Source organism: Dromiciops gliroides, chromosome 2 (assembly GCF_019393635.1).
Source record: "Dromiciops gliroides isolate mDroGli1 chromosome 2, mDroGli1.pri, whole genome shotgun sequence".
Taxonomy (NCBI): domain Eukaryota; kingdom Metazoa; phylum Chordata; class Mammalia; order Microbiotheria; family Microbiotheriidae; genus Dromiciops; species Dromiciops gliroides.
Genome location: NC_057862.1, coordinates 5,052,773 through 5,174,668, shown reverse-complemented (window position 1 = coordinate 5,174,668; position 121,896 = coordinate 5,052,773). Strand labels below are relative to the sequence as shown.

The 121,896-nt window shown below is 43.9% G+C and overlaps 1 protein-coding gene across 1 annotated transcript; it reads left to right on the top strand.

Annotated features, from left to right (window-relative positions):
- The first annotated feature begins 3,509 nt into the window (after positions 1-3,509).
- GLRX3 (glutaredoxin 3) lies at positions 3,510-41,740 on the top strand. Its single transcript, XM_043988460.1, has 11 exons — positions 3,510-3,678; positions 5,909-6,017; positions 20,179-20,253; positions 20,939-21,140; positions 32,767-32,939; positions 33,370-33,431; positions 35,432-35,489; positions 36,661-36,713; positions 39,173-39,212; positions 39,309-39,401; positions 41,471-41,740. Exons 1-11 carry the CDS (start codon positions 3,530-3,532, stop codon positions 41,519-41,521), a joined length of 1,065 nt encoding a protein of 354 aa, XP_043844395.1. The 5' UTR covers positions 3,510-3,529; the 3' UTR covers positions 41,522-41,740.
- The last annotated feature ends 80,156 nt before the right edge of the window (positions 41,741-121,896 follow it).

Below are 121,896 nucleotides of genomic sequence, written 5' to 3'. Positions count from 1 at the left end.
GGAGGTGGGGCCTGGGAGGAGAAGTCCTGTACTGAAGCCTGGACAGGGCCCAGGTACCTGCCTTAAGTGGAAGATCTCAGAGGTGCCAACCACTCAGGAAGAGGGCCAGGCCTCAGGGTCAGGCGATTACAGTCTAGATACCGGGTTGGAGTGAGGAGGCTTGGGGAGAAAGAGGTTTCTTGGGAATGGGGGTCCCAAGGACAGCCTGGAATGATCGGGCACAGCTTTGGTCAGGCCACTTTCCCCTTCCAGTGCCTCAGCTTCCTCACCTCTAAATTGAGGGCATTAGATGTTATGCCCTCTGAGGCTCTTGTAGTTCTACATCTGTGCTCTTAGCACACTTTACAAAGAGAGGTGCTTCTGGTGTCTTAAATAGGGAAGGGCTCTGGAGACTCACATGTGACTTGGTTTACAACAGCTGGACCTACAGGCAACTCTTGAACAACAGTTATTGGTAAGTGAGGTTCTCTTGATCCTCATTCCTTAAAAAAGTCTCCCCTCTGACGGATGCCTGGGCAGTTGTCTTCTGTCCTCCCTCGGCCACCTTTCCTCGTCTTCTTCACTTCCCTACCCCCATTTACATACCTGCTCCATCTTGTTCTACCTGGATAACGATCAGCCCTAGTCCTGACTCTCATCTATCTATTTCCATCCCTGATTCTGACCTTTCCCTGACAGCATTTTCTCATCCTTAGGGTCCTCTTGTATGTTCATTCTTTTATTTTGCAGGGCAATGAGGCTTAAGTGACTTGGCCAAGGTCACACAGCTAGTGTCAAGTGTCTGAGGCCGGATTTGAACTCAGGTACTCCTGAATCCAGGGCCGGTGCTTTATCCACTGTGCCACCTAGCCGCCCCTGTCTGTTCATTCTTAACTGCTCTCCTAAGTCACGGGAAATAGGTGTGGGACACAGAAGGAAAAGCAGGACAGACAATCCAGGTTGTGTTAAACCCAAGGAACATTAACACAATGACAGGTCCCAGATACAACGATTCTTTCGATGCTCGCCCATTTCCCTGAGAAGGCATTTCTTTACTTTTTGTTTCTCCTCCATTTCCCTCTCTGCTCCCACTTTCATACTTATGAAGCAATTAAAAATTTTTTGGAGGAGAGCAATGTCACCACCTGGGAGGGCTGTAGCCCTTTCCATACTTTCATATACAACTTCAATAGCTGCTGTGGAGTTTGTGGTCCTCACATGCAACAAACTCTGAAGAATTAAAGGCTACCCAAAGTGCCATAGAGAATATGTCCTAGGCATGAGTTGGTTGTGAGCCATCACCAAGGAAGAACCATGCAGAAGTGGCAAGGAGGGCATCCCTGAAGAGCAGGAGAACCACAACAAAGACCATAAGGGTGAGGAACGTTGGATAGTCATGGGTACCAATGGCATCCCTATGACGCTGAGTGATGTGGTGGAGGGTATTCCTCATTCCCAGGAGTTATTGGAATTATATAGAGAAGACTTATGGGCAGCTAGGTACCCAGCCTAGGGTCAGGAGGGCTCGAGTTCAAATGTGGCTTCAGATGCTTCCTAACTGTGTGACCCTGGGCAAGTCACTTAACCTTGTTTACTTGTTTCCTCATCTGTAAAGTAAGCTGGAGAGACAAAAAGGCAAACCCCTCCAGTATCTTTGCTGAAATAGGGGGATGAAGAGTAGGAGCTGAAAAACTGAGCAACAGCAAAATGTGGAGGTTTATGCAACAGGAGGGGGCTTTGGGGGGAGGGGTGGTGAGCTTCATTGCTGGAGGGGATGCCCACCCCATGGGGTCACTGGATGCACTGACACATGGCCACTGACTGAAAACGCTGGTAACCTAGAGGAGACACTGGGGACAGACCTCTGCCGGCACACGCGGCCCATGGAAAGGGCTTCGCAGCTCTTCCCGCTGAAGAAGAGACTCGCCAGTCCAGGTCTGGAATGAGACGGGGCCTCCTTGGCATTGCGCCCAACAAGGCACCGGGGGAGGGGGAGGATGGGCCTCGCCCAGTGTCACCCGGGTGGGAACCAGCAGAACCGGGCCATGGGTCGAATGGCCTCCAGCACTCCAGGAGTCACTGGGAGCAAGGCCCTGGAGCACCCCTGCCACGCGAAGGGGTTTGTTTCTACGGAGCATGGGAGATGCAGCAGGGGACAGACAGGGAGGACTCCGGGACCAGGCTGGAGGTAAGGAGCACTGGAGCCTGGTCCGGGGCCCCGGGGGCCTTGCTGGGCCGGGGTGGGGTGGTGGTGGTGGTGCGTGAGAGGCTTCCACGGAGGTCAGGAGCCCTTTCTCTTGTTCCTTTTGCTCCATGGGCTCTTCCCCACCCGAGTCTTGCCTTCCTTCATTCTCCCGAGGGACCAAGGGCTCCTCAAAGTGAGGGAGACTCTAAGTTTTCTGGGCGTCGGCCCGAGCCCCAGACCTAACCGGGCTCCTGGCTCTCTCGGCTCCCGGGCTGGCTCCCACCCGCGAGGGTGCCTGTGTGGGGGGGACCCCTTGCCCAGGCGCCCCACGTAACCATGGGGCTGACCCTCAAGGGTCTAGAACGAACGAGGATGATGATCCCCGGCTGTGGCTACAATGGGGTGCCGGCCTCCGGGGCCTGGGTAGGGTTGGGGGGGAACCCAAGGGCAGCGCGGCTACCCGTGATCTCTCGTGGGGGGTAGGGCGCTAGAAGGGGGTGGGGAGTCACGTCCCTTGCCCTCTGCGAGCCTCAGTTTCCTCCAATGTAAAAAAAGAGGGCTGGGCTGGATGACGTCACGGGTCCCTCTGACCCTGGGATCCTATGAAGTCACTTCCGTGTCCGAGCCTCGCCCGGCGCGGCCTCAAGACTTGCCTCCCACTGTTAGGAACGCCCTGGGCTTTCCCCAAATCCGGGCCAGGCCTAGGAGTTTACAAGGGAGAAGCATATTTGCCCCTCAGGCCCAAAGCACCCTCGAACGCCCCTCTGCGCCTGCGCCTGGATGACAAGAGGCCGGCGGGGAGGAGCAGGGTGGATGGGCCGGGGGCGGGGCCTCTCTTGACTTCCCCCATTCCCCTCCCTCTTTTCACCTCTCCTCCTGCAGTCATTGCAACCCTTCCTGTGTCTGACGAGGAAAACTCCGCCCCTCTGTCTCGAGTGACCCAATCATAGCCTCTTCTGGAGCCTGAGGGAGGGGCGGAGGGGAAGAGGGCGTGGCCTCTCTTGACCTCTCGATCAGCCTTCCCTTCCTTCCCCTTGCTCCGCCCCCGGGGTCCCAATCTCGGCCTTTCCTGGAGCTGGAAGGGCTGGGCGGGTCTTGGAGGCGGAAGAGGCGGAAGAGGCGGAGCTTCATCCGCCTTTGCCTCTAAACTATCCAATCCCTGGGTCGGCCAGGGTCGGAGGCGTGGTCATTCGGACTCTTACCTTCAGCATTTCTCGTGCGTGGCCCCTCCCTCCTACGCTTGCGCAGTCTCAGCTAGGTGCTCGGCGGTCGTCTGAGCCGCCTGGCCGGAGGCGGAGCCGCGGTCCGCGTTCTTTTGCTCTTGCCTGACAGCGGCGGCAGCGGGTCGCGCGGGCGGTGGGCAGCATGGCGTCCGGGGCGGCGGCGGCGGCCGAGGTGGCGGCGGGGGTCGGGGCAGGGCCCGGGCCCGGGCCCGAGGCTGGGGTCAGTCCCGGGGCGCTGCTGGAGGTCGCGTCAGGAGCGCAGTTCGAGGAGCTGCTGCGTCTCCGGGCCAGGTACGGGCAAGCGGCCGGGGCCCATTCTACAGAGGGGGAAACTGAGGCCGCGGGGACCCGGCGGCCGGGCGGGGGCGAGTGCTCCGAGGCCCTCGGACCCGGGGCAGGTCAGCCGAGGCCCGGGCCCGCCGGACGCGCCCCCGGCCCGCAATCCGGGCCCCGCCCGAAGCCGGCCTCCCCTCCCGCTCTCCGGCCGGCTCTCCCCGCCCGGGCCGGGGGGGCGCCCACGGGGGGGGTCCGAGGACCCCCCTCCCCTGCCCGTACCCCGCCCCCCTTCCCGCCCGAGCTGTTGGGAAGAAGCGGTTAAGCGAGGCAGCCCTGGTTCCGGTTAGCGGGGGGAGGGGGCACCCCGCATCCCCCCGAGGAACCCGGGGGTCAGGCGGGACCGCGAGGCCCTGATTTTACAGATGAGGAAACTGAGGCCCCAGCCCCTGCGGGAGAACCCGGAATCCGCGGCCCCCGCCTGCGCGGGGCCCCGGGGCTGCGGGGGAGCCCGCGGCTCGGGAGCGCCCCCGCCTGCGCGGGGCCCCGGGGCTGCGGGGGCGCTTCTTGCCCCGGTCAGGGACCCTGGGCAGCTGGGGAAGGGGCGCCAGTCTGGGTTCCTCGAGGCAGGGCCCGAGTGCCCGGGAGCCTTTCCCTGCGCGGGCTGATGACCAGGACCCGGGACTCCCTTCGGGGTCCGGGCCAGTCTTCCCGCTACCTGAAGCTCCCCCTTACCTACGATCTCGGCGGAAACACCCTAAGTGCCGCCCCCTCCTCGCCTCCCCTCGCAGACTTGGAAGCGCTCCGGAAGCCGTCTTGCCCATCCTCCTCCTCTTAAGAAGAGGAAACTGAGGCAGGGCAGGCTTGTGGAAGCCGGGGGCCTGGCCATGTCGGGTGTCCTGAAATCTGGCTGGGCCAGTGACCCCTCCCTCCATTCAGGGCTGGGCTCAGGCTGGTAGAATGCTCCTGCCCCCATTTGGGGGCCCCCTTCAGGGGCTGATGGAGCCCTGGTTTGGTTCTGTTTGTCTTTAAGCTGGGGTGCTGGTGCGCTGCATGTGGAGCCCTGGGCTTGTTCTCTGGGAAACTGTGTTACAGTAGGGGCACGTGCCCCAAGAACACCCTCCTCCCCATCTCCCTGGGCGCTCCAGGCGGGTGCCCTCGCAGACCGCGGGCACTGGGGGCCCCTTTCCCTTCCAGAAGGTGGCATCTGCAGGCACCCTGAGTTTCCTCTCCAGTTTGGGGGAGTGGGGGTGTAACAGACAGTGATGGAGCGAAGGCGACAGTCCCTCGGCTGGCTCAGTCCTTCCTCAGCTTCCCTTCTTCTGGTTGGTTGCTTCTCTTTCTGTTGCCAGGATGAAGAATTTTGGCCCCCCATCTCCCTTGGAGGGCATTGCGGGCAGGTGCAGCCACACCTCAGGGGAGAAGCTGGTGTAGGCCATTCTGCTCCAAGATGGGGGGCAGGGACTTTGGAGTGAAGAGCAGCGAGGGGGGAGGGGGGATAATCCTTCCTGAGCCTAGTCTCCCTGGCTTGTGAGAAGCCTAGACCAGGCAGGTGACCTCAGGCCCGAGGTGTGGTCTCCTCCCCCAGGCTAGAGCATCCTTCATGCAGCTTGACTGCCCACAGATTGGCCTCCCCCAAGCTTAGTCAGTAAACGATAATGGCTCCCTATCACCTGCCCAGTATCAAATAGGAAATTATTGTCATTCAAAGGCCTTCATTACCTGACTCCCTCTTCCCCCCCCATGGTCTGCCTCCAAGTGACATTGGCCTCCTGGAACCAGAGATGTGACCCCCTCTTCTCTGCATTTTTCCTGGTGAATCTCCTGACCTCTGGCTCCCTTCCCATCCACGTTGAAATCCCACTTTCCACAAGAAGCCTTTCATGAACCAGGGCCTTCTTGAAGATCTTGGCTGGTTTTATCCAGTAATAGCTGTTTTGTACACAATTGTCTCCTGTTGGATTGGGAGCTACTCAAGGATGGGCACTGGCTTTTGTCTTTCTTTGTATACGTTCCTGGGGCTGAGTGTCAGTAGTTAGCTTGAGCAGGATCCATGTTTGGAGAAGTATGTCTTTAAAACACTTTTTTTTTTTTGTGGGGCACATGGGTTTAAGTGACTTGTCCAGGGTCACACAGCTAGTAAGTGTCAAGTGTTTGAGGTCAGATTTGAACTCAGGTCCTCCTAAATCTAGCTGCACCTAAAACACCTTTTTAATACACACTCAAAAATATCCATGTTGGCTTGCAGGTCCCTGGTCGTCGTCCATTTCTGGGCACCATGGGCTCCCCAGTGCACGCAGATGAACAATGTCATGCAGGAATTAGCCAAGGAGCACCCACAGGTTGCATTCGTGAAGGTATGGCTGGCCTTTGTGTTTCTTCTTGGAAAGAGGATATGAGGCACCTTTATGGATGGGGTTGCCGAAGCTCTCTGACACCTCTCACCTACCAGCTGTTCTTTGTCCACATTGACCTTTCTCTTTGTATCCCCTGACTTGAGCCACCAGCATTTTGAGAATGGTTTAGGGAATCATACAGTAGGTCATCCAAGAGGGACTTGTAGTTAGTTTTACAATTCATTACATAGTGATTCTGGCAGCAAACTGACCATCATGGCTGTCTTGTGCTTAGACTAATGTGAGTGTGTCTGCCTTGTTCTAGGCAGACTTGGCAGAGTGGGGAGAACTCTGGGCCTGGAGTCAGAAACACTTGAAGTCAGATTCTGCCTCAGACAATCATTAGGCAAATCACTTGGGTTCTTGCAGCCCCAGTGTCTTCATCTGTAAAGTGGGGACAACACTAATAGCACCTCCCTTGCAGGGTGGTCGTGAGGATCAAATGAATAGAGCTAAAGCACTTTGCAGATTTCTAAGTGCCCTGTAAATGCCACCCATCCTCTCTTGTACCCCCTCTCCCTGGAATGGGGTTTGGGTGTGGGTGTGGGAGTGGATTGAAGACAGGCTCTTTAGCAAGCAGAAGGGCTGGCTGTAGTTAAAATGTGAGGAGGAAATAAGGGAATGTTACAACACCTGGATAAAGAAGGAGCCTAGGGAACCTGATGGAAGTGAGAGTTGTTGTGAAACAGGTGAAGAAGCCAATAACTGGGCTTCTCCAGCTCCCTCTCCCACCCAGGTCACTGCTGTGCTGCAGAGGGAGTTGAGGAAGAACAGGGTTCCCAGCTTGTGCCTTGTATGTGAATTGAGAATTTGGTGGAGATTTTCTGCTGTTCCTTCCCTGCAACTCGAGTTCGGTTTTCCTCAAAGATAAGGCTTTATAAAAATAAAAGAGAACGCTCGATTAAACCGTGTGCTGGTAAATTGTCAACGTCCCCACTACTGGTCCAGGCACCTGGGAGATCCCCGCTCTGCCCCCCAGGTGGAGAGTCTTGGAGGTGTATTTTTGGCATGTGACAGACCCAGCCTAAGTGTGGTGCACTCGACATTTGACTCAGGGATTCACCGAGAAGAAAGAAAAAAAGCATTTAGTCACTTCCAAATAGAAATGAAGGAATTAGTCCTTGGAGCTATTTCCATGTACAGAGTTTAGGTAGACGCCCCGCCCCTCCGGGATCTAAGGTTGGCAGAACCTGCCCCCTCCCCTCTTTTTAACCTTCAGACACATTCCTCCCCACTTCATACTCCTTGATCCTATAACATTGGCTTTGAATAAGTCCCTCCATCCCTTGTGTCCAGACACTCCCTCTGGCTCTTCCCCAGGCCTGGAATGCTCAGCCTCCTCCCTGACTACTGACCTCCCGGGCTTCCTTTAAGTCCCAGCTACAGTGCCATCTTTGGGCAGTTAGGTAGTGAAGTGGATAAAGCACTGGGTCTGGAGTCAGGAGGGCTTGAGTTCAGATCTCACCTTAGATTCTAGCAGTGTGACCTTGGGCAAATCACTTGCCTTAAGCATCCAGGGCCATCTCCAGTTGTCTTGATATATATCTCGCCACTGGACTCAGGTGGCTTTGGAGGAGAGAGTGAGGTTGGTGACCTTGCACAGCTCTCCCTCACTTAAAAAATCCAATTCAGTGCAAGTCATGACATCACCCCAATGTGGGAGTCCTCTTCCAGAAGGAAGGACAGACAACAGACAACCCCACCTAACCCCTCTTCATTCCATTGCTTTCCCTCAGTTAATGATCTCCTATTTATCCTATATGGACCTTGCTTTGTTTGCCAGATTGTGAACTCCTTGAGGGCAAGACTTGTTTTGTTATCCCAACCTTACTTAGCATGTGCCTGGAACAAAGTAGGTGCTTAATAAATGTTCACACACACACACACACACTCTCTCTCTCTCTCTCTCTCTCTCTGTCTCTCTGTCTCTCTCTCATCTGTCTGTCTTTTGACTTTGTACATGGAAACCCAGCTAATACAAATATTGTATGTAGATGTGTATCTTTCTGTTTTCTGCCGAACAAACTGAATTCTGATAAGCTGATGTAAAGCTACAGTTGACATTAGTTTTAAAGTCCTGAGCTTTTGGGTAGGAATAGGGAAAATGGCAATAAAAGAGATAATGTGACCTTATGCCTGGTATCAACACTAGAAGGTGTAACATTATCACTTCGTCACTTCTTCATGTTTAGCCTGTGATAAGAGATAATGCTTACAAGTGAGATGAATGATTAATTATTTCAATCCTGGGATTAATCAAGATAAAGGTAATGGTTCTAAGTCAGTTTTGATGGGAATCATGTTACCGGTTTAAGTAGTGCTGCTCAGGTCTGCCCCATGATTTATTTAGAGTGAAGACAGAATTACCTGCATGTTGGTTGCTCACCCTGGCTGTAAGATTTGAAGTTGTTCAGGTGCCTCAGGGACTTGCCTTTATCTTTCAGTCACCTGAGCTCCTGATAAGGTAGCCTGGAGAGTTTGGGGCGTGGCTTGGTCTGCCCTGACTTGGGTGAAGACTCCTAGAATGGATTGGGAAATCCTTTCTGGATTCATGGCTGTCCTAAAATGTTCTTAAGTTTTCTTAAAATTTAAAAAGCTCGAATTTTTCTTTAGTTGGGAGCCCTCCAGGGCAAATTGTAGCCTTTGTGGAATTTTTAAGGTAGCTAATTGAAAGTGTTGCAGCTCTATTTGGTCCGAGGTGTTCTGGGGCATTGGGCAAAGGAAGGTGGTACTCTGGAGGGGAAGTCTGCATTTCTTAGTCCAAGGGGGGCATAGAGGCAAAGTGAATACACTTTAGCTAGTGCAGCTCATTTGAAAACAATTCTCTCTTCTTGAGACTTTTTGGGATTCCAGGGGCATTGAGTTCATGGCATAGGTGAGTTAAAATTGGATTTATCATTGCCATCAATTTCTTAGTTTCATTGCTTTCCTTCTTAGCTTGGTGTGATCTTTTGGGAAGGGCAGCGATTGCTTCACTTTCACTGTTACAGATTCCTATATATTGTCTAAAGAATTGTCATAGGACTCTAGTCCAACCTTCTCATTTTACAAAAAGAAACCGAGGCCAGCAGATGACTTGTCAAAAGCCACATAGTTAATAACAGAACTCGGTTCGAACCTGTGTCTTTAGATTTCTGATCCAATGTTCATGTTAGGAAGCCTTCTATTTTTTATTTTTATTCTGTAAAATTAAATGTTTTTGGTGGACTTCAAGCAATTTCATTTTGTAGCAAATTATAATATAGTATCTTAAATAGCTAGCAATATATTTTGCTTTATATCGTTTGTAGTATGTTTATTTTGTTAAATATTTCCCAATTACATGTAAAACATTTTTTAACATTCATTTTAAAAAGTTGAGTTCTATTTTCCCTCTGTCCCTCCTGTTCCTCCCCTCTCCTTGAGGAGGCAAGGGGGTGAGATCATGTAAAACATTTCCATTTTAGCCACGTTGCAAAAGGCACATGCAAATATGAAAAACAAAGTTTTAAAAAGTATGTTTCAGTTTGCATTCAGAGTTCATCCATTCTTTCTCTGGAGGTGGAGAGCATTTTTCATCATGAGTCCCTTGGAATTGTGTTAGGTCATTGTATTGCCGAGAATAGTTAAGTCCTTCACGGTTGTTCATGGCGCAGTATGACTGTTACTGTGTACGGGGTTCACCTGGTTCCACTCATTTCGATTTGCATCAGTTCACAGAAGTTTTTTTCCCTCTGAAATTCATTGCTGGAGGGGATGCCCACCCCATGGGGTCACTGGATGCACTGACACATGGTCACTGACTGAAAACACTGGTAACCTGGAGGAGACACTGGGGACAGACCTGCTGAGGTTTTTCCCTGAAGTCATCCTGTTGGCCATTTCTTATAGCACAGTCGCGTTCCCTCACCATCGTAGGCCATTCCCCGATTGATGGGCTTCTAATATGGTTTGGTTTTCTTTTCTTTTCTTTTTGTGGGGCAATGAGGGTTAAGTGACTTGCCCAGGGTCCCATAGCTAGTAAGTGTCAAGTGGGGGGGGGGGCAGCTAGGTGGCACAGTGGATAAAGCACCGGCCCTGGATTCAGGAGGACCTGAGTTCAAATCTGGTCTCAGACACTTGACACTTACTAGCTGTGTGACCCCGGGCAAGTCACTTAACCGTCATTGCCCCACCAAAAAAAAAAGGAAGAAGAAAAAGAAAAAAAAAAAGTGTCAAAGTGTCTGAGGCCAGATTTGAACTCAGGTCCTCCTGAATCCAGGGCTAGTGCTTTATCCACTGCGCCACCCAGCTGCCCCCAATATGATTTGGTTTTCAAAAGATCACTTTTATTGTAGTTAGATTGCATCCTTTGCTCCTTTGGGGGATTAGTGGAGAATAAGGTGAGGGCCCCTTTCATTCAGTTGCTGACCCAAGCCCTTGTCTCAGAAGAGTCATCACCTGACGTGCCTAAAGCTGGAAGGGACCTTGGAGTCCGTCCCTTTCATTTTAAAGATGTGGCCATTTAGGTCCAGAGAGCACATGTGCCACTTGCCCAGTTGATGGGAGATGTGAGCAGTTTTCTACTCTGGTGAGGGTGTGGTGACCCAGTGGGGGAGAGCAGAGGGAAGTGTGCAAGGTGCCTGTTGGAGTAGCTCTGGTTGCACTTGAGAGATTCCTGTCCAGGTCTAGTTTAGGATCTTGTTTCACATAGACTTTGCGATCTCCTTTTACTCTGAATTTCTTTTTCAGCACTCTTTTTGGCTTGTGTTTCTCTCAGGGTAGGGAGTGAGAAGGTGTTCTCTTCCCCCTCTTGTCCTCTCCTCTTCCTTCTCTCTCTGTCCTCCAGTTTGGGTTCCCCATGACAAGAAGTCGGTCGTGTTGAGGAGAGAATGACCTGCCTAGAAGTCACTTCTCTAGAAAAGCCCTCTTGAGATCTTAGCCCCTTCAGGCCTTAGTGATCTTTGACTTTGGCCTCAGTTTTGACTGTGGTAACAGGAAGACTCCTAGGGGACAGAATTGGCTCTTTGTCTTTTTCCTATCATTTTATTTGTCTTAGGGTGGTACAGACTAACCAAGGCATATTGAAGAAGGGCCTGTTGGAATTAAACATGACAAAAACACACAGATTCAAACCCAACGTGGGCAGGCACAAGGATCACAATGGTGTTGGGTTTAGACATACTCTAAGTGATAGAGAATCTTACAAGTTTTAGGAAAAAGTGTTCTGTTTGAAATGACTCTGTGGAGTGCCCACTCTGGCAGTCGGTGCCTGTATTAAAATAGAAATGAAACGACGGGTATGTTGGGAAAATGGCTTTGAGCCAGTTCTATTAATGTACCAAGGTGGCAAGAAAATGGCTTCCATGGGTCAGGCATAAAACAAGAGTCTACGTGTTGACCACAACAAGAGGGTTGTTGTCCGTTACATTCAAAGCTGTAACAGGATTAGAAATCTCCCACAATAAATCACAGCCAGTAGTGTTTTAGGGGTAATGTTGAGACTGCTGTGGGTTTTCTCGAGTTATACCCCTTGACTCCTGGAGAGATAGACCTTCAGGGAGAGAGCTGGACACGGCCTGACAAGGGGTACCTCCGGTGCTGAGCTCCTTCGGGCTTCTTCTCTAGGTTTCCCTGCCAGCAGAGTAAGGTTTTATTACCCTGCTCTTCTCCTTGCTGAGCACATACTGAGAGGTAGAGGAGAATGTCCCAGGGACTCACACCCGACTTGGACTGCACCCCTTCCCTGAGTGCAATAAAGCAGACATTTCTGGAGTGCCTGCGCTAGGTGCCTTGTACTGTGTCAGATGCTAGAGAGCTCAAGATAAAAATAACTGCTGGGCCATAAGAAATGATGAGCAAGACACTTTCAGAAAGCCTGGGAAGACTTAGGTGAACTGATGCAGAGCCAGCAGAACCACCTGCGCAGTAACAACATTGCAGTGATGATCAACTCTGAGAACTCTAGAGGACACGTGATGAAGAATGAGCAGCCACTCCCCTGGGCAGTGGCTTCAGGCGGTTTTTACTGACACCGAGACTAACCTGGTTTCTTTGCCACTTGCCCCTGGTGCTCCCAGTGCTTGCCTAAGGTCTCCATGTGGTCCTTATAGACAGGCTTTCTGTTGCCCCAAAGGTGGTGCAGAGGCAGCATTAACTCGGCTTGGTCACTGCTGGGACTGTTCACTGGGGCAAGGCAGATGAGGATGGGGCCTCCCTGGGAAAAAGGGACTTTGAGGATGAGGTTGTGGGAGCCTGCTGCTCCAGGGACTTCTGTTTTGGGCCTATTGAGTTTGAGGTGCACCAGGACCTTGGTCAAGTTGTCCAGTGCAAATGAGCATCATAGACCTGAAACTCCTGAGTGGGCCTGGGCAAGGCCTGCAGATTTTCCAGTCCTCTGAGTAGAGGGGATGTTTGCACCTCTGGCATTACTGAGGTTAGGTGGGGAGAGAGGCCCAGGACGGCACCTGGTGCCTTAGGCAGGAGCACGTGAAACAATGATGCCTTGTGTGAGCGGTGCCACGGGGTTGTTAGAGGGTCATTTCTGTCCTCATTCTCTAAGAAGGGTTGGCCGGGATCTGCCCAATGGAGCTGGCCAACCTGCTTCCAATTCCTTCTAGAAGGAGTTTTGAGTGAGTACTGAGCAGTGGGGTGGTCGCTAAAAGCCAGAGTAGCTTCAGCCAGAAGAAGTCACACCAGACCAGTGCTGTTTCTGTTCTTGATGCCTGGCATGTTAGGGGAAGGCCTTGGGCACAGTTTCTCTAGATTTTCAGTAAACCTTCAGCTTAAGTCTTTTTTGCTGAGATGTTCTGAAAGATGGGAAACTGGGCTGGGGGCCAACGCCCTTAGGTCGACTTCAGGCCTGTGGTTCAGGTCTTGTCTGCTGTTACTGAGAATGCCAGAAGTGTAGCTCTTTTTTTTTTTTTTTTGGTGGGGCAGTGGGGGTTAAGTGACTTGCCCAAGGTCACACACAGCTAGTAAGTGTCAAGTGTCTGAGGCCAGATTTGAGCTCAGGTCCTCCTGAATCCAGGGCCGGTGCTCTATCCACAGAGCCACCTAGCTGCCCAAGCGTAGCACTTTCACTTGTCACGGTGACACAGCAGCAGAGCCAGAAGCCCCAAAGGTTTTGATGGGCAAGTCAGAGGCAACTTGGTGGAGCTGGAGAGTGAAGCTTGACTCTTGGGTTTAAGAAATGTGCTTCCTGAGTCAAGCCTGTGGAGGTTACCTGGCCCCTGCAGACCTTCCCTGCGTGGTAGGGTGTTTCTGGGCTCCACAGGCTAGCAAACACTTGGGCAACCGATAGGAGGTTTGGGAGGAACTGTCCGTGTCGGCTCTGCCCAAGAGGAGATGAGACCAAGCAAGATAGGAGGTCCGTCAGCAGATGTTTAAGCTCCAGTTAGCGTATGCTGAGCCCTGTGCCAGGGGCTGGTCGTCTTGTTTTGTCCCCTCTGGCTAGCGGAACCAGCAGGCCAATTGAGGCTGGCTGTCAGGGGAGACGTGCAGTCCTGAGAACTGTCCTGGGCTGCCCTGGGAAGGGACCCGTGACTCTCCATTGAGGCTGACTGGGCATGTGTCTGTCGGAAGCAGAACTGGGCTGGCCCAGATGCCTTGAGCTCCCTTTGGCCCTGGGATCCTTTGAAGAGCAGAATGCAGGGGAGGGAGCCTGAGGACTGAGTCAGACGGCCATCAGTGGCCGAGAGGTGTCAGGAGTTCAAGGGCTGAGCTGAGCACAATTTCAGTAGAGCTGGGAGATGTGGTGGTTATTTCAGTTGTGTTCAAGTCTTCTTCTTTTTTGGCATGGCAATGAAGGGTCAGTAACTTGCCTAGGGTCACACAATAAGTGTCAAGTGTCTGAGGCGGGATTTGAACTCAGATCCTCCTGACCAGTCTTGGCGCTCTCCACTGTGCCACCTCGCTGTCCCCAGACGCCCGATAGCAAGGGGTTAAAAATGAGTGGGTTGGGGGCAGGGAGGTGGTGCAGTGGATAGAGCACTGGCCATGGATTCAGGAGGACCTGAGTTCAAATCTGGCCTCAGACACTTGACACTTGCTGGATGTTTGACCCTGGGCAAGTCACTTATCCCTCATTGCCCTGCCAAAAAAAAAAAAAAGAAAAGAAAAAAAATGAGTGGGTTATGAGGAAGTGGAGGCAGTGAATAGACTCTCTTCTTTCTTGGAGTTTGGCTGGGAAAGACAAAGCTGTAACCTTGTGGGGGGGGCAGTATTAATAACAATAGTTGATAATGCCGTTTTAAATGTTTGCAAAGCGTGTCACCTATAATGTCCTTTAGCACCAGCCCCGTGAGGTAAGTGTTGCATTTTATCTCCATTTTATGGTAGAGAATACTGAAGTGAAGTACTTTTGCCATCTTTGAAGTGGAATTTGAACCCAGGGCTTGCCCAGCTCCAAGTCTTAGTGCCCTTTCCACGAGATCAGGTCATGTCTCCTAGGATGGTCAGGTCAAGGATTTCTTTTTGCTGTTTTTAAAGGTAAGTGGGTTTGTGTGTGTTTGTAGGCAGCAGAGCTGGAAGGAGTAAGGGAGAGGCTGCAGATGGGGGAGTGATGGCAAGTGCCGGGCCATCATGGGAGCTAGGATAAGGTCAGGTGGAGGGGACAGGGCGAAGTGAGTCCTGGTGACAAGGGCAGAGGAGGAGAGGAAAGCCGAGATGTGAAGCAGAAGAAATGAGGGGGCTCTAGTGGTGCCCTTGATTTTCCCATTGGATAGGAGGGGAGATCACCTGCAGTACGGCTTTAGGGAGGAGGCAGGTGTGGAGCGGGCTGGAGCACACCCTTCTGCAGGGCAACGGCAACGGTGAGGGTGAGGGCGAGGGTGAGGGCCCGCTGAGAGGAGAGAACTTGTCTTTGTGGTGTCTGTGTGGCCTGGGTGCAGGCCTTCCTCCCCCTCCGCAGTTCAGCAGCCTGGGAATAGGAGCAGAGAGGGGCACCGTGGAACTGACCAGGGAGGGTGGGCAGAGGACCCTGACTCAAGGCTTTCAAGCTTGGGAAGTGCTTCATACCCATCTTACCTGAGCTTCACATCTCTGAGAGCTCGTGTCCCCATTTGGAGGTTGAGAACTCAGGTTCCAGGAGGCTAAGTGGTCCCTCAGCCATGGAGGGCGAAAGGGGGTATCTGAGCCCTGATTTTCCTGACTTAAAGGTGGATGCTGTCTTCTATGCACGCTGGATTTATGGTGTCCAGACTGCAAACACAGAAGAAATGGAGGATGGAGTTGGGGTGCTGGCCTGGGAGAAGGGGTTGGGGGGCATGGGATGAAGGGAGTGGCCAGAAGATTAAGATTAGAAAGCATGAAGTCAATGAGGAACTTGAGAATTGAGGGTCATAAAAGCAGCACAGTTTTGGGAGATGATGAGTTCCTTGGTGTGAATTTGCCAATGGGCCCCTGAAGCAGACGGCTGACCAGTGTCTTGGGAGTTGAGGACATTGAACTGGGATGGATATAGAGTGTACAAAGGGTCATTCTAGTCATCTGGGGCAGTGGAGAGGAGATTGGCTTTCTGTAGATGCTAATGGGATTTAGGAAGGGGGTGCTGTGGAGGGAATGCCCTGGTTTTTTTTTTTTTTTTTTTGGTAGGGCAACAGGGGGTTAAATGATTTGCCCAGGGTCACACAGCTAATAAGTGTCAAGCGTCTGAGGCTGGATTTGAACTCAGGTCCTCCTGAATGCAGGGCCGGTGCTTTATGCACTGTGCCACCTAGCTGCCCCCACACCCTGCTTTTTGCTTCTTGGGGGTGCCCCACTAGCTGCTGCTTCATTCCCTTTGCCTTCTCTGTGACCCCAGTTTCCTAGAGGAGCTGCCTTAAAGAGCGCCACTGCTTCCATGGTCCTTTTCCTTGAAGTCATAGTTCCTTGACTTTGCGGGACGGCTGCATTGCCTCTCCAATTGTGCTAACACAGACGTGGCGAGGTGGGAAGAGAAGGTAAGGAGAGAGCTAGAAGTTAGAGTGTCCGTGTGCTTAAGAAAACAGCCACCTCAATTCCCTTTGTGGCTTTGGGGCTGTATTCCCATTATGAAATAGAAACCTTGACTGCTGCAAAATTATTCCTTCTCTTTGGGGGGGGATACACCTGGCCTTTTTCTTGATGGGGTTGTTTTTGTGAGTCATCTGATGGCATCCAGGCAGAGCTGAGAGTTCCCTGGTCAGGGATATAGGTGCACCAGGCTCCATTTCAGGGTGGGATTCTGTGAAACCCAGAAAGGTGGGTCATCCTGGAGAAAGCAAAAGGAAGGTCACAAAGAGACTTTTAAAAACTTGTCACAAATTTCATTGACAAGCAGGGGCAACCATTGTGTCTCATTCTAGCTTCATAGCAAGCTATTTTTACGTCTAGTTTTGCTGTTAACTAGTTTCTGGTTTTAGGTTTCCTATATAATTATTGATTACATTCCACAGTAAAATTTTATTTTTTTTTTAACAATTATAGTAAAGAAGTAATTGGGATAAGTGACCTAAGTTTTCTTGGTGTTAAAATTTTCATTTTTTCAAAGGGGTTTTCATGATTCAATCCTTGTGAAATAAGGATATGTTTTGGCAAAAAAATTCTAAACAAATGTCTTGGTACAGTCCAAGTCTAATTCATTTGAAAAATATTATAAATATTTTATTTTGCTATTTATAAAGTAGGCAAAAGTATTTGTAATTATTGATTAATGGGTACCCTTGGTGTTAAAGTATTTAATAGGGGCTTTGTGAATTTTAACTTCTTTTCCCTAATGTCGTTGATTTTATTTTTAAATGTTTCTCTTTGGACACATTTGCTGGGTTCTGAGGGACTGCAGAATGTCTACTTATTATGGTGAAGTGAATTGGGGGCATTTCCTCATTGCTTTTCTTTTCCTTTTATATTTTTGGGAGGGAGTCAGATTGTTTTTTGGCTACATGACTACACTTAAATAAAACAACAATTTATTTTAGCTTCTGTTATATGTAATATAGAGACAATACAAAGGAAAATAAATCAAGAAACATGAAAAACAGTCTACTCTTTAGAAAATGAGTGAAGAAATCTACACGATAATGGAATGATTCCTGATACTCTCCTGAAGGGGGATGGTTTCTACAATAGAAAACTAATAGACTGTAATTTGTCCTAAAGTTTCTGTACTTTATATTTTATTATCGTCTAAGGAATCATTCTTTTCATTAATTAACCTAGCAAGCTTTCCAAGAAAGTGAGGAAGTAAAGAAAATAAAGAAATTAGGTTACACCGGAACCTCAGAAAGTCAGTCAAGATAGACTCTTTGAAGCTCTCTAAGAGCACCAGTCTTTGTGGACCCCTGGGGAGAGTCCCAGGACAGGGCATAACATTAGAGACTTTAAGGGAATACACATCAGAATAAGTTTGATCCGGCCAGCCCCTCCTGGCCCAAAGTGGCCTTTGAATGGAATCAACTGATTGCTCTCGGCTCTTCTGAAATGTGCATCTTGATTTGGACGTGCCTGCAAATCATAGGGTCATTGCTTTAGAGCCAGAAGGGACCTCGAAGACCAAGAGAAAATGGAGTTGGGAGGGGAGAAGGCTCCTGCCCAGGTTCCTGCTGCTTGGCAGTAAGTGTCGGGGGCCACCTTGGGACTCAGACTCTCCTGACTCCGTTCACCACAACACTCGGATGCCTTAGGGTGCTGAGAGTGATTTTTAAATTTTGGATTTAGAGGAAACCGAAGAGAGGGACAGAAAGAGATTATAGGTGGAAGGCAAAGATGTTTAGCAAAAAAGTACGGAATAAATGAGAGCCTGTTGCTTTTAGTTTCTGTTTGTCTCTCCTTCCTTTTGTTTCCTTTGTTTCTTTTCTGTCCATTTTTAAAAGCGCTTCTTTAGTCACTCTTGTCTTGGCCGTTCTGTTGCTAGCTCCCTTCTCTCCGCAGGCCCCCTCAATAAAAAGAGAAAGCCACAGTCCTTAAAGCAAATAGACATTGTCAAGCAGAACAGATCAACACCTTTGCCATCCCCCCAAAATGTCTGTCTCCTTCTGCATCTGGAGACCAGGCAGGAGGTCTTGGCCCTTGCATTGACCATGCTTAAGTCTTTCAAAGTTGATTGACTTTAATGATGATGTTAGTACTGGATCCTTGCTTCTCCTGGCTTTGCTTGCTTTACTGTGCATTAGCTCACACAAGTCCAAATTTCTCTTCAGTTTTCTCTCTCTCTTTTTTTTTTAGTGAGGCAATTGGGGTTAAGTGACTCCCCCAGGGTCACACAGCTAGTAAGTGTTAAGTGTCTGAGGCCAGATTTGAACTCAGGTACTCCTGACTCCAGGGCCAGTGCTCTATCCACTGCGCCACCGAGCCGCCCCCAGTTTTCTCATTTTTTCTTGTCCTTTAATTACATTGGCTCTCTTATTCACCATTTGCCTGAGTGCTCCTTGATTTCTAGTTCTTTATTATGAAACAGCGAGCTGCTATGAATTTTTTGGGGGGGAATATGGGTCCTTTTCCTCTTCTAGCAATCTCACCAATTCTTTGGTACAGAGGCCAATAGTGGTATTATTGAGTCAGGGGTATATGCATTTTAGCAAATTTTGGGGCAGAGTCCCCGCTTTTGCTCTAGTTCACATCTCCCCCAACAGTGAAGCAGTGTGTCTATTTTCCTGCAGTCTCTCTAACAGTTGTTGTGCTGAATGTAGTTTTGGGTTGGATCAGAGACTATTCATTGTAAATCACTTGTAACTTGGAACTGAGTGTGATGGTTGCTCATCAAGGAGCGAGGGCTGCCTCTTTGCTGGGGGAGACAGTTGGTGTGGGCTCTTGTTATTCTGTTCAGTTTCCATGAAAGGGATGGAGGAAAAAAAAATGGTGGTGTGGTAGGCAGTGGTGTGACATGAGGGAGCGACACAAGTGAATTGGAGGTTGTTTGTATTTCACGAGGTAACTTTGCCATTATAAGCGCTGCCACAGTCTCTTGTCTCCTCAGAGTTTCAATAATTAGTCACCTTGAATTGGCAGCGTCAAATTCATAGAATCTTCATATTAGGATTTTGAATATTAGAAGTGCAAAATGGCACAGAGAAAGGCTTTGCAAATGTTGATTCAAAGGTACCTCACAAAGAGGCAATAAAATACTTAGAGAAAACCCAGGAGTGTGCAAGGTGAAAGAGACAAACAAAAGATAAATTACTCTTCTTTCTCTATTACGTAGTCAAGGTTCATTAAGAGAAATATCATCTGACTGGGTAAAGCTTTAGATAAAAATAGTATTTTCTATCCCCTGGAAATCTGTCAGATTCTTGAAAAAAAATTAGTGTATATTTTAAAAAACTTTTAACAATATAATTTATCAATACATTTTATTTCCTACAGGTATAATGTTAATACAGGCTCTTATTGGTTTCAAAAAGTTTTTATTAAATTGACAGTCCTTTGAGGGAAAAATATAATGCACTTGAGTTTTTCTCAAAGCATATCATTGATAAACCTCAACATAAAGTAGTTTACTGTCATTGAATTCTAATTTCTAATTTAGAAATTCTAGTCCTAAATATGTTTTCACAGCCATGTTTCAGATATTGCATTGTCTCAAGTTCAAGAAGCCTCAATGAAATGATCCAATGAAATGCTACCATCTTGTTTTTTCTTTGAGCACACTTTTAAATGCATGAATAGACTCATGGAAAGGTTGCCTAGCAAGCTTCCTGCTCACCGTCCAGCAGGCTTGCAGGAGTTAAAAGTAAAATGTATCAGACATCAATAGTTTATTGGAGAAATACTCCTTTTGCTTCATAATTTGCAGAAGGCCGCAGCTGTCAGTCATGATGTACTGCCTCTCGGAATTAGTCAATAGAGCAAACAGGAAGAATTGCTGTGGGCAGAAAATAAACACTGTAATCATGACATAACTGGGGTCAGTGATTTATGGATTTCAATATAGTGGGAGCTGCATATGATTGAAAATTTACTAGGTCACTAGTGCACCAAAAGCCTCCAGGCATCTTCTGAAATGTGCAACAAAATAAAACCCTCTGAACCTGTTTTGACACTGTGCACGCGCCCGCGAGTCTCATTGAAATGTAAATGTGTCGTAAACTTTTGCACCAAACTCTTTTAAAACATAAAATTCTTCAAAGGACATTACGCGTCAGATTGATTCCTGTTATTGAGATGCAAAACCCTCTGATGATGGAGTCTGTTTTTTCTTCTTTTCAAGTTGGAAGCGGAAGCTGTACCTGAAGTGTCTGAGAAGTATGAAATCAGTTCTGTCCCGACCTTTCTGTTCTTTAAGGTGAGCCGGAATCCAGCCAGGAGACCTCCCTGCTGTCTGGTCAGCAGAGAAATCTCTCTGTTCCCCTGAGTCAGGGGCCTTCCCTCTGTCTGCCTTGGCCTGGGCGTGGGGTGCTGAGGCTGCTAAGAACACCACTGTGACGGTTGCCCACTTCTTGGGTTCTCTTGCTTCTCCCTGATGAAGAGGAACAAGAGCCTGTGATCCCTCTGCCCACCTGACATTGTTCTCTTTGATAGCACTGACCCAGTCTTCTGGGAGTCAGCTAGCTCCCCACCTTGGGTGACTGGAGCTGCCTTTTGAGTGGGAGATGTTGGGATCCCCATTTGTGTGCGGGCCCCCAGCACTGTAGGCTCTGAACTGGGGAGCTGGGCAGCCTGGGTGGGAGCCAGGGTTGGTCTGTAGACAGATGATGTTCTGGTAGGACCCGTGTGATCATGGCTGCATCAGGTCTTAGAATCCCAGGGCCACGTCTCCTGGTGCAGGCCACCAAGGATTCTGTCCAGAGGAGCTGATGGAGAATTGTGCGGTCTCTCTGTTTGGGGTTAGCTTTGATCCATAGGAGAGCCACCCCCCTTTTTCAGTGTGGGATTTGGCACCATCCCACTGAGCCCTCACCCCTTTTTTGTTTTCTGGGGGGATGTGTTCGCTTGGCAGTCAACCTTTGCCCATGCCTCCTTGGTTTTAGAATGCACAGAAAGTGGATCGCTTAGATGGCGCCCACGCCCCTGAGCTGACCAGGAAGGTGGAGCGCCACGTGTCCAGCAGCGCTCTTCCCCGGGCCTCTAGCGAGCGTACGAAGGAAGACCTCAACCTTCGGCTGAAGAAACTGACAAACGCTGCTCCGTGCATGCTGTTCATGAAAGGATCTCCACAGGAGCCTCGCTGTGGTGAGCGTCTTCTCCTGGGCCAGGGCCGGGGCTCAGAAGGGGGCTCCTGCTAGAGTCAAGGGCCACCACAGCTCATGGGCTGAGTGGGCGAAGCTCAGGCCTAGGCGGTACATAAGCCCCTTGAGGGCAGAACTGTCCGTCTTCGCCTTCTTAGCCCTGCTTAGGCCGGTGCCTTGACGCACGGTTGATGGGTGCCAGTCTGCATTGTGTCCTGCTGCTTCCGCTGTTGGGGTTTCGCTGTGGCCCTTAGCGGGCTCTTGCCCTTCTGGCCCCTTTCGTCTTCCTTCTTGACCGTCTTTAAGGAGTGCTTATGGGCCCTTTCTTTGCCTGGGGTTTTAATGATGAATTAGGGATGATTCTTCCTCTTCTGCATGTTAGTGATCAGAAGAGACAAGTGAAGAGACTGATAGAGGTCAGAGATGTCGTCAGGAAAGTGGCTTGTAGGCTCAGCCAGTTCTGCTTCTCTGCTTTGCTGTGGATCCCCCCCCGAGCCTGGGACTCTTCCCCCTGAGGTGCCATTCCCCCCATCAGGAGGGCAGCCCCTGGGCTGGGGCTGTCGGCCATTTCTGTTTGTGTCCCTGGCACTTGGCGCGTGTTTCATTCCTTCCTTGACGCTTTCGGGATCTTGCCAGTGATTCTGCACAGAGAACCTCCCTTCAGTGGGGCATACAGAAATGACAAGGAAGTGACAGTCGGCCCTCAAGGGCACAACTGTGTACACAAATAAGTGATAAATAAAGAATAAGTTGGGGGGATGTGAGATTTAAAATTGGATATTAGATCATAAATCTCCCCTACTTAACCCTTCCCTTAATTTATCTCCCAGACTAGTAAATGGAAGAAGCTTCTGGTTTTCTAGATAGAGCCTTTATTGTATATAAGGTGTTGTTGATTAGAAGGATAGGAAAATAGAAATACAGTACAAATCGTCTTAAATCTAGGCTTAGTCTATATTCCTTATAAAAACTCACCAAACCGATTTAGGCCACCTTTGGAGTGAGTCAGACCGTCTGTCCCGCGCCGCCAGGAGTCCCGCCAAGCCGGCAAAAAAGGCTACTCCCGTTCTCTCCACCCCGGAAGTCAAAAAAAACCCGGCAGGCAGTCTGACATGCGCAGCAGGCGCACTGTACCTGGCAGGCAGTCTGACATGCGCAGCAGGCGGACTGTACCCGGCAGGCAGTCTGACATGCGCAGCAGGCAGACTGTTCATCTCCTCCCCAAAAGGGTGGTCCTTGAAAAACTGGCGTCTTTCACTTATCCTAACCGACTGTTAAAAACTTTCATATTTTACCACATTTCCCCCCTTTGCTTCCTCAAGAAACGGAATGTTTCCTTGATGGAACAGTAAAAAGAATATAATAACTTTTGCTGACTAATAATATGCGAACAACAATACAGAAAAGGAAGAGAGGAAAGTTTTGTCCAGAGGGGCGATTTTTTTTTTTTCCTCATGAACCAACGCTTTGACATTAGTCTTGCAAAGGGAGAGCCTCTGCAGAGAGTACATGTTACAGATAGTATATAACAGAAAGGAGATAGTAAAAGCTAATAAAGCAAAACAGTTCATATAAAGTCTCTGAGTTCTCTTGTCTTCTTGAAGTGGTAAGATGTCATCAGGAGGAAACTGGATTCTGGTCTGGAAAACTGGATTCTGGACTCTGGTCTGGAAAGCTGGATTATCTTCTTTAACTGTTTGAATTGCTGTATTTTTAAAACCTTAGCATAGCATTGTCAATGATCAAATTAATAAATTCCATTACATTCCCTCCTTTATATGGTTAGACTTGTAATAGAGGGTTGAGGTAGTTATGCAATGTGTAACACTTTTTACCACCATGTGTCTGGATCAAAGCCAAATTTAGTATGTGTTCATGACACCTGAAAATGTTATGGAAAGGTTATCATACCATATCTCATGGTTCTGAGACAGCCAGTGATTGTGCTAGGCCACAGGTGAATTCAACTGAGTGAGATAAAAAGATAAATAAGTTCAGTTAAATTAGGTTAAATTAGGAGGGAGAGAGGATGAATACTGGACTGTGCCTAGTAATTGTGCTCTACATAGTCACCATCATAAGCAAACCATGGACTTACGTATACCTGTCTCTCCTTTTGTTGCACATATATTCTCTCCAGGGCCTGCGTCAGAGTTCACAGCAAGTTAGTCTCTGAAATGATAAGTTTCCATATTTCTGAAATCTCATTAATTTCACCAAAGACAATATGATGGTAAAAATGTGTGCTATGCTGCATAACTGAGAATATATTAGTGATATATACAATAATTCCAAACCATACCCAGAGTATAATGACATATAAATAATAAACGAATGTAAATAGCTGATTATATTAGACATTGTTACATAATCTTCTTTTAGACATTATTACATAATCTTCTTTTAGCAAGTAGACCACATCATCTTATACATGAATTCTCTGGTATAACAGTAGCAGATACTTAAAGTGGTGATTAATTCATCAAAAAGAAATAAGACTTCAATTAGCAAGATTCAATATTCAATGTTTTCAGTGAGGTATCAAGCAATTTCTGGTACTTTTTAGTTAAACAGAACAACATACAAGAGAAAGGAGAAAAATAAATAAATAAAACAAAACTCATTAGAACTCATGGTTCTCTCAAAAAGAAAGAGTAAATAAAAAAAAAGAATTCTGGTAGCTTCTGAGGCCCGATAGCCTCACCCACAGCATATACTTAAAATGTCTTTGAATAATCACTTAGTTTACAAAATTTAGTTTTAAAGAAAAGCAAAAGAAACAAAAGTTAAAAAAAAAACCAAAGCAAAACCAAAAATAAAAAATAAAAAGGAAAAGATTCGCTAAGCACCCTTTTGTGCTCTTAAAGAACTTAAAGGTGCAGTCAATTCCAGGTCTTTTCAGTGCCTTTCAAAAGTCAAAACAAAAACAAAAAAACCCAAAAATTAATAAAAAAAAAAAAATAGTTGAGGTAGGCCAGAAAACTAGGCCATGTACTTCAGTGCTTTTGCCTGTAGAAGGAAATGCTTGTTAAATTATAAGGTATTTAAGCTGCTAGAGTTTGGGGTATGCCACATTGTTTTAACTGGTTCCCCAATTCTCTGCATGCCAAAGTGGCAGGGGTTTCTGAATTGTCATTGATCTTTCTAATGCTGTCATAATGTTCTTTATGGTAGAAAATGTGGAGTTCTGTAGCATCAGTTTTGTCTGTGCCACTGATTTTCAATAAAGGCTGATTTAATTGATGAACCACAACATTCAGCTGATGCTGCTTAGCAAATGCTACAATTGTATCATTTCCTCCCCACTTTCCAAATTTCTTTAATTCATCAACATATTCTTCAAAAGGGGAGTCATTTACTATAAAAGACTCAAACTCTTGTCTATGGTTAATCATATAAGAAGCAGCTTCTTGTCTGTGTCTGAGATGATTTCTACAGTGACCTTCTAGCTGGTCTGCTAAAGCCCTAAAAAGGCAATTTCCGTCTCCTGATACTTTACGAAGACTGAGTCCCAAAGCATTTAACTGATCAGTGGGATTCTTAAATGGGAACTTCCTGTTTCCTCTGAACTTTCTTTGCTCTTTAACAGTTGCTATCGTTAGGGTTTTTACCTCTTTAGCGTCTACCTCAGGTCTATCTGAAATCTCTTCACCTATGAATGGTGCAGGCTTTATATGAGAGCAATGAATCCATGAATCTTTTTCACCAATTTTAATGGCGGTAGGAGTTGTCAATAATACCTGAAAAGGTCCTTCCCAGGCAGGTTGAGTTCCACTGGTTCTCTGAAAATTCTTTACATATATTTTATCTCCTGGGTTGAAGTTATGCAATGAAAAGTCTAATGGTCCTGCCTGGACCACAGCTCCTGCCTCATGGAGTTCACGTAGCCTGGTCTGTAATTCCTGTATATAGGAAGCAACAGAAGTATCACCTCCCACCAGTGATGTATAAACTGGGGAAAAAGTTTTAGCTTGGATAGGAGGGTGACCAAAAAGCATTTCATAAGGAGATATATGAAGTTCTCCTCTTGGTCTACTTCGTAGATAGAATAATGCCAATGGTAGAACATCAGGCCATTTCAAATGGGTTTCAGTACATAATTTGCCAATCATACTCTTAAGCTCTTTATTCATACGTTCGACTTGGCCTGAACTTTGTGGATGGTAGGGCGTGTGGAATTTTGGAGTCACTCCCAAGAAAGAGTAGATTTGGGATAAAATCGAATCAGTGAAATGTGTGCCTTTGTCAGAATCGATGCGGGCTGGTGGGCCAAAACGAGGTACTATCTCTTTAAGAAGAATTTTGGCAACAAAGGCAGCTGTGGCTCGGGGGCTGGGAAAGGCCTCCACCCACCGAGTGAGCTGATCAACTATAACAAGGCAAAATTTATAATGTCCTGCTTTTGGCATAGTAATATAATCAATTTGTAAGTGCTCAAAAGGTGTATATGCTAGAGGACGCCCTCCATAAGCTTTGACCTTAAAAGCATACTGATTATAAGACTGACATGTGGAGCAGCCCGAGCAGATTCGAGATGCTGTATTAGTCACACCTGGTGCTATCCAGGTTCTCTTAATAGAGTCTACAATGCCTTGTGTACCAAAATGGCCTTTTCTGTGAACAGAGAGGCATACCTGGTGGTAGAATTTCCGGGGAAGAAATGGCTTACCTTCCGGAGACACCCAGATGCCATTGATCTGTTTCGCCTTAAATTTCTTTTTCCACTTTTCTACTTCAGAATCGTCATAGGTTAGGTTGGAAGGAATATCCTCAGAAGGTGAAAGGTTAAATACATGTTCAGGAGCTTCTAATGCAGCAAGCTTGGCTGCAGAATCGGCTCGTGCATTTCCCTTTGAAACAGGATCACTATTCCCTGTGTGGGCAGGGCAATGTACAACGGCTAGGGAAGAAGGCAGTTTTAGGGCATCTAAGAGGTCCTTGATAAGGTCCCCATTGGCAATAGCCTTGCCCGAGGATGTTAGAAAGCCTCGTTGACGCCAAATCATACCAATAAAGTGGCATATGCCAAAGCCATATTTCGAGTCAGTAAAAATGGTGGCACTCTTATCTTTAGCTATATTACAGGCCTGTGTAAGAGCCACAAGTTCAGCAGCCTGTGCACTAAAATGGGAAGGCAGAGAAGCTGCCCAGAGGGTGTCATAATCAGAAACTACAGCAGCTCCAGTAAAACGGGTTCCCTCTCTCATAAATGAGGAACCATCTGTATAGAGGACAAGATCAGGATTTTCTAAAGGTGTATCAAAAAGATCATCACGGGGTTTTTCAGCCATATCAACTAAAGAAGCACAGTCATGCAACGGTTCCCCCGAGAATGGTAAGTTAGGGAGTAGTGTTGCTGGATTAAGAACTGTGCAGCGTTTTAAAGTGATATTCTCATTACCTAACAGGGTTATTTCATACTTAGCCAGCCTTTGATCTGAAAAGGCTTGTGTCCTGTGACGTAGTAAGAGAGCCTCCACTTCGTGAGGGCATTGCACAGTTAGAGGGTTACCTAGGACCAAATCAGAGGCTTTTTCTACCAAAAGCGCTGTGGCCGCCACTGCTCTAAGGCAAGGTGGCACTCCAGCCGCTACAGGGTCCAGCTGAATTGAATAGTAGGCTATAGGACGTTGGTTAGGCCCCAGTGACTGAGTCAGGACTCCAGAAGCCACCCCCCTTTGTTCATGCACAAAGAGAGTGAAAGGCTTACTATAATCTGGCAGTCCTAGGGCAGGTGCTGATAACAAGGCCCGTTTTAATTCTTTTATGGCTGAGAGATGCTGGGGATCCAACTGTAAACTGTCTGGAACAGAACTTTTTGTAAGAGCTATGAGAGGTTTAGTAATTTCACCAAAAGAGGGTATCCATTGTCTACAGTACCCGGCTGCTCCCAGAATGGCTCTCAACTGCCTCTTAGTAGTGGGGGCAGAGAGTTGTTGAATGGCCTGGACTCTCTTAGAAGAGACAGAGCGAGTTCCAGCAGCCAAAATAAATCCTAAATATTCTACCTGGGGCAAACACCATTGTACCTTTGTCTTGGAAACCTTGTGTCCTCTCTTGTGCAGCTCCAGCAGTAAGTGACGGCTATCTTCCTGACAAATTTCAGCATTAGGAGAGGCCAAAAGTAAGTCATCTACATATTGTACTAGTGTGGAGCCCTTAAAGGTAATAGAGGCCAGATCCTGCTGTAAAATTTGGGAAAATAATGTGGGACTGTCTACAAATCCCTGTGGGAGTCTAGTCCAGGTCCACTGTCTATTTTTCCAGGTAAAAGCAAATAAATATTGGAAGTCCTCATGTACTGGTATGGAGAAAAAGGCAGAGCAAAGGTCTACCACTGTGAAACATGTAGATTCATAGGGAATCGAGGAAATTATCGTAGCCGGGTTTGGAACTATGGAATGTCTAGGAATAACATAATTATTAATCGCTCTAAGATCTTGCACAAAACGATAAACAGGTTTACCATCTGGCCCAGGCTTGGGTTTTTTAACTGGCAAAATGGGAGTATTGCATGGAGAGTGATGACATGGAATAATAATACCCTGGCTTTTCAAAGCCTCAATTATAGGGGTGATCCCTTCTATTGCTTCCCTAGACAATGGATACTGTGGAATGGAGGGGGGTGGTCCCCCCTTAACTTTAAAGGTAACAGGCATGGCAGACTTAAGGAGCCCCACCTCATTAGGGGATGAGGCCCATAAAGACTCAGGAATGTCAGAGGGGATTTTGGATACCTCCCCTGCTGTTCCTTGAGCTTCTGTAAGTAAAATTGGTAATAAATGAACAGTATCCTCTGGCAATTGTAAGGAGACAGCCCCATCTGGAGCACAAGATATGGTTGCTCTAAGCTTGCAAAGGAGATCACGACCTAATAAATTTACAGGGGCATCAGGCATGAGTAAAAATGAATGTTCCACTGTTAAGGGCCCCATAGATACCATGCGAGGATTCAATTTTGCCACTCTCTGGCTCTTTCCTGAGACTCCCACTACATTCAAAAATCCTACAGGTCTACACCCAGCATCTGGTTTGCTTACTAATACTGATTTAGAGGCTCCTGTGTCTAGCAGACAATCATAATAAGTCTCCCCCACTTTTAAGGTGACATGTGGTTCATTACTCTGGGGAGGTGAATGGACTGGCACAAGTGCATTCAAAAAATCCGGATCTGGGAATATATGGCTTTCATTATCTATGTTCCATTCCTCCCCAAGACACCATCATTCCTGTGTCCTCTTCTGAGGGGGGTCTTGGTTACCATTATTCTGGTACTGCCTTTCTGTATTCCTCCAAAAAGATCTATTTCTATTTTGATTTCGCCTATAATTAGAATTAGAATTTCTTCTCCAAGTCCTACATTCTCTCAATTCATGCCCCTCCTTACGACAGTAACAACACACCTTAGTGTCCTTGTTCCAGTGTCCACATGGCTGACTAGGAATCGCTGGTGCCAGAATGCTCTGTTTAGGGTGATCTGGATCTTCCTCACGTGAGTCAAAGACATAATTTGCAAGTTCCTTAATTCTATCTACTGAGAGATTTCTCCAGTCTGGACATTGTTTCAGAAAGTATCTGCGTATTTCTGGCAGTGAATTATAAACAAATGTGTTGAGAATGATACAGGAATCTCTTAAATCTACTGGATCCAATCTGGTGTACTGTCTAGCGGCCTCACAAAGTCTATCATAAAATCTGTTTGGTCTTTCATTAGCCTCCTGAGGTAGGCTTAAAAATTTCTGCCAGTTTTCCGGTTTTCTAGAGCAAGATTCCATTCCCTTCAGAAGTGTTTCTCTAGCATCTTTTAATCTTTGGAAATCCCTATCATCATTATAATTCCACTCTGGATCCTTTAGAGGCCATTCCACATCGGCCTTACCTTTCGCAACAAGGGCATTTCCTGCTGAGATAATATCTGTAATCTCAGTTGGGGACAGTAAAGTTTCCAAAAGGCAAGTAACATCAGCCCAACTGGGTTGATATGCATTAAATATAGTCCTTAACTGTGAAATTACAGTGTTTGGATTTTTCTCAAAACTAGGGATGATTGATTTCCATGCGCTCAAGTCACTTGGTCTAAAGGGGCTATATTTTCTGACTTGAATTGGCACTCCCTTCTTACTATGTTCTATAGCTTCCTGCAGAGGGAGTAGTTTCTGCTGATCTGATTCTGAACTTGGATCATCTCTAGTAGAAACAGCCATTTTGAGGTCTCTCTCCATATGTGAGAGTTTCCCCCACATCATAACAATGATAATAACAAAAACAATGATAATAACAAAAACAAAAAAAAAACAACAAAAAAAAATAAAATCCTTAGTCGTATGAACTATGGATGTGGTATTAAAAGGTATTTCAATTGCAGGCATAAAATTTCTACTTATATTAAACGTATTTTCCCAAAGATTCTCACGTATACTATTATACAAAAAACTTTTTGCTGCCTGAATGAGGAAAAAACCAATAATGTTATGAAGGACCATTGAGTAAACTATTCCTCTAAGTCGGGATGTTATGCTGTCCCAATACATTCCGATGAGAAAAATCAAAGGGATGGTAGAATATTCAAGCATCTTGCCCTTTAAACTGGGCTGGCTTTTCTGTTTAAAGCGAGACTTTTAGAGGCTTAAAGTCTTTAAGGGAGATTAGACAAAGGGAAAGTCCGCGGGGGGGGGGGGGGGTATTTGGAAAATCCACCGAATTAGCCGGCTTATGGCCAAACTAGGGAGGGTGGGAGGGTCCTTAAGGTCCCTTCGGGGTCGCCAAACTGTGAGATTTAAAATTGGATATTAGATCATAAATCTCCCCTACTTAACCCTTCCCTTAATTTATCTCCCAGACTAGTAAATGGAAGAAGCTTCTGGTTTTCTAGATAGAGCCTTTATTGTATATAAGGTGTTGTTGATTAGAAGGATAGGAAAATAGAAATACAGTACAAATCGTCTTAAATCTAGGCTTAGTCTATATTCCTTATAAAAACTCACCAAACCGATTTAGGCCACCTTTGGAGTGAGTCAGACCGTCTGTCCCGCGCCGCCAGGAGTCCCGCCAAGCCGGCAAAAAAGGCTACTCCCGTTCTCTCCACCCCGGAAGTCAAAAAAACCCGGCAGGCAGTCTGACATGCGCAGCAGGCGCACTGTACCTGGCAGGCAGTCTGACATGCGCAGCAGGCGGACTGTACCCGGCAGGCAGTCTGACATGCGCAGCAGGCAGACTGTTCATCTCCTCCCCAAAAGGGTGGTCCTTGAAAAACTGGCGTCTTTCACTTATCCTAACCGACTGTTAAAAACTTTCATATTTTACCACAGGGAGAATGACAACAAACAACTGGGGGAATTAGCAGAGTTAGGAGGCAGCCCCCAAGCTGACCCTATAGCCCGTGGGAAAGTGTGGCAGTGGGAGATGGGATGTTGTGTGAAGGGATGGGCTGGAGCCAGGTTGTGGAGGCAACAGGGAGCCATTGGGTCTTGAGGGGGAGTGATGTGGTCAGACCTGTGCTTTAGGGAGAGCAGTTTGGAAGCTCTAAGGAAGACATGGAAGAGAGCAGGGCCCTTAAGAGGCAGTCGTCCAGGGGAGGAGCGATTAGGGGCTCAGCCAGGGTGTTTGTGAGGTGAGTGGAGAGAAGGGATGGATGTGAGAGATGTGGAGTGATGGCCTGGGGAGAGCCTCAGTCCTCCAGAGAAGGCCTCCTGAAGGCAGGGAGGGGTGCAGAGAAGAGACAAAGATCGAAAAGGTGGAGAAGAAAGGAGGTCTGTAGTCACAGAGGACCTCACTGGCAGCTGCTGGGCTTCCTTTGTCTTGGTCTGGATACCACAGAGAGCCGCTGGCCAGGGTGGGAGCCGCTGGCCACCTGCGGGCTGAGGTCGGCTTCACCGGGCCTTGAACCATCCCTCAGAGGGCCTGCTCAGAACAAATAGCCCCTAGGGCTGAGTTGAGCTCTCTTCCTGCCTTCTTTTGGGCAGCCGCCTTTTGAGCTGTGCTTTTTGGGGGCTTTGTTAAAGATTCAACTTGGGTTTGCTTGGGCTTATTTCTGTCATCTATGGTGGATTAAATTGCAATGTGATTCTGGGGACGCACAGTTAAAACACGGTGTTTCTCGCTGTAATTATTCTGATTGTAGGCCAGGGCCTTCCTTGCAGTCTCCATAAGTCTTTTGGTGCAGGAATGAAGCCGCCTTCTTTTATCCCTAAGCATAACGTTTTCAGGCTGCTCCTCTAACCCTTAAAAATGAACCCTCCCAATCCATCTTGCAGGCTACGTGTAATTGCCTCCAGCTAAAACAAAGCTTTTTCTCTGCCTGTTCCAGTGGAAATGAGTCACTGTGTTGGCAACAGAATAACTATCAGCAATCAGCCGGTAGCTGTTTACTAACGAACTCCCCAATGAACGAGGCATTTCAGAAGCCGAGCTTTACTCCGGGCTGTCTGTGAACTTCACATTGCAGCTGGAGGAAAAGCTGCTCAGATGCCGTACAAATAAACGTTGGGGCTTCGCCTCTCAGGCAACTGCAGCTCGCCCGGCCGCTGTGCAGACTCTGCCTCTCTAGGTGCACACAATGAGCACGGTCTCGCCTGACATCGAACACAGGCCATTCTTGCCATGGATTTTGGCTCTTGCCGGGTCTGGAGACGCTTTGGATTGAAAGAGGTGTCTCCTTTCGAGGGAGTGGGTAACAGATTTTGAAGGGAAAATGAGAAGATGTAACTTACCAGTTGCTGTTCAAATCCTGTTCTTAAAGTCAGGAGATAGACCCTGTGGGGGTAAATCATCCTAGAATTCTCAGGGAGAGACAAATAGACTTTTTTTAGACTAGACTAATAGGCTTATAAAAGACGAGTGTTCACACTCTTATTATTGTTTAGTGCTAATGTCATAATAAGGAAGTAATGTCAGAAAAGTATATAACAAAATGTGTCACGAAAGCATAATAAAATCCTAGTGCATAATAAAAAATTGTCACCAAAGTACAGTAAAAATCACATTCTCTACTTTGGGGAATGTCAGTAGTTTTCAAAATGAACCCATCAGGTTGTTATGACGTGAAAAGGGAGGAAGCACCGTTGACAACCAGTGATAACTTTCAGTGAGCTACTAAGGATGGAGTTTAAACCTGGAAGTTTCTGGAAGTGTTCTGGGTTAAAAGACTAGACACCTTTTCCTTCTCCCTGACAGTCTGTCTGGCGATACAGTTTGGAGGTGAAGAGTTGGGGTGGGGATTAGCCTTGTGGGGCAACAGGAGGCACCTATTCCATGGTTGGGAAGTAAGAGAGGTGGGAGCGCCGGGTGACGTGTTTCCAGGGGTGGCCAAGGAGGTGTTCATCTGGGCCCTCTAGTGTCTTAAATCTAGTTAGCCCTCCCTTTCAGTTAAGGAAGCTAAGGCGCACGGGGCCAGTGCCCTCGCCATGGGAACGAACCTTTCTCTTCCTGAGAGTCCCCTTTGGCATCTCCAGAAGATTTACTGTAGTTGGTGTTCAGATAGGGAGCTGGTCTGCTGCCATCAGGCATTATTGGCTCTTTCCAGTGGATCAGACAGGCTACTTCTCTCACTGTGAAAGAGTGGCCGACAAATGATGTGATTAAGACATTTATAATTTATCTCAGGGAATCTAATTTTTTTTCTCCATATACAGGCTTCAGCAAGCAGATGGTGGAAATTCTTAATAAGCATAATATTCAGTTTAGCAGTTTTGATATCTTTTCGGATGAAGACGTGCGCCAGGGACTCAAAACGTACTCCAATTGGCCAACTTATCCTCAGTTGTATGTATCCGGAGAGCTGATAGGAGGACTCGACATTGTTAAGGTGGGAACCTGAGAAGCCTGCTTTTTGTTCATTGATGCCTTTTGAAATCAGGCACCCCTAGACATTGGGCACCCCCAGAGATAGGTGTGGCCTTGGCCTTTTTGAATGGATTCGTCCCATTTAACAAAGAAAAACAATTAAGCAGAGGCCACTGATGATAATGGTGCTGCTGCATGCTGGGGGGGGGCACACTCTGCCCTGTCTGCTGCCAGCGAGCAAGGTCTCTTTCATTGTTTCTCCTCCTTAGTCTTTTTGCCATTGACCGTTTGAATCAGCATCTCTGTTGTCAGAATAAGATTATTTCCTGCTCGGCCTGAGGATAGAAGGGGGTAGAGGGAGTTACTTATGGGCAGTATTTGAACCTGGAGTGGTTAACAGGTACCCCTTCCTCGCAGCCTGTTTGTTTTAACCATTGTTTGGTCTATTGTAGGAACTGGAAGCATCTAACGAACTTGATACAATTTGCCCCAAAGCACCCAAACTAGAGGAAAGGTAAGGAAGGGGCTTTGTTGTAACTGAATATTTTTAAAGTTTTAAATGACATCCCACTCTCCGTCACATACTTCCTATTTGGGAATCATTTATTATGTTCACTGCATTTACTTTCTGCAAGAAAACGCCTTTCATAGGACTGATGTGTCAGCGCTCAGTTTTCTCCTTTGCCTTTGAACTAGTTATGAACAATGATAACTTCATGAGTCAAGGTAGGTAGAATTTTAGAATCATTTTAGAGATGGACTGAAGGATTTTCCTTTCAAGTCACAGGACTTCTCTTCTTGGAAGCCAACATTGGATTTAAGCAGGGTCCAGTTGCTTCAGTGGTGTTCAGCCTGTCGTGGCCACAACTTTGCCTAACTGGGGCCATATCGTGTGTGTCCAGGGGGCTTCTTGGTCTTCTGTAGGACTGCTAGGAGCCTAGGAGATGGTCAAGAGCAAACACTCTCTCAGAGTTTCAGAGCTTCTGCATTTTGATTCTGCTTCCAGTTGCCTTTTAAAAACACGAACATTTCAAGTTCATGAAGGAGCATGAGGTTTGCTTTGTGGCAGACAGTTTTTCTCTGCCTTGAATTGATGGTGTTCTGAGGTCTGAGACATGGTAGGGAGGAGATTAAGATCCTTACCTTTCCTCTCCCCCTCCCCTGCTTTAATAGAATTTATTGTAAAATGCTTCACTACGTCAGGTGCCACCTCCTTCGTGCCTGAGGCCAGTAGTTGGGCCAGCAAAGCATGTTGTATTTCTCTCCCGAATGCCCTTCAGTTACTGGGCACCGTCCGAGAAGGCGAGTCCCTCCAACTGAGTTCTCTGTGACTCGGGCTCAGGCTCGCCCCTTCTTCTTTCAGCCACTAGTTACACCCTTGCTGCCTCTTTACAGAGAGGATCCAGAGCGTGACCGAAGGCTTCTTGATGACTCCAGGTTGTCGCTGAGAGTGAGGAAGGGAGTCAGGATGGGCACCTCCTGGGCCCTAGGGGTGTCTTTTGGGCTCATGGAGGCCCCCCTGCCTGAGGAGCCAGGCCCGACCCAGAGAGGGCTTTCAAATGGTGGTTTCTGCCCATCCTGCTGCCTGCTGCCTGCTGCCGGTCCTTGCTTCTTTTCGGTGCATGCCAGGGCTCTTCCCTCCTTTTTGAAATGACTAGTTCTCATCGAATGAGGCCTGTGGAGCTGGGTGATCACATTTGTTGGAACAGTATGGAAAATAGGAGGAGGTGGGAGTCCGCATCTTGAGTTCGGGGGCCTTCCTGAGTCCACTTATTTGGCGCTCTCTCTTTTGAAGGCTCAGGGCCCTTTCTCCTTTTGTTTTTGTTTTTGTTTTTGCTAAGTGTATGAATGAAGTAGTAACTGTTTTCTCCCCCTAGCATTTATTCAAGGAATTTAAACTTTTCCCCTCAGACATCATACAGTTCATCCTCTTAATGCTCCGGTTAGAACTCATATGGGCATGTAATATGTGCTTTTGCCTTTGTGATGTGTAGAGGTCCACTGACTGACTGACTGAGTGCTGAGCACAGTGTGGAAGCCCAGGGTTTGAGGGATGTTTGAGGGGGAGGAGACAGACACACCCCAGAGTGGAAATTGGGGGGCACATCTGGGTTGCGGGTGCTTCTTCAGGGTCCCTCGGAGCAGCTGCAGGGCTGTGTGGGATTGCAGCGGTCTGGCCTGGTGGCCCCTGGGCCGTTCTGGCCAGGCAGCCCTTGTTCAAGCTCTGGGCCCCTCCTTTGCTCACTTTGTGCAGAGTTGGTGGCTTCTTTTTAGCATGAGGAGCCTGAGGGCTTAAATTGCCACTTGAAGGCACATTTGTGGCTTTATAAGCAATCTCGTGCTTTACAGGGGCTTGGGGAAGGGAGTGAAATAAAAGCAAATATAAACGCATTTACTTGTTTAATGGGAGCGCTCATCTCGCCATTCCTCCGGTGCTCACGTTCCTGATGAAGGGGAGCCTGAGTTGGCTTTCATGATTGAGCTGAGCCCTTTATGTCATTCTTCTCTCCATAGGCTCAAAGTACTGACAAATAAAGCTTCTGTGATGCTGTTTATGAAAGGAAACAAACAGGTAAAGACTCAGAAATGGTTGTGTGGGTAATTTCTCTGGATGTTACCATCTGCAGCAAGGGGACAGTTAGCTGTCTTTTCTCGCTCTAGCTAATGAAGCTGGGGGTATCAGGAAGCTCTCCCTGCCTTAATGGTGCAAGTCCTGTGTTGTGCTCCACCTGGGGGCCCTTTCTGCTCGATGCCAAACTTTATCCATCAAGTCGGTCACTGTGCCGGGGCGTGGCAGGCTCTCCAGTCACTGGGTCCTTGCTGCTGAATTAAATTCGAAGATAGCTCTTGTTGCTCATGGCTTTTAGAATAGGCTCTTTGGGTTTGGGAGACGGCCAAGCATCCACCATTTTCAGAGGTTCTCCCTTGTCATTTCTGTCGTGATTAGCTCAGGGCATGGGATGGCTTTGGGAATTCAGAGCCTTCTCTGTTCCTGACAGCCGTCTGAAAAATCTGGACTTGGAAGGATGTGTCCAATGTGATGCTTTCACTTTAGACTGAGTAGGAGAGAGTCCCTGGAAACAGCCCCTGGACTGCTGGTTTGAGGAACGCACGTTCCCCTTTAAGAGCTTCAAAAACTGGTCAAAATGAGAATTTTCCAGAGTCCTTCCCTTATGACTCATTTAATCTTCAGAGCAACCCCATGAATTTGCCAGGACATGTGATGGCCTCTGCTTGGTACAAGTCAGGGAGCCAGAGTGGGAGTCGGTGTGCCTTTGGCAAAGCCCTGCAGGGCGTCTGGGTTTGAAGGTGGCCCGCCTCCTGAAAGGCAGGGAGGGGGGAGAAGGCTGGGAGTCAGGGCCCCCCTGGGCCGGCCTGCCTTGTGTCGGGGCCACTGAGAATAGGGACGAGGAACGAGTCCAGCTGGGAATCCCGAACACACCCAGTCTTCGCTCATCGATGAGTTAAGTAGCATCAGGCTGTTTGGTCTTGACCAACAGCAGAGGGGCGGGCGTGCCAGGACTTCACCTTTTTACTGAGAATGGTTTGAAGATCAGCAGGAAAGGCTTTGATACCGACAGCCTCTGAGCCATGGAGTCCCTGCCACCAGCCTGCTTGGGTGACCCTGCAGTGCTGCCCTGGGGGCAGAGCTGGCTCGGGGAGGAAGTGTGGTGTGGTATGATGGGAAGGGTAAGAAGGGGGCTCCACTCCCTTTCAGAGCCTAACAGATTTTGGTTTTTTAGATGGCCAGATGTGGATTCAGCAAACAAATCCTTGAAATACTTAACAGTACTGGGTAAGTAAGTAGCACAGACACTTAGAGGTTGTACGTTTGAGTAAAACAAATGCTGTCTTAAAGTTTCACTCCTAGACTTGCTAAATAGTTCTCCTCTGCAATAGTTAAAAGGTCATCTGGGGGGCAGCTAGTTGGTACAGTGGATAGAGCACCGGCCCTGGATTCAGGAGGACCCGAGTTCAAATCTGGCCTCAGATCCTAGACACTTACTAGCTGTGTGACCCTGGGCAAGTCACTTAACCCACATTGCCCTAAAAAAGGAAAGAAAGAAAGAAGGCAATCTTTTCCTTCCTTTTCCTTTTCTTTCTTTCTTTCTTTTCTTTTTTTTTTTTTTTGGTAAGGCAATTGGGGTTAAGTGACTTGCCCAGGGTCACACAACTAGTAAGTGTCAAGTGTTTGAGGTCGGATTTGAACTCGGGTCCTCCTGAATCCAGGCCTGGTTCTTTATCCACTGCGCCACCTAGTTGCCCCCTGCCCTTCATTTTCAAATGCAACAGTAGCTTCTAGGAGCCTTTGGGCAGCCATTGAAGCTGTCACTTGCCCACCAGTTGGAGTGAATGACAGTGCAGTTCTAGCTGGGTGGAAAGATATTTTTGGGAAATGTGTGTTGCTGTTCCTTTTCCTTCTGTGCATTGAGGCTTCCGAAAGTCCTGCAGGCATCTGGGAGAATGATGCCAGGCACCGGGGTTCCCAGCTTGGGCAGTGTTTTCCAGCACGTGCAACAGGCAGATGTCCTGTGGGGAAATAGTGACAGATTTCCTGGCTGAGGGTTAGCTTGTCTTTGCAGAAAGACGCCCTGGCCACTTTGGCCACAAGTTATGCTTGTTTTCCTGCAAACAAAACCTGCCAGCCAACCTGCCTTCAGCTCAGCAATCTGAAGTGTTTGAGGCCCGGGGCTCTGTCCTGGGTGCCAGTCCCTTTGTGATGTCACTGTCTTCCTTAGGAGGAGGAGTCTGTGTCTGACTGCCACTGCTCCCCCTCAACCGTCCCTGTGAAAATCGTAGACAAAGGGAATTCCCTCTGTGCTTTGAGATGCTTGGGAGGCCACTTGACCATAGCCCAGAATGAGCTCGAATCTAAGACCAGGCTTGGACAGAACAACTCCCTGTCCTGCCTCTGAGTGCGAGGGCTCAAGGCTCATGTTTATGTCATTCATTCTGAGGGCTCTCTTAGGGGATGATGGCTACCTGTGTGGGGTCAGGGAAACATGCTCCTCCCCCAAAGGGCTGCTTTACAGAGGTTGGAATCAAGCTAGTTTTAGTTCAGGGTACCACCGGGTATAAGTGCACTGAGTTTGGGAACTGAGGTTACTAAGGCGAGGGTCTGGGGATTCCTCCAGCCTCCAGGGAGGGAAGCCACCTCCTTTTAAAAAATCACTTGCCTTCTCATCTCCCCCACCCTCCCCAAGGGAAGATCTAACTGGCCGGAAGGCTCTGTCTGCCTGACTTGCTGGGCAGGAGAACTGATGCTGAGCTGACCGGCTAAGCGACATCAGTCATGGTTACCGGGTGGCTTTTGCAGAATGGACAAATCCAGTCCTCCTTTGTCTGTGTATGTGGCTTTGCATGTGTATGTCTGCATGTGTGTATGTATGTAAGTATGGAGAAACATGGACAAAGAGCTGTCCTTAGAGGTCACATTCCCTGGGGTTTGATAGAAACCAGGAAAAGCAGAAGCCTTGTTTGGGCTGATCCAGCCTGGAATGAGAGCTCTGCCTAAGCTCGTGGTCTCCCTTCTCTGCGGCCCGCCTCCTTCGGTCTCAATGGTAACAGGGGAGTTAGGCTTCTCCATTCCTGCTCCTGCCTCTGCTCCTTAGGGTAGCCCCATCTCGCTGGCTCTGGGACACAAGGGAAGAGCTGCCGCCGGGCCACCCGGCCCCCAAAGTGAGGAGCCTGCAGTGCAGCTCTTGTGTCTGTCGTGTGGGCTTCCAGCCCCGGCAGCTCTTGCCTCCATGGGATGCGCTGGCTTTTCCAACCCCTTTCGACCCCAGCCATCCTGCCTGTACTTCTTCAAGGTCCCCCATGGAGCACATGCTCTCAGGTGCCCTTCAGCCGACAGCTCTGGGGGGCCGGCCTCCAGGGAGTGGAGCTGGCTGACGGGGTGTGGCTGAGTGGTGACCTCTGGTGTGTGCCTAGGCCATCGTGGTTCTGAAGAGATACAGGGCTCGATGGCATCAGAGTTGATGAAAAGTGAGGGATACAGACCCAGTGCTTGCCTGTTCATGTCCGCGGGTAGCAGAATTTTTCTGGCCAGGCAGCAGTGGCAGCTGGCATGCAGGAGTGCTGGGCTGGTCGAGTGTACGTGGGGGGTCCCTCTGTTTCCATGGCTACCGGAAGATTGCTTGAGCCACGTGCAAAGGGTGGATCCGGAAGAGATTGTTAGTGTTTTTTTTTTGGGGGGGGGGTTGCATTTGTGTAAACTGGTTGTGTAATTGTAAAACACTTTCTCATTTCTCATAGTGTTGATTTTGAGACGTTCGATATCTTGGAGGACGAAGAAGTAAGTCCTGCTTCTTGCTTATTCTGTCTGTTCTTCATTTCCATCTTCCTCATCTAAGAGTCTGGTTTGAAAAACCTTTTCCCCTTGTTTCCTCAGGTGCGGCAAGGACTCAAAGCTTATTCCAACTGGCCAACATACCCTCAGTTGTACGTGAAAGGTGAGCTTGTTGGAGGATTGGATATAGTTAAGGTAAGGGCACTGTTTAGCACCTACCCTCCGAGGGAGTACTCAACTCCCTGTTTGCAATAATGATTCTTGGCTTTGAAGGATTCCTTAAGGGGGGTAAACGGTGTTTTATTCAGACCACTTTTATCATTTTAAACAGAGGATTAACACATCCCCCTCCATCACCTAGTTTCCAGCTGAGTCTGGTGTATCTTATAAAAAATTAGTGTTTTATTGATGATTCTTCAAATACTTTCCCAAACTGGCCCTTCCCCCCTCCCCCCAAGCCGTACAACTCATTTGTAACAAAGAAACAAGATCGATTGCCACATTGCTTTGGGGGCACAGAGGGATTGTCCCTGTCTGTGGTTAATACATATCAGAGGTGCTACTTGAACTCAGAACCTTCTGACTCCAAGGCAGGCCCCCATCCTCCCCAGGGGTTCTTTCCTCTGGGTATGCAGCACATTTTGACATGTCAGTCGATGAAAGTGACATTCACTGTATAGGGATTTTTTGTGTGACTTTGTTGGGTGCATACCTGCATGTCGGTAATTGATAGTATGTGACTTATTCTCAGCATAAGCACTTTTGGAGGTCATCGAAAACTCTGTGTGTCTTTTTTTTTAAACCTGTAGTTGGTTCCTTTGATGACACAGGCCGCTTCCCCTGTAGGTACGTTTTTATGGGTCGCTTTGCTGTTCAGTTTGAGAGTTGACATTGTTCTTCTCAAAGAAGGCAGGGAGACGTTTTTTCCCCTTGCAAACAGCCTCATTCTTGAAAAGTGGAAGGTTTAATGTAGTAGTATTTTGAACAAGCCCTGAAGCAACAGAAATAGATCTGCATTTGTTACCATGTTTTTTGATTTTTGTCACAAGAGAAGCCCGGTCTCCTCCAGCCCAAATCCTCTGGAGTCTGGTCTTGTCGGAATGTTTGATGGCCTATGCCTGAGCCAGGGGAACTCCTGGGAAGATCCAATCAATACAGCTCATTTAATTCTAAAAATAAGTTGTACATACAGTAACTTCTTTTCTGTCACCTCACAGGGATTAGCCATTTTTCCTGGTCACATGCTATTATCTAGATGTGATTTGAAAAGATTTGCAGGATTTTCTGTTAACATTTTCACTTGGTTTGGTGGGGGCTGCAATAATTCATATCCTGACATTTGGGTTCATTTCTGGCAATGAATGCATTTTCCTATTTTCAGTTAGCCCAGAGTGATTGATTTTTTTTTTTAATTGAGGGGGTTGTATTTTAATTCTTCAAAAGGGAGCCAGTTGTCCATTTTAAGAAAAGGAATTCGGTATATGTGTTCTCTCGGGCCATGAGAAGAATATCTCGCTTAGTAGGTTGAAAGAGGTAGGGGGTGTGGCTTAGGCCTGCCTGTCATGATCCCTGGGATCCTCTCATTAATCCAGACCATTTTGCAGTGGGTGCTGGCTGGTAGAGATAGACCCTTCCCAGCCGAGTAACCTGGACATGTCACGGAACCTCCCTGAGATGAGTGTCTCTGAATCCCTACTCTCCCAGGGTGGTGATCAGATGAGACGGCGCAGGAAGAGAGAGGTTCTGCCCACCTGCAGGTGCTCTCTGTCAGGGATGAATGTGTGTCTAGGCTCTGATTTGTGGTTGAGTCAGAACCCACACTATGGGCTCAGGTCGGTCTCCTGTTGGGAGAACCCAAGTGTTGTTCCTGACCATCCATCACAGAAAGGGACCCAGTGAGACTGCGGCTGTCAGAGGACGAGCTGGCTTGTGATCAGAGTTGATCCCCCATGTCTCCTGGGCCGCTTTGGCCTCCCCTTTCCCCCGTTCATTCTTGCTTACGGGAGATTTTGTGCAGACTCAGACAGTCGTTATTTGCCTAGAATTGCTCTGTTGACTAATTCTAAATAATCCAGTAAATTGCTGTTGAATCATTTCTCCTTTTAATTTTCCCGTTTTGGATCATTCTCCATTCGGGTGCTTGTGTGTTTAAGTTAACTGCTAAAATGCACTCGAGGCCTTTGGCTCTTTCTTACAGGTCTTTGCTGTGTATGTGGAGATGAAATTCCTTACTTAGAGGTGGTTCTTTTTTTCTGTCTTTGCAGGAACTGAAGGAAAATGGCGAATTGTTGCCTATTCTGAGAGGAGAAACTTAAGGTGCTGCCCGGCTGTGACGTGCTGCCCAAAGCATTTCCTGAGCGTGGAACAATTCATGAGTCAGTCCTGGGGAGTGGAGGAGCCGCTGAGGGCTTCTTCACCTGTTAGTCACCTGCCCAAGGTCACGTCCACGTCCACATTGCCCCCCTCTTCCCCTTCCCCCACAACAGGATGCTCTCAACATCTCAAAATTCAATTAAAAATGAATGCATTAAAAAGTTTCCTCTTTTTTATTTAAGCTGATGCTCTATGCATAAGTCACTGTAATTAAGCCAATTAGGGTCCTCTTGTCATTCTATATGGATAACTCATACCAATTAGAAAGTGTAGCATATAATCATTAGTAGATATATAATTAGCTAGGCAATACAATTCACTACACATTAGTCTCGATTATTCACACTCCAAGCCAATGGCTCCCCTCACTGGCTGATAGATCTCTCCACATCCCTGGAAAAATGGTCGAAATATGTGCACTTGGTGTGGGTGGGATTGCAGAGACGCCTCTTCCCCCAGTGGCAGGAGCACTGCCCAGATTTGAGGTACCAGGAACAGTCCTAGGGAACAGATGGATTCTGGGAAGACACAGAGCATCGATGTGAATTCCACCGTTTGGCATTTTGTGCTTTTATACTCAGCGCCCCGGTTCCAGCTTTGCAAAGGGGCTGCTAAAATCTTCTCAGTTCTGAGAATTTGCCCAGCCTTCTTTGGGTGAGCTGGTGCAGAAGAGCGTCCAGGAGGGGCCGTCCTTAGTTGGAAATGGCAGAACCTGCTTCCTTCACCCTTTCAGGTATAAGTGCTCTCCTCCCGCAGCCTCCAGAGTGGCCGGGGCCAGGGACCTCATCCACGATGTTGCAGGAGGCAGGTCGTCCTGTCGGCCCAACGGGCGAGTGGCCGGCCGAGCTACACTGGGTGACGCAGACTCACCTCTTTAGGGGAGAAGCACTGGATGGATGACTCCAGCTCTGCCTCCACCCCAGCGTCTGCCTGCTCCAGCCCTGTTCATGTGCCAATGCACAGAGCTCAGGAAGTGAGGGGCCCACCCTGACAGGCTCTGGACCAATCTGTGTCTTGTCAGTTGGACCCTGACTGCGGAGAAACAAACAAATGTCCCTTCCTCTCTCCACAGCAACTGGACCCAAAGCTTCTCATTCCTCCCCAAGCCCCCATGGCTCCCTCTCCCCCATCCACCCACTCCGGAATCACGGAGGCCATGAGCCCTGTCCCTGCTCTTCTGTCTGTCTTCCTCCATGAACTCCCCCTTCCTTCTGGTCCCCAGGCCAAAGCCAACCTGTCTCCATGTGCCTTTGATCCATCTCCTCACTGTTGTCCCTACTATCTGACCTCCAGTCTCTTCCTATCTACTGACTTTTCCCTGAGGCTTCTGCGAGCTCATGTCTCTCCAGCCTTAAAAAATCCATCTCTTGGTCAGAACGTCTCTGGTTACTCTTCCCCTTTGTGCTACCATCCCTGAGAACGTGGGCTACACCTGGTACCTCCACTTCCACTCCTCAACTCTGTAATCTGGCTTTCAATCATTCAACTAAAACTCTACTTTCTGAGGTTACCAATCATTTCTCTTTTTTAAAACAAAATAGGTTTTTGTTGTCCTTTTTTTGTTTTTTGGTGAGGCAATTGGGGTTAAGTGACTTGCCCAGGGTCACACAGCTAGTAAGTGTTAAGTGTCTGAGGCCGAATTTGAACTCAGGTGCTCCTGAATCCAGGGCCCACTGCACCACCTAGCTGCCCCGGTTTTTATTGTCTTTTAAACATCACGTTTTCTTGTAATATTTTCCCTGAGAGCCATCCCATATCATACATGATATTTCCTAAAGAAAAAAGAAAAGAGGAAAAAACATTAAGAGTCTAAGTGATCTGTCCATTCAAAACGTCTGAAAATCCCGCCCTTCCTTCTCAGCGTCGTCCTGTGGAGCCGGGACTTGTGGTGCTTTTCCTTGGAGCCACACTTGTTCTTTGTGGTCCTGTCACATTCACTTTGGTTTTTTTTTTTCTATATTGTAGCCCTTGTGTCTCTTCTCTTGGCTCTCCATTCTGCATCAGTTCATGTAGAACTTCTCCCTTTTCATCACATTAGTCATTTCTTACAGCAAAGTAACGCTCCATTGTATTCGTGTACCTGCAGTTTGTCCATTCTCCAATGGATGGACATCTGCTTTGTTTCAAATTCTTGGCTGTCACAAACAAGTGCTGCTGTAAATATTTTGGGGTATATGGAGACTTAGTAAATGGCCGCCTTGGGGCATAACCCTATGTATTGTTAAGATTAATGTTTGGATTTGCTCCTGCAAAAATGATGCTCCAACACCAGGTGAAGAAAATTGGATTTAACTAATATTATAGTACAGGAAAAGAGACAGTCGTTTTGCAGCAGCCATAAAGTAAGCAGCCTAGCAATGTAACTATTAAAGCAAAGGAAGCCACTCACTATGTAAATATTTAGAGGGAAATACATCACGCAATCGGGGAAGCACCAACTTCTGGGTCCATGGGCCGGGGGTCCCGGTATAGCCTCCCAGAGTCCCGATTGGGAATATCCCGGGCAGAGTGTCCTCTCCACAGGTGAGACTCCAAAGAGGCTGAGGCTTGACTCTGCCTTATATAGGACTTTAAACAAAAGTGGCTTGAAGCCACCAAGAGTGGCTTGTATGATGGGTTCATTCTATGACTGACACCAAATGAGTTGGTGCAGGATCACTGCCCAGAGAAGTTGGAACAAACAGTTTCTCAGGACATACTCCTGAGGGGGATCCAACCCCCCAGGACTACTCCTGGAATTGTTTATAGTCCCTAGGAATGGCTAGTTCCTGGAACCTTTAGGCAGTTAATCAGTGAGATATGCCTAGAAGGGACCTGGTCAAGATCCCAGCAGGGATCTCCTTCACATTTCCCAGGTCACACTATAGCTAGAGTTCACAGAAAACATCTGGGAGTTCATAGAGGGGGCAAACACAGGCTTGTGAGCTAGGCCTGCGCCTGGATGATCTAATATTCATTTACCTTTCAGCTTAGTAGTGGAGTCTCAGTCAGAGGGTCATTTGAGTTACTTTTTTTACCTAAGTCCAGACTGCTTTCCAGCGTGGTTGTGCTGATTCACAGCTCCATCAATCATGTACCAGTGTGCCTCTTCCCACCATCCCTTCAGCATTGACTATTCCCATCTTTGGTCATCATTAAAATCTCAGGGTTGCTTTGACTAGTATTTGTCTTACTAGTATTTTCGAGTATTCCCTACTTTTGTTAATAGTTTGGTATTTTGGGGGGGGGGTGGAGGCGGGGCAATGAGGGCTAAGTGACTTGCCCAGGGTCACACAGCTAGTAAGTATCTGAGGCCACATTTGAACTCAGGTCCTCCTGAATTCAGGGCTGGTGCTTTATCCACTGGGCCACCTAGCTGCCCCCAGCAGAGATCTTTTTTTTTTTTTTTTTGGCCAGGCAACTAGGGTTAAGTGACTTGCCCATAGCTAGTACATGTCAAGTGTCTGAGGCTGGATTTGAACTCAGGTCCTCCTGAATTATCCACTGTGCCACCTAGCTGCCCCCAGCAGAGATCTTTTAATTCCCAAATCCCATGGCCCTGATCACAGTCTTGAGCCTTTTGACTGATCTGCAGCATTTCATGGTTTTTATCTCCTCCTCCTCCTCCTCTTACATACCTTCCCTCTCTTTTTTGTGACCCCGGTCTCTTCTGGTTCTTCCCTCTCTGTCTTCCCTTGTCCTAGGCTGGTTCTTTAGTCAGGTCATACGCCTTAACTTTATCAGAGTCCCGCAAAGCTCTGTCCCCCGCCCTCTTTGTGCTCTGAGCTCCCTCACTTGGTGAACTTCATCAGCTCCCCGGCATTCAGTGGCCTCCATGCTGGTTATTCAGCAGTCGTCCTCTGATCTCTAGTCTGCACATCAGAAAATAGACCTTTTCCATGTCAAACTCAGCCAGCCAAAGCCATTCCTTCTCTCCCCGCTGCCCTCCAGATGGGGCTGAGCAGGAAGCATCCAGAGGGACGTTCATCCCCTGGGAAGCGTGTGTCTGTTGAGCTCTTGGCTCAGGCTCTTGAGGCCTTCCCCATCTGGACATCTCGGATGCTCTTCTAAGATGTGCCCGAGCTCCCCAGGACGCTCTCGGTGTAATCTCCCCAGAGGTGGCTATGTCAGACGCCCTCGGGGATGTCATCCCCCTTGTGTGTGATTGATTAGGGGCAGCCGCAAAGGGTCTGCCTCTCACCTCCTGGCTGCCCAGGGCATGCTGTGGCTGGGAAGTGGTTCCAGCAAGGTGGCCCTGCTGCTTCATAGGTAGACATCAAGGACAGCTATTTTTGTTTTTGTTGATTTGGGGTTTTTTTGCCGGGCAGTGAGGGTTAAATGACTTGCCCGGGGCCACACAGCTAGTGAGTGTCAAGTGTCTGAGGCCAGATTTGAACTCAGGTTCTCCTGAATCCAGGGCTGGTGCTCTATCCACTGCACCACCCAGCTGCCCCTAAACCTAAATTTCTAAAGCAACCTGAAGGAACATTGTTTTTCTTTCTTAATACCGTTCTAACCCTGACTTCATACATGGCCAGTGTTCTTACAGTGGAAGAACAAGTGATGAGAAATTTACTGAACTGCAGATGAAGAGCACCAGATGAGACCTAATGTTATTCGAGACGCTTATTTGAAGACATGGCAGCCAGCATCGACCAAATGCTTATAACAGACTCGTCCTAGATTGGTGGTAATGGCATTTTATTAAAGGCGAAGCCACATACTCATCACAGGTAAAGTAGAACAATGACACAGTCTCAGAAATGGAAGAGAGATTTCAGTTGTCTTCTAGTTCACCTATTGTCTGTGGGAGGAATCCCAGTTGCCTTCCAGAGATGCCTTGTGAAGATGGTCATGCTCAGAAGACCCTTTGTCGATGGGGATTGAAGCTGGTTTTTTTGCTTAGGTATTTGGGGGTATTTGAAGTGCAAAGGGGTGAGGAGCAGATGCTCAGCCTGCAATGTACCTGCCAGAAGAATGACCCCCCTCCCTGCTTCCATATCCCTGACCATATTAATTGCCTAAAATAACTGCATTCTGAAGAAGGCCTTGGGGCAGCTAGGTGACAATGGATAGAACACTGGTCCAGGAGTCTGGAGGACCGAAGTTCAAATCTGGCCTCAGATACTTATTAACTGTGTGACCCTGGGCAAGTCACCTCTGATTGCCTCACCCAAAATAAAATAAAGAAGGCCTCTGTGGTCTTCACAATAATGGGAATTTATAGCTTCATGAACTTCTTAGTACGTCCAGCAGCCTTTTTCTTTTCAAAAGTAACTCACTTTTGGCCTAATGACATATTAAGTTTCTAGTTCTTGATAAGGAAACATGACAAATTGTTCCTTGTTGTTGTTTTTTAAATTTTCTTCAAGAAGTTCACATTCTTTTAGTATTTTATTTTCCCCCAATTACATGCAAAAACAATTTTTAACATCGATTTTTAATACAGTTGGGTTCCTCCCTCTCCCCGGTTTGATGTGGGTTATACATGTATAGTCACGCCAAACATTTCCATCTTAGGTTGTGAAGGAAAACAAAAACCTCAAGAAAAATAAAGTTTAAAATGATGTTTTAGTCTGTTCTCAGACACCATCAGTTCTCTCTCTAGGGATGGATAGTGTTTTTCATCACGAGTTCTTCGCAGTTGTCTGGGATCATTGGTATTGCTGAGAATAGCCAAGTCATTCCAAAGTGCTCTTTCTGTAAACTCAGTCATGGATCTCAAATAGAAATCTCAGAATAGTCCCTCTTGACCTTTGTCCTTTGGAAAGCTGATCACTCTGTTTGCTTGCAGAGGTCACTCTGGGGTGGAGTCTCTGCTTATGGAGAGAAGAAAGCCCCTGGGAATATTGCCTAGGAGGTATGTGAACGAGGGGATCATTCTCCTGATGGAGTTAATGTACTTGGATTTGAGTAAAGCATTTGATAAAGTAGCTCTTACTATTCTGATGGGCAGTGGGTAGAACACTGGGCTTGGAACCAGGAAGACCCATCTTCATGAGTTCAAATCCAGCTTTAGACACTTTACTAACTATGTGACCCTGGGCGAGTCACTTAACCCCTTTGCTTCAGTTTCCTCATCTCTAAAAATGGAAATGGCAGTATCTTTGCCAAGAACACCCCAAGAGTTGGACACAACTGAAACGAGTGGACAACAATTCTTCTTATGGGGAAAATGAAGCAAGTTGGGCTAGCTGATGATAGTCAGATAAATCTGGTGCCTGTTGAATATCCTGGCTCAGCAATTGGTTTGGTCCTATGTCAGCTTGGAAAGAGGTCTCCAAAGATGTGCTTCAGGGATCTGTGCTCTTAATATTTTTTAGTGATGACTTAGGGAAAAGTAGAAGTGCCGTCCTTACAAATTGGCAAAACTGGTTGAGACAGTTGATACGACAGATAAAATCCAGAAAGACTTTGATGGGCTTGAAATGCTGTGTTGAATATCATAAGATATAATTTAAGAGGGAAAAAATGTCTCGTCCTTGAATTCAAGAAAGACTTCACAATTGGAAGATGAAGGAAGCGGCAGTTTGTGTGAGATTGGGAAATTGGAATGACTTAGTTCAATTGAAGTCAACTGTATGATGCAATGAAGAAAGCCAATATGTTCTTGGGTTGTATTGAGTTTGCTTTCTCTTTTTGGTTGGCAGGGAGAGAGTGCAGTGGATGGAGTTTTGGACTTGGAGTCAGAAAGACCTGAGACCAAATCCTCCCTCAGATACTTAGTAGCTGAGTGACCCTGGGCAAGTCACTTAACTTCTGTTTGTCTCTGTTTCCTCATCTTCAGAAGGAAGATAAAAGCACTTCCCTCCCAGGGTTGTGGTGGGGATCAGATGACACCGTGTGCAAAGTACTTTGCCAGCCCTAAAGTATGGTATAAATGCTAATGACTTGTCATCATCTTCACGAGGAAGCTGGACCTGGGCTTTAGTCAGGAAGGCAGAGAACTCCCATACGGAAACTGCCCACACTGATGTGGCTCAGCAGCCCATCGGCGCTGGAGTTCAGTGGTGGGCAGCTGCCTGGGGCACTGAGAGGTCAGACACCCTGAGTGACCATCAGCGTGGCCTTGAAGCCAGGGCTTCCTCGGTCTGAGGCTGGTCCTCCATCCACCGGGCAGCCCTGCCTTTTGACGATGAGCCTAGCATTCAGGGACAAGAAGGCGACAGTCTCGTATTACTGCCCTGGTCTTGTATTCTACTGTAAGCACATTTTAGCGAGTCTAGCCATAGGAGGGCAGTGCAGAAGGGGACTGGGCCTTGGGCCTTTGCCATCTAAAACAGTGGAAGGAAGTGGGCTTCTTTAGCTTGGGGAAGAGAAGACTGGGGGTGGGGAAGGGACGATGACTTCAAACTGTTGAAATGCTGTCACCAGGGAGGGGAACTGGACATCCTTAGGGCCAAACTAGGAGCAGTTTTTGGAATGGCAAAGGTTTGAAGACGGGAAAAGCCTCCTAGTGGAGCTTCCCAGATGTTAAGAATCGACTTTCCCAGAGTGTTTAAATCTTTTCAGGTTGTTACTAAGCTTTCTAATCATCATGTACAAGTTAGGCGCCGGGATAGGACTCCTATCTCCACTGGATCAGGCCCACGCCTCCTTTCCTTCTCTTGTGGGAGACAGAGCAGTCAATGGGACCTGCCGGACCCCTGCTTTCCTGGCACAGTTTCCTCGTCACCCCAGGGCACCATAAAACAACCTGTCCATATGGCGTCATGGCTCCTTGGGGGTCCCCTTTTCTATAGGGAGATGGGAAGCTGGGTCCCATAAGCCAAGTGCCACCATATTCTTATCTTCTCTCTGTGCCGTGATAGGGCAAAGTGAACCTCCAGTGCTTCGCTGTTCAGAGACTTCTGACCATCTCAGGGCTCGTCCTGAGGGCATGCATAGGAGCCCAAGTGTGTACTAGGAGGCTGGCTGTGAGGGGCCTGAGTGGGGGTCTAGTGCTGTCAGCCGACTTCCTTCTGGCGCCTTCTCCTGATACCTCTTACCAGTGACTAGTGCCCCAATGTCATTTGCTACTCATAAGCATCAGCTGACTAGTTGATCTTTGTCAACCTCATCCATAAGCAGTTAACCCCGGTCAGCTTTTAGAAAGACGTGCTAAAAATATGGCAAGAAACCAAGTATGGCTGGCCTGAATTGAGTTCCACTTTCTCCTCTGTACTTTGGCCCCTGCTTGCCACTCAATGGTGTGTGTGCATGGCTGATGGATGAACTGTTCCCTTGCTTGTAGGACACAGCGTCTTCGCTGCTTGGTGGATCCATTACTGAGCGGAGCCAAACAGGCCATTGTTTAGGGATCACACCTACCTCGGCCAATGGACCCCCAGTGTCTCTTCCACACTTTGGAGATTTCACCAGGCTTTGCACCAAAGGACAAAAGACTCCAGCAGAAGGAGTCAGTCCCAGCCCCAGACCGCCTGTCCCGGGGGGCCATGCATTCATGGGCTTCATGATAAGAAGGGGAGGAGTCTTTTGTCCCTGTGTTCTGGCTTGGCAGCCAATGAAAAGGCTCTTCTCCACAGAGTTCTGGGACAGAAGATAGTCACAGTACCTGTGCATGGCCCCTCCATTACATACGATGAACATGTCCAGAAGCTAGTCTATTAGGCCTCCATGCGGGTTGGCAGTGGGCAGAGTTCCTATGCTTGGTGCTCTGATGACTGGACCCCACTTCAGCAAGATGGCAACTCCCAAGTTTGGAGGATTTAGATGAATGGGACTGAGTATATAAGTGCAGATCACAAAGCTTCAGAGAAAACAGTCAAGAATTTAATCAGCCTGCCATGCCATCTTGTTGTTTTCTCAGGGCCCTGACAAGGTCCAGGTCTGACCATGGCTGTGTGACCTGTACGCTGAAGCGCTGAATCCCACTCACTGTGCCTGAAGGCCTGTGCTTGAGTTTCAAGTCCATCTTCCTGAGTGCTTCCATGTCTGTTGATCTTAGTAGACCAAGCAGGGCAGTTTGGGGGCACGTCCACGTGTCCACATACACGACAGGTTTGCAAAGAAGGAAGAATCAACAATGTTCCTGTACAGAAGCCATTCCCCCCAAAAGGGCCATTTGTTCGATCAGAGGCATAGCGTTGAAATTGACACTCGGTTTTAAAGTATTAGGTGTATTTTGGTAATTAGAGAATCTGCTTTTAATGAGTCTCCTTGTTAAAGAAAACCGTGTCTTCACCATGAAAACAAGTTTTAATTAATCTCTAAAAGTGAATTACAATCTATTCCAGGCACTTATCTCTGTTAATCGTTACCTCCCTCATTAGAGAAGATTATCCAAAAAATACTATCCCTTTGGTCAAATTAGACTTTAAAAGCTTAATTAAGCCACCATTTAAATATGAAATCTAATTCCTGTCTTAATTTTTAAATTAAAATCAGTTTCCTTAAATTTGATAACTGGTTCTTCTTATCAAAATGCAGCACAAACTCTTTGATTTCCAAACAGAAACGACTTGATTCTATTCGGCAGATAAATTGGTTTTCTCTGCACAGATTTCAAATGTTTATTTCTGGGAATGTATGTGGGTTGGAATAGCTTTCTGATACATCTAGTAAATTGAAGGAATTATTCAATTCAACAGAACATGTAATTTCATAGATAAGTGCTATGTATCCAGAGCGATTGTTCAACTTTGAACCTATGTATTTCAATATGGATTTTAGACTGCTTAGGGCATTGCCACCACCCCTCCTATATTTATTTGTTTTTTTTTTTTTTTAAGTGAGGCTATTGGGGTTAAGTGACTTGCCCAGGGTCACACAGCTAGTAAGTGTTAAGTGTCTGAGGCCGGATTTGAACTCAGGTACTCCTGACTCCAGGGCCGGTGATCTATCCACTGCGCCATTTAGCTGCCCCTCTCCTATATTTATAACACTAGAATCCTGCAAGGTGGGACCTTTGTTGGGAACATTAAGGAATTAATCCACAGGGAGCCCAAGCACAGAGAGGCAGGACAGGTCCAAGAGGCTGGATCAACGAGGGCTAACAAGAGACTTCTGCTCAGATCACACTTTCTTTGAAATAAGAAGTGAAAATGTGTTGGGGTGGGGGGAGAGGCACCTCTGCCCTAGAGACTTGGGCTCCAGCCTCACCATTAGGTGGCTCCCTTTGAGTACGACATTCTCTTTCTCCTGTGATCATGGCACACGGTGGTAGAAAGGTCCTAGAAATCACTTATTGAAGCCCATCATGTTACTTTTAGATTTCCCCCCAAATGTGTAGCATAGCAAAAGTGTCCTTCAAAGAGGTTTTGTTTGGTCTCCCTCCCTCACTCCAACTGAGCCAATGATGCCTCCCCCTTCCCCAGAAGCCCCCAAAGCCCTCACCATCACTACATCGTCTGCCAAAACAAATCCATCTCAGCCATGTCTGAAGATGTTTGTCCTTCTGCATTGTAAGTTCATCTCTCTCCTTCAGGAGGTGAGTGGCGCGTTTCATCTTCACAGGTTTTATCTTTTAGACTTGTGCCAACTCCCTCCTTTGCTCCAGGAGACCCAAAGGTAGGAAGAAGTAGAGCCAGGGCTTGGGTCTGGCTGTCTGCCTAACGGTGGGCTTCATCCCACTCCCCCTGCCAGCCCCAGGTCCTTTTGGAAGTGACCTTCCCTTTCTCAGGCTTCTCTGAGCCTGAGTTATTGGGAAAGCTTGAAGACACCTTTGGTTCCTTCCTCTTGTCACCCCCTATGGTTGTCCAAGCATTTATTAAGCACCTGCTAAATGCCAGGCACTGTGCTAAGGGCTGGGGATCCAAAAAAATGACAAGAGTTTCTACCCTCAACACTCTCAAGGTGGAGAAATAGATGGAGTGTTTTTGTGGCACTCACTGATTATGGGCTGGGTGGCTGGTCCTTGGCTAGCTAGGATGTGGTACCGGGCTGACCTCCCCAGGCTCAGCTTTGTCCCACTGTTGCCACAGACGATCCTCTTGACTCTGGCTGCCTGTCAAGCAGATGGGCCCCAGCGGGGAGACATGACTGGGGCCTCACTATAACCCGGGCTGTTGCAGTGCATCACTTGGAATGGCTCCTTTTCTTCCTCCTCACGGGAGCATTCTGACTTTTAGTCCCGGGGGCTGGAGATGCTGCCCAGTTTGCTGCCCAATTCATTTGGGAGGCTCCCTCCCTATGAGAGCACTAGGGCCCTAGAAGGGAGGGGGTACCCAGTGGGGCCAGCACCGAGGCAGGACCAGCAGCTCTCTGCTGACAGACGATTCCAGCATGTCTTCTTTAGGTAGAGGCTGCCTCTGTGTGGTGGAATACAGCACGGACAACCCAGGGTGCCCCTCTCCCCCTTCCCCTCTCCCCTCTCCCTTCTCTCCTCTGCCTTCTCCCCTCTCCCCTCTCCCCTCTTCCTCTTCCCTTCCCTCCCCCTTGTGCCCTTTCCTTTCTCCTTTCCCCCTTCTCCCTTTGGTTTTGTAATAGAGAGCTCACAGGATCTAAAGATGGGAGAGACTTCAGAGCTCCTTTAGGCTACCCCCCCCCCATTTTATTGTTGGATAACTGGGAAGCAGAGAATGATGGGGATTTCCCGGAATGTCACACAGCTGAGGGCTGAAGCCAGGCCTCCTGTATCCAGATCTAGGCCTTCCCCACTTCTGTGGGGCTGCTGGTAGAAGGGGGTTTGGCTGAATCTGGCTGGGGCGTGTCCGTGATTCACTCCCAGGAAGCTCCCTGTGTGTCAGGACAGGAGGACCCGGTGACCAGTGGAGGAAGAAGGGGCGCCCCGCCTGGAGGCAGCGCGATCTCTTCAAGACCTTCCTCCCAGAAGGCGTCCAGGGGCCGCGATGGGCCTCGAGGTCCTGCCCAGAGGCCTGGTGCGGGGTCGGTCTGTGTGGCTTCTACCAAGAATCTAGTCTGAGCTAGCAGAGAGGAAACACCCAACACGAAGCTGTGCGAGAAAGCTCTGCCTCTCCCGATAAGGCACGCCTGGCTGCCTGTCATTCTCTCCATCCTCAGGCTTAGCCCCACCTGCGGGGCCAGAGTGACTAGGGCGCAGCTGGAGCGGCTGCGTTGGGGGGGCTCAGATGGCCACTGAGACCAGGCTTAGAAGCCGTTCAAGGCCTTTGGTTTTCCTGAAGACAGGAAGTGGAGGGAGTCACCCTCCAACCTCCATGTTCCTCCCACGTGGAGGCAGCACTGGCTCCCCGACTTCAAACCCTGGGTGACCACAGGCGTCAGTCTCCTAATCTGTGGGACGAGGCCTAGTTGGTCTCTAACGTCTCTTCAGCCCTGGCCCGCCCCCCAGCGCGTCTCTGGGGACTTGGCATGTGTGGGAGCAGAAAAGGGGTTGGGCTGGTCACTCCGCAAGAAGAAGACACAAGAGGGGTCTTGAATGCTTGGCTGGCGCGCCAGGGCTATTGGGAGCCTATAAGGAAGGCTTCCCAGGCACCCTCCAGTTTGCAGAGGACGTCTGTCAGAGGGATTCGGTTAGACTTCGGAGGTTTTCCCCAATTCTAGATTCTGGAATTTATGGAAATCCTGGCATAAGAATTACACTGGGCCAGAAGGCATAAATGCGTTGTCTTCCTTGGGGGAACCCTAACCCTGTTTCCTCCAGCATCAAATATAAAATCCTCTATTTGTCTTTTAAAGACCCTCATAAGGGGGTCCCTTTCTACCTTGATGCTTTTCTTAATACCTTATTTACTCCAATGTACTCTTTATTTTATTTGTTTTTATGCGAGGCCATGAGGGTTAAGTGACTTGCCCAGGGTCACACAGCTAGTAAGTGTCAAGTGTCTGAGGCCGGATTTGAACTCAGGTCCTCCTGACTCCAGGCTGGTGCTCTATCTGCTGCACCCCCTTGCCGCCCCGGCCATGTACTCTGAGATCTAGTTTTTACTCAGTACATTTTCACTGGCTGTGCCTTGGGCATGAGGCTCTCGCTTCATCTCCGCCTCCCATCTTCCTTGGTTTCCTTCAAGTCTCAGCTAAAGTCCTTCCTTCTACACAGAGCCTTTCCCAGCCCTCTTAATGCTAGTACTTTCTCTCTGTTCTCTCCAACATATCCCGCTCTATCCTTCTGCTCGGTCAACTCCAGAATGTTCTGATCCCCTGACATCTCATAGCACAGTTGTTGATACTCAGCACCTTCTTAACTCTCTGTCTCCTCTCCTCCCTGAAGGGTTAGAAGGGGGAGCATAGACTTTTTATGTTTATTTAGCATTTTATTTTTTCCAAATTACTTTTAAAGACAAATTTTGACAACAATTTTAAAAAAACTTTGTGTTCCAACTTCTCCTTCCTTCCTCCTCACCCCATTCCCTTGAAATCAAGCAATTCAATATAAGTTATACATGAGTAGTCATGCAAAACATCTCCACATTAGCAAGGTTGTAAAAGAAAAGAGACAAAAACAAAACTTCAGATTAAGGAACTATCAAAAAAATTATGCTTCAACCTGTTTTCAGATACCATCGGTTCTTTTTCTGTAGATGGATTGCAATTTTCATAAGCCTTTAAGAGTTATCTTGGATCATTCATTGCATTGCTGAAAATAACCAAGTAATTAACGGCAGATATACTTACACTATTGCTGTTATTTTGTATGCAGTACATTTCACTCTGCATCAGTTCATGGAGGGCTTTCCAGATTTTTCTGATAGCATCCTGCTCATTTTTTTTGTTTACAATAAAGTAACTAACAAAAATAATTATGTTTCAATCTGTATTCAAATACCATCAGTTCTCTCTTTGTAGATGGATTGCATTTTTCATAAGACCTTCAGAGTTGTCTTGGATCATTGAATTGCTGAAAATAACCAAGTCATTCACATCAGATCATCTCACAATATTACTGTTATTTTGTATACAGTAGATTTCACTTTGCAACAGCTTATGCTGGTCCCTCCAGGTCTTTTGATAGTATCCTGCTCATCATTTTTTTTTTATAGTAAATTACATTTATATAGTAGTTTAAAGAGAGATTTTCTTACAATGAACCCATAAGGTTGATTATTGCAACAACGGTAATAGATAACTTTTATTATTATTATTATTATTATTATTATTATTAGGTGAGGCAATTGGGGTTAAGTGACTTGCCCAGGGTCACACAGCCAGTGAGTGTTAAGTGTCTGAGGCCAGATTTGAACTCAGGTCCTCCTGACTCCAGGGCTGGTGCTCTATCCACTGTGCCACCTAGCTGCCCTGATAACTTTTATATAGTACCTTAAACTTGACAAAGAATTTTCTTCACAATAGCCTAGAAAAATAAGTACCATATGTTTTGTCATCATCATCAATCAGTCATCATTCATCATCTGCAAATCCTCATCATTATCCTCAGTCAATCCTCATTATTGTCAATCAATTCTCATTTTCCTCCAGTCATCATCGATCCATCAATCCATCATCAACCGTCGTCACCATCTTACATTACTCTTGCCTCTGCTTCAAACATTTTTTCACAATTACTATTGTTAGCTGTTTCCCTCCATCCTATTCCCTTCCCATGATACTTACTCTATTTCTATCTTCTTTTACCTCATCCCTTCTCAAAAGTTTTTTGCTTCTGACTGCCCCCTCCCCTGATCTGCCCTCCCTTCTTTCATCCCTCCCTCCTTATACCCTTCCCCTCCTACTTTCCTGTAGGGTTGGATAGATTACTCCATCAAATTGAGTGTATATTTTATTCCCTCCTTGAGCCAACTCTGATGAAATTAAAGTCTTTGAACTAATTCTGATAAGTATAAGGTTCATTCACTTCCCCACTCCTCCCCCACCTCTCTCCCCTCCACTCCATAAGACCTTTCCTATTTCTTTCATGTGATTTCACCCCATTCTACCTCTCCCCTTTCCCCTCCTCCAGTGTATTCCTCTCCCCCCTCAATTTTACCCTAAAGAAGTCATCATGGTGCAGCTAGGTGACACAGTGAACAAAGAACTGCTTCTAGAATATCAGGACAAATTTCCCTTACAATCTCTTGGAATATGATGTCTAAACTCTTATTTTGATCATGGTTTTCGGATAGTCCAATAATTTCCAAATGATATCTACAGCAGTTTTTCCAGGAAGATATTTCATATTGACCTCTATGTTTTTTTGTTCATTTGGATTTGCTTTATTGTCTCTTGATTTCTCATAAAGTCACTAGCTTCCACTTGTTCAGTCCTAATTCTTAGTCAATTATTTTCTTCAGAGAGCTTTTGTGTTTCTTTTTCCATTTGACTTTTCAAACTGTTGACTTTTTTCTCATGACTTTCCTGCATCACTCTCATTTCTCTTCTTTCTCTTTCCATTTCTTCCTCTACCTCTCTTACTTTATCTTCAAAGTCCTTTTTGAGCACTTCTACGGCCTGAGACCAATTCATACTTTTCTTGGAAGCTTTGGATGTAGGGGCCCTGATGTTGCTATCCTCTTCTGAGGGTGCACCTCCATCTTGCTTGTCACTAAAGAAGCTTTCTATTGTTCACAAATTTCTCTGCCTTCTCATCTTGCCTGTATTTTACTTGACTTTTAACTCTTACAGTGGGGCCCCGCTTCCAAGCTACAGTCCCAAGCTTCACGGGTCCCAGATATTAACAATTTAAGGGAAGGACAGGTTCTTCACTCACCTGGCCTGTTCTCTGGTCTGTAGATAATCACAGGCCAACTTGGTAATTAACCAGGCGGCAAAACATTGTGTGCTGTGGTTGTTAGTTTCCGACAAGCCCGTGCCCCTCCCCCACCTGGGCCTCTTGCTGCTCACCATTTCTTCCTGGTTCCCCACTGGGGTAGGACAGTCCTCTCACCTGATTGTGAACTTAGTTCCAGAAGATGCTGGTGCTGCAGCTCGTTCAGAGGCTCAGGGATAAGTTTCTCTGGGGCAGCCTGCCTGGGGCTAGATCTGTGTCAGCACAATCATGGGGTTGGACTCCACTTTCAGCCTAGCACCCCCTCCTGCTTAACTTCTAGGACTTCTTTGGCAGGAAAATAATCTCAGCCCGTCTTTTTGTAGGTTCAGCTGCTCCAAGGGTTGTCTTACGGTTGTGTTTTGAGCTTTTTGGAGTAATTGTGTCAGGAGCTCTGAGTACTTAATGCCTTTCCTCCACCACCTTGGCTCTGCCTCCTGGAGCATAGACTTTCTCAAACCTTTCTTTGATGAAGGCAGGATCTAGAGTTTCCAGCTAACTCTTCATTTTCCATCAGAGGCTCTGCTTGGTTTTGACTACATGGGCCATCATGCCTTTAAGCACCAGGTACTCTTTAGTGCCTCCTCCATCCCTTAACTTCCTTTTGTGTTTTGTCTTCTCTCACGAAGGCAGGGACTGTCTTTTGCCTTTTTATCCGGTGTGCTCAGCACAGTGCTTGGCACATAATAGGCACATAATACATGTTAGTTGTATGCCTGGTGGAGCTGACCTGTGCAGCTCAGGATTGAGAATTTGAGAGAATGCTTCACTCACCAAGAGTACTGTCTCCTAGGAGTCCCTCACACTTTTCAGTGTGGGATGAGGAGGAGAATTAAGCACCATCCAGTGCTAAAATTCTAGTCAACAGGATCCTTTTAGGTCAGAGACGTCTTCCAGGACAGTTCCTTTTTGCTTTGCTCTCATATTGAAATTAAGGGCTCCCCAGATGCCTGAGCCACAGAAACCTTTTTGGTTTTATGTAAGTCAACTGCTCAGACCTTTGGGCTCAGGGAGCCCAAAGTCAGTCTTTCACAGTCACTTGCTTCCATTTTCCTTTAATGTGACATCATGAAAGAGGACACTGGATTTTCAGCAGCTATGTCAATGATGCACAAGCTTTGGTAATTTCTATTGAGTTGGGAAGATTTCCAGTAAGGCCCAGGGTCTCATCCAAGCTTCATACCCAGGCAACCCACAAAGACCATCGCTTAGAGACTCAGCTTAAGTGGGAGAGGGACCATGGTAATGTTTGTCCTTTATTCTTTTTTTTTTTTGCAGGGCAGTGGGGGTTAAGTGACTTGCCCAGGGTCACACAGCTAGTAAGTGTCAAGTGTCTGAGGTCGGATTTGAACTCAGGTACTACTGAATCCAGAGCCAGTGCTTTATCCACTGTGCCACCTACCCACCCCTGTCCTTCATTCTTGAAGAAGACCATGACCTCGGGAGGTGATGTGATGTCATGACTTGTAGTGAGTTGGATTTTAAAGTGAGGCAGGGCTATGCAAAGTTGCCAACCTCACTCTCTCCTCCAGAGCCATCTGGGTCCAGTGGCAAGATATATATGGGGACGGGGGCAGCTAGGTGGCACAGTGGATAAAGCACCAGGCCTGGATTCAGGAGGACCTGAGTTCAAATCCAACCTCAGACACTTGACACTTACTAGCTGTGTGACCCTGGGCAAGTCACTTAACCCTCATTATCTCACAAAAAAGGGAAAAAAGATACATATCAGGAATGAGGCTCAGGATGCCTAAGGCAATTGAGGTGAGATTTGACCTCAGGTCCTCTCAGCTTCAGGACCAGTGCTGTATCCTTTGTGCCACCTAGCTGCCTCTAGACGGAGCATGTTCTGTATTAGTGAAGTGTGAAGTGCCTATTCTGATGAAGTCCTTAAAGCATTTAAGGACATGTTTTGGTCACATGAAATGTATTGTTTACAGCCACTATACAGGGCTACCCCCCCAACAACATAAACTGATTTCATGAGAATATGATGTTGTGTGAAGCAACATGGCAGGGATCTGTTAGTCCTCAAATGCTGCCTTGGTGAGTTCATGTACACGTCATTAGTGACACGGCTGTGGTGTGTAGATGGATACTTAAGGGAGTTAATGCTGAGCCAGTAGCTTAAACCTCCAGAATGTTGCTAGTTATCTCATCTGGGGGTCAGATAATTGGCTGAATGAAACTGCAATGTTATGGTGGGGTTTGTTTTTTATGTTAACAATATTATAGCAAAATCATTTCAGTTGGGACAATGTTAAGGAGGCTATACCTTGATGGACATTTATCTATCTATCTATCTATCTATCTATCTATCTATCTATCTATCTATCTATCTATCTATCTCTATTCATTCATTTATATATCTATCTATATCTGTCTGTCTGTCTGTCTGTTTGTTCATTCGTTTGTTTGTTTATTTAGGGGCAATGAAGGTTAAGTGACTTGCCCAGGCTCACACAGCTAGTAAGTGTCAAGTGTCTGATGCTGGATTTAAACTCAGGTCTTACTGAATCCTGGGCTGGTGCTTTATCCACTGCGCCCCCTAGCTGCCCCTTGATGTATATTTATAATGTGTAAGGCCACACATTTTGAAAGGAAGATCAAATATAATTGATAGCTGACATTTAATTTTGCAAAGCACTTACCTATCTATCTCATTTGATACTCAAAATAACCCTGGGGGTGGTGGTCAGCATGGATGTTATCTCCATTTTACAGATGAAGAAACTGAGGCACTTAACTGAGTAGTTAAATAATATATCCATGTCACACAGCCCCTCTAACCACTACACTACAAAACTGCTTCTTACAACAGTACATGCCCATGATGGCCTTACTTTGTGTCAATCAATTAGTTGATCCAATCTTTTTTTTTTTTAATGACAGAAAGGGGCTAAGGTCACTTGAGAATGCTGGTTGTCTGTGTGTAGATGAACAGGATAGAAGGAAGCTGCCAGACTGAGTTGATGCCAAGTCCTGGTGACAGAGCTCAGACTTCTATTAGACTTCAAGGCTTGCAAAGCACTTTTCTTTCAGCAACCCTGAGAGGCAGGTAGCACAACAATGTTTGATATTTATATGTGCTTTTAAGGTTTACAAAGCACTTCACACCCATTCTACGTGCTTGAAAGAAACAGAGATGGTTTGATTTTTTCATATTCTCAATGCCTGGCCCATAGTAAGCACTTATTGAATGGTTATTGATGGATTGGCGAGTTCATCTGATCTTCACCACAACTCGTGATAAAAGTGATGTAGTGTCCTTGGCATTTTACCAAGGAGAACATTGAGACTCAGGCTATGTGGGTTGTCCATGATCACACAGCTAGCAGGTGTCAGAAGTGGGATTCAATTCCAGATTGTTCCGACCCAGGGTCCATGTCTCAGGTGCTGCCTTGCCACAGAGAAGCCATTAAGGACACTCCTGTCCCCATACTGCAGGTGTGTGTCCCTTCCTCCAGGAGGGATGCCCTTCCCCCCTCCCTCTAGACCTTAGGGCCATTCCTGAATTGATATTGTATTTACTTTGCACATACTTTGTATTTACTAATCCGAGGACATCCTTCCAGTGGAGTGTAAACTCCTTGAGGGCCAGAACTGTTTTTATTTTGGTCTTTATACCCTCAGCACTTCTAAGCTGTCAAGCACCGTGATGGGATTGAACCTGTGATTGCATTGATGTGGGGAACTCCCAAGTGGGAAAACTCCCTCTACTGATCTGGGTGAGCACCTTCTCTAAAACCGACTTGCTAAGTGACTTCCTCAGGGTCATACAGCCATTCTGTGTCAGAGGCAGGACTCAAATCCAATTCTTTCTTGTTCAGCATCCAGCTCTATCCACTTGGCCATTCAATACCTCTAACAGGTATTTAATAAATTCATTTCAATTCAGAATTAAATTCCTTGATAAATGCCTATGTTCCAGGCCCTGGATTCCATGATAAAGGTGCTCTTGGTAGTATCATTCCCTCTATTAATGTAGATTGTGGCCCCTTATAATGCAAGAGATGATTTTTGAGAATTGCTGTGGCCCAAAGCATTCGCTACCCTGTGACCAACCTCTCTGTTGGGACCTTGGATGACAGATGACTGTTAGCCCATCACCAGGCCCACACCTGAAAATTTTGTAGCCTGAGATGGCCTGGAAGAGCCCATACATGGAGCATAAACTTTAACACGGCAAATGTCAACAAGAACTTATTTGTTACTTTAAGAAATATATTTTCAATATTTACAGTTGCTCTCTTTGTGGTGTCGAGGAATTGGAAACTGAGGGGATGCCCATCCATTGGGGAATGGACGAACAAGCTGTGTATATGAATGTAATGGAATTCTATTGTGCTGTAAGAAATGATGAGCAGGAGGAGTTCAGAGAAACCTGGAAGGACTTGCATGAACTGATTCTGAGTGAGATGAGCAGAACCAGAAGAACATTATACACAGTATCAACAACATTGTGTGTTGATCAACTGTGATGGATTAGATTCTTCTCAGCAATACAACAGTACAAGAAAGTTCCAAAGGACTCATGATGGAAAAGGCTCTCCAAATCCAGAAAAAAAGGAACTGCGGAATATGGATGCTGAGTGGACCATACTATTTCTTTTGGTTTTGGTGCTGTTGTTTTTCTTTTTTGAGGTTTTTCCTTTTTGCTCTGATTCTTCTCTTATAACGTGACTAATGCAGAAATATGTTTAATGTTTTTAAATATATATATAGACACACACACACACACACACACATATATATATATATATATATATATATATAAAACCTATATCAGATTACCTGCTGTCTAGGGGAGGGGGGGAGGGGAGGGAGAGAGAAAAATTTGAAATTGGAAATCTTATCTAAACAAATGTTGAAAACTAAAAAAAAGAAATTACTTAATTTAAAAAAGAAATATGTTTTCAGTGAACAAAAATAACTTTTATTCCTACTATTTTTTGGGGGGAGGGGAGGGGGAGAGGCCTTATAATAAATATGTATAGTCAAGCAAAACATTCTCTCATTGACGATGTCCAAAAAAATGTGCCTCATCCTGCCTATTAGAGCAGCTAGGTGCTGCCCTAGTGCATAAAGTGCCCGACCTGGAGTTAGGAAGATTCATCTTCATGAGTTCAAATCTAACCTCAGACATTTACTATCTGCGTGACATGTCATCCTGTTTGCCTCCTTCTCTGTAAAATGAGCAGGAGAAGGAAATGGCAAACCACTTCAGAAAACCCCAAACCAAGAGTCAGGTAATACTGAAAAATGACTGACCACCACCAACATTTTGCCTCAGTCTATCAGATCATAGGCAGCATTCTTTATCATCTGGCCTCTAGAATCACAGTTGGTCATTGTGCTGATTGGATTAACAACCATTAAGTACTACGTGTTAGGCCTTCAAGAAAGGTCACTATCACAATGAAGTGAGTCCTCAGAGGAGAAATGTAGTGAGGGGCTAGTTCTACAAAGGTGAAAAATGAAATAGTCCCTTCCATCAGGAGGCTTACAACTAAAGTAAGCTTGGGGTGAAGACTAGGACATCTGAATATAGGGTGAGGCAGAGGAGAGAATTTAGACAAAGTCTTAGAAGCTGATTTGAGGAGGAAGAGAATATTTGTACCTGAGGGGCTCAAGAAAGGCTTCTTGGAAGAACCTAGGATGGGTCTTGAAGGAAAAGATGAAGAGAGGAGGGACTACATTCTGGGTGTGGAGCATGGCTGGTGTGAATACCTGGAGATGAGAGATAGCCAGAATGTAGATGGGGCTTAAGGGGAGATTGTGTAGAACAAGGTTGGGAAGAAAGGTTGGAGCCACATAGTGGAAATACTTGACCACCATCCTTAGGAGTTTGTACACCCAGTACTAAATAAGTGTTACTGATGAGCAGTTCCTTTGCAGGATTGCTGCCAAGTCCATCCTTTCCTGGCCTTACAAAAAACAAGGGTCAGGATTTTTTTTTTTTTTTGTCGTGCAATTAGGTTTAAGTGACCCAGGGTCACATAGCTAGTAAGTGTCAAGTGTCTGAGGCTGGATTTGAACTCAGGTCCTCCTGAATCCAGGGCAGGTGCTTTATCCACAGGGTCAGGATTTAGATTCAAGATAACCTACAGGAAATAAATAAGAGAAGTGTGATACCAGATATGCTAATATACAATTCTAAGTGGCAACATGGCATGGTGAATAGAAGGCTGCTTTGAAGCCAGGAAGACCTACTCAAATCCTACTGTGACACATACTAGCAATGGGCATGTAACCGAATATCAATGTTTCCCAGGCCACTTTTGAAGACTATAACTTCCTGAAGAGTTGCTGATCTTCTGTGGAGAGATCAAGAGCTGAAAAGGACATCAGAGGCCATCTACTCCATCCTCATTTTATAGGTGAAGAAAGTCCTCGGGCAAAGTCACTTAACTGAGATTGTCACTTAACCTCAAGGTCACCTGGTTAGTAAGTGACAGTGGCCTCTATGGAAGGAATTGTATGCAAGGAAGAAATCTCAGGTCTGGACCTAAATAAATACAAACATGGAGACACACACACAAGCAGACTAGTCAGGTAGTAATTAGTTGGAATCTCCCTTATTTTGGATCAATATGTAATAATCAATCACTTCAGAAACAAACATCTTGAAGTAAAAGTGAAACAAAAGATAAGATCTATACTGTGATCAGGAGATTTAGAAGAATCATATGCTCATAGGACTGGAGTTAGAAGAGAGAAGCAGAGGTCAGGGAGTTCGACTTCATCTTATATATAAGGAAATTAGGTTTCAGGGAGGAAAAGCAGTTTGTCCAAGATCATAATGGCAAGTATCAGAGGTGGGATTGGAACACATGTCTGTTCACTCCGGAGTCAGTGCATTTCCCTGTTTCATTCTGCTCTCCCCCTTCCACCCCCCAACCTTTATACAAATGGGAAAACTAAGACCAAGAGGCATCCCTTCCAGTAAAATATAAGTTTCTTAAAGACAGGGACTATTTTTTATATCTATATCCCCATCATTTAGCATAGCACATGGCACATAGGGCTTAATAGTGTTTGTTGAGCTGCTTGCCATTGATCTCAACCTCAAGTCTGTGATAATTTGTAGTTTGTGTATTTTTAGGTAAGCTTTCTCTCCTCTCTATGGCAGTAACACAAGCCAATTTCCACCTTCTTGTTTTGCCTTAGTTGAAGGGTGGTATTGGGGATGGCATTAGACAGTGGATAGGACAATAGGGACACCATACCCTTGCACACTTTTGTACCTAATATTGAATGAATCACTTCTAAGATCAATTTTGGTCAAGAACAGATAACAAGGACTTCCATTTTTGTAAATTAAGGACTGTGAACATTATTAGTTGGAAGTGTGGGGCCTTAATTTCACTAAAGAAAAGTTCCAAGCAAAGGGAAGTTGATTTAAAATGTAGCTAATAAGGCCGAAGGCTACATCCCACTTGAATTAAACAAATGTGAACCGTTGGCAACAGTGACACTCGATTTCCACCAGAGGGAGCCGTACACCGCATTAACAGACTCAGACGCCGAGCAATCTTCGCCCGGAGCAAACACTAGGTGGCAGGAAAGCGCCGCCGATATGTCCATAGCAAGTAGCCCATTCCAGGACCAGGGAGAGCTCCGGGCTCGCACAGCCCGCATTGCCTGGCGCCTTCCTCCAGTCACCAGGTTGTGAGAGCAGGGCGGGAGCAGGCTTCCAAGAGCCCCCGCCCCTCCTCTAGCGCCCGCCCTTCGCCCCCTGCCCCTCTCCCTTTCCCCAAGCCTGCCTTCTTTTAGGATTCTTTCTATTGTCTGGGCAGCTAAGGGTGAGAAACTAGACACTTTTAATGGGTCAACCCCTGTCACCCTCTCCTGCCACCCCAGTGCAGCACAGGACAGGGGAGACCCTCACGTTTGAAGTCTTTCTTTGGCCTTTGACAACCTACTCTTTAGATTCATTGACTCACATAATCTGTTCAGAGCCGGAAGGCACTTGAGAGGTTGTCTGGGCCAAACTCTATTTTTCATTTTTGGAAACTGAGGTCCCAGAGAGCTCAATATCACGTGCTAAATGGAGCCAGAAGTGAGACTAGAGCCCAAGGCTCCTGACTCCTCAAATAGTGCTCTTTCTACAATTTGTGAAGTTTGTCTGGCGTGTGCGTGTGCACGTGTGCGTGTGTGTGCATGTGCATGTATGTGTATGTGTATGTATGTTGAAGAAGTGAATTTTGATTTTGTCACACCATCACATTTCGGTTTCTTCTTAACTGCCCTCCTCTACCTTACACAGAGAAGCAAAGACAGATAGAGACTTCTGTGAGTAGTGAGGCCTCCACTAGCTTTACTCTCAAACTGTTAACTCTTCAGGGAAAGGGGCTGCATTGTATCTATGGCTATGTCTCTTTAATCTGCCCCACTCCTGCCTCTTGGGTGTCAGGGATTTGTATATTATCTTCAAGGTACAGGGAAGTTGTGGAAGGAGTTCGAGCAGAGGAATGACAATATCTTAGGAAAATCAGTCATTCAATCGATAAACATTTACTAAGCACCTCTATGTGCCAGCATGATGCTAAACATAGGGATACAAAGGTGCAAAGAAAGGTAAAAGACAATCACTGCTCTCAGGAAGCTCACAGTCTAATGGAGGAGGCAACATGCAAACCAATATGTACTAAGAAGTTATGTACAAGATAAATTTGAAATAACCAAGAGAGGGAAATCACTAGAATTGAGGGAGGATTTCGAAAGGCTTCCTGTAGAAGGTGGGATGTTAGCTGGTATTTGAGAGAAGCTGGGGAAGCCAGGAGGCAGAAATGAGGAGATAGAGTATTCCAGGCATGGGGAACAGTCAATGAAAGTGCCTGGAGTCAGGATATTGAATGTCTTGTTCAAGGAGTAAGGAGGCTAATGCCATTAGTTGATGGTGCATAAGACAGAGGGTAACAAGTAGAACACTGGAAAGGTGGGCAGGAGCAGGTATAGAAGGGCTTTGAGCACCAAACAGAAGAATTTATGTTTGAGCCTACAGGAAATAGGGAGCCATTTGGAGTTCATGGAAAAAGAGAGTACCAGACCTATGTTTAGGAAGATCACTTTCCCGGATACATGGAGAACGGACTGGAGTGGGGAAGGACTTGTGGCAGGAAGACCAATCAACAGGCTATAGCAATAGTTTAGGCATGAGGGGATGAGAGCTCACACCAAACTGGCAATGGTGTTAGGAGATAGAAGAGGGCACATATAAGAAATATTACAATAGCAAAACTGACAGGCCTTGGCAATAGATTGGGTATGAGGGATTAATGAAGAATTGGGGATGATATCTGGGTTAAAAGTCTGAGTGACAGGGAGGATGGTGGTGGTCTCAATAGTGATAGGAAGGATGGGAGGAAGGAGGATTGGGAGTGAAGATAAGGAGTTAAATCTGAGTACATGCTAGTTTAAGATGTTCATAGGATATCTAGTCCAAGATAGACATAGACAATTGGAAATGTGATACCAGAGGTCAGAATAGAGTTTAAAGATTGACAAATAGACTTAAGAATCAACAATGTAGAGATGATAACTGAATCCATTGGGGCTTAGGAGATCACCAAATGAAATAATACAGGAGAAGAGAAGATGACCTATGACAGCCCTGTGGGACATTCATGGCTTGTGAGAGTGACTTAGATGAAGATTCAGTAAGGGAGACCAAGGAACATTCATACAGAAAGGGAAACGGGAAACGGGAGGGTTTCTTAAAAAAACCTAGAAAAAAGAGTATAAAGGAGGAGTGGTGAACAGTGTCGAAGGCTACAGAGAGGTCAAGGAGTATGAGAACTGAGAAACATTCATTAGATTTGGCAATTAAAAGATTGTTAATAACTTTGGAGAGAACAGTTTCAGTTAAATGACGAGGTCAGAAACCAGGCTATAGAGAGTGAGAAGAGAAGAGAGTGAGAGAAAATGAAGTGGAAGCATTTCAAGGAATTTAGCCATAAAAGGGGAGGGGAAAGTTATGAGATAATAGTTAGTGAGGATGGATGGCCAAAGTGAGGACTTTGGGAGTGTGTGGGAGACATGGGCATGTTTCTAGGCATTAGGAAAACAGCCAGCAGACAGGAAAAGATTGACGATAAGTGAGAGAATGGGGATGATAAATGAAGCATTCTGCTGGACATGGGATGGAATGCTGGACAATATGGGATAGAATGGGATGACTGGTACATGCAGAGGGTTTGCTTGGGTGAGGAGAAAGGCTGCTTCCTCCGGTGGCTGGCTACCTGAGGTCTCTACGTGGTTCAGTGGATAGAGCAGTGGACCTGGAATGAGGAATATCTGAGTTAAACTCTGGTCTCTGACACTGAATAGCTGTGAGACCCATGTTTGCCTCAGTTTCCTCAGCTAAAAATGGGGATGATAACAGCACATAGTTTTCAGGGATGGTGTAAAGATTAAATGAATATCCACAGGGTGCATAGCACAGTGCCTGGCACATAGTAGGTATTATATACATACTTATCCCCTTCTCTATCCCTCCTTTCTGTCTTCATGTGAGCCTGAGGTGAAGAAAGGAATAGTAGCAGAAGGCATTTGGATGATGTCAGATGAGGAGAAGAGTGAATGACCTCACTTTTTCCCAGTAAAATATGAATCAAGGTTCTCAACTCAGAAGGTAGAGGAAGGAGAAGCTATGGAATGTTTGAGGAAGGATGCAAAGGTTTGGAAGAGCTGATTTGGTGAGTATGATAATGAATTAGTGAGGTTTAAAGGAATTGCCTTGCAGTGGTGAGGGCCCAGTTGAGGTTATTTCACATAAATTTGTAGTAGACCCAATCAATATGGTCTGATGTATTTAGCAGAATATGTGTAGGCATGAAGACTGTGCATGATGGAAATGATTCAAAGCTGAGACTTTGTAGGACAAATCGGCAATATGATAAGAGACTAAGGCATTCAAGGGAAGAAGAGAGTGTAGGGTTGAATCCTCTAAGGAACCAAGAGACAGGGAAGGAGGAGAGTGTAGCTAGTTCAGGGTTGATTACCTGGGAAGGAACTGAGGAGTCAAAGCTTTGGAGGGTACATAGCCTACTTACTGTATAAGCTTAATCAATACACTTAACCTCTGCAGAATGTACATTGCAATAAAACATACCTCACCTTATTCTTAATGTCAGTAGGCCAAACCAGGTGTCTTGTGAAATTCTCTTCAGCTCTAAGATCAAAGGTCTAGGATTGATCTTTGGACTTTTATGGAAGTTTTCAGATACAAACTGAGCCACTGTCTGTACAGATGTTTCAGGCATGGCCAAGACAATCACCTAAGGCTAATTGATATTCTGGGGTTGTCTGTGGTAATTAATGTAATTGATCATTTCAGGGTTGTTGTGAATTAAGGACTTTCTAGCTATAGAGTCTGGCTGGTAGTTATTATTATGAGTACTCATAGGAGATGATTGCGATTGTTTCAGGAATTAAATAAGAAGCCATAAGATTTCAGGGCTTCAAAGGGCCTTGGAGATGATCTAGTCAAATCCTCTCATTTTACAGAAGTGTTGCTTAGACAGGGAAGAGGTTTGTTTGAGGTCACACAATTAATTTGTCATAGAGCTTGGAGTAGATCTCCCAGTGCTCTTTCTGGGACATTGGTCTATGATTTTACTCTCATCAATAATGATCTGAGGGCTGGGAAATTGTGTACATGGAAAACAGGGATGGAAAATGGAGAGGCAGTGTGGCATAGAAGAACTTTGGCCCTGAAGTTGCCTGGACTCCGTTTGAATTCTGCTGCTGATGCTTGCTAACTCTTTGGCTTTCACTTTATCATTTAACACAACCCATTTCAGTATCCAAAAAGGCACCTCAGTGGCACAGTGGATAGAGCACTGGACTTGGAATCAGGAAGACCTGAGTCAAACTCACCCTCACATAACTTATTGGTTGTTTGACCCCGGGCAAGTCTATTTCACCAATGTCAGCCTCATTATCATCTCTGCAATAGGGATAATAACACCTGTTTCCAAGGATACAAGGAGAAAACACTTGTAAAATACTTCACAAACCCTCAAATACTGGATAAATATTGACTATCATTACCACCACCCACCAATTCCCTTCATTTAAAATGGGGATTACCCCATTAGCACTTCTTTTTACCCCTTGGGGTTTGGAAGTAGGAAAGGGCTTTGTGGTCCTTAAAGTGTGATAGATGTGAATCCTCACAAGTTTTTTATAACAAGGGAGGAGCAAATTATGAAAGAAATATCTACCCGGGGCAAATCCGAGTTAATGCCTCTTAAGAACAGAGGAGGGAGGAGAATGACCAAGGAGAGATTTCACCTTCCAATGTGATATCGATCGAAATTGCCACAAGATTCTCTTTGTGTGTTTCAGCTCCCCTTCCGCATCACACATCTGTCATTGACTGGGCTTGGTCATTGTCCAGTGATGGTGACTGTGACAAAATATGAGGAGGCCAGACTTGGCTAATCCAGCTTGTTAGTTCCAATTTTCTCTTGGTCAGGGTATCTTGTTGACTAAACAGGGCCCATGTAACAATCACATTTGTCTTCAGGGGCACATTTAGCAGTGACAGTCATGAATACTTCCCATGGGCACATTATGAAATAACCATTTTGAAGGAATATTCAAGTAAACCCCTTCCAGGAAGTTCTTTCTTTCTTTGCTAGAAATAGCACGGTGTTGTGGAAAGAGTGATGAATTTGGAGTCAGAGGACCTGGTTTGAAATGCTGGCTCCGAACCTACCTACTCCCGCTGTAAACTTGGACGATCACTCAGCCTCCCTGGGCCTCACTAGTCTCCTTTGTGCAATGATGGGATGGCCTCTGGGGTTCCTGCCATCTGGAACAAATTCAGTGTCGTGGCTTCAAGGGCACCTCATTATAGCCAAAGCTACCGGAGGGAAATCCAACTTTCTTAATCTGGTGAGGTCAATTCGAAGGGCTCAGAGCATTCATGGTTGACTAGAACTTCACAGCAGGTTTTACTGTAGGCAGGACTCCTTTAAAAGGCCTGATCCTCTGATGTGCTGGGAATATGACTGGCTTGACAAGAATGTGATTTGCACACTGGGACCACATCTGTGGCATAAATTGTGGCGCCTCCTTCTCGACTATCTATCCAACAAGACCGATGATCTGGAGCAATACTGAATCGGCGTCCTGTCAAGGCTGATGGATATAGGCTAATTTTCGAGTCTGTCTGGGGGGAGGTAGTAGCTTGGCAGTTAAGAAAGGATTTTAATTAAGGAGGGGACTCACTTTGGCAAACTTGTCTGACTCCCAAATGTGGGTGACTAGTAAAAGTTATGGATGTGATCAATTTCCTCCCTCCACTCCATTGTTTTCCTGTGAAACTTACGTGTACTGAAGAGGCACGAAGAAGAGAAAAAAGCAGAGTAGCCTGGTCCTACTGACTAGAGGCGAGAATGGCTACCCAATGGTGGAAGAAAAGTGCCGGGGGACTCAGGCCCTATTACTGTTGGTAACAAGCTGAGACAGGAATGGAGCAATGAATGGGATTTTCTTTCCTATTCCCAAGGACATGCCATGATTCTAGATGGTTATTTTCCTAAACTGTTCCTTCACTTATCCTTGGGTCATGGGATTACAGAATTTAAAGTTGAAAGTTGGAAGAAGAAAACAAGCATTTATTAAGTGTTTACTATGTGCCAAGTATTGTCCTAAGTGCTTTACAAATTCTACCCTTTACATCCTTGCAAGAATCCTGGGGAGAAGGTGCTATTTTTTTTTTTTTAGTGAGGCAATTGGGGTTAAGTGACTTACCCAGGGTCACACAGCTAATAAGTGTTAAGTGTCTGAGGCCGGATTTGAACTCAGGTACTCCTGACTCCAGGGCCGGTGATCTATCCACTGCACCACCTAGCTGCCCCAGAAGGTGCTATTTTTATTCCTGTTTTCTGGTGGAGGAAACGGAGGCAGAGAGAAGTCAAATGAAATACTCAAGTTCACACATATACTAAGTGCCTGAGGTTGGATCTGAACTCGGATGTTCCTGACTCTAGAGCCACTGTTTTATCTCCCTCACCACCTAGCTGCATCTGAGCATGGCCACATAATTCTAGATTTTCCGAGCTGGAGGCCAGCTAGTCTAACTCACATCTAAATAATAATCTCATCTGCAACATCCTTAGCATGTGCTCACCATTTAGTCTTTCAACGAAGACTTGTAGAGGAAGAGGGCCCACCACCACCAGCCAAGGGAAGCCTATTGCAGGTTGGTATTGGCCAAGTTTTTTTCTGGCTAAATAGACACCAATCTGCTTCTCATCTTTATGCCTCATTCTGCCCTTAGAGACCAAATGGTTTTGGTCTCATTCCTCTTCTATATGATAGCCCTCCAAACTTTAGAAGACAATTATTCCTCCCCAAGCCTTTTTCTAGGAAAGCAAAGCCCAGCTCCTTAAATGTCATGGGTTTGAGACCCCTTGCTATCTGTGCTGACCTCATCTGGATACTCCAGAGCTTGCCAATGCAACAGCCTCTCTAAGATATGGTAACCAGAGCTGTATATAGTATTTCTGAGGTGGTCAGACCAGGGCAGGATACAGTAAGACTACTGATTGCCTCCCCCAGCCCAGACCCTAAGTCTCTCTTAATGCAGCCCAAATTCACATGAACTTTTATGGCTTCTGTGTTGCACTATTGGCTCATGTTGAACTTATAGGCAACTAACATGTCCAGGTCTTTTTTGGATGAATTGCGCTCTAACCATACCTTTCCCATTCTTTACTTTGGAAATTCATAGTTTGAATTAGAATATAAGACTTTTCATTTGGGCCTGTTAAATGTCATCTTATTTGGTATGGCTCCACAGTATAGCATTTGGGATCTTCATTATTCTGTTTGATGCAATGGTTCTTTTTCACACTCAGTGAATGAAATTGAAATTTGTCATTTCTAATAACACTTTCACCTATCGTTTTGGTAAATGGAAGCTTTGGGTTTAATTACATTCAATCAGAACGTTCCCATCTTTGACAAATTTCAACCTTTAAAAAATTATTCCCGTGTGATTTAGTTTGGAATGACTCACCAGCTGCAGCACAGCGCCAAATTTGGCAATTATCTGATAACTTATAAATGTTGATCCTCAATTTGCACAATTTGGTCTTGATTTTTAAAAAATGTATTATCAGAAGAAGCGGATTTGGCTTCTACTGATCCAAGTATCTGGATAATTTTGAAACTAATTCATTTATTAGATAAAATGTTTTCAAATTTCCAGAATATTCTAGGGACTACAGGGAGCATTATCTTAAATAGACATCACCCATATTATTTTCCACCTTTTATCCATGCCTTTGAAATATATATATGTTTTTTTAATAAAGTATTTTATTTTTTCCTGTTACATGTAAAGATAGTTCTCAACTTTGTTTATACAAGCTTTCCAATTTCAGATTTTTCTCCCTCCTTCCCCCCTCCCCTAGACAGCAGGTAATCTGATATAGGTTTTTTATATATATATATATATATATATATATATATATATATATTATATATATATATATATATATACATAATAACATTAAATATATTTCTGAATTAGTCATGTTATAAGAGAAAAATCAAAGCAATGACAAAAAACCTCAAAATAGAAAAACAGCAGCACCAAAAACAAAAGAGATAGTATGGTTCATTCAGCATCTATACTCCACAGTTCTTTTTTTTTTCTTGGATTTGGAGATCCTCTTCTATCATGAGTTCCCTGGAACTCTTTTGTACCATTGCATTGGTGAGAAGAATATAGTCCATCACAGTAGATCAACACACAATGTTGATGATACTGTGTACAATGTTCTTCTGGTTCTGCTCATCTCACTCATCATCAGCTCATGCAAGACCTTCCAGGTTTCTCTGAACTCCTCCTGCTCATCACTTCTTTCTTTCTTTTTTATTGAATAGATTTTATTTTCCAAAATATATGTAAAAACAAATTTTAACATCAATTAAAAAAATTGTGTTCCAACTTCTCTTCCTCCTCCATTCCCACCCCCACCCACTAGAACTCAAGCATTTCAAAATAAGTTATGCATGAGTAGTCATGGAAAACATTCCCACATTAGCTGGGTTGTGAGAGAAAACAGTCAAAAAACTCCCAAAACTTCAGACTGAGGAATTGTCAAAGAGAAAAAAATTTTTTTTAAAAAATGTGTATCCAGGGGAAGCTGGGTGGTGCAGTGGACAGAGCACCGGCCCTGGAACCAGGAGCACTCGAGCCCAAATCCAGCCCCAGACACCCAACACCCACCAGCTGTGTGACCCCGGGCAAGCCACCCAACCCCAATTGCCTCACCAAAAAAAAGAAAAGAAAACAAATGTGTTTCCATCTATTTTCAGATACTATCACTTCTTTCTCTGCAGATGGGTTGCCATTTTCATAAGTCCTTCAGGGTTATATTCGACCATTGCCTTGCTGAAAATAACCACATGCTTCCCAGCAGATCATTTTACACTATTGCTGTTATTTTGTATACAGTGCATTTCACTCTGCTTCAGTTCATGTAGGTCTTTCCAGGTTTTTCTGATAGTATCCTGTTCATTGTAACCTAAATAATGTACCTTAAACTTGACAAAGAATTTTCTCCATATTAGCCCAGCAAAGTAGGTACCATATGTTTTCCATATGTTTTGCCATTATATTCAATCATCATAACTATTTCCCTCCATCCTATTCCCTTCCCATGATATTTACTCTATTTTCTATCTTCTTTTAAACTATTCCTCCTCAAAAGTGTTTTACTTCTGACTGTCCCCTCCCCTACTCTGCACTCCCTTTTTTTTTTTCACCCTTCCTTCCTTATCTTCTTCCCCTCATACTTTCCTTTAGGGTTAAATAGATTACTCCTCCCAACTGGGCGTGAATGTTATTCCCTCCATGAGCCAACTCTGATGAGTTTAAGGTCTTTGAGCTAATTCTATGTTCCAAATTTTCTTCCTCCCTCTCTCCTCAACCCTCACTATGAAATCAAGCAATTCAATATGTCATACTTGTGCTGTTATGTCGAACATCTTTACCTTCCTTGAAAGTATTTTGCTTTTTACTGCTCTCTCCTCCAATCTGCCCTTCCCTCCTTCCCCTCTCCCCCTCCCCCCTTATTAGTCCTTCTTTGAGTCAATTCTGATGATATTAAGGTTCACTCACTCCCCAATTTCTTCCCCCTCTTCCCCTCCCCTCCATAAGCTTTTTTCTTGTTTCCTTCATGTGAACAACCTCTCCCCAGACCATCTCTCCCCTTCCCCCTCCCCCAGTCTATTTCTCCTACACCTCAACCCTATTTTAAGGATGTCATTATAGGTTAGTTAGGTGGCACAGTGGACAATGCACCAGCCCTGGACCCAGGAGGCCCCAAGCCCAAATCTGGCCCCAGACATAAGACACCCCACAAAGAACAAAACATAACATCTCTTTGTATTCAGTTCAGACCTGTGTCCTCTGTTAAATCCTTACTGAGATAGTTCTTATGAGTTTCAAGTATTATCTTCCCATGTAGGAATATAAATAATTTGATCTTTTAATATCCCTCATGAAGTCTTTTTCCTGTTTATCTTTTTATGCTTCTCCAGGGTCTTGTATTTGAAAGTCAAATTTTCTATTCAGTTCAGGTCTTTTCATAACAAATGCCTGAAAGTCTTCTTTCTCCTTGAAATTCCATGTTTGGCTCTGAAAGATGATGCTTAGTTTTGCTGGGTATGTGATTTTTGGCTGTAGTCCCAGTTCCTTTGCCCTCTGGAATATCATATTCCATGCCCTCCGGTCCTTTAATGTAGAAGCTGCTAGATTTTGCTTTATCCTTATTGGAGCTCCACAGTATTTAAATTCCTTTTTTCTAGCTGCTTGCAATATTTTCTCCTTGACCTGGGAGTTCTGGAATTTGGCTATAATATTCCTGGAGGTTTTCCTTTTGGGATATCTCTTAGGAGGTGATTGGTGGATTTTTTCAATTTCTATTTTAGTTTCTGCTTCTAGAATATCAGGGCAATTTTCCCTCACAATCTCTTGGAGGATGGTGTCTAAGCTCTTGTTTTGGTCATGGTTTTCAGGTAGTCCAATGATTTTCAAATTATCTCTCCTAGGTTTATTTTCTAGGTCAGCTGTTTTTCCAAGGAGATATTTCACATTGCCCTCTATTTTTTCATTCAATTGGATTTGCTTTACTGTGTCTTGGTTTCTCATAAGGTCACTAGCTTCCATTTGTTCAATCCTAATTCTTAGGCAATTATTTTCAGCAGGCAGTTTTTTAATCTCCTTTTCCATTTGGCTTTTCAAACTGTTGACTTTTTTCTCATGACTCTCCTGCATTGCTCTCATTTCTCTTTCCATTCCTTCCTCTCTTTCTCTACATCTTCATTCTATCTCTCCTACTTTCTCTTCGAAGTCCCTTTTGAGAGCTTCCATGGCCTGAGACCAGTTCATATTTTTCTTGGAAGCTTTGGATATTGGAGCTTTGACCCTATTATTATCTTCTTCTTCTGAGGATGTATTGTGTTTTACCTTTCCCCCAAAGAAGTTTTTGATGGTCTTCTGCTTTCTCTGCCTACTCATCCTGGCTTACTATTTCTTGGTTTTTTACTCCTTAAAGTGTAGCGCTGCTTCCAGGACACACCGTTCGTGCTACAGCATGGCCCAGGGGGCGATTGGGCTTCTTCTCAGCCTGCCTGGCTTGTGAGTAATCACAGCCGCTTTCTCTTTGACCCGGAAACAGAAGTCTGATTGAACCCTGATTCTTTATGGTCGGAAGCTTGGCATGCTTTTACCCCTCCCCGACTGGGCCACCACCACTCGATTCAGCCCACTGGTTCAGACCCAGGGTGCTTTGCCCCAGCTCCAGTAGATACTGCCTCCACTTCACCCCGGCCTACCGCCGAACCCCCTCACCAGTCCGTAATCGGAGCCTCAGAAGTTGCTGGTGCTGAAGACTCTGACATGCGCTGGAAGCAGTGTCCCTGGCTGGGTCTGGACCGCGCTGAGCTGTTCAGCCTGATCAGTAGGTGATCAGAATTGCCCTCTTTTGTGAAGAAACAGTCTCACTCTGTTCTTATGTGAATAAGGTTGTTCTGGGTTTTGATTTTTACCGCATTATTTGGGCGTGAATGGACGGGTTTATCTGGAGCTTGTGGGAGTCACAGCCTCTCCTCCGCCATTTTGGCTCCACCTCTGAAATATATATGTTTTGTGAGTTTCTCATATGTCAATATTAGTCTCTTTAGGAAACTTCTCATTTACTTCCTCATCAGAATTGCTTCCCTTTTTGTCTTTAAATGTATTTCTTTCATATCTGAAAAGGTATGTCTCATTCTGTATCTCTAGTCTATCACATCTCTGTCAAGAAGTAGGTAGTATGATTCATTAATTGTTTTTTGGAGTCATGGTGGGTCATTGCATTAACCAGAATTAATAAGTGTTTCAATGTTGTTTTCCTTCACAATACTGTAGTCATTATAGATTTTTTCCTTTGGATTCTGCATACTTCCCTCTGCACCAATTCATAGGCAGTTTTCTAGGTTTCTTTGAATCTGTCATTTTCATAATTTATTACAGCTTAACAATACTCCATTAATTCATCTGTCATAATTTGTTTTGACATTCCCAATTGATCCACATTCTCTTAGTTTCCACTTTTTTGCTACCAAATATGTTGCTATGAATATTTTGGCATATGTGGTCCCTTTTATCACTTTCTTTGATCTCACTGGGATATATGTCTAGAAATGGTATCACTAGGTCAAAGGAAATAAGGTTAATTACCTTTTGTGTATAGTTAAAAATTGTTTTCCAGAATGGCTGGACCAATTCACAGCTCTGCCAATAATGTATTAGTGTGATTTTCCTGTCATATCTCTTCCAATAATTGTCATTTCCCTTTTTAAAAATTATTTGATAATCTGATGAGTTTGAAATGGAAACTCAAGGTTGTTTTGAAACATTTTTTATGGTTGTTGATAGTTTGCATTTCTTCTTTTTAGAACTGCCCATTCATGTGCTTTAACTATTATTTATTTTGAGAATGATTCTTGTTTTTATGTGTTTGAATCAGCTCTCTATATAGTATAAATATAAGACCCTTATCAAAGAAACTTATTGCAAATATTTCCCCTAAGTATTTGCTTCCCTTTTAATTTAATTACATAAATTTAGTTTGTGGAAAAATGTCAATTTTATGTAATTAAAACTATTAACTTTCTTTCCTGTTATTATTGCTATCCCTTGTTTGGTCAAGATCTCTTCCCTTATCTATAACTGCAGAAGTTATCTCCTTACTGGCACCTTTAATTTGTTTATTATATGAGCTTTTATATCTAGGTCCTGGGCATATTTGGAGTTTATTCTGGTAAATGGTCTGAGTTATTAATTTAAATCTTTATTTTTTTCGTTTTAATTTTTTTTAGTGAGGCAATTGGGGTTAAGTGACTTACCCAGGGTCACACAGCTAGTAAGTGTTAAGTGTCTAAGGCTGGATTTGAACCCAGGTATTCCTGACTCCAGGGCTGGTGCTCTATCCACTGCGCCACCTAGCTGCCCCTGATTTAAATCTTATATGTACCAGACTGCTTTCCAGTGTTCCCAGAAGTTTTTGTCAAATAGAGTCTTTCCCCAGTAACTGGGGTCTTTGTGGTCATCTAATACAATTCTACTATGTCTGGGTCTATATGTAACATAGCCAATCTATTCCGCTGAACAACTTTTCTATTTTTAACTAGTACCAAATTGTTTTGTTGCTGACTACTTTGTAATATTGAAATCTTCTGGATTCTTTCTCACTCCCTCCCCCCCCAGCATTATTTGCTTTAACAGTCTTGACCTTTTCTTTCTCCAGATAATTTATTTGGTAGTTTGATTCATACGATACAAGGGATCAGGCTAGGGACTGGACCTGTGATCTCACTGGCATAGTGAGCTTGCAGATGAAGAAGCTCCTTCTCAAATTCAGATTATTTCTTTCTCTGAAACTTAGAGACTTAGAGATTTGCCTAGAGAGTAGTTAGAGGTTAAACAATGGTATGTTTCAGAAGTGAGTCTTGAATTGGCTTCTTCCTGGTTTCAAGACAAGCTCTCTCTTCCCTGTGCCACATTAACTCTCTGGATATGGCACTGAATAACTTTAAGTAGTATTGTCACTTTTATTAGCTGTCAATGGTCATATCAGGAGCAAGTTTACTTTGGTGAAGGATAGTTTTAGTTGAGAAAGCTGGGCTCCTCAATAACCTTTTCTTTTCTTCTCCCTTTCCATTCTCTATTTCATTAAAGGGCCATTTCCCCAAGTATAGGATTATGCTCAGTTTGCTGGGTAAGATTGTAATTCTGTATCTTCTTGAATATCAAATTCCAAGCTTTCCATTCCTTTTTAGTATGATCCTCATGGTGCCTCCTCAGTACTTTAATTGTTTCTTTTTGGCTGCTTGCAGTATTTTTACTTTAATGTGGAAGTCTTAGACTTTGGCGCTAATATTCCTGGGAGTTTTAATCTTCGATTTTTTTAGGAGGTGGCAAATGAACTCTTTATATTTTCACTTTACTTTCTGATTCTAAGAAATCAAGGCACCTTTCTTTTATGATTTCTTTTGTCATGACATTCAGCAAATCCTTTATTAAAATGTTTCTTCTCAATCTATTTTCCAGGTCAGTTTTTCTTATATACCTTGCACTTTCTTCTATTTTTTCCAATTTTATGTTTTAATATTTCTTATTTTCTCATGGAGTCATTAGTTTCTATTTGATCCCTTCTAGTTTTCAGAGAGTTTGTGACATGGACAAAGTTCTATACCTTTTGTGCCAAGCTGCTGATTCCTTTCCAATTCATTCTTCTACAGCTCTCATGTTTTTCCCCTGTTTCCCCTTTAGTGGCTGTTTCTGGCTAGTTCTCATCTCCAGCATCCACAGACCTCTCTATCTGTCTCCCTACACTGACCTAGACCAGAAAAATGACTCACTGGGATTTTCCTCCCTTAGATTTCTCAATCAGACATCAGTCTGGTGCATTTTCTAGATCTGTTTGGAAGAGTTAGGGACTGGGGAGCTTGCTTCTCTGCCATCTTCCTCTACTTTTCATATAGTCTACTTAACCTATGGTCTATCATTTTATGCTTAAGATTATGTTCTTGGGTTGACATTCCTCATAGAACTGCAGTCCATGAGATTCTAGCTATTCTTTCTCAAAATTTCTTAACTTACTGTTTTACTAAATACAGAGTGTAAGTCAGACTATGCTCATCTTTCTTCTTCTGAAGTCTAATATAAAGTGATTACTTCCTGGCAAGGTTCTCTTAATTTCCATCCAATTAATCAATCATATCCAGAATAGAATTTTCCCTTGCTGATTCCTCACTTTTTGAAATATGAAATTATCTTTAAAATAAGTCAAGACATTATTAGCTGTTTTACTTTTAGGGGAGGGAGAGAGGGAGGAGGGTGGGTGAGAAAGAGAAAGGGGAGGTGGAGAAAGACAAAGACAGAGGCAAACACATACACACACACCTCCAGTTAGGTGATATAGTAGCTAGAATGCTGAATTTGGAATCGGTAAGGCTTGAGTTCAAATTCCACCTCAGATACATACTAGATATGTGACCTTGGGCAAGTCCCTTTATTCCTACCTGCTTCAGTTCCCTCATCTGTAAAATGAGAATAACAACAACACCTCCTTCCCCATGTTGCTGTGCGGATTCAATGAGATATTTGAAAAGCACTTTGCAAACCCTTAAGTGTCATACAGATGTAAGTGGCGATTGTGATTAATCAAATAGTTTATTTCAGCCAACCTTCATTAAGTGCTGACTCATTGTGCACGTCATGGAGGAGCCCCACTGTGACACCTTCTTTGGAGCCAGAGGCTTGGGAAGCTCGGGCTGGGATCAGAAGCTGCTCTTGCCTAGCTGAGCCTGGTCTGGTCATCCAGCTGCCTGGACTTGTCCCTAGGTCTGGCACTTCCGAGCTGTGTGACCCTCAATAAATCCTCTTCTCTGAGTCCTAGTTTGTGTCTCCTGTCAAATGGGGACAGTGGCTTTCTTATATCCTACCTCACAGGGCTGTTGGCAGGGAGATGCCTTATAAACCTTAACATGCTTCGGAAGAATGGGGGCTATTAATTCACTTCATTTGACAGAGACTTACTGAGTCCCTCCTATGTGTTCAACCTCTCCCTGAGATCCTGAAGTGGTTGAGGTCTCAGATGGGGCAGAGGTCACCCTGGGCTCTCAAGTCCTCGGGCAGCGGAGCCCTAGCACAGCTAGGTCCTAGCCAGCTGGAAAGGTTTCTAGGATGGACTTAGTGAAGGAAGGATGCTAACAGAGCCCTAAATTAGTCAAATTCTAAGAGGTTCTTTACCAGAGGGCCGCTCACCAAGCATCTATTAATTAATTTTTTCAAAAAAGAGATCTCTGCTTTTTGAAGTATGCAAGAGACTGAGGAGATAATAGAGAGATAAAACTGGCTTTCCAAGCCTGTGAAGACGAGAAGGACTAATAATTGGGGGCCCTATGAAGAGAGTGTCTGGTGGGTCCTTTGGGCAGCTGGGCTGATGTTACCCGATGCAGGCCTTTAGGTCTGGATGGAGCTCTCTTTGCTAGGCAGGGATGTGGTAGTAACTGTCAGAATGCACATTTGTTTTATTGGGCCATAAAACTAGGAACTGATTTCCTTCCTCAATCATGGACTTGCCCCTTGACCGAAAAAGTGATTCTATATGGAAATGATGCTGCAGTGATGCTGTGGCCCATTCCCTGATTGGCAGAGATGGTGGAGAATGACCTTTCCAGTCCAGTATATAGAGGTCATGGTGGGAGCACCAGTTCAAAGATGTTAAGGATTGTGACCCAGTTGAATCCAGAATCCAGAATCCAGAAGATTCTGTCTGAAGTTCCCAGGGGCAGCCATCTGACCTTGATGTGCCTCTTGGCGGGCAGAGATTTTTCCTGATTGAATCATGGGACTCAGCTGGCTGCAGTAACATCAGACCACTGGGGGGGGGGTCACCATAGAGTGAGGTGGCCCCAACTGGGACTTTCCAAATCTTGTTCAATTCTCGACCCAGCAGAATTCATGTCTTCTTTTCCATCCACAGCTATCATTTTAGGGATGTTTCTTGTGATAGCAGAGGCTATACATAGGAAAGGGAGGTCAAGTTTGCAGGCTACTGTGAGACAGAAAGCTTGGTTATGACAACTTTTTCCCAATATTTATTTTCTGAAAACCAAACCAACCCATAACATATTTAAAAGGTTCAGAGTGATAATAAAAGACAGAATGCTCCTTTATTCTGGAGAGAAGGGTAGAGGAATCTGGGATACAGGGAAAAATCTGATATATGTGACATTAACATGGAAATTCATTACTATTCCTTTGACAGACAGGTAATAATAATAAGTATGGCTAGCATTTACATAGTAGTTCAAGTTTTGCAAAGTGCTTTGCAAATATTGTCTCATTTGATCTTCACAGCATTTTATGGATTGATGGTGGGAGGTAGGTCATATTATTATTTTCATTTTACAGATGAGAAACTGAGGCAGAGAGAAGTCAAGTGATGTGACTTGTCCAGGGTCACACAGCGAAATGCCTTAGGGTGGATTTGAACTCAGGTCTTCATGACTCCAGGTCCAGTGCTCTATCCATTATGCTACCTAGTTGCAGTGTGTGTATGCGTGTGTATGATAGTAAACTAGCTGATGATCTAGTTTTGGGGTATTGTCCATCTCCTTTACTTTTTTCTTTTCTTCTTAACATTTATTTCTCATCATAGGAAACCTGTGTTCTAATCCTAATTCTGCTGGTCAGTATCCTGATCCATAAAATGAAAACGTTGGTCTTGGAACTAGATGCTCCTTAAGGTTTCTGCCAATCCTTGGATGGTCTGATTATATAATTCAAGTTAAAAAAGTGAGGGGGCAAGGCATCACAGATTGAGAGCTAGAAGGGACTTTAAAGGCCACATAGCACCTCCCCCATTTGACAGGTGAGAAAACAGAAATCCGGAGCAGCAGAGTGACTTGGCCAAAGTCACTAGTAGTAAGTAGATTTGAGCTCAAGATTCCAGACTTGAAAGACTCCATTAGACTATGATGCTTCTAATTACAGTTTATCACCTTGGACAAAAGGATTTATGAGGGGGAAAACTGGAAACTTGGCTAAAAATGAAATTTCGTATTGCTTGGCCTTGACAAAGCCCATTTGAAACCCAGACAAAACCCCTTTTCTCCTCAATACTGACATTAGATTGAAGTTGGTCAACAAAGAATAGAAAACCAAAGCCCTACTTACAGAATGTGGCCCATTCATCAGACTTGTGAAGATTAGATGTAGAGTTGCAGAAAGGGAAGCTGCTGAGAGGCTCTTTAGTGCAGCCTCGTCATTTGACAGATGAGAAACCTGGGGTCTCGAGAGCTGATGTGACTTGGCCAAGGTCACACAGTGAGTACGTCACAAAATTAAAAGTAGAACCAGTTTTCCTGACTCCTAGTTCATGCTTGTTACATTATTCCATATGACTTAGTCGCTCAGCATTCCCCTAGGGCTTTTCACATTTGCTAAAGTGTCCTTGGTGAGAGGATATGCTATGTGATTGGTTAAAGGAATTCGGGATTTTCAACGTGAAGAATTTATCATCTAGGGAGAAGCATGATGGCTGTCTTCAAGTTTAACCAGCAGGGTACCCTGCTGGTCACAAACCTGATCTTGTTCCTCAGAAGATAGTACCCTGTGGACCGCCCCCCACACTCACTATGATGCTTGTGTGCTTCACCTTGCCTGAGTGGAAGTACTGGGCTCTCTCTGGTTTTAAGAGGGGGGGCTATCCCCCATCTACCTCTTCCTGGATGTCTGCACTTGTCTCATTTTGCTGTGTAAAGAATTAATTGTTATTTGAGGTTTTTATGCCTAGGCGCATCAGCTGGGATGTGGTTAGTTCAATCGGGAGTCCTCTGACCAAGGGGATGCTATGGTGTCCACTACTGCAACTCCATACTGCAATGCTATTCTCTCAGGATGGCAACAATGAGCTTAATAGCATCTTTCAAAGTAAACTTTTCCCAGATGAAAATCTGTTCCATTGAGTGTCCTCCTAGCTGCCTATGTTGGAGCATAGAAGGGTTATGTGTTGTCCACAAGGAGATGGAGGGCACAGTGATCTGTAGTCCAAGGTCAAAGAGGAGCAGATCTTGTTGGAGGCCACCTCCAAACTGCTTCCCTTCTATGACAGGCCCTTGGGGTGCTCTGTGCAAAGTAATACAGGGACATCCTAATCTGCCTAGCATACCTCTCTGTGGTGATAGCTCATGTTCATGGAGTGCTCTGCAGTAGAGGAATAACTAACGTGTTTTATGCTTGGGAGGGGGATGGTGGAGTGTTAAGGCCTCCAAAGAAAAGGAACTGACTACCTCTTGAGGCAGCCCCATCTACTTGGATTTGGGGGAAGTTTTCTCTGGCATCTTTCTGTGACTTCTGCTCTGTGCTCCTGATCCTGTCCTCTGGGGCCAAGCAGTGCAAATTTAGGCAAGGCAAAATATCAAGCATTTACTGTGTGCTTAGCACTGGGTATCCAAATGAAAACAAAGAGAAAGATGGTTCCTGCCACAAGGAGCCTTCATTCCAGTGGGGGAAGACAACATACAAAGGGAGCTGCAAAGTAGGGAGTTGGGGTGAAGCTCCTGCATGAGGTCTTGTTGTCCAAGTCCTTGGGCTCTCACCAAAATGGCAGCCCTGGAAAGAAGTCACCAAGGAAAGAAGGAGGATAGCATGGCACAGGGATATTGCAGGGAGAGAAGGTCACAAGGATAAACAGACGCTGCAGGTGCTTAGGGAAGTTCCAGGGTAAGATGGTGGCAAGGGGCTGGTGTTCAAGTCTAGAAAGGCAGAAGCAGATCCAGGAGGGGCAACTGCATCCATCCCTCTTCCTTCTGGGAGCCCTTCAGAGATTAGAAGACAGTTCTCACATTGCCCTGGAGTCTTCTCCTGGTTAAATGTTCCTAGTACTTTCAGTCAGTCTCCTTAGAACAAGCATTTAAGGCTCTTCACTGCCCTGGCCACGGTCCTCTGGACCTTTCCTCACTTATTAAAGTCCCTTTGGAAATGTGACAGAGCTGAGAATAGCCCAAAGTGGGATTCTTGCCTACCTACTCCAGAGTACTTTGACTCTTCACAAAGTTCTAGTCTCTGAGTCCTTAGTGTGTTTGTCTCTGGGAAGCCTCCCCTCTCATTAGCCTAAAACCATGGGTTATTCCAGACTGTCATAAAAGGGAGCCTCTATGAGGATCAGAGACATTGTCCCATCTCTCTACCAGTGCACAGCTTTCACTCTTTCAGGATTCAACTTCTCATTCCAACAGGTGTGTAGAGATAGATGGTTTGTTGGGCTGCTCTGTCCTTTGATCATCAAATGGTCCAAAATTCCTTGATCCCTTCAGGGGGCACTTGCCTTTTTTAGTGGGGGGGGGCGGTTGGAAAAGAAAAAGACATCCATGATTGTATCTGTGAGTTGAGGGATGGTGAAGGCAGCCTGCACTCCAGATTCCATATTTGACTGAATTGTGTCATCTCTAAATTGATGGCATGTCCTAAAGAGTTGACCCTGAGATCACAACTTGAATGCCTTTCTTTGAGACTAAGTTCTCTCTCTATTAAGCCATGAGGGATCTGGCTAATTCAGGGTTTTGGGGCTTCCTTTCTCTGCCCTCTTTGTCATGCTGAACCTTGGTACAAAGAGTCCATCACTGAGCTTTGACATTAACTAGGGGCAAGGAGACCCATGTTTCTTCATGATAAGAGACGGGTTTTAGAATATCTTTAAGTTATTTTGGAAAAAAATGATTATTCAAAATAAAGATCATACAGAGAGGAAATATGCCTAGAATACTTACTAAAAGAGGTGGCTGTACTTTTGTTCTGGAGTGGGGTGTGGAGGGAATCTTCCCTTAATGTCTTTTTTTGCTCCTCAGGTTGATCATGGTCTGATCATTGCTATTGTAGACTAGAGAATCTTTTCAACTTTTAGCAAAGTACCTGGCATATAGTAGGTGTTTAATAAATATTTATTGAATTGAATTGAATTGAATTGAATTGAGTTGTAGGCTACTCTGGTTACCCAAGTCAGACTGAAACCTCTAACAGTTTAGGGGAAAGGGACTTTGAGGAGCTGTGAACAGTGGCTCATCAATAAATTGCATCAAGGTATCAGTTAAAAGCTCTTAACACCTTGAAGCAACAATCCAAGTGAGCAAAAGGACCTGTGCACAACAGGAATATCAAAGTCTACAGAAGATTTCTGCCTGTGTTTAACCCTTCTGTTGGGGGTGTTTCTCTCCATTCATCTTCCCCTCTCACTTTCCAATACCTATTCACACTTAGTCTCTCCTCTTTCTATCCTTCTGCCTTCTATTTCCTCCTTTTCCTATTTCTCTTTCTCTTTTTCCTCTTCTCCCCCTCCATTATAGTGCAAGTGGGGCAGCTCTACTGCTCTTGGTAGGGAAAATAATTTGTTATAAAAACCTTTCCAGATATTTCCCATCTTCTGTTATTCTCCTTTTATACTGTTTAGTGGAGACTTTTACTAAGCTTTCTTTATGTTGTTTTTCTCTGGGTTTGCTGAGACCCATGCTGTTCTTAGTCCTCAACCATTCTTCTCTGTAGGATTTTACAAAAAACTTTCTATTCTGACACATAATTGCCTTTGGCTGCCGTATCTCTCTACTTTTATAAGTAAAACCAAGCATTTTGCTGATTAGAATGCTTTTTAGCTTCCTTTGTTTCCTTGTTAGGGAATGGATTTACAGCTATTAAATCTCAGTATGAAACTGTCATCATTGGTGCTTGGGTTCTATCTTCTGTCCATATTCAATTCTTTAGCATCAAATTTATGTTTTATTTTATTATTTCAGCATCAATAACTTGCTTATGTAGGTTTTGTTAGAGTTATTTTAATGCACCCCCTTATCTTTTTCTCACTTAATTCTTTCTTCTGCTTTGAATTAATTTTGATCTTTGCTCTAATAAATCACTGGTCTAACTGCATGGATCACTGATTCAGGAATGGTGCCCATATCAGTAATGAATCATTTCATGTCTGTTGAAATATAATCAATTTCTTTTTTGGGTAATTTTATTTGGTGTGTGCCATTACAAAACCTTCTGATTCTTTTCCTGCAGAAAATATTAATGAGGTCTAAGTAGGAGGTTTCTGTGTAGTCTGCAAGACTTTGGTCTCTTTTGTTCCTTATTCCTAATCCACATCATGCAAAAACAGTTTCACTGTCCTCACATTTTCCCACATTTGCATTGATATCACCACAAATTAAGTTATGTTAAGATGAGTTATGCAAATGACATTTTGTAAATGAACTGAATGAAATCACAGAATCCTGAGGATGGAAGTATCTTATGATTCACATGCTTGAATCTGCTGTACATCAGTCATTATTCTTTTTCTTTTCAATTGTAGAAAAAGTTGACAAAGTAAGGGAAAAAGCATTTCTTAAGAATCTGCTATGTGACAGGTGTTGTGCTAAGTGCTTTATAATTATCATCTTATTTGATCCTCAGAACAACCCTGTGAGGTGTGTGACATTTTTATCCCAATTTTACAGTTGAGGAAACTGAGGCAGATAGTGGTTAAATGACTCACTCAGGGTCAACCATCTAATAAGAGTCTGAGGTAGGAATCAAACTCAGATCTTCCTGGCTCTAGGCTCAGTGATCTACTGAAGGTGCCATCTGGCTGTCTTGCTATTGAGGGTTAGGCAACTTCTGGTTCTGGCAAATAGGCCCTTATTACTCCTCTACCTCATGTGTCCCATTCCTCTTTCCTTCTATAGTTCCCTGTCCATTATTCTTTTTAGTTTTTACATTCTTCCTTATTTCTCTCCCTTTATTTTACTTCTCTTCTGACTAAAACCCTGAGGATAAAGACAAAATGAAAGTTATCTCTGCCCTTAAAGATCTAATATCTAATTACACTGTATAAATCAGTGTAATAGGGGTTCATGGGGGCTGTTTCATCCACTGGATGGAAGCATTTCCCATAAAGCTGAGCCTGCACCCCAGTCTAGTCTTATAGGCCCCATCAAAGGCTCCTTGTTAAGGCCAATTGGTGTAGCCAATTTCTTCTGGCTGTCTTCCTTCCTCGTTTTATACTCTCCTGGGAAAGGGAAAAAGTCCTAGGAGACTCATGGGACTGAAGAACAGATATCACTGCCAGGTTAGGCTCTCTGCTGTTTGAGCATCAGCTAACATCCAGGTCTTCAAGGCCAGTCAGGGCATGGCTCATGCTTCCAGCACTGGTCGTCTTCTCTTCTGAGAAGAACACAGTTGCAAGTAGGACTTCTTGTAGGGAGTCTGCACCCCAGATTTCCCATCCTTTTGGAGTTATGAAGTAGCTTCTAAGTCTGGAAATCCCCATGTAGGAAAAGCCGCAAAACAGAAGAGGCAGCCAGGCATTTGAGATTTAGTCTTAGGTACCGTTATTCATCATTGCTATTGTGGAAGAAAAATTTTCTTCCCACACTTTTTGTTTGTTTGTTTGTTTGTTTTTGTGGGGCAATGGGGGTTAAGTGACTTGCCCAGGGTCACACAGCTAGTAAGTGTCAAGTGTCTGAGGCCAGATTTGAACTCAGGTACTCCTGAATCCAGAGCTGGTGCTCTATCCACTGCGCCACCTAGCTGCCCCCTTCCCACACTTTTTGGGAAGTCCCAAGGGAGAGCCATTGGAGTCCCAAGACATATATTCAAGCAAGAGGAAGAGAGTGAGAGAAGTTGCTTCTGTTTTTTAGCCTGCTGAATTGGTGGCTATTTCTGCTTAGTGTCCAACAGATTGTGACAGGGACCACAGGGACACACCAGGAGTCTATCACCACATATGTCCTTTAGCAAGGGGCTCACTCGGTCAAGGCACAAGCTCAGCTCCATGGAAGTAACCCAGCTGAGAAGATCAGAATGGCTACCCTACTAAATCAGGAAATTCTAGGATATTTAAGTCTCAAAGACTAGACCAAATTTTCTTTTTTTCCCATATAAATATTTTATTATTTTCCAGTTACATTTAGAGATAGTTTTCAACATTTGTTTTTTATAAGATTTCTAGTTTCATATTTTTCTCCCTCCCTGCCCTCCTTCCCCCCTGTAACGATTGGAATGACGCCACCTGCTGGATACTTACTGTAGAAGAGTTCTGCCCATGAAGCGAAGGTCTTTGAGGGCAAGACCAGGAGTCTTTTCTTTGGCGGGGAGGAAGTGACGCAGACTAGTGGGAGGAGGAAGGAAGAGACTGGCGCTCGGTCTGGCTCTCTTTCCTCTGGACTCTGGCGGAGAAGGGAGCTAGAAATGTGCTCTCCCTTTAATAGATAGGAATCTAGGCCTTTTTCTCTCTCTTTACCAAATTCTTATTCTCCTTAATAAATGCTTAAAAGTCTAACTCTTGCTAAAGCTTATAATTTATTGGCGACCACTCATTAGATATTTTAGACAGTTTAGCTAGAATTTTAGCCTTAACACCCCTCCCCAAGACAGAAAGTAATCTGATATAGGTTATATATGTACAACCACATTAAGCATATTTCTACATTAGTCATGTTATGAGAGAAGAATCAGAGCAAAAAGGAAAAGCCTCAAAAAAGAAAAACAACAACAACAACAAAAACAACAGAAACAGTATGGTTCGATCTGCATCTAGATTCCACAGTTCTTTTTTTCCTGGATTTGCAGAGACTTTTCCATCATGAGTCCTTTGGAACTATCTTGGACCATTGTATTGCTGAGAAGAATCAAGTCTATCACAGTTGATCAACGCATAATGTTGTTGATACTGTTAGACCAAATTTTCATGAAAACATTTGTTGTTGTTCTTGAGTCATTTCAGGCTTGTCTGACTCTCTGTGTCCTTATTTGGGGTTTTCTTGGCAAAGACAATGGTCACACAGCTAGTAAGTGTCTAAGGCCACATTTAAACTTTAGAGTTTTTGATTCTTTGTGTCCTGACAGTCTGTTCTTAGAGCTTGTCCAGCTGCTTCTATGCCACATTTGCACTATTGACCACCTTTTCCTTCTGGACACTCTTCGTGGGTTTTCATGGCACTCTTCTGGTTCTCCTCCTGCCTGTCTGGCTGTTCCCTCTCAGGTGCCTTTGCTAGCTTATTATCTATATACCCTGACAAAAGTGGGTGTTATCTGCATTTCTGTCCTGAGTTCTCTTCTCTTAATCAGAATAGCTACCATTTAGAGAACACATTAAAGCACTGGAAGATTTACAAAGTGTTTTACAAATATTATTGGTCTCAGTTTCCTTGTCTGTAAGATGAACTGGAGGAGGAAATGACAAACCACTCCAGTATCTTCTCCAGGAGAACACCAAATAGCATCATAAAGAGTTGGACATGACTGAAAATAAATGAACGACAATAAATCAGCATAATTGACCACATCAATTACAAAAACAACAAAATCACATGATCATCTCAATAGATTCAGAAAAATCTTTTGACAAAGCATAATACTCATTCCTATGAAAACACTAGAAGACAGGAATAAATGGAACTTTCCTTAAAATGATAAATTGCATCTATCTGAAGCCAACAGCATTGTCTGTAATTGCCATAAGCGAGAATCCACTCTGGTAAGATCAGAGATGAAGCAAGGATGTCCATTAACACCTCTATTATCCAATATTGCATTAGAAATGCTAGCTATAGCAATGAGAAAAGAAAGAGAAATCAAAAGAGTTAGAATAGACAATGAGAAAAAAACTATCACTTTTGCAGAGCATATGATGCTATGCTTAGGGAATCCTAGAAAATCAACTAAAAAGTTTTTTGAAGTAATTAACTTAAACAGAATTGCAGGATGCAATATAAACTCCCATAAATTATAATTATTTCCGTATATTACCAAGAAATTCCAAAAGGAAGAGATAGAAGAAAAATTGCATTTAAAATAATTGCAGACAGTATAAAATACTTAGGAATCCACCTGCTAAGACAAACTCAGGAACAGTAACAACACAATTACAAAACATTTTTCACAGTAATAAAGTCAGATCCAAACAACTGGGGAAATATTAATTACTCATGGGTAGGCCAAGCCAATATAATAAAATGATAATTCTACCTAAATTAATTTACTTATTCAATGCTATACTAATAAAAGTACAAAAAATATTTCATAGAACTAGAAAAAAATAACAAAATTCATCTAGAGAAACAAAAGACCAAAAATATCAAGGAAATCAATGAAAAAATGTGATGGAGGGGCAGCTATGTGGTGCAGTAGATAAAGCACCGGCCTTGGATTCAGGGAGACCTGAGTTCAAATCTGGCATCAGACACTTGACACTTACTAGCTGTGTGACCCGGGGCAAATCACTTAACCTTCATTGCCCTGCAAAAAAAAAAAAAAAAGAAAAAGAAAAAGAAAAAGGAAAACTCTGATGGAAAGTAGCTTAGCCATTCCAGATCTCAAACTCTATTATAAAGCTGTAATCAACAAAACAATCTGATACTAGATAAGAAATAGAGTGGTGCATCTATGAAACCATTAAGTATACAACATACAGTTGTAAATGACCATAGTGATCTAGCACTTGATAAACCCAAAGATCTAAGCTTTTGAGACGGGAATTCATTATTTAACAAAAATTTCTCAGAAAACTGGAAAGTACTTTGGCCAAAACTATGTATAGACCAATAATGCTCACAATATACAAAGATATGGTTAAAATAGGTACATGATTCATACAAAAGGATGATATCATAAGCAAATTAGGAGAACATGGAAAATTTTTACTTGTCAGTTCTGTGCATAAGATGTGATTAAATGAGATAGAGAGCATTAAAAGGTGTAAAATGAATAATTTTGATTACATTAAATTAAGAAGTTTTTACACAAACAAATCCAATACAGTCAAGATTAGAAGGAAATCAGGAAATTGGGAAAAATTTATAGCAAGTTTCTCTGATAAAGGCCTCATTTTTCAAATATATAGAGAACAGAGTCAAATTTATAAGAATACAAGTCATTCCCCAATTGATAAATGTTGAAAGGTTATGAACAGGCAGTTTTCAGAAGAATAAGTCAAAATTATCTATAGCCATATGAAAAAATCTCTAAATCATTATTGATTAGAGAAATGCAAATGAAGACAATTCTGAGGTACTGCCTCGTGCCTATGAAAATGTTGGATGTTGGAGAAGATTTGGGGAAACTGGGACACTAATCCACTGTTGGTGGAGTTGTGAACTGATCCAACCCTCCTGGAGAGCAATTTGGAATGATGCCCAAAGGGCTATAGAACTGTGCATAGCTTTTGCCCCAGCAAGACCACTGCCAGGTCTAAGATATCAAAGAAAAAGGAAAATGATTTATATATACAGAAATATTTATAGCAGTTCTTTTTGTGGTGGTGGCAGAGTATTGGAAACTGAAGGGATGCCCATCATTTGGGGAATGGCTGGACAAGTGATGTGATTGTAATGGAATATTATTGTTTTTTTTTTTTTTAGGGAGGCAATTGGGGTTAAGTGACTTGCCCAGAGTCACACAGCTAGTAAGTGTTAAGTGTCTGAGGCTGGATTTGAACTCAGCTCTTCCTGAATCCAGGGCCGGTGCTCTATCCACTTCGCCACCTAGCTGCCCCAATGGAATATTATTGTGCTATAAGAAATGATGAGCACGATGCTTTCAGAACATGAAAACACTTGAAACCTGAAACACCTGAAAACACTTACATGAGCTTGTGCAAGTGAAGTGAGGTCAACCAGAAGAACATTGTACATAGTAACAGCTACATTGTACAATCATCAACTGTGGATGACTTAGGTATTCTCAGCAATATAATGATCCAAGACGGTTCCAAAGGACTGATGATGAAAAATGCTATCTACCTCTAGAGAAAGAACTGATGGAGTCTGAGTGTAGATTGAAGCAGACTTTCTTTATTTTCTTCTCTTTTTTTTTGTCTGTGTTTTCTTTTGCAACATGGCTAGTATAGAAATATATTTTCCGTGACCTCACATGAATGGTCAGTATCAAACTGCTTGCCTTATCAAGGAGGGGAGGGAGGGAGAGAATTTGGATCTCAAAATTAAAAAAAAAGAATGTTAAAAACCCTTTAACATATCATTGAGAAATATTTAATGAAATAAATCAACATATATTGGGAGAGAAGAAAAAACCTGTCTGGCTCACTGGTCTCTGTGCAAACCATTCCTCCAGCCTATGCTGGTTTACCACCTGATTCCCATGTCTGGAATGCCTTCCCTCATCATCTCGGCCTCTGAGAATCCCTAGGGACCTCCAGGGCTCAGTTCCTGGGCCACTTCCCCCTGGAAATCTCTCCTGACTCACTGGTGAGTGATTTGTGTGATTGGTTCTAAGTACATGCTTAGTCATTTACATGGTGTATCCCAGGTAAGATACAAAATCCTTGAGGGCAGCTTTGTTCTGTGTAAGCCCAGCACCTTGCAGAGTTCCTGGCAAATAGTGGGTGCTTAATAAATCATCATTCCACTGTTTACACTGCCTCTGCCTCTTTCAAAACTCCAGTTTCTTCTCTGTTTTTTTTAAAGATGTAAAATAGCACATTTTTGCCAGACACATGATAGTTCTGAAGGTATGAGATTGTGCGACGACTTTTCTATAAACACAGATGCCGGGTAGATGGTGCCTGGATCAAATTTGCTGCTGACGACAGATCTAGGAGAGAGAGGTAAGGTGCTGGAGGACTGAGTCCAGATTCCCACAGATCTCGATGGGCTCAAGCTATCATCAAACTCTAACAAGAGAAAATTGATTAGGGATAAAAGTAAAGTATCATACTTGGATAAAAAACCTCACTTCCATAGTGTAAGCGAGGGGGCAGATGTGCCCCAGCCAAGAAGAGATACCCAGCAAGGACAGTGCGAAGCTAAGCAGGCATTGGGGCCACTGCCATCCATTGCCAGAGAATGATGGCAGCTTCAGAGTGTCTTTGACTGTGCTTGCGCCTTGGCCAGACAATACGCCCTCCTTGCATGTGCCCTGGCCATACAGATCCCCTGCACATCTGCCCTCTCATGGCTTCTCACTCATGCACATTTTCCACTTGATGCTGAGTGTGCTTCTTGTGTACCGGGGAGGATCTTGCTGCTTATTTGTTATGCTTTTTGATTTTTTTCAGTTTCCCAAGTTTTATTTTATTTTATTTTTTAAATTTTTGCAGGGCAATGAGGGTTAAGTGACTTGCCCAGGGTCACACAGCTAGTTAAGTGTCCAGTGTCTAAGGATGGATTTGAACTCGGGTACTCCTGAATCCAAGGCCAGTGCTTTATCCACTGCACCACCTAGCTGCCCCCTATGCTTTTTGATTAAATGTGTTTTATTTTGAACTGTGTCCTTTGGCTGGCTGAGGGTTTGAGGTGAGCTCTGCTTCTGAGTAGGTGAAGACCATCGATGGATGGCCTTGAATTTGGAAAGGCTGTTCAGGTGAGGCCTCATTCTTGCTGCTTTGCTTCCCTTGTATTACAATGCTCTCCTCCTCTTCATCCTTCCCTTCTCCTGCTTCCCCTCTCACTTCTTCACTTTTTTTTCCTTCAGATTCAGTTCTCCAAAGTCCCCCCTCATTTCTCCTTCCCAAAGTCACACCAGTTCGAATCCCTCTGAATCACCTCTAGAACTCCTTCTCCATCTGCACCTCCTGTCCTCTCCTCGTCTAGAGGCAGCAGCTTACCAGAGCTCACACCTTGCTCCCCTAGCCTTAAAAATGCCAGTATCTCTCCCACCCCACGAGTGAGCCGAATGGGATGTCTATGGAGGAATCACAGTGGTAGTCATGGTGACAGTGATACGTAAGCTGGGTTGATTCTAGCCAGGTAATGTGGCTCGGGTATGACATATTCAAAAAAGGAAGAGAGAAGTCGGCCCGAGGTATGAGAGAAGGCAGATAGACACAGGCAACCTCCTATTAGGGATGATGTCAAGTTCTCTTGGCAATCCCGTTTATTTTTGTTCCTTCTGAAGAGTTCATGGAAATTGGCTGAAATAATTTTTCTTTCTACTACGTGTGTCGAAAATCCATTTTTTGGCAATTTATAACCCTTGAAAAGCATGGAATGAATTTCATTATCTGTAAATACGTATTTGTTCCAATGTCTTTGGCCAAGAAACTGAATGCAGAAAATAAGCCAGGCCAGGGTCGGATTCTGGTGGGGCCATGAGACTTATAGACATAGAGAACGTTAGATCTGATGGGGCCCTGGAGATGGAAGGATCAGTTTTTTAGAGAGAGAAAAGCCCATAGAGGTTGTCTGGTTTAACTCATTCATTTGACAGCTGAGGAAACTGTGACTGAAAAGGGCCTTGCACACAGTAGGATTTTTTTAGTAAATATTTTTTATGATTTGAAGCTATGTTCAGGTGGTGTGTAAATTTTGGTGTGGGAGCCCCAGATCTCGATGGAGGCTTCCAATCTAGCACCTGGTAGTCATGTGACCTCAGTCAATTCCTTTTACTTTCACCGGCCTCATTTTTTTCATCTGAAAGAGGAGAATGATAACACCTCAAAGAATGGTTGACAGCTTTTGTAAATGGGAAATGGTATAGAAGCTGGCTTTTCTAGAAGGCTATAGTGCAAAATATCTTATCCCCCAGTTCTGTATTATTTAATTATAGAAATGCTAAGCATATTCCTATGGGGGGCAGGAAAAGCATGTGAAGCCAATTTGAGGGGGTGTTTTTGTGAGCACAAAATTAGTGTCACTCCTCAGTCTCCTGTGCTTTCTCACCCCTCCATTTGCTCACAGATTTATTGTGCACTTTTGTTCTCATTTTCACACCAAGACAATTAGGCATGATATACTCCAGAGTGCTGTGTTCCCATTTCTCTGTTCCTTGACTTTGAAAATCGGAAGTTCTTATAAATATCCACAATAAAACCCAGTTTCTGGATGTAGCAAAACCACAAGGAACTCTTTTTAATTGTGTCGGTTAATCTTGTATACATCTTCATTAGGCATTTTAAGATATTGGAAAGATGCATCAAAATGTCTTCTTTAAACATGTGTTGCCTGAGATGTCTGTCTTTGTGGAAAACTGTGGGGTTCATCCTGTGTGAAAATGAGATGATGGGAAGGGATGTCAGAGTTAGTTCAGATCCCAGTGTCCCATCTGTAGAGGCAGTACGGAGCAATGAAGAGTGCTGGATTTGGAGCAGAGAGAACTCATCCTATTTCTATCACTTATTTGCTATAAGATCCTGGACAAGTCACTTTACTTCTGAGTCTCAGTTTTCTTATCTGTAAAATGGGGATAATGATTAATGCTGAGAGCTATATGTGGCAAATTTTCTACCTGGAAAGAAGCTCCAAATCAACCAATCAGCAGTCATTTTCTAAGCTCTTACTATATGCTAGTTACTGTGGTAGACCCTGGGAATACAAAGACAAAAAGAAAAGGAGCTTTTGCGTTTGGGGAAAATAACTTATTCACAGAAAAGTCAATAAAATATGCCAATCAATACAGGATGGGGTGTGGGTATAGGGGCTGGGGAAGATTGGAAAGGTCTCATACAGGGTAGGCTACTTAAGCTGAATTAAGATGGAAACTTCAGAGATTCTTAGAGGCAGAGGTGAGGGAGGAAGGTGTTTTAGGCATGCGGGATGAGATGTGTGTGAAGACATCGAAAGTGGTGACGGGATGGATGGCAGGCTTGGGGGAACGGGGTTGGAAGAGCGGCAGAGCTGGGCTGGAGCCAGAGTGGGAAGTACATTCAATACCAGGCAGAGGAATTGGTGTTTTATGAGGAGAAAGACCAGATCTGGGATTTCACTGGGCTCTTGAAGTGCCAGGCAAGGAAACTCCATCTGTCAATGGAGCTTGGTGCCCTCTGAAGCTTCAAGGCAGAACTGGGCTAGCAAACAAATAGAAATGGCAGCCACTGCACCTTTTGGAAGGATCTGTGTGGGTGCACATTGACTTAGTTGGAAGACATCATATACCCCTATTTTATTGTTTTTTATTTATGTTGAATATTCCCTGATTACGTTCTAATCAGGTTCCCAACACCCTTGGGACCATTGTAGGTACCTTGTGTCAGTGGACTGTGCGTTTGACTCCTCTCACCTGAAGCATCAAGGTCATGAGATTTGCTCAGGGTCATGAAGACAGGATTTTTCAAAGGTCCAACTTTATCCCCCTTTTCCTGGGTTTGAGGGCAGCACCCTGCCTCTCTCATGTTTGATAATGGGGGCAAGATGAAGCCACTGGAGTCTCATTTACACATCAACTTATTATGACCAATGCACTTGGATGGCGGGGAGAGACCTTGGTAGAAAAGGTTTTGGAGGGGATAGATACTGTGATACTTTGTGGCCACAGGGGAGCAGCAAAGTCCTGCACTGGGGAGAGATGCACTTGGGGAGCCACCATGGGATGTCTCAGAAGAAGCCTGGCATCAGGCAGATTTGCATTTGAATTCTTGTTGTAAGCACAGACCTTTTTATGTTCCAAGAGGCCAGAAGTGGGATCCCTCTCTCAAGTTCTGCTCTCTGCCCTGCCCTAGGTCTGTCCCTGCTTCCAAAACCATCCTCACAGGTTTGTGGAGAGAACATATTTTGCAAATGTTAAAACATATCAGCAATGACAACTACAGTTGTTCTTTTTCCATTTAAGTATACACTCAGCCTTAGGTTTTCCCAGGGCAGGGATCAGCAGCCTCTTTAGAACTGACTCCACTGGAGGAGGTAGGTGGGAGTGTCTAATGAACATAGTCTATCATTCTAGGTCAGGTTGGGGCCTTAGATTTGCCATGTGTAGGGATGTGAGCAACCCTAAAGGGCATCTAGCTTATCCTCTCATTTTACAGGTGAGGAAACTGAGGCCCAGTGAGGGAATGCCCAAAGTTACATCACTTAAATATACCTTTGTACCCAATCCCTCTCCCTCCCTTGAGCCATCCCATGTAGCATAGAACTTGTTTCAAAAAGAAAACAAAGAACAGGAAAAAAAAATCACAACATAACAACTGACAGTATATGTGATGATTTACACCTGTGCATCCCCCCTCCCGTCTCTGCAAAGGAATTGTGGGAGAGGTATTCTCGTATTTCTTCTTTGAGGTCATGCCCTTGGCAATTGTACAACATCCACTTTACATTTTTGTCTGTGTGTAGTTAATCTTTCCATTTATGATGTAGTCATTGTGTAGACAGGGTTTTCTTTCTCATTCTCCCTCCCTCTCTTATTTCCTTCCTTCCTTCCTTCCTTCCTTCCTTCCTTCCTTCCTTCCTTCCTTCCTTCCTTCCTTCCTTCCTTCCTTCCTTCCTTCCTTCCTTCCTTCCTTCCTTCCTTCCTTCCTCCTCCTTCCTTCCTTCTCTTCCTTCCTTCCTTCCCTCCTTCCTTCCTTCCCTCCTTCCTTCCTTCCTTCCTTCCTTCCTTCCTTCCTTCCTTCCTTCCTTCCTTCCTTCCTTCCTTCCTTCCTTCCTTCCTTCCTTCCTTCCTTCCTTCCTTCCTTCCTTCTTCTTCTTTCTTTCTTTCTTTCTTTCTTTCTTTCTTTCTTTCTTTCTTTCTTTCTTTCTTTCTTTCTTTCTTTCTTTTTCTTTCTACCTTTCTACCCTTTCTTCCTCTCTCTTCCTTCTTTTTTCCCTACTTTCTTCCTTCATACTCCCTTTCTTATTTTTTGTTCTTTCCTGATTATATCTTTTTGCATCAGTTTTAATAAGTCTTTCCACATTTTTCTTTATTCATTACATTCCTGGTTTATCACAGCATAATAATATTTGTTTACATGAAAATAACAAATGCGCTTAGCTATTCCCTATGAGTGAACATCTACTTTGTTTTTTGTTCTTTGTTACCACAAGGTGGTAGCTTTTATGCTATAAATACAATACAAATATTGCTATATTTTGGAGTATGTGGGTGCCTAATTTTTTTTTATCAATAACCTCCTTGGGATATATGTTTAGTTATATAATCTTGGTCAAAGGGTATGGACATTTTAACTGCATTATTTATATAGTTCTTATTTGCTTTCCAAAATAGTTGTACTATTTCACAGCTCCACCAACAATGCATTAGTATGTTTATTTTTTTTTAACAGCCCCTCCAACTGCAATGCCTTTTCTTTTTGTTTTTTTTTTTTTGCATGGCAATTGGGGTTAAGTGACTTGCCCAAGGTCACACAGCTAGTAAGTGTTAAGTGTCTGAGGCCGGATTTGAACTCAGGTCCTCCTGACTCCAGGGCTGGTGCTCTATCTACTGTGCCACCTAGCTGGCCCTACAATGTCTTTTCTTTTCTTTCTTTTTTTAAAAAAATATTCTATAGATTTAAAAAAAATTACTATTTATTTAAATTTCCAACATATTTCTGCATTAGTCATATTATACAAGAAGAATCAGAGCAAGAAGGAAAAACCTCAAAAACCAAAAACAACAGCATCAAAAACAAAAGAAATAGTATGGTCCAATCAGCATCCATATTCCACAGTTCCTTCTTTTTTTCCTTTTCCATCATGAGTCCTTTGGAACTTTCTCGTACCATTGGATTGGTGAGAAGAATCTAGTCTATCACAGTTGATTAACACACAATGTTGATGATACTGTGCACAATGTTCTCCTGGTTCTTCTGCTCATCTCACTCATTATCAGCCCACGCAAGACCCTCCAGGTTTCTCTGAAATCCTCCTGCTCATTGTTTCTTACAGCACAATAGTATTCCATTGTATTCATATACCACAACTTGTCCAGCCATTCCCCAGTGGATGGGCATCCCCTCAACTTCCAATTCCTTGCCACCACAAAAAGAGCAGCTATAAATACTTTTGTACATGTGGATCCTTTTCCCTTTTCCATGATCTCTTTGGGAAAAAGACCCAAAAGTGGTATTGCTGGGTCAAAGGGTATGCACAGCTTTGATACAATGCCTTTTCTTTTCTTTTCCTTTCTTTTCTTTTCTTTTCTTTTTTGGTGAGGCAATTGGGGTTAAGTGACTTGCCCAGGGTCACACAGCTAGTAAGTGTCAAGTGTCTAAGGCCATATTTGGACCTGACTCAGGTCCTCCTGGATTCAGGGCCAGTGCTCTATCCACTGCGCCACCTAGCTGCCCCTACAATGCCTTTTCCTTTTTTTTTTTTATAGTGAGGCAATTGGGGTTAAGTGACTTGCCCAGGGTCACACAGCTAGTAAGTGTTAAGTGTCTGAGGCCAGATTTGAACTCAGGTACTCCTGACTCCAGGGCCAATGCTCTATCCACTGCACCACCTAGCTGCCCCTACAATGCCTTTTCAATGGAAAATTCAGGACCACTGGATAGCTTGAGGCAGAGGCAGAGAGAGGAAAAACAAAGGGTAAGAATGTTATAGAATCATTGAATGTTTGAGCTAGAAAAGGCCCGAAATGTAGCTGGAAAAAAAGAGAAAAAAGGGGGAAGAACAGAATAAGAAGAGAAAATTAAAAAGGCAGGTCTAGTATCAAGGAACCCATCCCCAGCCACTGTCCTGGGCTTGTGTGTCTTTGGGAGGTCACTTATCATCTTTTGGACTCAGTTACTTTATCTGTAAAATGAGGGAGTCACTTCCAGTTCTCAGTTTATGATCCTCTGACCTTGGTTCAAGTTCCCATGACCTCACCTACCATGGGCAAGTCCCTTCATCTCACCCCATGACTCAATTTCCTCCTTTGTAAGTGGAGGTAATAATGTTCATCCAAGGCTGCTGTGAGTATGAGATGAACTCCTTACAACAATGTAGACTATAATGGAAAGAATTTTGTAACCCCAAAGTAATCTACCAACGGAAGCTATTCTTGCAGGTGGTTTGTATACTACTGACATTTTGGTATTCAGTCCCAAGGACTCAGAATGAAAGATCAGGAAAACTTTTTAGTGAAAGATGTTCAAATAGAAGTTTATTGGTCTAATGATGGAAATTTCTTTTCTTTTAAAACTGATTTATTTATTTATTTTAAAAATAATAAACTTTTTTATTTAAAGTTTTGAGTTTCAAATTATATCCCTTTCTCTCCCTCCCAAGGCAATAAGCAATCAGATATTGATTATATATGTGCAATTATGTAGAACATTACCATATTAGTTATTTTATATAAGAAAACTTGAATAAAAGAAAAAAATGAAAGAAAGTGAAAAGTAGGATTCTTCAGTCTGTGTTCAATCAATGTCGCCTTTCGTTGGAGGTGGATAGTATGCTTTATTATTAGTCCTTTGGGATTGTGTTGGACCATTGTATTGCTGAGAATAGTTAAGCCATTCACAGTTCTTTTAATTTATTTATTTACCTATCTACTCACTTATTAATTAATTAATTAATTAATTTTTTATTTGTGGGGCAATGAAGGTTAAGTGACTTGCCCAGGGTCACCCAGCTAGTAAGTGTCAAGTGTCTGAGGCTGGGTTTGAACTCAGGTCCTCCTGAATCCAGGGCCAGTGAACCACCTACCTGCCCCTGGTCATTCACAGTTCTTCATCAAACAATATTGCTGTCACTGTGCACAGTGTTCTGGTTCTGCTCATTTTACTATACATCAGTTCACATGAGTCTTTCCAGACCTTTCTGAAATCATGCTGTTTGTCATTTCTTATAACACAATAATATTCCATCACCATCATATACCACAGCTTGTTTAACCATTCCCCAATTGATGGGCATCCCTTTGATGTACAATTCTTAGCCACTACAAAAAGAGCTGCTATAAATATTTTATACAAATGGATCTTTTTCTCTTCTTGGGATATAAACCTAGCAGTGGTATTGCTGGATCAAAGGGTATAAACAGCTTTATAGCCCTTTGGGCACAAGGGAATTTATTTTCTTAAAAATATGGTTTATTTAATTAGATTTTACTAAATATCACATGAGCCTTATCTCCAATTTCATATGGCCTTCTTTTCCCATTTATATTGCCCTTGTTAGTGGAGTTTGCTCATTTTCCTTCTACCCTTATTTTTACATTGTCAATTAACCAACTGCATCTGATGATGAATTTATAACACTCCAAAAAAGTTCTCAATAAAAAATCAGTCATTAGAGAAACTAAGCTTTATGGGGGAAATTCTGGGATGTACCGTTTTCTTTATCTACTCAGAATGTCATTGCAGTAACATTATTATTGTGATTGTTGTTATTACTTTGAGTAGCTTTCAAATACCAGTCTGATAAATATGATTCTGTGTAAGATGACACATGAGAACAAAGTTTCTGCATGATTGCTCTGAAACTGTTGGGATCATCAAGTCTCTGGGTGCAGGAGCAGGATTTAAAGTCTATGGCAAGAAGCCTGGATGATGTTACAAGACCCCTTCATTACTTTGACATTTTTCCAATTAATGGCCTTATGAAATCTTCAGCAAAAAACTGAAAACAATGGGGCATAGGCGGTATTTTCATCACTTTTATCAATCAAAGGCAAAGATTTAGAAGACTAAGGGAAATGAACATCTGGTTAAGAAAATGGTATCTGAGGGCAGCTAGGTGGTGCAGTGGATAAAGCACCAACCCTGGATTCAGGAGAACCTGAGTTCAAGTCTGGCCTCAGACACTTGACACTTACTAGCTGCATGATCTTGATCTGCAAAAAAAGTGGTATCTGAGAATGGGATTTGCACATCTGGATTATGACTTTAAATATAGGAATGATCCCCTCCAGCTCTGATGTTCCGTAAATGTTGATCAGAATTTTGTGACTTTATGAGTACTCAGTGCTTCCTGGAATGAACAGTATAGCCCCCACAACATCTGAAGGGTTTTAGTGGAGTAATTGTAATGAGTGTGCCTCACATTTACAGAAGATTTTGTATTGATAGCTTCCATTGAGGTCCACTTTGAATGCTTCATCATGCTTCAGAAGTGACCCTTGGTCTTGAAGGTTTTGCCCAAGCCCAAGCTATGGAAGGTCCTACTAGACTAGAAGTACCTTGAAGATGGGATATGTGCCTGGCATCTAAGGACCAATCTAGGTCAGGTGAAAGATGCTCATCCATAAAAAGTTAGTTGCTGGGGTAATTGTGGTGGTGGTGATGATGAGAATTATAATTTACTAGCGCCATTCTTCGAATTGCTTTGTATTAATTTTTACATATATTTTGTACCAACTTATCTGAACACGTTATTTTCCCCAAATAGAATGCAAACTCTTTGAGGGCAGGGACTGCTTCATTTTTGCCTGTTTCTCCTGTGCCCAATACAATGCACATAGTAGATGCATAAAATGTCCTCATTGAATTAATGACTGAATGATAAAAGATATCACTAAATGTTTAACAAAAGTGGAATGTGTCTAAATTCAAGGAACCTTCTTGTCACAGAATCAGAGTTAGAAAAGCCCTCAGAAACCTGTCATTCCTCTGCTTGAGGTTGAGGTCAAAAGGGCCAAACCATGTCCTTGGGTCCCATCTTCACAGGCTTTTCACTTTTTGAACCAGCCTTTCTCCTTTAGTGGCTTTGCGTTTGGTTGGGAGCAGTGACAGAAAGACTACCTGTATCCCCTGAACATTAGTTTTCTTGTCCAAGATCTCATAAGAATTAGCGATTCTTCCTGGTTTCCTCGGGCAGTTGTGCTCTTCCGAATCCCCAGAAGCGGGTAAGAGCTATCAGGTTTGACAAGTGTTGGGATATTCACTGTTGCTTCTTGTCTGTGTGCCCCACGAGCACAGCAAACCTCTCTCTTGTTATCAGACTGGCAAATAGCTGCTGCCTTATCCCACGTGGCAGGAGTTCACCAGACACCACTCCTGATTCCCCCTTCCTCTGACCCTTCCTATTGGCCTCTAGGGATCCACCTCATCATTCCTTAGAGGAAGAGTGACTGCTTCCTCTTCCAAGGTTCCAGGTCCTTGAAAACTGGCAAGAGCCTCCTATCTGCTTCTCAGCTCTAAATGCTCCCTGTGGTCTTTCTGCCTGTTCTCCTCTATGTCCCACTCTTGCACCCTCCAGTCACCTGACACAGGACACATTTCCCCTCTATCTCTTTTTTTTTGTTTTTATTTTTTTTTCAAGTGAGGCAATTGGGGTTAAGTGACTTGCCCAGGGTCACACAGCTAGTAAGTGTTAAGTGTCTGAGGTCAGATTTGAACTCAGGTACTCCTAACTCCAGGGCCGGTGCTCTATCCACTGCACCACCTAGCTGCCCCTTCCCCTCTATCTCTTCAGTTTCTCCTTTCTTTCCACAGTGAATGCTTGTTTCCAATTTTGACAGGGCAACCTTGTTTTCTCTGATGACCTTGAGAGTGAAGGGGCATTGCTAGAGCCCATTTATCTTCTCTTCCAGGAGGATGGTCCCCCCCTTTGGATGCAGACAACTATTATTACTGGTTAGGATAGAAAGATAAACATTAGGAGCTAATTTCCTCTGCTTGATAAACATTTTGTAAATGGGATCCTTAGTCAGCCTTAGCACCATGCCCTGGCACATAGTAGGTTCTTAACAGATGTTTATTGGATTGTCATTATTGTTAGTAGCTCTTGTGGCCAACTTTCTGTAAGGATCTTCAGCTCTGAAGGGATTAAGACTTTCCTTCCTCTCCTTGTAGTCAGTTGATAGGTACTTTCACTGCACCTTCCCTTGTCTAACCAACTTCCTTCTTCTTGAATGCCCCTAGTTTCCCATCCTTTTCCTTCTCCCTGTTCCTCTGGTTATTCACCCACCTCTGAATCTAACTGTACTGTCACTTGGCCTACATTTCTCCATCATTTCCACAAAGATAGAATGATGGACTTTGGCAAAGACTTTTGGGAATTTACCTGAAATTTGTTGATCCACACATCCATCAATAAACAAGTATTTATTCAGTACTCACTCAATGCCAGGCACTTTTGGGTGTTGGAGAAAAAAAGCAAAAGCAACACTTACCCTTATAGAGCTTACATTCTAATGGGAGAGATAACCTATCCATATATAAGAATAGGAAAGCATGGCATAATCTTTGAAAAAGAGCATCAAACTAGAAGTCAGAATACATTGATACTAACAATGAAAGACTTTTTAAAAAAAGTTGGGGCAAGGTTAAATGGAAAATCAAAGAACAAATAGTAATCTTGGTGAGTGTGGGTGGTGTGATGAGAATAAACAGTGCAGAAAGGGAAACGTCCTCAACTCTTACTTTGTTTCTGTTCATCCTGTCACCCCTGCCAAAAATGTGATTTTGGACAAAAAATGAATGGGAAATTGATACCTAAGAGACAGTAAGAGATCATTTGTCTGCCACTGATTAATTCAAATCACGAGGCCAAGATTTATGGCTGAGCTTTGAAGCTTTAAAAGACAGTGGAGAATAAAACTGGTACCACCTACCTGGAGACCCACCAGGTGTCCTTATTTTCAGAAAAAGGGAAGGGCATGAAGTCGACACTCTATAAACAACTGAATGTGACTGAGATTCCTGGTAAAATTCTAGAAAAGGTTATTGCAATGATAATTAATGAAGATCTAAAAAGGGAAGAAATGTTCAACAAAATCCAAGATAGTACTGTCAAGTATCGGTCATTCCTGCTTAACCCTTTTGCTTCTTTTGTCAGTTACTAGGCTATTACTTTGTGAAAATCCCGGAGATAGGGTTTGCCTAGATCTGATTTGATTTGATTTTTCTTAAAGCACACCGACATTTTAATCTTTTTTTTTTCAGTTCCAAATTCTCCCCCCTTACTCCAACCATTAAAAAGACAAGAAACAAAAACCTCCTTACAAATATGTATAGTCATACAAATTGCCACCTTAGCCATGTTTTTTAAAAGTAAGACAGAAAAGAAGAAAACATGCTTCAATGTGTACTTTAAGTACATCGCTTCTTGATCTGGAAGTAGATAGCATGTTTCATCCTGAGTCCTTTGGAAAAGTGGTTGGTCATTGGTCAGTTACTAACTTTTCACAGTTGATAATCTTTACGATACTGTTGTTACTGTGTAGATTGTTGTCCTGGTTTTTGTACACTTCACTTGGCATGAGTTCATATGGATCTTCCTAGGTTTTTCTGAAACCATCCCTTTCATAATTTTTTACAGTCCAATATATCCTATCACATATCTATACCATAATTTCTTTATCCATTTCTCAATTGACAAGCATTTCCTCAATTTCCAGTTCTTTTCTACCGCAAAAAAGCTACTTATAAATATCTCTGTATTTGTAGGTCCCTTTCCTTTCTTTGATCTCTTATTCTTGCAGATTTGACCCAATTTCCTATAGGTTTTAGAAATGCTGCAGTTTCCCCCTCTGCAGTTGCCTGCATTTCTTCTAATTTTAGATACACTGGTTTTGTTTATGCAAAAACTTAAAAATTTTGTGATCTTTTTTACCTTCTGTGACTCTCCCTATCTCTTGGTTCATCATTAACTCTTCCCCTATCCATAAATCTGACAGTTAATTTCTTCCCTGCTTCTCTAATTTGCTTATGCGAACCTTTATGTTCAAATCATGTGCCCATTTTGAGCTCCTTATGCTATACAATGAAAAGGCAGCCTATGCCTTGTTTCAGCCAGACTGCTTTCTTGTTTTTCAAAGGTTTTTGTCAAATAGTGAGTTCTTGTCTTAATAGCGGGCTTCTTTGAGATTATCAAATGTGAGGTTATGAGGTTCCTTTTGTTCTTTATGTTGTGTATTTAATCTAACCTCTTTATTTCTTACCCAGTACTAAACTGTTTTGATATTTACAGTTTTGTAGTACAGTTTGAGATCTGGTACTGCTACGCCCTTGTTTCTTCTTTTTTTCTTCTTCATTGATTCCCTAATTATCCCCGCCGCCCCCCCCCCCCCCTTAAATAAAAGGTTTATTCACCCAAGGATCAGGGTGGTTGCTCAGTCAAAGTGATCGAAGCCCATGCCTTCACCGGACTCTTCTGACTCCTCCTTTTCTACCCTCTTTTCCTCTGCAGCAGCAGGGGTAGCACCAGCAGCAGCAGAGCGAGCACTGGCAGCAACAGTGATGGCACCCCCGGAGGGCATGGAGACCAGCTTACTGCTCTCCTGCACGATCAGATCTTCCATGTTCTTGCCGCTCAGGTCGCTAATGACCTACTTCAGGCGCTCCTCTTCCGTTTCGATGCCCACGCTGTCTAGGATCTTTTTCAGGTCCTTGAAGTTGGGGGAGTCATTGCAGCCGAAGACGACCAGGAGGTAGGCGACCACGTAGCGCAAGTTGGTGGTCTAGGCTCTACTCTGGTCCGTTCCGGAGGTCGCGGCCTGGCACTGCAGGAGCTGCGAGAGCGGCAGGGCCCACAGTGAGTCCAACTTCTGTGGCGTCAAGGCCGGGAAAAGCTCCCTAATTTTTCTTGACCTTTTATTCCTCCAGATAAATTTTCTTATCATTTGCAAAAAGTGATAGCTTTGTTTCTTCACGGATTATGCTTATTCCTTACACTTCTTTCCCCTGTCTTATGGCTTTAGCTACATTTCTAGTACAATATAAATAGTAATGGTGATAATGGACATTCTTGCGTTGCCCCTGATTGTATTGGAAAGGATTCTTGCTTATCCTTATGGATAATGTTTGTTCTTGGTTTTAAATAGATAATACCTATCATTTTAAGGAATACTGCATTTGTAACTGTGCTTTCATCTGTATGTGTATATATACACATGCATATGGCATGTATATGCATGTGTATATAGCATATATGTATGTATGTATGTATGTATATATATATATCTCATGTGTGCATACATCCATATACTAATAGGAACTGGTGTATTTTGTTGAAAGCTTTTCTGTATCTTTTGAAGTAATCATATGATTTTTGTTGTTTTTGTCATTGATCCGGTCAATTATGCCTATGGTTTTCCTAATACTGAACCACCCTTGCAGTCATGGTATAAATCTAGCCTTGTCATAGTTTAGGATTTTGGAGATATATTGCTGTAATCTCCTTGCTAGTATTTTATTTAAAATTTTTGCATCAATATACATTAGGGAAATTTCTCTAATTTGCTTTTTGTTTTTATTCTCCCTGCTTTAGGTTTCAAGACCATATTTGTGTCATAGAAGGAATTTGGTACCTATTTTTTCAAATAGTTTATGTATTTTTTCAAATAGTATATGTAGTATTGGAATTAATTGTTCTTTAAATGTTGGGTTGAATTCACCTGTAAATATATATGGTCTTGGGTTATTTTTTCTTAGGTAGCTCATTTATAATTTGTTCAATTTCTTTTTCTAGGAAAGGGTTATTCAAGTATTCTATTTCCTAGTTTGTTAATCTGGGAAATTTATACTTTAAAACAATTGGTCAATTTCATTTAGATTGTCAGTTTTATTGGTTTGTGTTTGAGCAAAATATCTCCCAATAAGTGCTTTTATTTCCTCTTAATTGGTTATTATTTCATCTTTTTCATTTTTGATACTAGTAATTTGTTTTCTTCCTTCTTTTAAAAAAAATCAAATTAACCAGCGGTTTATCCATTTTATTAGTTTATTAAAAAACAATTTTGAGGTTTAGTAGTTGGATGCTTTTTAAATTTTCAATTGTGTTAATCTCTTTTTTGATTTTCAGTATTTATATTTCATTGTTTAATTGGGATTTTTTTTTTTTTTTTGCGGGGCAATGGGGGTTAAGTGACTTGCCCAGGGTCACACAGCTAGTAAGTGTCAAGTGTCTGAGGCCGGATTTGAACTCAGGTACTCCTGACTCCAGGGCCGGTGCTTTATCCACTGTGCCACCTAGCTGCCCCTAATACAATGTTTTTTGTTGTTGTTGTTGTTTTGTAGGCAATGGGGGTTAAGTGACTTGCCCACGGTCACACAGCTAGTAAGTGTCAAGTGTCTGAGGCCGGACTTAAACTCAGGTACTCTTGAATTCAGGGCCGGTGCTTTAACCACTGCGCCATCTAGCTGCCCCTAATTGGGATTTTAAAACTTGTTTTTCTTTTTTCTTTTTAGTTACACATCCAATTCATTGATTTACTTTAAAAAAAAATTATTTTATTATTTTCCAGTTACATATTACATATAAGGATAGTTTTCTACATTTGTTTTCACTGGATTTTTAGTTCCAAATTGTTTTCTCACCCCCCCTCCCTTCCATCCCTTCTCCCCAAGACAGAAAGTAGTCTGATATAGGTTGTATATATACAATCACATTAAACATATTTCTATATTACATATATATATATATTTGGTGAGGCAATTGGGGTTAAGTGACTTGCCCAGGGTCACACAGCTAGTAAGTGTCAAGGGTCTGAGGCTGGATTTGAACTCAGGTTCTCCTGAATCCAGGGCCAGTGCTCTATCCACTGTGCCACCTAGCTGCTCCCATATTTCTATATTAGTTATCTTGTGAAAGAAGAATCAGAGCACAAAGGAAAAACCTCAAACAAGAAGGAAAAATAAGACAGTCCAAAAGTAGAAAGAGTATGATTCAATCTGCATTCATAATTCACAGTTCTTTTTTCTGGATGTTGAGAACATTTTCTATCATGAATTCTTTGAAGCTATACTGGATCATTGCTAGAAGAGCCAAGTCTATCCCCATTGTTCATCACACAATGTTGCTGTTACTGTGTGCAATGTTCTCCTGGTTCTGTTCCTCTCAGTCAGCATCAATTCATATAAATCCTTCTAGGTTTCTCTGAACTCCTCCTGTTTATTGTTTCTTCTTCTTCCTCTTCTCCTTCTCCTTCTTCTTCTTCTTCTTCTTCTTCTTCTTCTTCTTCTTCCTTCTTCCTTCTTTCTTCTTTCTTCTTTCTTCTTCTTTCAGCAATTGGGGTTAAGTGACTTGCCCAGGGTCACATGGCTAGTATGTGTTAAGTGTCTGAGGCCTGATTTGAACTCAGGTACTCCTGACTCCAGGGCCAGTGCTCTATCCACTGCACCACCTAGGTGCCCCCTCATTGTTTCTTACAGCACATTGATTTACTTTTTATCTCTTTTATTGATCTAAGCCTGAAGAAATATAAAATTTCCCCTAATCATTGCTTTGGCTGCATCCCACAAGTTTTAGTATGTTGTCTCATTGTTGTCATCTTTAATGAAATTATTGATTGTTTCTATGACTTGTTCTTTGCCCCACTGATTCTTTAGAATTAGGTTATTTGGTTTCAAACCAGTTTTTAATCTATGCTTCAAAGGCCCTTCATGAAATGTAATTTTTATTGCATCATGGTAAAAAAAAGATGTACTTAATATTTATGCTTTTCTAAATCTATTTGTGAGGTTTTTATGCACTAATACATGGTCATTTTTTGTGAAGGTGCCATGCACAATTGAGAAATAAATATATTATTTTGTATTCCCATTCAGTATTCTCCAGAGGTCTATAATATCTGAAAGTTTATTCATATCCTTAATGTTTTTCTTGTTTATTTTATTAGATTTATCAAGGTCTGAGAAAGGCATATTGAGTTTTCCCACTCATATAGTTTTACTATCTATTTCCTCCTCTGAGAATTTTCATTTAACAATTTGGATGCTATGTCATCTGGTGCATATATGTTCATTATCAACATTACTTCATTGTCTATGGTATTTTATTTTTTTGCAGGGCAATGAGGGTTAAATGACTTGCCCAAGGTCACACAGCTAGTAAGTGTCAAGTGTCTGAAGCCAATCTAAACTCAGGTCCTCCTGAATCCAGGGCAGGTACTTTATCCACTGCACCACCTAGCTCCTACCCCTGTCTCTATGGTACCTTTTAACAAAATAAAGTTTTCCTGCTTTTCTCTTTTGAATAGGTCTAGTTTTGCTTTTGCTTCATATGGGGTCATGATCGCCAACCCTGTCTTTTTTATTTCAGTCTGCTCCAGCCCTTTATTTTAACTTAGTATGTATATTTCAATTTCAAGTATATTTCTGAATTTTTGTGTCTAATTCATTTTACTATCATCTTTGATTTTATGGGTGAGTTCATCCAATTCTCTTGTGCCCATTCTCTCTCTCTCTCTTGCATTGCAGCCTCCTGAAGTGTCTGTTTTCTTCTGACCACTGCCTCCCTTACTCTACTTTCCCTCTTATTCTATCCCCTTCCCCAAATTTTCTTAATCACTTTCCCTCTTACTTCCCTATTGGATAAGATAAATGTCTACATTCAACTATGTGTATGTGTATTCTTCTGTCCTTGAATCATGTCAGATATGAGTAAGGTTCAAATATTTCCTGTTCTCCATGACTTTCCCCTCCATTATATTAATTTTTCCTTGAGTAATCCATTAATTTGAGATAATTTTCCCCATTCTTCTACTCCCTTCACTCCTCTACCAATGCATTTTCCACTCATTCTTCCATTCTGCTTTTGTGGTCATCCAAATATAATGGAACCCCCCCTATCCTAGTTGGACTCCTTCTAATACCCCTCATCTGTCTAATTATACTCCCTCTAATGACTTGGGTAATGAAAAAGTTGTGAGGAGTTTCATAAATCCTCTCACTCTTGTGGTATTTGAATTGTTTCTTTCTGGATGCTTGCAATATTTTCTCCTTGACTTGAGACTTCTAGATTTTGACCATAATATTCCTGGGATTTTTTATTTTGGGATTTCTTTCAGAAGGTAATCAGTGGATTCTTTCAGTTTCTACTTTGTACTCTGGTTTTAAGTGATATGGGTAGTTTTCCTTTATAATTTTTGAAATGTGATGTCCAAACTCCTTTTTTTTTTTGGTGTAATTCCATGTCTCTCTTCAATCTATTTTCCAGATCAGATTTTTTGAGTGTGAGATGTCTCCTATTTTTCGGTCTTTTGACTTTTTAAATTATATCTTGACATCACATCATTAGCTTTCATTTAGTTGATTGTAATTTTTTTTGGTTCATTTGTTTTTTAGTGAGGCAATTGGGGTTAAATGACTTGCCCAGGGTCACATAGCTGGTAAGTGTTAAGTGTCTGAGGCCGGATTTGAACTCAGGTCCTCCTGACTCCAGGGCTGGTGCTCTATCCATTGCACCACCTAGCTGCCCCTCAATTGTAATTTTTAAGGATTTATTTTCTTTGGTAGTATTATTTGTTCTCTTTTTATAACTTTCTTGCATAGATCTCATTTATTTTTGTATTTTTCCTCCACTGCTGTTATTGATTTTTGAAATATTTTTTGTTCCTTTTTAAAACTTTGTTTAGCTCTTCTAAGAATTCTTGCTGGGCTAAATCCAACGTGTATTTTTTGAGGCTTTGCTTATAGATGTTTTCAAGTCATTGTTCTATTCTGTGTGCCTTGAGCTTTCCTGTCACCATAGCAGCTCTTTATCATTGGATTCTTTTTTCTTTGCTCATCCTTCAAGTCTACTTATTAACATTAGATTTTTTTTTTGAAGGGCAATGAGGGTTAAGTGACTTGCCCTGGGTCACACAACTAGTTAAGTGTCAAGTGTCTGAGGCTAGATTTGAACTCAGGTCCTCCTGAATCCAAGGCTAGTGCTTTATCCACTGTGCCACCTAGCTACCCCCTTAACATTAGATTTTATGTTAATTTTGGGTTCTGCTCACTTCTGGAGGTGGGGAATGTGTGGACTGAACTTCTGACTCTATGTCCTTTTGTTACTTTCACACTACAATCTGGGAACCTGAAAGATTTTGATAGTACTGAAATGGTAAAAGTTTGTTCATTGCCTTCCTGTTCAGAGCTCTCTGCAAGTTCCTGAGTCATGCTTGGGTCTGTTGGATCATGTGTGGTTGAGTTTCTGTAGACTGATGCTAGGCTCAGCCACTGTTAGCTTTCTTTAAGCTTCTTCAGGTTCAGAGCAAATGAACCACTCACTCTCCCTTGGTTTGGTGCCCTAGGCATATTAGTATACTCCAGCTTTATGGGAAGGACTAAAGATTCAAAGATCCACTGAGTTGGGGACAATCCTGGAGCTCATTCCACATGGGAATCACTGGAGGGAACTGTACATGTTTACTTTGGAGAAATGAGGACTTTTTGGGGAGAGGAAAACAATCTTCAAGCACTTGAAAGGCTGAAAAAGGATTACAGCTGTTCTGCTTGCACTCAGAAGATGCAAATATGTTACAAAGAAATAGATTTTAGATGGATGAAGATAAGATTGCTCTAGTAAGGAGTGAGTGCTGCCAAAATGGGGAGCTCTCAGCCTTAGGAGTTATGAGGGATGCCTTCCTAGGGACATGTGCAAGTAGAGTCTGGATGATCCCTTGTTGGAGAAGTTGTTGAGGAAGTTGCTGCTCAGGTATGGGTTGGACCAGATCCTTCTGAGGTCCCTTGCAACTCTGAGAGTCTGTGATTTTGAGCCACAATTGGTGAACCAGTATCAGCATGGAAGGAGGTTGGTCACTAGAAAGTCACAGAAGACATTGGCACATGTGAGCCCATGGCTTCCAATAGAAAGTAAAGTCAGGGCAGGGATGACTTAATTTTAGTCCTAGTGTGTGCCTACAGCAACCCTTGTGCAAAGTAAGGAGACATTTAGTAAGCTGCATTACATTAGTCTAGGCAGCTCCAGTGGAATGTTTTTCCCATGAAAAGCCACAGATCCTTCTTTCTGGTTTTAGTCTATCCCTATATTTGTTAGTGACTTGGATGACAATGTAGCTGCATCACATATGGAGACCAGAGGAGGCCAGGTGGGATAGAGGACAGATGCTAAAAGCTTGACTGTCTTGGGTGATATGTCGTATATAATAGAATGAAATTATTTCTTTCATATTGCAAAGCTTCATGGTTTCACATGATTTCATTTAAGCTAGAGATTATGGGTTTTCTAGGATATAGTAGATAGTCTTGGAGAATTGTGGAGCCTGGAGAGGCTCCAACTGTAGCTTAACTGGTCTTGGTGCAGTGAGCACACAGTTTGTCACCTGGTCCACACTGAGACTCTTCCAGCTTGGTCCACGGATTGGCCATATCTTTTATTCCTGTCAGAGACTTTGAGAAATCAGGGACTCTCCCATGCCATGCTTAGATTTTTGGGAGATAGTGGTGAAGGAAGATGATCAATATAGGAATAAATGTAAAGTCTTATGCGTAAAGTCAAAAAAAGATCAAATTTCCCATGTAGAAAACTCTCATGGGAAGGTGTGGTTTGATGTCAGTTTGCACAAAGAAGATCTGGGGAATCTAATGGATCACAATCTTATTATGAGTAAACCTTGTGATGCGGGGTTAGGGTTAGGGTCAACCAATGAAGATAGAGCAAATCATAGGCTGTACTGAGAGAGCCAGAGCTCTTGTGTTTGGAGCACATCTAGATCTGTGACTAGCCATGTGACCCTGTGACCATGATGAGGGGCTCAGACGGCCTTCTTTTGGAGAATAGGTTTTGGAATCTATCCTCTAGCTGCCCAGATATGCAGCTTTGGAGCTGTCCTCTTTCCTTCTCCCTGCCTATCCTCTCATATCCCAAGATTTGCTGTCTTGTTGATTCTCTCTCCTAAGTACCTCTTATTGCTGTACCTTTCTTTTCACTTCTTTCCTCTAGACTGTTTCTGTAGTCTCCTATTTGATCTCCCCAACTGTTCTTTCTGCCCTCTAATCTAGCCTTTACCAGCTTCCAATAAGATATTCTCAAAGTTCAGGTCTGACCAGGCCATTCTACAGTTCAAGAATCTTCACCCAGCCCAGTCTTACCTAATAGACTATCCAGACAGACCCCAAAGGATTCTTTCCGTCTCATTAATTCAATTCTGATCATCCTGGGCTGCTTGCTTGTTTATATACACAACATTCTATCTCCTGTAGCCAGGCTTTTGCAAGGCTGTTTTCTTTTTTTTCTTTTTAAAAAAATTGTAATTTTATTATTTTCCAGTTACAGATTACATATAAGGATAGTTTTCAACATTTTTTTACTGGATTTTTAGTTTCAAATTTTTCTTTCCCCCCACTCCTTTCCCTCCCTCCTCTCCAAGATGTAAAACAGTCTGATATACGTTGCATATATACAATCACATCAAATATATTTCTATATTAGTCATTTTGTGAAAGAAGGATCAGAGCACAAAGGAAAAACCTCATACAAGAAGGAAAAAAGTCCAAAAGTAGAAACAGTATGATTCAATCTGCATTCATAATTCACAGTTCTTTTTTCTGGATGTTGAGAACATTTTCTATCATGAGTTCTTTGAAACTGTTTTGGATTGTTTCACTGCTGAGAAGAGCCAAGTCTATCCCCATTGTTCATCATACAATGTTGCTGTTGCTGTGTACAATGTTCTCCTGGTTCTACTCCTCTCAGTCAGCATCAGTTCATGTAAGTCCTTCCAGTTTTCTCTGAACTCCTCCTGCTCATCGTTTCTTACAGCATAATAGTTTCCATTACATTCATATACCACAACTTGTTTAGCCATTCTCCTATTGATGGGCATTCCCTCGATTTCCAATTCTTTGCCACCATAAAGAGAGTTGGCAAGGCTGTTTTCTAACCTCGGGATGTTCTGCCTCCTCACATCTACTTTTTGGAATCCCAGGATGTCTTCCAAGGCTCAATTCAGATGTCAATTCCTATACAAGGCCTTTCTGATTCCTTCCTTTGTTTTGTTTGCTATCCTGGAAATTACTTCATACACATTTTGTATTTACTCTTATGTTTAGGGAGACAGTGAGAGCTTTAGGCTAGCCAGAATAAATCAAATGCCTCTTGGTTCTTTCCCCAGTAGTTTTTATCCTGCCTTCTGTCTTCATACAATCCTTATTGGCTCTCTACATTTGTTATGCTGTGTTCCCTAAAGAAACATCAGCTTCTTGAGTACAGGGGCATTTGTTTTTGTCTTGGGATCCCTAGTGCCTTGTGAATTAGGTCAGGATAGGGAACTCCTGGTGAGGAAACTCCCTCTGCCAATGCAGGTTGGCACTTTCTCTGCAGCTGCTGATTTTAGAGTTGCCTGGAGGTCTTGGTATGTTAAATGACTTTCCTAGGATCAAATCAGCAGTATGGATCAGAAGCTGGGCTTAAACTTGAGTCTTCCTCACTCAAACTTGGCCTTCTAGCTACCATGTCATGCTGACTTGCTTAACAAACACTTGTAGGGTGAATGAATGGATGAGTGAAACTTCTTTCTGGAGAAAACTTAGAGAACAAGTGTTGTCCCTGAGTATCCAAAGTACATCCACGTGAAAAAGTGCTAGGACAGCTTATAGGAATGAGCAGGTGTCAGAGCTACAGGACCTTAGAGGTTATTTAGTGCAACCCCTCCCATTTTACAGATGAGAAAAATGAAGCCCAGACAGATCCATAACAGGCCTAAGATTACAAAGAGTTAATAATAGCATCATGGTTTGAAACATATTCTCTGACTTCAAATCCCAAATCTTTTCCTATTCCACCCTGCTGTAGACTTGTTTTGTTCCAGAGGGCAGAGCTAAGAACAATGGGCTCAAGGTGTGTGGAGGCACATTATGGCTTGTTAAAAGGAAGACATTTCCTCACCATGAGAACTGTGGAATGGACTGCCTTGGAAAGTAATGGGCTCCCCATCCCTGGATGTCTTTCAGTTGGAATCTGGATCGCTACTTGTCAGAGACATTGAGTAGAGGACAATGCTCAGTGTGGGCTAGAACACAGACCTCTGAAGCCCTTCCTGGCTCTGAGCTCTATGTGCTTGGGAATCCATCATGGATGAAGAGCACAACGCAATAGAAGAGGCACTTTAAATATGTTCAAAAGAACAGAATGGAGACAAAGAAAACCAGAAATAGAACACTGAACTCTGTCCATGGTGCTAGGGGCTTTAAAGGGTTTTGACAATGTATAACTCAAGAGAAGCAACAGAAGCAGAAAATTTAGTGGGGGAAAGCCATGTAGCACAGTGGATAGGGTCATCAACCCTGAAGTCAAGAGAACCTCAGTTCAATTCTGGTCTCAGACCCTTACTAGCTGTGTGACCCTGGGCAAGTCACTTAATCCCTACTGCCTCAAAAGAAAGAAAGAAGATTCATTAGGGGAAGAATGATTCCATGGATAAGGAGAGTTTTAAGTGTTTTTTTTTTTTGTGGATTGAAGCATATTGTTATTTTACTTAATTTTTCTTGGAGATTTTTGTCTTTGTTTTCTTTCATAACATGACTAAGATGGAAATGTATTTTTTATGACTACACTTGTATAACCTTTATCAAATTGCCTGCTTTCTCACTGATGGGGGAGAGGAGAGGGAGTGGGAGAGAATTCGGAACACAAAATTGTGAAAAATGAAGGTTAAAAATTGTTTTTACACATTATTGGGGAAAAATAAAATTTTAAAATTCAAAGAAAAGATTTTGAATGTTATTAAATTTTGACCAAATGCTAATTACCCCCTCACTGATGGTTTTTTAAAGATTTTAATGACAAATTCCATAGCAAATATTTTGTCTATAAAAATAACTGCAAATATAGCTTTAATTTAATAAGATTTTGGAATGCTGATAAAAGCATTATGAATGGTAAGAAAGTATGGACTATGAATGTAATAGTATTAGGGTTAGGTTAAGAGTATATAAGAGGGGGCAGCTAGGTGGCACAGTGGATAAAGCACCAGCCCTGCATTCAGGAGGAACTGAGTTCAAATCTGGCCTTAGACACTTGACACTTACTAGCTTTGTGACCCTGGGCAAGTCACTTAACCCCCATTGCCCCACCCAAAAGAGTATATAAGAAGCAATTTACTATTTATGAAGCATTTGCTTAATATATGGCATTTGGTATAAGAAGCAACCTATATGAAAAAACTTTTAAGTGATGTTTTGAAAGAGACAAAAGCTGTGTCTTAGTGGGAAGAAGAGATAGCAGTCAGAGTGGGAGGTTATGGTTTTCAGCTACTATCTCAACTCAAGGGCAAGTGGGCAAAGTGGGGCAGTGTCAGCATAGCCTGTGTTGAAGGTCGGTGTGGTGCACAGCAAATAATAATGAATCTAAATGAAGGAGTTGTTTCTACGTACTGGTTCTGCTGCTTACTGATTGTCCCAACCATCCCCTTCCCCTTTCTGGGCCTCAGTCTTCTCATGTGTAAAATGAGTTTAACAATACCATCACCACCTACCTCAGGTTTTTTTTATGTGTGATACAATATTTTGTAAACTTTAAAATGTCATGTAAATGTGTCATTTCTAGTCATCAGGGTGGGGTGGCTGCGGCTTTGTCCCAAGGTGCTCACAGGTCAGCATTTTCTCTTGGAGGTCTGGTCTAGGTTACCATTCCCTGTGTTGTTTCTCCACTGCACCTGTAACAGCAATCCCAATCTCTAAGGGATCCCATCATTATTGCACCCCTCTGCTGTGGCATATAGCTTTACACTACATCCCACTCTCTCCTCACCTGTATCCTGTGCCTCTGTGATCTCCAGCCCAAACTGGTTTTTGCCACAGCTAAATAGCTCCTAGTTACAGCTCTGAATGGCAGTTATTATGTATTACCTGAAGGGGATTCATGGGGGTACCACTGGTCCATGGAGATCTGTTCTGTTCTGTCTTGAGCTACTCCCAGGTGTTATGTAACTAAACCAGAAGGTTGACAAAGGCCCGAGGGAAGCATCCAGAACAGGACAGCTTGGACTCTGTAAGCCTCAGGCTCACACATTTTTTTGGGGGGGGGCAATGGGGGTTAAGTGACTTGCCCAGGGTCACACAGCTAGTAAGTGTCAAGTGTCTGAGGCCGGAATTGAACTTAGGTCCTCCTGAGTCCATGGCCGGTGCTTTTTCCACTGCACCACCTAGCTGCCCTCAGGCTCACACATTTTTATCTCTTTATCGCAGGGCATTAGGAGAAACAGGGGACAGGAAGGTGGGGTGAAAGATTCTAGGAGAAAACACTTTTTTCTGCTCTTAATTCTCTGGCCTTTGGCTATTTGAGACCCTCATTTTTTTAGGTAGGTGTCTAGTGCCCAGGTGGCTCCCTTCTTTCTTGATTAATGTAATTTTGTTTCCAAGTCCAGATACATTCATTGAATTTCTGTTTTCCTCAAATGTTGTTTCTCTTGTATTATAACCTAATCAATTGGCCATCAACACAGCGACCTTCTTAAAAATTTATTCTAAATGATGGTGAACTCATTCCCAGCTCAAAGCAGTTCACAGCCAAGTTCATGTATATTTCATTGTGGCTTTGGTCTGAAATTATTCATGTTTTTAAAAAATATAAATTTGTTGCTATGAAAAGACCTAGAAAGTCACATTGCCTGGAACTCTTGAGAATTACTGGCTGAACTAGAGAGATTTTCACTGAGTGAATTGTTTTAGCTCAAAGCTTCTGTCTCAGTTCTCACAGATACTGCATTGGCATATATTGCTTTTGACCTGAAGGGATATCACCTTGGCAGTCATTTTCTGAGGCTCTGCTACCAGAAAGCTAATGGCCCCGAACAGCCTGGACACAATTGGGGACCTGCTGGCTGCTCAGGGCCACTGACCTTTCCCCTTGTTGTTTCATTGACTGGAATTGACCAGGACCCAGAGAGTATTTGGTGATATCCCATCTTCTCAAAACAGTCTAAAACCTGCTGCTTTTTTCCAATTCTGTAATAACAACACAATATCAACAGCATAGCCAACAACCCTTCAAGAAAACAAATCTGAAAGCTTATTGTCAGAGTTTCTAAAAGAGGCCCATGAAATTGACCCCATGAGGATTTGGGATTTTCAATCTACTTGCTTCTACTAGGCTTCCTTCTTTCCCTGTGATTTCTTCTAATCTTCACTCAACATACCTCAAACCAATCCTTGGTTACAATAAATCTCAGCTCCCACTGCTTTTCTAGTTGTATAGAGAAACAGTACCCCTTCCCTCCTCCAACTTCTTTTATTTCTATTTTATTTCTTCCAACTTACAAAGTCACCTTTTCCTAAATGTGTCTAGCAGAGTGCAAATGTGTCAAGGGAGAACAAGGGACTCACTTCTCTCACTGAACATCTGTAAAATGGGAGGACAAGACTGGGGCTTTGTGTGATCATTTTTAGCACAAGGCTTTTCTAGAAGAGCATGTGAATCTGGAGGGCAGTTCAGGCCTTGACCACCACACAGAACATAACCATTCAAAATATAGGCTTTCTCAATTTATTTCATTCATCTCTCTGGGGATACATTTGAAGTATTTCAGTATGCACAAGTAGATTCAAGTTAAAAACAATAAACAATGGATGTTCCTTATCTCCCCTTGCCCCTAAGTTCACATCTAAGCTGCTTGAGGACAAAGACAAAAAGGCTTGATGATGAACAGTGGGTTGCTTCCATCTAACATGGAAAATTTCTTCCTTGAAAAAAAATGGGGTGCTTTTGACTAGGTGAGCAGGTAGGCTCACCTAGTCAGACAAAAGTGGGCAGACCTAAAAGCCACCCCCTTGGAATCTATTGTGGAATCAGCTGTGTGACTTGGCGTAAATCATCTCACCTTCCTGGGTCTTGGCTTTTAGATTGGTAGAATGAGGAGATTCAACTAGATGCCTGCGAACTCCAAGATTTTATCATTTTATGTTGGGAACAATGCAATTCAATTCTAGAATCCTTTCCTAAGAGTTTATTATTTTCTAGGCACTGTGCTGGGCACTGGCTACAAAGACAAAGAAAACAGTCTCCTCCCCTTATACATTCTATGGGCTGGGGGTTATACACAAGAGAAAATACATGGTAATTGAAAGGAGTGAGGGACAAGACTAACAACGGGCGTTAGCAGGACAGGTTTCTTTCAGGAGGTTGTTCTTGACCTGAGTCTTTGGATGAGCAGAGGGAAGAAGAGAGAGCATTCCAGGCCTAAGGAATGGCTCAGACAAAGGCACGGAGGCCACTTCAACAAGAGAGCTTGGAAGAACAGAACTTCTCCCAGAACACCTCAAAAGAAGGGGTGAGTTTCTAGGACTGGTACTTATCACCTAATGGATCAACCTTCTGGTCATGAGCTTCTTTTGTCTTTGTTTTTTTATTAAAGGGTTGGTTGTCTCCCTTTGATTCAGTTTGCCATGATCTAGGAAACTTCTATGTTTTTTTTTTTTTTTTTTTGCAGGGCAATGAGGGTTAAGTGACTTGCCCAGGGTCACACAGCTAGTAAGTGGCAAGTGTCTGAGGCCGAATTGGAACTCAGGTCTTCCTGAATCCAGGACTGGTGCTTTATCCACTGTGCCACCTAGCTGTCCCTGAAACTTCTATGCTATGAATTCTAGGGATAGAAAATAAAGGATTATTTTTGCTAAAAGCAATGATCTGGAACCATGGGAAGTGTAAAGAGTCACTAATTGAGATAGGACTGGCAGTTGCTTGATGTAGGCTGGACTGATCCTGTAGGAGTTGGGGAGGCATTTGACTTCCTTGCCTTATGGGGCCCAAAAGATCCAACTTATAAAGAGTTGATATGAAGGAATGGATGGATGGATAGACAAAGCATTTATCAAGTGCTTGCTGTATGCAAAGCACTGCAATAAGTGCTGAAGATACAAATAGAAACATAAGACCTACCTTTATGAAGGTAGAAACACCTGGGTGAGTGTGGTGAGGTGAGAGAAGTGGCTGGCCGAGCTTTGCTTCTACACCATGATGAAGCACTCCTAGACTTTAGTGAAGGAGTAATATTGACAGATCTTGGCACCTTACCTTACTAGCTACGAAGAAATTGTCTTTCACTGAATTACAGAACCCTCAAAGCTCCCCCTGTTCAGCCCCACCTTATCTCCAAGTGTGGAATTTAATTCGACAAGCATTTTTAAAATGCTTACTCTGCTCGGGGGCCAGCACTAAAACTCTCCATTTTTCTTCTCTCCTTTTCTTCTCCTCTCCTTACTTCTTTTGTTTTGTTTTGTTTTTGTTTTTTTGCAGGGCAATGGGGGTTAAGTGACTTGCCCAGGGTCACACAGCTAGTAAGTGTCAAGTGTCTGAGGCCAGATTTGAACTCAGGAACTCCTGAATTCAGGGCCAGTGCTTTATCTACTGTGCCACCTAGCCGCCCCCTTACTTCTTTTCTTTTGTAAATATTTCTTTTGTATACACATGCACACACATGCACACACACACACACTCAAACACACACTCACACACACACAATATCTTCCTCTCCCCTCTTTCTCCACCCCCCCCCCCATAGAAGATAAACACCTGGAAGGGAGGACTCTTTTTGTCTCTCTATCACCAGTACTTAACACAGTACCTAGCACACAGCACAACTGATTGGTTGACTGATGGGTTCAGGCTTTATTCTGGGATGGTCAGAGGCTCTCCCATTCCTTGGGATGGAGCAGATTCTCTTCCAACTGAGGCTTTTGCTACAGTGAGTGGGTGGGTGATCCATCCTTCAAATTCCTGAAATTTGGTGAAGCAACTCTCAGCATACAACAACAATGCCACACTTGAGGGTTTTGCCTTTATTCATGCTAGCTGTCATTCAGCAGTATGGTAAGTGTACACACCAAAGGCTGGCTAGTCTTGATTTGGGTGAGAGAGACATGGAAGTTGTTTTCTAGCCCCTGACTGGTACATAGCCTGTTCTCTCATGGTGCCGGATACCAACACAAAGCAAACATATTTTTGTGGGCAGAGAAACAGAGAGATTGGCTTAGCCTCTGTTGTCTTACACCCTATGTGACCCTACTTCTGAGGTGTTACCAACCTCTCTCCTTCCTCCTCCCCCATTTAAGATCTGTGCCTCAGGGCATTTGGGCAATGTGATTGGTTGGGATGAGTCCCAGTTCTGAAGAATGATCTTAATTCCTTCCTTACCCTTAAGATTTCTGCTTTAGGGTCTTTGAGCATCACAAGTAGTTGGGGAGGTGAAATAGTGGCTGGCTCTGTGGTGATCCATGTCATTTATGACATACAATACTCCCACGAGGCCTGGCTTGACATGACTTTGTGGGCCCAGAGCATTCCTCCAGTAGGTATTAGTTTTCCCTAAATGGAGATAAATTTGTTAGGGACCTAACTGGCTCCTTTTTCTGCTGC

Excerpts from the sequence above, each read along its gene's own strand:
- GLRX3 (XM_043988460.1), top strand. The coding sequence starts at position 3,530 with ATGGCGTCCGGGGCGGCGGCGGCGGCCGAGGTGGCGGCGGGGGTCGGG. Across the intron at positions 33,432-35,431 it reads GCACCCAAACTAGAGGAAAG|GCTCAAAGTACTGACAAATA; the intron begins GTAAGGAAGGGG and ends TTCTCTCCATAG. Across the intron at positions 36,714-39,172 it reads GAAATACTTAACAGTACTGG|TGTTGATTTTGAGACGTTCG; the intron begins GTAAGTAAGTAG and ends CATTTCTCATAG.